Source organism: Myxine glutinosa, chromosome 1 (assembly GCF_964187855.1).
Source record: "Myxine glutinosa chromosome 1, kmMyxGlut1.1, whole genome shotgun sequence".
In the NCBI taxonomy this organism is placed as follows: domain Eukaryota; kingdom Metazoa; phylum Chordata; class Myxini; order Myxiniformes; family Myxinidae; genus Myxine; species Myxine glutinosa.
Window position 1 is genome coordinate 401212771 of NC_136261.1, and position 117543 is coordinate 401330313.

The 117543-nt window shown below is 45.0% G+C and overlaps 1 protein-coding gene and 1 long non-coding RNA gene across 3 annotated transcripts; one reads left to right on the plus strand and one right to left on the minus strand.

Moving 5' to 3' along the window:
- Positions 1-9748: 9748 nt before the first annotated feature.
- LOC144889590 (uncharacterized) lies at positions 9749-10534 on the minus strand. Its single transcript, XR_013621901.1, has 2 exons — positions 10482-10534; positions 9749-10274 (listed from the first exon to the last, which is right to left on the minus strand). It is a non-coding gene; the product is annotated as an uncharacterized LOC144889590 (long non-coding RNA).
- Positions 10535-24374: 13840 nt separating this feature from the next.
- On the plus strand, positions 24375-110429 carry LOC144889583 (E3 ubiquitin/ISG15 ligase TRIM25-like). 2 transcript variants are annotated; one of them, XM_078770370.1, is made up of 8 exons: positions 24375-24501; positions 40602-41243; positions 51618-51713; positions 56548-56781; positions 71458-71480; positions 75721-75848; positions 100236-100295; positions 107987-110429. In XM_078770370.1, exons 2-8 carry the CDS (start codon positions 40674-40676, stop codon positions 108784-108786), a joined length of 1911 nt encoding a protein of 636 aa, XP_078626496.1. In that variant the 5' UTR covers positions 24375-24501; positions 40602-40673; the 3' UTR covers positions 108787-110429. The 2 variants fall into 2 exon arrangements, with proteins under 2 accessions (XP_078626496.1, XP_078626497.1); XM_078770371.1 differs by having other exon boundaries at positions 24420-24468.
- Positions 110430-117543: the final 7114 nt, after the last annotated feature.

A 117543-nucleotide genomic window follows, 5' to 3' on the forward strand; every position in this document is an offset into this window, starting at 1 on the left:
TCTCATCTAATTCCATTATTGTTGCTAAAATAGCATTTTTTGAATGGACTTGTGAAAAAACAAGCCTGATAGTCTAACAACGGCGTAGCTGGGCTTGGATCTGCTGAGTGCAGGATCTGCTGTCCGCCTGTCATGTGACCAGATCCTCAGCTCTGATTGGTGGACGTTTTTGAGGGACATACATACATACATCAGTAGGACAGACAAACCCTGTTCCAGACAGCACAGTACTACGGGCTAAGTTGTAAAAAATATGGCTACCATGTGACGTCATCAATTTTCTTTTCACGACGAATTTATCCCGAGATCACGCTCAAAGTTCATACTGATCGGATCAACATTCTACTTGTCGATTTATGACGTCATAATGAAGAAACCTATGACATAATCATTAACATGTTATTCCCCATGGGGAGTACTTTACAATGAGCCACGTTTCAATTTTTTCCTTGGAGCGGTTTCGGAGACATGGAGGTGCAACGATTTTCGTTTTTTTCTAAGATGGGGCCCATACCAAGTGATCTATGACGTCATAATTATCATTAAAAAGATTCTACTGGACGAGGCGCCTTTGAAGAAACTTTCGTGTCAATCGGACCAACGGTTGCAGAGTAAACAAATTTTAAAGGGAATAAACCCCCAAAATGTCGGCAAAAGTGAGATACATACATCCAAACATACATACACTGGATGGACACACATGCTGTTCCAGACGGCATTGCCCGATGGGCTATGCCATAAAAACATTCTTACCATGGGAGGGGGTTGTATGAACCTCTCTCGTGATGAGATTGGGAAATGTTTAGTTATTTTAGCCCGATCTTTTTGGTTGTTTTAGCCCCATCTCTCAATGGTGAAGAATTACCTTAAAAATTATCTGATTCGAATCTTCATCAAAATCGAATCATTTTTGTCCTTGTCAGATACCCAACCTCTCCATCAAATTTCATCCACATCCATCCACAACTTTGAGATATCTTAATCACAAACAAACAAACAAATAAGAAATATGTCGTGCATAGCACGGGGCCCATACCAAGTCGCACGATACTTGCGAAATCCCTAAAATAAGTTGTTGGCCTATGATGACATCAAAATTACTTGGTGGTTGAATTCAGTGACCACATATGCAAGTCCTCTTCAAATTTCAAGTCAATCGGACGAAAATCGAGGATTTTTTTTTGTATACAAGATCGAGGCTCGTGAAAGAGCTAACATTAATCAGAAAAAAAAAACGGACACATAAAACATGTAATAAGGGGAGCGGTAGACAAGATGGGGAGAGAGGGCGAAGCACACAAGCACAACATTTGCAAGCAGGGACATCGGGAGATCTGTGGGAGGTAGAGGGCTTTGGGGGGGGGGGGGGTGGGGAGTGGGAGAGGTACAAAACACATGGACACTGTAAGGACTTCCAGGAAAGAAGTTGGAATTTCAAAAAAGAGGATCTGGGGTGAATTAGCGGGGGTAGAAAAGATCAAGGTTTTGGATGGGGGAAGATAAGAGATGGTGGTGAACAGCTGTTTTAAAGAGCTGGAGGGAGGAGTGGGATTGAAGAGTGTGGGAGTTTGTTCCAGAGGCGGGAGAAAAGAGGAATGAAACAGTGAAGTTGAGCAGTCTTAATTTTGGCAATTTCACCAGAAGAGGGTTGCTGGCAGATCTTGTGCGACCTGCAGGAATATTTTGGGGACAGAGCCCAGAGAGAGCTGGCTGGGGGAGCAAGGCCGGAAAGGAGTCGGTAGAAGTCAGAAAGACCACCAACCTGCCTGTGGTGAGTGAGTGAAAGGCCCTCGGAGTTAGCTTCATCGCAGGAGATTCTAATGATTCTGAAAGCTTTGGTTTCAACAGCGTGAAGCCGAGCTAGGTGTGAGGCAGGAGCACCGGCCCAGAGGGGAGAGCAGTATTCCATTGAGCTGCGGATGAAAGCCTTGTATGTGGTGAGGAGCTCAGGTGTGCCAAGGAAGGACTTCGCACGACGGAGGATGCCCAGTCGGCGACTGGCTTTGGAGGCCAGATTGGACATGTGGTTTTCAAGGAAATGCCATTTTAGAAATTTTACAAAATTGGTGACCTTTGGCCTATGTTGACCTTTTGACCCCAAAACCAACTCCACCATTTGGTGAAGTTTTGTGAAGATCGGTTGAAAATTGTGCCCTGTAGGCGACTGACATACAGACATACAGAGAAACAGACAAAACAACAAAGACCAACCAACATACTTGAAAAACCTTCGATTCTCGCAAGTAACAAGTACAGATACATTCAAAGTACACCACCCCCATGGTAGCCACCGAACCAATTTTACCATATCGTTGGACTCCGTCACCCAGACCCATAAATTTGGTGTCCAATTTTGGGGAACAATGATTTGAAATATTTTATTTTCCACATTCTATGACGTTCGTTTCCGCCATTTAATTCTTAAAAGTTGGTCAGAACAAACCAAAATGTTGTTCCAGGCATCGGACAATAGGGCGCTACAGTTTGTACACAAGAAACTTCTTTTCATCAGCAAAAACCTTTCAAATTTCAGGGTTTAGATTATGCATAACTGGAATCGAAGCAGAGATGGAGCTATTAAGACATGTGCACTGAAAGTAGGACAAACCATGTATAACTGGGAAGAAAACTGTCATCCACATCATTATGTATGTATTTTTGTTTGTTTGTACAGTGCATTCAGAAAGTATTCAGACCCCTTCACTTTTTTCACATTTTGTTATGTTGCAGCCTCATGCTGAAATCGTTTAAATTCATTTTTTCCCTCATCAATCTACACTCAATACCCCATAATGACAAAGAGAAAACAAGATTTTAGAAAGTTTTGCAAATTTATTAAAAAGAAAAAACTGAAATATCACATTTACATAAGTATTCATACCCTTTGCTATGACACTTGAAATTTAGCTCAGGTGCCTCCCATTTCTCTTTATCATCTTTGAGATGTTTCTACACCTTGATTGGAGTCCACCTGTGGTAAATTCAATTGATTGGACATGATTTGGAAAGGCACACACCTGTCTATATAAGGTCTCAGCTGACAATGCATATCAGAGCAAAAACCAAGCCATGAGGTCCAAGGAACTGCCTGCAGAGCTCAGAGACAGGATTGTGTCGAGGCACAGATCTGGGGAAGCCTAAAAAAAAATCTCTGCTGCATTGAAGGTTCCCAAGAGCACAGTGGCCTCCATAATTCTTAAATGGAAGAAGTTTGGAACAACCAGGACTCTTCCTAGAGCTGGCCGCCCAGCCAAACTGAGCAATCGGGGGAGAAGGGCCTTGGTGATAGAGGTGACCAAGAACCCGATGGTCACTCTGGCTGAGCTCCAGAGATCCTGTGTGGAGATGGGAGAAACTTCCAGAAGGACAACCATCACTGCAACACTCCACCGATCTGGGCTTCATGGCAGAGTGGCTAGAGGGAAGCCTCTCCTCAGTGAACGACACATGAAAGCCCACAGAATCTTGTTTCTCAGTCTGAGAGTCCTTTCGGTGCTTTTTTGCAAACTCCAAGTGGGCATTAAGGCGCATAGACTGCCTTAATGAGCGCAGATTTTGAAGAGGTCAGTACACCTTCGTTAAGCATCAGATATGAAGCTCGTGGCCAAGTTTCATCAAAATCGTGTGTTTGGTTCAAGTGATAATGACTGAAGTGTTTACTGACTGACTGACCCACGGACACTGTTCAATCGCATAAGCTCATCGGACTAAAGTCCAGTTGAGCTAATAATGGATGAGAATATACTGGCAAAAGTAGGATCTGGGGACATTTGATGAGTTAGTTTCATTTATTGAGGAACACATATCAGATTGTCACAATGCACATGTATCTCCAGTTTTCAAACTCAGATTCGTAGCTTGAACAGGAACCGACTGATTCAGCTCCGTGATGTGACTGGCAACGTTCATTCAAAAATTCTGAAAAAAGAATTCATTGTAACTTCTCCGAACTATGAGCTTCAAAATGTGGTCGTGACATTGTCCTCGTCATGAACAGTGATGTTGGAAGTGCCCTCAGAAAAGCACGTGAAACATGCTGAAGAAGATGCTTGCATCCTCGCCTGTGCTGCCAATATTGTCAGGAAAAATGTTGGAAATAAAGGTCAGAGATGATCAAAAGTAAAGTTTTTGAAATGCTCATCCCCAAAAACCTATATTTTGACACCAAAATTATGGGTTTGGATTCTCGGTGAAGTAGTATTTAAGATATTGGAAAAATAGGTTTTCCTGGTGGCCATCTTTTAAAATGGCCGCCAGTGCTATCCAACCAAAATCTGAGATGGCCTTAGGTCTAACTTTGTTTGTCTTGATGAGTTCGAATTCTGTGCCAAGTTTCATACTTTCACCACAAAATGCACTATTCATTCAGTTATCTGCTCCACGATAAGCTAAAAATTATATACGCCAAATACGCTAAATTATATACGCTAAAAATATAAAACAGATAAAAGAAAAAAAATATTTTTTTTTAATATTTATAAAGATAAAAGGGATAAAAAAAGAAAAGGGTTGAAGGGAAAGGTGTATGCTGCACATGTGAGAAGTGTTATGATTTATGGGAGCGAGACATGGGTAATGAACGTAGAGCAGCAATGAAGGCTGGAAAGGGTGGAAACGCGAATGGTTCGGTGGATGTGCGGAGTATCTTTGAGAGAGAGGAAGACAAATGATGAAATGTGAAAGATGATGGAAATAGAGCCTGTGATTGATGCTGTGAAGAGAAACAGGTTGAGATGGTTTGGTCATGTGTTGAGGAAGGATGAAAGTGACTGGGTGAGAAGAGTGATGGAAATGAATGTAGAAGGAAGTAGAGGACGGGGAAAACCGAGGAAGACTTGGCTAAAGGTGGTGGATGAAGACATGCGGGCAAGGGGGTTAACAAGGGGAGATGCAGAAAATAGGGCAATATGGAGAAGATTGTCATGGGGCCTGCAAGGCTAACTCCTGCTCTGGCAGGGAAAATGGCCTTAAAATGCCTGTTGTTGTTTGCTGTTGTATTGTGCTCTGCATGACGTCTTCTTGTTTAGATATTTCCTTTATGTAAGTTGTCCGACAGTTTTTTTAAAAAATCCTTGGATATTGCCTTTGAATTGTATCAGTATGCAAAATTTATCACCTATTAATTAGTGATGGGCTCAATGTGATTTACCTTCGACCTCATGCCAAATGAAAATCAGTTGGCAAAAACTCTTTTGGTATTAGATATGACTAGAGATACCCGTGCTACACACGGGTGGGAGGCCAAAAGCAAACAGGTAATGCAGATACGGCGAATGCTAAAGCATGGAACCAATAAATTCCACATTCCTGTAGCACATTCAGTCGCACGTCAGACATGGACAGCAAGTTCGTGAAGGACTTCCATGAAAAACGTACCTGCTCGCAAACAAACGGGTACGTTCACGTATGGAAACATCGATCGTGGGACCGTGGCGAATCTGCATATGGCAATGGCAAAATATCAGAAATTGAAGGGTTTATATTTTATTTTAAATGATTCATATAAACATCCGTTGAATCATATCACACGCAAATCATCAAAATCTAAACAGTATCTTTAGAATTTCAATAAAAGCCACATCACTGTTCATGTCGGTAAATATTATTCCATCGTGTTTCAAATCGTGATCAATACACTATGATCGGGATGATCGTGATCGTGATCGATAATCGTGTTCACACCTATCGAGATTTAACGGATGTTTATATAAATCGTTTCAAAGAAAAAAAGCCTTCAATTTCCGATATTTAGCCTTTTCATTTGGCCCTCCCAATTGAAGCCCCGCCCATAGGGCGGGTACCGTTGCTCGACGTAAGAAGACGTCACAATGAGCGTTATGTGAACGCGAATGTTATGCAGGAGTCCAAACCTGAGAATGCTGGAGACCAAAGCTGAAATTGGGAAAACTAAACAGCCTATTTTACTCCTGGAGATCCCAGGATTACCCACACAAAATATCTTTGCGATCGGTTCAGCAGTTTTTACGGTACCTTCGAACGGACAGACAGACAGACAGACATTTGGTGAATTATAGTAAGATTGAGTACCCAGCTAGTGCTGTATAGTGGTAAAGATTGCTCCGATGCTGTACTGTGGCATCAACACAAGTAGATAGTTGGTTGGGTCAGATAAATACCATCTCGTTGAGAAATCCTCATTTGACAAGTTAAACCACAGGTGATGTGTTTCGTGAAAACTGACAGCAGGTAAACCAAATAAGCTTGGATGATTTAGAGGTTGGGTATGTTACAAGGATGAAGTGATTAGATTTTGGTGAAGATTCAGATCTGGATCTGGATACTTTCAAGTGATTCTTCACCATTGAGAGAGATCTGGGCAAAAACGATATATAGCATAATACCTCAAAAAGTTATGGATGAATTTGGATGAAACTTGTATGACAAGTTGGGTGTGTGGCAAGGACGAATGGATTAAATTTTTGTGAAGATCCGAATCCGGATCAGATCATTTTTAAGTGCTTCTTCACCATTGAGTGATCGAGGTAAAAACAATTTATAGCATGATATCTGAAAAAGCTATGAACGGATTCGGATGAAACTTGGTGGATAGATTTGGTGTGTCACAAGGACAAATTCATTCGATTTTGGTGTAGATCTGAAGACGGATCCATATCCGAGATTTAAAAAAAACTAATTGATTCTTTACTTTGGCTTTTGGGCCTCACTATCTGCCATGATCTTTCCTGGGAAACCCACATTTCAAATCTGGCCTCCAAAGCCAGTCGCCGACTGGGCATCCTCCGTCGTGCGAAGTCCTTCCTTGGCACACCTGAGCTCCTCACCACATACAAGGCTTTCATCCGCAGCTCAATGGAATACTGCTCTCCCCTCTGGGCTGGTGCTCCTGCCTCACACCTAGCTCGTCTTCACGCTGTTGAAACCAAAGCGTTCAGAATCATTGGAATCTCCTGTGATGAAGCTACCTCCGAGGGCCTTTCACTTACTCACCGCAGGCAGGTTGGTGGTCTTTCTGTCTTCTACCAACTCCACTCCGGCCTTGCTCCTCCAGCTCTCTCTGGGCTCTGTCCCCCAAATATTCCTAAATGTAGCACAAGATCTGCCTGCAACCCTCTTATGGTTAAACTGCCAAAATCAAGACTCTCTGCTCACCTTCACTCTTTCATTCCTCTTTTCTCCCGCCTCTGGAACAAACTCCCCCACTCCCTTCAATCCCACTCCTCCCTCCAGGTCTTTAAAACAGCTGTTCACCACAATCTCTTATCTTCCCCCATCCAAAACCTTGATCTTTTCTACCCCCGCTAATTTCACCCCAAATCCTCTTTTTTGAAATACCAACTTCTTTCCTGGAAGTCCTTGGTGTCCTTTTGTTGATACTTACCCCACCCCCCACTTCCCACGCCGCCTCCCCCCAAGCCCTCTATCTCCCACACATTCCCGATGTCCCTCACAAATGTTGTGTTTATGTGCTTCCCCTTCTCTCCCTATCTTGTCTACCGCTCCCCTTTTTATATATTTTGTTTGTTTGTCTGTTTGATTTGTTTGTGCGATAAATGTTAGCTCTTTCACGAGCCTCGATTATGTATACAAAAAACAAAACAAAAAAAAAAACCACAGCGATAGGGCCAAAAACGATATAGAGTATGGCATCTCAAAAGGTTGTGGATGACTTGTGACAAAACAAGGTGGGCGAGTTGGTTTAGGTGATAAGATCAAGCCGATTAGATTTTGGTTCACGTCCAGATCCGGAAGAGGGTCAGAGAGCGGTATTCAAGGAGACAAAAGGTCTGAAGGTGAATATCGGAAAAACGAAGGTGATGGCAAGTGGTAAAGCATGTAGTGAGGTGGAAGGAACTGGGAAGTGGCCGTGTGCTGTGTGCAGGAAGGGTGTCGGAGTGAATTCTATTCAATGTACAATGTGCGCTGAGTGGGTTCATCAAAAACGTAGTGGTTTGAGAGGGTCCTTAACCAGTGTGGCAGCTACATTCAAGTGTAAGGTGTGCACAGAGGGAGCTGCAGATGGAGGAAATGTTGAGTTGGATCTTGGAGATGGCGTGAAGCTGGAAGGTGTGAAAACATTTTGTTACCTAGGAGACATGCTAAATGGAGAAGGTGGATCAGACTCGGCAACGGTTGCTCGAGTGAGATATGCATGGAAGAAGTTTCGGGAACTGAGTGGCGTGATGACGAGGAGGGGAGTGTCGTTGAAGCTGAAGGGAAAGGTGTATGCTGCATGTGTGAGAAGTGTTATGATTTATGGGAGTGAGACATGGGTAATGAACGAGAGCAGCAACGAAGGCTGGAAAGGGTGGAAATGCGAATGGTTCGGTGGATGTGTGGAGTATCGTTGAGAGAGAGGAAGACAAATGATGAATTGCGAAAGATGATGGGAATAGAGCCTGTGATGGATGCTGTGAAGAGAAACAGGTTGAGATGGTTTGGTCATGTGTTGAGGAAGGATGAAAGTGACTGGTTGAGAAGAGTGATGGAAATGAATATGGAAGGAAGTAGAGGATGGGGAAGACCGAGAAAGACTTGGCTAAAGATGGTCGAAGAAGAAATGTGTGCAAGGGGGTTAACAAGGGGAGATGCAGAAAATAGGGCAAAATGGAGAAGATTGTCATGGGGACCGCAAGGCTAACCCCCGCTCTTGCAGGGAAAATGGCCTTAAAATGCCTGTTGTTGTTGTTGTTGTTGTAACCAAGTCATTTACGAACTGGCTGTCCATGCCTGATGTTCAACTGAAGGTGTCACAGAAATGTAGAATTTATTGGTTTGTTTGCCATTCGGCATTCTTTATCAAAGTCATTCACGAACAGGCTGTCCATGCCTGATGTTCAACTGAAGGTGGCGCAATAATGTGGAATTCATTGTTTCATCGATTAGCATTCGCCGTTTACGCATTGTCTGCTTGCGCCCGGCCTCCCACCCTCGCTAGTTTAATATATTTGTTTAGAACTGTGGATTCTATTTTTAATAGCCTCGTGAGTGTGTAGGTTACGTGTCGGGTATGTGACCCACGTCATGATATTTGTTTGGGGCCAGAATACTGACAAGTCTGGTACACGATACGTCATTTGGGGGGGGGGGGGGGGGGGATATAACAAGGCCGAAAGTCTAACAGTGGCGTAGCTGGGCTTGGAACATATATTATAAACCACAAACACACATGATTAACTTTTTAAACAGTCGCTAATGCTGTTTATAACATTAAACAAAGAAATTTGGAGGAATCCAGACATCCATGAGGTAAGTTTTACTTCCAGAACCGAAGGAAGATCTACTGTAATCTATATAACCCACAAGGGTTGGGTGTGCACTGTTTTGTTGGAAGAGACGTAATGCCGATGCTTTCGATATTTGATGATCATTTTAACAATCAGTTTGTTTGTGTTTCACACTGAATGAAAAACGTAAAGGTAAAGCATGGAGATTGTGACATATGACAGGTTCGACGATATGTTTGGCATGAACGAAATTGGATTCAAAATGGCAGTGTGCGGAGTCAGCTGACTTACCGCCGTAATGACATCAGATGTAATCGCATCACACTGTCATGTGACCAGATCCTCAGCTCTGATTGGTATACGTTTGAGGGGACATACATACATACATACAGACAAACACTGTTCAAGACGGCTTTGCCCTATGGGCTGCGCAGTAAAAAAAAAAAAAAAACTGGCGTGTCGGGTACATGGCTGCGATTTTGAAAAAAATAAAATAATAAAAGAAGAAGGGCCTCCTACCTTTTTAAAAAAGAAACTGGACGATCAACTGGTAGCTTTATTTTATTTAGCCATATCGACAGATTTCAATGTTCATGACATGGGAGACCTCGGAATTGACCTGCCGGGGCTAAAGTAACACGTGTCAAGTTTATAACAAACTCAACATCTTGCCTGTAGTTCTCACGACTCACCATTACTTCCACCCTCTTCGAGACTAAAGCAGTCCTCATGTGCCATCTTCATCCGCACGAATCCAGAAAGTTCTTCCGTCCCATTGGCACATCCGGGCACGACGGTCCGTGGCGATGCTCTCCCCGCACGACACGACTCCATGTACCGACAGAGCTCGGCGTACATGGTGGAGGTGAACCCTCGTGTAGACAATCAGACAATGAACAGAGTCGATCCCTCACCGGAGCGGGCTCGGCTCGGGCACAGAGAGCTCCGAAGATCTCGATCCCCAGACCAGTAACCACAGCTCGGAGAGACTCCTCGGTCAAGCCCCAGCTCTCCAGCCACTCAGGGGTGGCAATGCCGCTGTCTCCAGCGCTCGTGGACTCCATTGTCCTTCAGAACACGCGCCGATATTTCAAGCTAAATAAATAAATAAGTCGTGCGTGCTTCGCCCGTTACTTTTCGGTCAAGTCTGTTTTTCAGATCTGAAATACATTTTTATACACACCAAATCTTGGACACTTTCACTTTACTTTATATTCTCAATCATCTGTACTTGCATTACTGAACAGCGACTTTTAGAGATGACATATAGCCTACCTTTTCCAGTATCTCTATGCTTCCGGTTGTTGTTGTTGTTGTTTCATCACTTCTCCATTTTTCACAGTCATCTTAAACACCAACCACACTGGAATCCTCCTGCTATTAATTTGCAATTTGTCACTGGTTTAGAAACCAATACAAATTTTTATTATGGAACATTGGCATCAAAAATATGCATACATCAACAAATAGTTTCAAATGGAGCACCGCACCGCCATTAGATTTAGGGCATTTAAATTGCATCAGATGCGGCAAAAAATGCAAATTCTTACTCCCAACTTGCCGACTCGATGACAGAAGTCACCATTTGCTTCTTTGCCGCCTTCATTTCTTCCCCATTTATAATCCCGTGCAGGCATCAGTAATTTGCTGATAATACATTTGAGCCTGTAAATTAAATCAGATGCGGCAATAAATGCGAATTGTTGCTCCCAGCTTGCTGGCTTGATGACAGAAGTCGCAATTTGCTTTTTTGGCTTCTCCACGCTTCCCAGTCTAGTATCCCATACGGGCACCAGTAATTTGCTAGTAATACATTGGAGCCTTTAAATTGCATCAGATGCGGCAATAAATGCGAATTGTTGCTCCCAGCTTGCCGGCTTGATGACAGAAGTCGCAATTTGCTTTTTTGGCTTCTCCACGCTTCCCAGTCTAGTATCCCATACAGGCACCAGTAATTTGCTAGTAATACATTGTAGCCTTTAAATTGCATCAGATGCGGCGATAAATGCGAATTGTTGCTCCCAGCTTGTAGGCTCGATGACAGAAGTCACCATTTGTTTTTTTGACCTCTCCATTCTTCCCAGTTAAGAATCCCATATGGGCACCAACCAGTAACTTGATAGTAATACTACATTAGAGCCTTTAAATTTCTTCAGATGCCGCAATAAATATGAATTGTTGCTCCCGGCTTTCTGGCTCGATGACAGAAGTCGCCATTTGCTTTTTTTCCACCTTCATTTCTTCCCCGTTTATAATCCCATGCGGCATGAGTAACTTTCGAGTAATACTACATTAGAGCCTTTAAATTGCATCAGATGCAGCAATAAATGTGAATTGTTGCTCCCAGCTTGCCGGCTTGATGACAGAAGTCGCCATTTGCTTTTTTGCCACCTTCATTTCTTCCCCATTTATAATCCCGTACAGGCACCAGTAATTTGCTGATAATACATTTGAGCCTTTAAATTGAATCAGATGCTGCAATAAATGCGAATTGTTGCTCCCAGCTTGCCGGCTTGATGACAGAAGTCGCAATTTGCTTTTTTGGCTTCTCCACGCTTCCCAGTCTAGTATCCCATACGGGCACCAGTAATTTGCTAGTAATACATTGGAGCCTTTAAATTGCATCAGATGCGGCGATAAATGTGAATTGTTCCTCCTAGCTTGTAGGCTCGATGACAGAAGTCACCATTTGCTTTTTTGCCACCTTCATTTCTTCCCCGTTTATAATCCCATGCGGAATGAGTAACTTTCGAGTAATACTACATTCGAGCCTTTAAATTGCATCAGATGCGGCAATAAATGTGAATTGTTGCTACCAGCTTGCCGGCTTGATGACAGAAGTCCCCATTGGCTTCTTTGCCACCTTCATTTCTTCCCCGTTTATAATCCCATGCGGCACAGGTAACTTGCTCGTAATACTACATTAGAGCCTTTAAATTGCTTCAGATGCGGCAATAAATGTGAATGGTTGCTCCCACCTTTCCGGCTCGATGACAGAAGTCGGCATTTGCTTTTTTTGCTGCCTTCATTTCTTTCCCATTTAAAACCCCGTGTTGGCATGAGTAACTTGCTAATAAAACTACATTAGGGCCTTTAAATTGCACCAGATGCAGCAATAAATGCGAATTGTTGCTCCCAGCTTGCAGGCTCGATGACATAAGTCACCATTTCCTTTTTTGGCCTCTCCACCCTTCCCAGTTAAGAATCCCATACGGGCACCAACCAGTATCTTGCTAGTAATACTACATTAGAGCCTTTAAATTGCATCAGATGCTGCAATAAATGTGAATTGTTGCTCCCGGCTTTCCGGCTCGATGACAGAAGTCGCCATTTGCTTTTTTGCAACCTTCATTTCTTCCCCATTTATAATCCCATGCGGCATGAGTAACTTTCTAGTAATACTACATTAGAGCCTTTAAATTGCATCAGATGTGGAAATAAATGCGAATTTCTGCTCCCAGCTTGCCAGCTTGATGACAGAAGTTGCCATTTGATTTTTTACCACCTTCATTTCTTCCCCATTTATAATCCCATGCGGCATGAGTAACTTTATTATAATACCACATTAGAGCCTTTACATTGCATCAGATGCGGCAATAAAGGCGAATTGTTGCTCCCAGCTTGCCGGCTTGATGACAGAAGTCGCCATTTGCTTTTTTGCCGCCTTCATTTCTTCCGCATTTACATTCCCGAACAGGCATCAGTAATTTGCTGGTGATACATTAGAGCAGGGGTCAGGAACCTTTTTGACTGGGAGAGCCATAAAAGCCAAATATTTCTAAATATATTTCATTGAGAGCCATATAGTATTTTTAACGTATAATAAATTAAATATGTCTTACTTTTAATGCGACTTCTGGTGCTGCATGGTTTTGCTGATGGCCTTGTAGTCTGGTTCATACGTGGTGAGGTTGAGCTTCATGCAGGCGTTGAGGCTTCCATCAGTTAAACGTGAGCGTAGGTTGGTCTTAATGTTCCTCATATGCGAGAATGACTGCTCACATGCATATGTAGAGCCAAACATGGTCAATACGGCAATACTCACACGCTGCATTGTGTGGTATGTCACAGGAAGCTCGTTCCAAGTTTTAAGAATCAGCTGGTCTTCAGGTTGAAGATTTTTCATTTCTGTCCACTTGTGTTCCCTCGCCAGCTCTGCTCGCTGTCGCGCAAGACTTTCCAACTCTCCATTAAGTGACTTGAACTTACTCATCCACATGTCTGATGCCTTCAGGTCAGCAACTTCCAGCTCAAAGTCTCCGATAGAGACCCCGGGGATGCATGTCAGGTCGATTTTGTCCACTGCACACTCATGTGGATGAGTGATGAACTTGAAAAGACCAGTGCGTGCACGAAATTCTACAAAACGTGCTTTGAATGACTGCAGGAGATTGGACGTAAAGCCAGCTAGCTTTTGCAGGACATTCCAAACTGATTTTTTTTTTTTTTTTTTTTTCAACTCAAAATTGTCTGGGAGCCATATGCCGTCACCGGAAGAGCCATATATGGCTCGCGAGCCATAGGTTCCCGACCGCTGCATTAGAGCCTTTAAATTGAATCAGATGCGGCAATAAATGCGAATTGTTCCTCCTAGCTTGCCGGCTCGATGACAGAAGTCCCCATTTGCTTCTTTGCCACCTTCATTTCTTCCCTATTTATAAATCCATGCAGCACAGGTAACTTGCTCGTAATACTACATTCGAGCCTTTAGATTGCTTCAGATGCGGCAATAACTGTGAATTGTTGCTGCAAGCTTTCCGGCTCGAAGACAGAAGTCGGAATTTTCTTTTTTTGCTGCCTTAATTTATTTCCCATTTAAAATCCTGTGTCGGCAAGAGTGAATTGCTAGTAATACTACATTAGAGCCTTTAAATTGCATCAGATGCCGCACTAAATATGAATTGTTGCTTGCGGCTTTCTGGCTCGACGACAGAAGTCTCCATTTGCTTTTTTGCCGCCTTCATTTCTTCCCCATTTAAAATGCCGTATGGGCACCAGTAATTTGCTAGTAATACTACACTAGAGCCTTTACATTGCATCAGATGCGGCAATAAATGCGAATTGTTGATCCCAGCTTGCCGGCTTGATGACAGAGGTCGCCATTAGCGTTTTTGCCGCCTTAATTTCTTCCCCATTTAAAATCCCATGCGGCACAGGTAACTTGCTCGTAATACTACATTAGAGCCTATAGATTGCTTCAGATGCGGCAATAAATGTGAATTGTTGCTCCCACCTTTCCGGCTCGATGACAGAAGTCGGCATTTGCTTTTTTTGCTGCCTTCATTTCTTTCCCATTTAAAATCCTGTGTAGGCATGAGTAACTTGCTAATACTACTACATTAGAGCCTTTAAAATGCACCAGATGCAGCAATAAATGCGAATTGTTGCTCCCAGCTTGCAGGCTCAATGACATAAGTCACCATTTGCTTTTTTGGCCTCTCCACCCTTCCCAGTTAAGAATCCCATACGGGCACCAAACAGTACTTGCTAGTAATACTACATTAGAGCCTTTAAATTGCATCAGATGCTGCAATAAATGTGACTTTTTGCTCCCGGCTATCCGGCTCGATGACCGAAGTCGTCATTTGCTTTTTTGCCACCTTCATTTCTTCCCCGTTTATAATCCCATGCGGCATGAGTAACTTTCTAGTAATACTACATTAGAGCCTTTAAATTGCATCATATGCGGAAATAAATGCGAATTTTTGCTCCCAGCTTCCCAGCTTGATGACAGAAGGCACCATTTGCTTTTTTACCACCTTGATTTCTTCCCCATTTAAAATCCCGTGTAGGCATGAGTAACTTGCTCGTAATACTACATCAGAGCCTTTAAATTGAATCAGATGCCGCAATAAATGCAAATAGTTGCTCCCACTTTTCCGGCACGATGACAGAAGTCGCCATTTGCTTTTTTGCCACCTTGATTTCTTCCCCATTTAAAATCCCGTACAGGCACCAGTAATTTGCTTGTAACACATTAGAGCCTTTAAATTGAATGAGATGCGGCAATAAATGTGAATTGTTGCTCCCAGCTTGCCAGCTCGATGACAGAAGGTGCCATTTGCTTTTTTGCCTCCTTCATTTTTTTCCCATTTAAAATCCCATGCGGCACAGGTAGCTTGCTAGTAATACTACATTCGAGCCTTTACATTCAATCAGATGCGGCAATAAATGCCAATTGTTGCTCCCAGCTTGCCAAGTCAATGACAGAAGTTGCCATTTACTTTTTTGCCGCCTTCAATTCTTTCCCATTTAAAATCCCGTGTAGGCATGAGTAACTTGCTAGTAATACTACATTACAACCTTCAAATTGCACCCGATGCGGCAATAAATACAAATTGTTGCTTCCAGCTTGCCGGCTCGAAGACCGAAGTCCCCATTTGCTTTTTTTTCTCCTTCATTTTTTCACTTTTCAAATCCCATGCGTCAGGTAACTTGCTTGTAATACTATATTAGAGCCTTTAGATTACTTCAAATGCGGCAATAAATGTGAATTGTTCCTCCCACCTTTCCGGCTCGATGGCAGAAGTCGCCAATTGCTTGTTTGCCACCTTAATTTCTTCCCCATTTAAAATGCCGTACGGGCACCAGTAATTTGCTAGTAATACTACATTAGAGCCTTTAGATTGCTTCTGATGTGGCAATAAATGTGAATTGTTCCTCCCACCTTTCCGGCTTGATGACAGAAGTCGCCATTTCCTTTTTTGCCGCCTTAATTTCTTCCCCATTTAAAATCCTGTACGGGTACCAGTAATTTGCTAGAAATACATTAGAGCCTTTAAATTCAATCAGATGCGGCAATAAATGCGAATTGTTGCTCCCAGCTTGCCGGCTCTGTGACAGAAGTTTCCATTTGCTTTTTTGCCGCCTTCATTTTTTCCCCATTTAAAATCCTGTGTTGGCATGAGTAACTTGCTAGTAATACTACATTAGAGCCTTTAGATTGCTTCAGATGCGGCAATAAATGTGAATTGTTCCTCCCACCTTTCAGGCTCGATGACAGAAGTCGCCATTTGCTTTTTTTGCCGCCTTCAGTTCTTCCCCATTTAAAATCCCGTACGGGCACCAGTAATTTCCTAGAAATACATTGGAGCCTTTAAATTGAATCAGATGTGGCAATAAATGTGAATTGTTGCTTCCAGCTTTCCAGCTCGATGACAGAAGTAGCCAATAGCTTTTTTGCCACCTTCATTTCTTCCCCATTTAAAATCTTGTACGGGTACCAGTAATTTGCTAGAAATACATTAGAGCCTTTAAATTGAATCAGATGCAGCAATAAATGCGAATTGTTGCTCCTAGCTTGCCGGCTCGATGACAGAAGTTGCCATTTGCTTTTTTGCCGCGTTCATTTTTTCCCCATTTAAAATCCCGTGCGGCACAGGTAACTTGCTAGTAATACTACATTAGAGCCTTTAAATTGCATCAGATGTGGCAATAAATGTGAACTGTTGCTCCCAGCTTTCCGGCTAGACGACAGAAGTCGTCATTTGCTTTTTTGCCGCGTTCATTTTTTCCCCATTTAAAATCCCGTGCGGCACAGGTAACTTGCTAGTAATACTACATTAGAGCCTTTAAATTGTATCAGATGCGGCAATAAATGTGAATTGTTGCTCCCAGCTTTCCGGCTAGACGACAGAAGTTGCCATTTGCTTTTTTGCCGCGTTCATTTTTTCCCCATTTAAAATCCCGTGCGGCACAGGTAACGTGCTAGTAATACTTCATTAGAGCCTTTAAATTGCATCAGATGCGGCAATAAATGTGAATTGTTGCTCCCAGCTTTCCGGCTAGACGACAGAAGTCGTCATTTGCTTTTTTGCTGCCTTCATCCCTTCCCTGGTTGGAATCCCATGCGTTCTGTATCCTACTGATAGGCTGCATCTGCATCTGAACTTGAATCAAAATAAAATTGGCGTGTTCTTATTGTCCTGGGGACTGAGGATGCTTCGGTGAAAAACCATTAAGTAGTCCTTGTGAAAGGTATTAGCTGAATGTATCGATTTCAGCTGTATCGACCAATCAAATGAGTGGAAAAAGAGAGCCCTGAGGTCAATCTCTGAAAGTATTACTTTCACACCGTCGTCCACGCGATGCCAGTAAGCGTGGGAAGCACCGTTGGCCTTGTTCAGCCCAACGCGGCCTACCCTGCGACTCGCGTCTGCTACCTACTCCATGCAGTCAGTTCCCACCAGCTTCCTTCCACGTCCACACTGGTCCGTCTCCAAAGGAAACCCTCGAGAGTGGCTGACTGATTCAGCAGAGTGCCCTCCACACACTCCCTCTCACCTTGCCGCCTCTCCCTCTTCAGTCTTCAACTTTCCGTCGGCAGTGACGTCATCTCCCACTTTCCACGAGCTACTGCAACATCCCTCGCAAACTTTAAATGCTGTTTAACATTAAACTGAAAGAAATTTGGAGAAATTCTGACATCAGTAAGGCAAATTTTACTTACGGAACTGAGTGAAGATCTACGGTAATCTATGTTGCCCACATTGAGTTATTGACATCCCCCTTTCTGCCCCTCCTGAGGAAAACGGGTGTATCTCGACTCTCACAAACGGTATCCTATTTTTGGTATCACTTTCGGACAACAACTTTAACTGAACTTGGTATCTCTGTCTTCGCCGTAATGGCGGGAACGACTTGTGACGTCAAGGTTATTATTCCCACCGACAGATTCGGAGGCAATTCCTACCACCAATTATTCCCGCCAATAGACTGCCAGGTGTTCCAATTTTTCATTTCATTTCGTGACCTGAAATTCGGGTGGGCATCAAATTGGCATGATAATATAGAAAAAATTAAGAAAAAATGTTCATGACTTTTCACAAGTCAGATTCTGGTACGTTAGTCTGTAATATAATGTTGAAATGTATAATTTTATTTCCAAAATCTCCGTTTAGCCTCGAACGCATTTCGATGTATTGACCAATGAGGATCGCGCTTATTCGCGCTGCGAACGATGTCTGGGCGTCCGGCTGCGAGTAAACAAAATGGCGGCCTCCAGTAGCAGCGACGGTGACGAGGGTGGGAGCGAGAAACGCTGTTATATGTGCATTTCTCCGGCCAAAAGATCAAGTTTAATACCTTTTAGTGATATAACATGGCCGCGATATTTGCAATTTGTTCTTACGTGGCAGAATTTAGAAGGTGATCAAGCTGAAATTGCGAGAAATTTCGTGAAGAACCACGCTGACGAATTCGGCGAACGTGGCAACAGTATGGTAACAATACCTGCTATAGCTATACCGCATGATGCAGCGTTTCATCAAGTGTGTTATTCACGATTTGCCGATAAACGAGTGAGCAGGGTGCAAAGCAGCATGAAAAAGAGAGAAGAAAATGCAGCCTATACTGGTAGGTTGAATAACTTGAATAATAAATCATGACAATGCTTCAAAACTTAGTTTGATTTTTTTTTTGTGAGGTATATGTAAAATGATTTTGTGTGTAGTCGAACGATTTTGAATTGAAGGAACTGTCCAATATTTATGCAAGGAGGTAGGGCCGAGGTGAAACAAATAAATTTTTAAAAGGAAGTCTGAGGAAGGGGGGGGGGGTGGGGGGGGGGGGAGGGAATCTAGTCGGGCTAACCATGACTTGAGGTCTAGACATTTTAAACTCACATAATTTTAATTGTTTTCTTTTATGTGTATTTATTGCAGCTTCAACATGCAACGACATCAACGTCATTGACAAGATGCATAAAGGCCCACAACCAGTCAGGAAACGTGCTCTACGCTCCAGCTTAGGCAAGCCCAAATGTTCAGCCAGATCCCAATATGTGTTGCCTAATATATGCATCCTTTGTCAGAAAGAGAGAACAATCAATACAGGCAAAAGGGGCCGAAGAAAAGAGCCTCTAACAAGGTGCTCAACAATTGAGGCACCAAGACTGCAGCAAGCTGCTAAAGACAACAACAATACAAACCTGCTGCTTCAAATTCAAGACCGCGATTGTGTTGCGATAGAGGTAAAATACCATGGTCGCTGCTACAAGGAGTATACCCGGTATTTAGGCAAGCTAGCAACAACACCTAATGCAGAGCAACAAGGAGACTCCAACTACTCAGAAGCATACACATTATTTTGTGCAACAGTCAAGGATCTTATAATAGACAACAAGGAAATCTACAGACTGAAACGACTTAATGACATGTTCATCTATCTATAATTCCACTAATCTCTGTGTGTATGTATGTATGTATGTATGTATGTATGTATGTATGTTTGTCTGTGACCGCTGTTTCTCGACAACTACCGGTCCGATATACTTGAAACTTGCCAGGTATATTGCTGGGGACCCGAGGATGTGCCTTTTCAAGGTTTCATATTAATCGGAGAAGTAGTTACCGAGCTATGTCCAAAAAACGATTCAACCAATCAGAGAGCAGCGAGCTATCACGTGTGCCGAACGTGGCGAACAGACTCTGCCTCGGACGGCACGTTTGAGAGCGTATTCATTTATTTCACGTTGGCAAACTATGTTGGCGCTATGTTGGCGTTAAACTATGTTTTAAAACTAATTAAAACTAATTTGCGATTCTTTCGCTTTGCGATGCGATTTGCGATTGCGTTAAACTCGCTCGGGCGTTAAACTATGTTTTAAAACTAATTAAAACTAATTTGCGATTCATTCGCTTTCCTGCGCGTTTGTGCACGCGATGGCGATTTCTTTACCAAACTCCGCAAGCCGTTAGCTTTGGACCAAACCATTTCATGTAAATAGAGGGGGGGGATTGTCACCGTACTCGCAAGCCGTTCGCTTTGGACCAAACCATTTCATGTAAATAGAGGGGGGGGGATTGTCACCGTACTCGCAAGCCGTTCGCTTTGGACCAAACCATTTCATGTAAATAGAGGGGGGGGATTGTCACCGTACTCGCAAGCCGTTCGCTTTGGACCAAACCATTGCATGTAAATAGAGGGGGGGGATATACTTTTAGATATATATATAGTACGGGCATGCCCTAGTGTATCTATAATTCCAGTAATCTCTGTGTGTGTGTGTGTCTGTGTGTTTGTTTGTCTGTGACCGCTGTTTCTCGACAACCACGGGTCCGATATACTTGAAACTTGCCAGGTATATTGCTGGGGACCTGAGGATGTGCCTTTTCAAGGTTTCATATTAATCGGACAAGTAGTTACCGAGCTATGGCGATTTAGCCGTTCGCCGTTCGCTTTGGCTTTGCGAATGGACCAAACCATTTCATGTAAATAGAGGGGGGGGTTCTACCGTACTCGCAAGCCGTTCGCTTTGGCTTTGCGAATGGACCAAACCATTTCATGTAAATAGAGGGGGGGGATTGTCACCGTACTCGCAAGCCGTTCGCTTTGGCTTTGCGAATGGACCAAACCATTTCATGTAAATAGAGGGGGGGGGATATAATTTTAGATATATATATAGTACGGGCATGCCCTAGTCTATCTATAATTCCAGTAATCTCTGTGTGTGTGTGTGTCTGTGTGTTTGTCTGTGACCGCTGTTTCTCGACAACTACCGGTCCGATATACTTGAAACTTGCCAGGTATATTGCTGGGGACCCGAGGATGTGCCTTTTCAAGGTTTGAAATTAATCGGACAAGTGGTTCCCAAGGTATGGTCACCGTACTCGCAAGCCGTTCGCTTTGGCTTTGCGAATGGACCAAACCATTTCATGTAAATAGAGGGGGGGGGGGGTTCTGTGGTCGTTACTGGCTTTGCGAATGGACCAAACCATTTCATGTAAATAGAGGGGGGGGGGGGGTTCTGTGGTCGTTACTGCCACGTGGTTTCAAAGTTGTTTTTTGTTGTTGTTTGCACGCATGTTTTTTTGCACGCACGTATGGGCAAGCACGTACGGGCAAGCACGTACGTGCGGGCACGTCCTAGTCTATCTATAATTCCAGTAATCTCTGTGTGTATGTGTGTCTGTGTGTGTGTGTGTTTGTCTGTGACCGCTGTTTCTCGACAACTACCGGTCCGATATACTTGAAACTTGCCAGGTATATTGATGGGGACCCGAGGATGTGCCTTTTCAAGGTTTGAAATTAATCGGACAAGTGGTTCCCAAGGTATGGTCACCGTACTCGCAAGCCGTTCGCTTTGGCTTTGCGAATGGACCAAACCATTTCATGTAAATAGAGGGGGGGGGGGGGGGTTCTGTGGTCGTTATTGGCTTTGCGAATGGACCAAACCATTTCATGTAAATAGAGGGGGGGGGGTTCTGTGGTCGTTACTGCCACGTGGTTTCAAAGTTGTTTTTTGTTGTTGTTGTTTGCACGCATGTTTTTTTGCACGCACGTACGGGCAAGCACGTACGGGCAAGCACGTACGTACGGGCACGTCCTAGTGAAACAAATCAAAGCAACACACGGAATAGAATCAAACTACAAAAGTGGCTTTCTCAAGACAAGACTGATGAAAACATTTCCACAACTATGCTTTCTAACCCCGTATATGCGCTGCCAAGGACACCTTGTGTATGTTAATGACATCTCCACTGAAGTGCTGGTTGAAGAAAAGAAAGTGTTGCAAGAAACCATGCATGGTTCAGGGACAGAACAAACATCCGACTCTGAACCAACCCCACCAAAGCAACCTGGGTATACTGAGAATAACCTTAGAGAACACTACTTCACTGCGCTACAATTGAGAAATGCAATAGATGAGATCAAGCCAAATATGCCATGGCCCCCAACCTCTGAGCACCTGACAACAAATGCCGCAGAAGCAATTGTACCTGCCTGTCTCTATAACTTTATTGCATGGATGGTGGGAGTGTCAGACGAACCTGATTCTGATGAGTTTGTAAAGATAGAATCTACAATACATAGAAGAATTCTCACAATTGCACAGGACATCATATACCTCCAATCAAAGGGAAGGAAACAGATGCCCAAACATTTGTCACTTGCAATGACAGTACGTCATCTCTCAGGTTCAGCCCAATTAATCAGCCTACTGAACGGGTTTGGTTACTGCGTCTCAAACTCTGTCGTCTTAAATCATGACACTGCACTGGCTAACCAAGAACTACATCGTGGAGAGGATGCTCTTCCATCAATCATTCAGGCGGGCAAGCATGTCACACTCGTATGGGACAATAATGACTTCGGGGAGGAGACATTGTCTGGGCGTGGAACAACGCACAATACCAATGGGATTATAATACAGCGACTAAGTCAATCCCATGAAGTAGTACAACCAGCACCAGTCACTACAGTTAAGAAGACGCGGGAGAGATCGATGCAGCCACCTGCAGTGAACCTTGCCACATATTATGGAGGGAAAAACGAAGGACCCGCTCCATTCGCAACCAGCGTTCCATTGGATCGAGCAACGTACTTCCCATTACTTCAGCACCCTAAGACGATAGACCTAGCATACCACATCACCAAGTACAACATTGACGGGACTCTGCCATCTTGGACAGGATTCAACCAACTACTGTCTTGTGTTGAAGTTCCACCAAAGAGCGTGATAGGGTATCTCCCTGTCATTGATGCCACTCCGACTGAAATGAATACGGTACTAACAATACTGCAGAGAAGTGTTCAGATCGCCGACAAGTTACAGTTGGAAGCAGTCGTCATTGTCATTGACCAAGCCATCTATTGCAAGGCACAGCTCATTAGATGGAAGAATGCACAGTTCATGAAGAGACTGGTAATTCGACTTGGGGCATTCCACACTGCAATGTCCTTTCTTGGCTGTATTGGAAAGAGATTTCGAGAAGGTGGTCTCCAAGACATCCTGGTTGAGTCAGAGATTGTTGCAGTGGGGTCTGTGAATGGAGTGTTCAGCGGCAAGCATTACAACAGGGCAGTTCGAGCCCATAAGCTGATGTCAGACGCGATGCAGCAGATGCTCCTGGATGCATATTTTGAATCTATTCCAGAACATGAAGCGGGTAGAGTGAAGGAACTTTTGTCAAACTTAGCTGAAGCTTTCCCACATCCAAACTACCATGTCATTCTCAACAGTGACAAGTTCAAAGACTTCAAAACCTCCTTTGACAAATTCTTAGAAGCAAGTGACACCAAACCAACATTTCGCTTCTGGAGTTCATACATTGAGACGGTGGAGCTTCTCTAGCCCATCTCGAGTTTATCATGACGTCAATGCGCACTGGTTCGCTTGTACGCCGCGTAATTGTCTTTGATGGGTTAAAATATCACCCCTTACACACTTATTGGACCTATTAACAGTTTCAAAATAGCATTGGTAAACCACCATGGATCGTAGTAGCAACACCAATCACAAATATTGAACAAAAATTTAAAATTATGCAGGTTTTAAGGTCCAAAAACATGACTTTCTGATAAATGCATCAACAGCATGTTATTTTACCAAGTCGTTAAAACAACATTTTTACTACTTTTGGGGGTCTGAATTAATAAATATTGCTGCCAAGACCAATGTGAACATGACATCATATAGTTTGTGTTGTTTTTTTTACTGTGTAAATGGGTATTTCAAATGTAACATACAATTGGTGTATACTGGTGTTTTGGGGCAGCGGTTCTCGGAATGATGATATGATCTCGGTTCTCGGTATGATGATATGATCTCGGTTCTCGGTACCACGATATCGCTTGTGAAAAAAAACAAGATGTTTTGGAGGTCATAAGGCTTCATCCCACACTCTTCTTGCCAAATCCCTAGGTTCAGGTCATGAAATCAAAAAAAAAATAGATATCCACCCTATGGCCCTGTGTCTACAAGTGGAGTCGGCCAGAAAACGTTTTAAAGCCATCTTTCACGAATTGGAGTTGAAATGCACAAAACAATTAATTCAAGCCTTTCAAAGTTTGAACCCAAAACTGAACGGAGATCATTCTACGAGCTGAGCTGTGCTGATGGTCCAAGGGAACTTTCCGAACTCGAACCACGATCATATCGGATCGAATAACAATCCGTGGATCCTGAATAAAGATCTTTTTGAAAATGTAAAATGATCGGACGAGCAAAGTGGATATTTAAAGGGACAGAGAAAGAATGGTCATCATGACGTCAAAAGGTGGAAATCCTCTTGAGTACTTCGGTTGTTCAAAAAATAAGACACAAAATAAGTGGAAACTTCCCAATTAAAGAAGGCTCAGTATGTTGCGTATTGTGAGGACCTGCATCAGCTGCACGGACGAGAGTGCGCTTGTACGGCCTTACGTCATCACGTTCGTAATGACGTTACGGAAAAGGCGCTCGTCTGATTCTCGGAAGTGTTCGCGCGTTTCACAGACCGGACACACAGGAGAGAGTAGCACACGGGATATCAGCGACACGGTGAATATATCGTCGATGATCAAGTTTTTACTGGTGAATAAATCGTCGGTCATCAAGTTTAATATTACTGGTGAATAAATCCTCGGTCATCAAGTTTTTACTGGTGAATAAATCGTCGGTCATCAAGTTTAATATTACTGGTGAATAAATCCTCGGTCATCAAGTTTTTACTGGTGAATAAGTCGTCGGTGATCAAGTTGAATATTACTGGTGAATAAGTTGTTGGTGATCAAGTTTTTACTGGTGAATAAGTCGTCGGTGATCAAGTTGAATATTACTGGTGAATAAGTCGTCTGTGATCCAGTTTTTACTGGTGAATAAATCGTCGGTCATCAAGTTATTACTGGTGAATAAATCGTTGGTCATCAAGTTATTACTGGTGAATAAATCCTTGGTCATCAAGTTATTACTGGTGAATAAATCGTTGGTCATCAAGTTATTACTGGTGAATAAATCCTCGGTGATCAAGTTGAATATTACTGGTGAATATATCGTCGATGATCAAGTTTTTATTGGTGAATAAGTCGTCGGTCATCAAGTTTAATATTACTGGTGAATAAATCGTCGGTCATCAAGTTTAATATTACTGGTGAATAAATCGTCGATGATCAAGTTATTACTGGTGAATAAATCCTCGGTCATCAAGTTTTTATTGGTGAATAAATCCTCGGTCATCAAGTTATTACTGGTGAATAAATCCTCGGTCATCAAGTTTTTACTGGTGAATAAGTCGTTGGTGATCAAGTTTTTACTGGTGAATAAGTCGTCGGTGATCAAGTTGAATATTACTGGTGAATAAGTCGTCTGTGATCCAGTTTTTACTGGTGAATAAATCGTCGGTCATCAAGTTATTACTGGTGAATAAATCTTCGGTCATCAAGTTTTTACTGGTGAATAAATCCTCGGTCATCAAGTTATTACTGGTGAATAAATCGGCGGTGATTAAGTTTTTACTGGTGAATAAATCCTTGGGCATCAAGTTATTACTGGTGAATAAATCGGCGGTGATCAAGTTTTTACTGGTGAATAAATCCTTGGGCATCAAGTTATTACTGGTGAATAAATCCTCGGTCATCAAGTTATTACTGGTGAATAAATCCTTGGTCATCAAGTTATTACTGGTGAATGAATCCTTGGTCATCAAGTTATTACTGGTGAATGAATCCTTGGTCATCAAGTTATTACTGGTGAATAAATCCTTGGTCATCAAGTTATTACTGGTGAATGAATCCTCGGTCATCAAGTTATTACTGGTGAATGAATCCTCGGTCATCAAGTTATTACTGGTGAATGAATCCTCGGTCATCAAGTTATTACTGGTGAATAAATCCTCGGTCATCAAGTTATTACTGGTGAATAAATCCTCGGTCATCAAGTTTTTACTGGTGAATAAGTCGTTGGTGATCAAGTTTTTACTGGTGAATAAGTCGTCGGTGATCAAGTTGAATATTACTGGTGAATAAGTCGTCTGTGATCCAGTTTTTACTGGTGAATAAATCGTCGGTCATCAAGTTATTACTGGTGAATGAATCCTCGGTCATCAAGTTATTACTGGTGAATGAATCCTCGGTCATCAAGTTATTACTGGTGAATGAATCCTCGGTCATCAAGTTATTACTGGTGAATAAATCCTTGGTCATCAAGTTATTACTGGTGAATGAATCCTCGGTCATCAAGTTATTACTGGTGAATGAATCCTCGGTCATCAAGTTATTACTGGTGAATGAATCCTCGGTCATCAAGTTATTACTGGTGAATAAATCCTCGGTCATCAAGTTATTACTGGTGAATAAATCCTCGGTCATCAAGTTTTTACTGGTGAATAAGTCGTTGGTGATCAAGTTTTTACTGGTGAATAAGTCGTCGGTGATCAAGTTGAATATTACTGGTGAATAAATCCTCGGTCATCAAGTTTTTACTGGTGAATAAATCCTCGGTCATCAAGTTATTACTGGTGAATGAATCCTCGGTCATCAAGTTATTACTGGTGAATGAATCCTCGGTCATCAAGTTATTACTGGTGAATGAATCCTCGGTCATCAAGTTATTACTGGTGAATAAATCCTTGGTCATCAAGTTATTACTGGTGAATGAATCCTCGGTCATCAAGTTATTACTGGTGTTATGTGGTCCTCCCGGTGACTACCTGCTCTCGGTGGCCCCCGGACCGTGAGAGGAACTCCGCCAGAAAGATCTATGATTTATACGCTTTCGTAACGCAATCAATATGAATTCCAGTCAATAAGAAACCCCACACCAAGGATCCGGAGTAATCAATAATATATTCCCCAAGCAATCAACAACCATCAACAATCAATCCAATATTACTAAGAACGCCATCTTATATATGTCCCCCCTTTCCCCACTCACGACCCCTTTTGGTCACTGTCCCTCACAATGTCTCTGGGCCCCTCCAGACCAAGGTGAAGGTCGGCTTCTCCGCACACGGGTGGTTGAACGAACCCACGGCTGACGTGCTCCCAAACGTGCACGTCACGTACCGGGAACAACGGCTGCAGCGCACACCTCCTTGCCAAGCAAAGTGGGCAAAGCAACGCGCGGTTTGCCCAGCGCGCGAGGCCCAAGGTGCGACCCGTACGCATCCTTGTAGATGGTGAGGCGAACTGTGCACGCTTGGTTCCGTGCACGAACCCACGGCAACTTGACGTGTAAAGGGGTAATTACCCCGCGCAGGTAACTCCTTTCGCCAGACGGGCTTTCAAACGCAGTGTCCCCCACGCTGCTCAATATCGATACCGCTCGCGTCGGAGCTCGGCGAGGAAGAGGAAGATCGCCGCTTCTCCCGGACCTCGTGTCTTTTCTCCTTCCGTTTCCGGTCTCCTTTTCCCCAGAAGGGCTACTGACCCTTTAATCACAACAACCTTTAATCGACTACACATTAATAAGCAAAGACCTGAATAGTAATTCACCTAAATTCACATAAATCCATAACACTCCCCCCCTTCAAGAAAGAAAGTTTGACGCCAGCGAAAACTTTCTTTGCCGGCCAACTTTGATAAACAAACCAGATAACTCACACCCCCTAAATCATCAGTTCCCCCCGGGCACAATTATCACTTAAAAATAAAGCAACAAAATTTCACAAAACCCCCAGATTAATTCACTCTGGACCAAGCGTCAACCACTTCTAGTTTCTCTTGAATGACGGTTAAGAGGTGGTGACCAAAGCCCCAACGTTAAACCTCTCGATAGCACTTTTTCGGGAGGCCCAGCTGAGTATTCCCTACATGGACGCCTTAAGGAATGTGGAGTTCACGGTTAGTCCGGGGAGGAACGTTCATTGCATGGACGCCTTTAAGAACGTGGAGTTCACGGTTAGTCCGTGCAGGAAAGTTCACTACCTGGACGCCTTGAAGAACGTGGCGTTCACGGTTAGTCCGTGTAGGAGCCCCGGCTCGGCGGCTCCCTCTTATCTAGTGCTTCAACTTCTCCAGACTCCTAACAGTTACGGTGGGACCCCTTGTCCCAGCCGTTACCTGACTGGCGGTCTCCGTTTCGGCCAGTGCTCTGACATTCATTCTTTCGGGAGGTGCCGTAACTCTGGGAGCCTCCATAGTAATATCGGCTGCTGCCAACCCCAAAACTACCGCCAAGTTGTCCTCTTCTGTAGACCTCTTGACGCCTACGAAAGGCCTTCCCTACTGTTATGGTCCGACCCTCCAAAGCCTTACCATTCCAATTCTTCTCTGCCTCTCTGGCGTCTTTTGTGCTTGCAAACGTGACAAAGCCGAACCCTCTTGACCGTTGCGTTTCCCTGTCTTTTACCACCCGCACTTCCACCAGCGGCCCATATCTGTTGAAGACAGAGGTCAGAACTTCTTCCTCTGTGTTGAAGTTCAGTCCCCCTACAAATAACTTGGAACTTTTGTCGCCATCCCGAGCTGGGGTGGTGTTATTTCCCCTGCGGGGCTCTTTACCCACCCTCGGGTTACCATAAATTTGCCCCCCGGCCAAATCATTCCCGATAATCACAGATACTCCCTCTACAGGAAGCGTGGCTTGTAAACCGACGGTGACCGGTCCTGACACCAAATCGGATTCCAAATGGATGACATGAAGTGGGGCACTAACACAGCCACCGATCCCTTGTAACCGAACACTATCACCAGTTGCGGTACTCTTTGACAATGGCAAAATGCCTTCAAGCATTAAGGATTGATGGGCTCCTGTGTCCCTCAATACCCTAACAGGTCTTGGGTTAGTCAAGTCTCCCTTGAGTGAGACCAACCCCTCATAAATAAATGGTTGGTAACTCTTCTGTGGGCGATTTCTTACGCTTGCCATCGCATTCGGAGTTGTAATAGTCAGACTCCGCTCTGGGTTTTCCCTTTTCATGAGGTAACAACTGGACATCAAGTGTCCAGGTTTTTTGCAAAAGGCGCAAGTCGGCCCGGAGGAAAAACTCGTGGTCTGCCTCGGGCCCCCCGGGAAATAAGTTTGTCTTGGGCCCGTAGCCCTCTGATTTCGAACAGGTGGGGTATCCGCGTTGTCCCCATAATCCTCTCGAGGCCGCCGCCATGTATTGTCGTTCTCCGCACCGGGTGTTCCATAACTCCCCTGCTGAAGTCTAGGCGAGGAGTTAGGTTCGTGGACCCCTATCCGGTGTGTTAAGGCATAATCATCTGCCATGGTGGCTGCGTCCCACAACTTTGGTACTTTCTTTTCCTGCAGGTACACTTTGATGTCCTCGTGGACACACTGTTGAAATTCCTCCACCAGCATCAAGTCACGCAATGCTTCGAAGTCGTTCCCGACTCCTTTCGACTCACACCACCGATCAAACATGTTTTCTTTCACTCTGGCAAACTCCACATGGGTCTCACTCTCCCTCTTCCTGGCATTCCTGAATTTTTGCCGGTACGCTTCAGGAACCAACTCATACGCTTTGAGGATGTGCTTCTTCAATACCTCATAATCTGCACATTGGTCCATTGGTAGCGCCGAATAAATCTCTTGAGCTTTACCCACCAGCACACTTTGCACTAGTACGGTCCAGGCCTCCTCCGGCCAGTTTAACTGTCGAGCCACTTTTTCAAAGTGTGGAAAAAATTTAGCGACTTCCTTTTCACTGAAGGGTGGAACCAGCCTCACATGTCTGCCCACATCCCAGGTGTTCTGGCTAGGTGTCGACCCCGTCAGCAAGGGTGGTACCTCTCCCCGTTCTCTCATTAAATCCAGCTCCTTGAATTTAATCTCTTGCTGAAGCGCCAGATCACGTTCCTTCAACTCCCTTTCGGCTTTTCTCTCCTCTGCTTCGAGCTCCCTGGCAGCTCTCCTCTCCTCTGCTTTTCTCCCTTCTAACCTTTCCTGGAGTTCTCGTTCCACTCTCCCTTCCTCTGCTTGTTTCTCTTCTCTCCTCTCTTCTGCTTTCCTTTCTTCTTCTGCTCTTTCCTTTTCTGCTTTCCTTTCTTCTTCTGCTCTTTCCTTTTCTGCTTTCCTTTCTTCTTCTGCTCTTTCCTTTTCTGCTTTCCTTTCTTCTTCTGCTCTTTCCTTTTCTGCTTTCCTTTCTTCTTCTTTTAACCTTTCCTGGAGTTCTCTTTCCACTCTCCTTTCCTCTGCTTGTTTCTCTTCTCTCCTCTCTTCTGCTTTCCTTTCCTCTTCTTTGATCCGTTCCTGGCTCCGTAATTGCAACTCCAGTTTCCGGAGCTCAACGTCTTCTGGTTCTTCAGGTAGCCACTCCCAGGCTAACTCGTCCCATGTTCCTAATCCCACCATAGACTGTATCACCGTGGTCTGCAACTCTGCCTTCCTCAAATTAGTTCGGACCTCCAAGTTAAAATGTTTGGCCAATTTCAAGAGGTCCGATTTTAGTAACGCTCGGAACTGTGCCTCACTCGGGGTTACCGCAAAGTTCTGTGCCACAAACGCCATGGTGCCTATCGTTAACACCTGTTAACCTTCACCCCAGAAATTTCCAACAAAGAAAAGCAACAGTATTACTATTATTGCTATTGTTATTATTATTATTTTTTTGTTGTTGTTGTTGTTTTGTCGACAGAGCAAAACAATTTTAGGAACGTTGGAAAAGTTCCCACTCTTGGGAATTCTTTCCCGGACTAAAATTTAGAAAATTTTATAGATCCCGGACGAGCCCCCAATTTCTGTTACGTGGTCCTCCCGGTGACTACCTGGTCTCGGTGACCCCCGGACCGTGAGAGGAACTCCGCCAGAAAGATCTATGATTTATACGCTTTCGTAATGCAATCAATATGAATTCCAGTCAATAAGAAACCCCACACCAAGGATCCGGAGTAATCAATAATATATTCCCCAAGCAATCAACAACCATCAACAATCAATCCAATATTACTAAGATGGCCATCTTATATATGTCCCCCCTTTCCCCACTCACGACCCCTTTTGGTCACTGTCCCTCACAATGTCTCTGGGTCCCTCCAGACCAAGGTGAAGGTCGGCTTCTCCGCACACGGGCGGTTGAACGAACCCCTGGCTGACGTGCTCCCAAACGTGCACGTCACGTACCGGGAACAACGGCTGCAGCACACACCTCCTTGCCAAGCAAAGCGGGCAAAGCAACGCGCGGCTTGCCCAGCGCGCGAGGCCCAAGGTGCGACCCGTACGCGTCCTTGTAGACGGTGAGGCGAACTGTGCCGGACGCTTGGTTCCGTGCATGAACCCACGGCAACTTGACGTGTAAAGGCGTAATTACCCCGCGCAGGTAACTCCTTTTGCCAGACGGGCTTTCAAACGCAGCGTCCCCCACGCTGCTCAATATCGATACCGCTCGCGTCGGAGCTCGGAGAGGAAGAGGAAGATCGCCGCTTCTCCCGGACCTCGTGTCTTTTCTCCTTCCGATTCCGGTCTCCTTTTTCCCAGAAGGGCTCCTGACCCTTTAATCACAACAACCTTTAATCGACTACACATTAATAAGCAAAGACCTGAATAGTAATTCACCTAAATTCACATAAATCCGTAACACTGGTGAATGAATCCTTGGTCATCAAGTTATTACTGGTGAATAAATCCTTGGTCATCAAGTTATTACTGGTGAATGAATCCTCAGTCATCAAGTTATTACTGGTGAATGAATCCTCGGTCATCAAGTTATTACTGGTGAATGAATCCTCGGTCATCAAGTTATTACTGGTGAATGAATCCTCGGTCATCAAGTTATTACTGGTGAATGAATCCTTGGTCATCAAGTTATTACTGGTGAATGAATCCTTGGTCATCAAGTTATTACTGGTGAATAAATCCTTGGTCATCAAGTTATTACTGGTGAATAAATCCTTGGTCATCAAGTTATTACTGGTGAATAAATCCTTGGTCATCAAGTTATTACTGGTGAATAAATCGTCTGTGTCAAGTTATTACTGAGATTTTATTTGCAATTGTGTTTGTATCACTAATGATAATTGCTATGCTGTAGATATATATAAACTGAACTATACTGTGTATATATAAACTGTTTTATACTGTGCATATATAAACTGAACTATACTGTGTATATATAAACTGTTTTATACTGTGCATATATAAACTGTATTATACTGTGTGTATATAAACTGTTTTATACTGTGTGTATATAAACTGTTTTATACTGTGTATATATAAACTGTTTTATACTGTGCATATATAAACTGTTTTATACTGTGTATATATAAACTGTTTTATACTGTGTATATATAAACTGTATTATACTGTGTGTATATAAATTGTTTTATACTGTGTATATATAAACTGTTTTATACTGTGTATATATAAACTGTATTATACTGTGTGTATATAAACTGTTTTATACTGTGTATATATAAACTGTATTATACTGTGTATATATAAACTGTTTTATACTGTGTATATATAAACATTTATACTGTGTATATATAAACTGTTTTATACTGTGTATATATAAACTGTATTATACTGTGTGTATATAAACTGTTTTATACTGTGTATATATAAACATTTATACTGTGTATATATAAACTGTTTTATACTGTGTATATATAAACTGTTTTATACTGTGTATATATAAACTGTTTTATACTGTGAATATATAAACTGTATTATACTGTGTATATATAAACTGTTTTATACTGTGTATATATAAACTGTTTTATACTGTGTATATATAAACTGTTTTATACTGTGTATATATAAACTGTTTTATACTGTGTATATATAAACTGTATTATACTGTGTATATATAAACTGTTTTATACTGTGTGTATATATAAACTGTTTTATACTGTGTATATATAAACTGTTTTATACTGTGTATATATAAACTGTATTATACTGTGTATATATAAACTGTATTATACTGTGTATATATAAACTGTTTTATACTGTGTGTATATATAAACTGTATTATACTGTGTATATATAAACTGTTTTAAACTGTGTATATATAAAAACTTTTTTATACTGTGTATATACAACAACAACAACAACAACAACAACAACAACAACAACATGCATTTTAAGGCCATTTTCCCTGCTAGCGCGGGGGTTAGCCTTGCGGTCCCCATGACAAACTTCTCCATTTTGCCCTATTTTCTGCATCTCTCCTTGTTAACCCCCTTTGCCCGAATTTCTTCTTCCACCATCTTTAGTCAAGTCTTTCTCGGTCTTCCCCGTCCTCTACTTCCTTCTACATTCATTTCCATCACTCTTCTCAACCAGTCACTTTCATCCTTCCTCAACACATGACCAAACCATCTCAACCTGTTCCTCTTCACAGCCTCAATCACAGGCTCTATTCCCATCATCTTTCGCAATTCATCATTTGTCTTCCTCTCTCTCAACGATACTCCGCATATCCACCGAACCATTCGCATTTCCACCCTTTCCAGCCTTCGTTGCTGCTCTACGTTCATTACCCATGTCTCACTCCCATAAATCATAATAATAAATTATGTATTGTAATAAAATAATAAAATAATTTAATAATAAAAATAAATCCTAAATCATATATGTGTATATATAAACTGTTTTATACTGTGTATATTTAAACTGTATTATACTGTGTATATTTAAACTGTATTATACTGTGTATATATCAACTGTATTATACTGTGCATATATAAACTGTTTTATACTGTGTATATATAAACTGTATTATACTGTGTATATATCAACTGTATTATACTGTGCATATATAAACTGTATTATACTGTTGCGGATCTCCCGAAGCCCATTCCACGTTACAAAGGGGGGATTAAACCCCTTTTTCCCCCTGGGTCTTCATGTCCACGAGGCCGAATCGCCACTTCCGCAGCAAGCGTGAAAACCTGGTCACTCTACTGGTCACTCTACTCTGACTGTACTCTGGTCACTCTACTCTGGACATGCTGCTTCTGCTTTCTCAACAATGGATGGAGGTCCTCAATGCCAAACAGGAAATCAGAGCTGTCTCCCTTGACGTATCACGTGCCTTCGATACGGTCTGGCACCCCGCTCTGCTCACCAAACTCTCCTCTGTTGGTATCCATGGAAATCTCCACGCATGGCTGGCGGACTTCCTCTCTAGTCGTAGTCAACGTGTGGCCCTGAATGGGTTTCTCTCATCTCCTCTTCCTGTTCAGGCTGGAGTTCCCCAAGGCAGTGTTCTGGGCCCTGTGCTTTTTCTGGTCTTCATCAATGATCTCTCTGACTCTCTTGAAAATCCTCTCTATCTCTTTGCTGATGACTCTACTCTCTGTCACTCCATTCTTCATCCCTCAGATCGGCAGTCTGCAGCCTCCTCACTCTCTGCAGACCTGGACAAAATCACAGACTGGGCAAACAAGTGGAACATGTCTTTCAATCCTGACAAATCTCACACTCTTACGATGTCTCTCCGAAAAGACCGACTGGACAACCCTCCCATCCACTTTCTGAATAAACCTCTCCAAGAAGTTCTGTCACTCAAGCTTTTGGGTCTCACTATCTGCCATGATCTTTCCTGGGAAAACCACATTTCAAATCTGGCCTCCAAAGCCAGTCGCCGACTGGGCATCCTCCGTCGTGCGAAGTCCTTCCTTGGCACACCTGAGCTCCTCACCACATACAAGGCTTTCATCCGCAGCTCAATGGAATACTGCTCTCCCCTCTGGGCTGGTGCTCCTGCCTCACACCTAGCTCGTCTTCACGCTGTTGAAACCAAAGCATTCAGAATCATTGGAATCTCCCATGATGAAGCTAACTCCAAGGGCCTCTCACTCACTCACCGCAGGCAGGTTGGTGGTCTTTCCGTCTTCTACCGACTCCTCTCTGGCCCTGCCCCCCCCCCCAGCTCTCTCTGGGCTCTGTCCCGCAAATATTCCTACAGGTCGCACAAGATCTGCCTGCAACCCTCTTATGGTTAAACTGCCAAAATCAAGACTCTCTGCTCACCTTCACTCCTTCATTCCTCTTTTCTCCCACCTCTGGAACAAACTCCCTCACTCTCTTCAATCCCACTCCACCCTCCAGGTCTTTAAAACAGCTGTTCACCACCATCTCTTATCTTCCCCCATCCAAAACCTTGATCTTTTCTATCCCCGCTAATTTCACCCCAATTCCACTTTTTTGAAATACCAACTTCTGTCCTGGAAGTCCTTGGTGTCCTTGTGTTTTATACTTCTCCCACCCCACCCCCCCCCTTCCCACGCCTCCTCCCCCCAAGCACTCTCCCTCCCACACATCTCCCTGCTCTTAAATGTTGTGTGCTCTCAAGTGTTTGTGTGCTTCCCCTTCTCTTGTCTTCCACTCCCTCTTTTTATATATTTTGTTTGTCTGATTGATTTGTTTGTGAAGTAAATGTCAGCTCTTTCACGAGCCTCGATTCAGTATACAAAAAAGAAAGAAAAAAAAAGGGTGTCCGGTCGACGCCGCACGTACCTTTAACCCATGCTGCCACGAAAGCGGGGACCGGACCTCGCACGAGCCACGCTTAATCGAGTACGCCCAAGAGGTATGCGTATCACGTGACTCGTGCCGTTACTTTTATGGAACCCGATTTGTGCGGTTCTATTCGTACCATGCGAGGCCAATTAATGGAAGCGACGGGAACGGTCAAATCAGAGGAAGAACACAATTTATTTACACAATGTACAGTGATCAGGATAAGGAAAGGGGACACAGAGCAGATGCTTAACAATGTTAACATATCCAGACACAGGGCCCACTCACGCACACGGGGAGAAGGAGGAGGACGTTCGTGTGCCAAGCTTGCTTTGCCGTCGGTCGCTCTGGGGCAGCTCGCCCGGCGTGGCCCTCTGGCGGTCACAGCACGTATGCAGGAAAAGGCAGGCAGGGAGATCGCGCGTCTGTGGCCCAGAATGGATCGTCTTCCCAAGCGCGATTAATACAGCGCAGGGCACGGGGCACGGGGGATTCGTGTACCGCGCGGCTATTTCAGTGATTCAAGTCCAACACTCTGACTCGTTCTCTTGCGCGTTCTCTCTCTCCGACGCGCACTCCAGCTCAACTCCTTGCGTTCTCCAAACTGTGCACACGACTCAACTCTTCTAAGATGGGGGGCTCGGAGCAGGGTTTTATGGCTCCGCCCCGGCCTTACTCGAATGTTCCAAGCCCCACCTCTCATCCCCGTTGTCAGCCACTCCCCTCGAGCTCTGATTGGTGGCTCATTGCTTACCGGCCACTCCCCCTGCAGCTCCCCCCTTCGGCCTTGCCAGACTTGTTCAGGCCTGCCACGTGGCATTTCAGCGCCAAAAGACCACCCTACTCACAGGCCTGCTCAACGCAAAACTAACACGGGAAAGGACTATGCTTACATTCACTAAGAAATAACTACACTATCACGAGGCTTCATGTTGTGGTGCGTCTACCTACGAGGGGGATTATCCTTTATTCCAAAACCGTAACAATACTGTGTATATATAAACTGTTTTATACAGTGTATATATAAACTGTATTATACTGTGTATATATAAACTGTATTATACTGTGTATATATAAACTGTATTATACTGTGTATATATAAACTGTATTATACTGTGTATATATAAACTGTATTATACTGTGTATATATAAACTGTATTATACTGTGTATATATAAACTGTATTATACGGTGTATATATAAACTGTATTATACTGTGTATATACATAAACTGTTTTATACTGTGTGCACTATATATACTATATATAAACTGTCTGTGAGCAGGATAGCTCAAAACGTTATTGACGGGTTCGGACGAAATTTGGTGGACATGTTGGGTGTTCGACAAGGATGAATTGATTCAATTTTAGTAAAGATTCAGATCCGGATATTAGAAATTTTTCAACTGATTCTTCACCATTGAGCGATGTGGCAAACACGATAGATAGCACGATATCTCAAAATGTTATGGACTGATTATGATGAAACTTGATGGACAGATTGGTTGTGTGATGAAGACAAATTAGTTTCATCTCAAATCCAGATAGTGAATGATTTAATCATTTTGTGATTCTTCACCATTGAGAGATGGGGCCAAAAACGAGATTTAGCATGATATTTCAAAAAGTTGGAAACTGATTATGACAAAACTTGGTGGATAAGTTGGGCAGGTGACGAGAACAATCCGATTCGATTTGGGTTCAGGTCCGAATCCAGATCCTGTTTATCAGTCGGATACAAAACATAAACTGTTCAGCCTGGTGGAGATATGTTCTGTATGTACCGAGTGCCATTCTAGTTCAACATCTTTCTTGATTGAAAATTCTTGCCTGTTTGAAAGTTGAAAGTTGAAAGATTGAAAGTTGCTTGTTTTGGCTTTGATACCTGGGTTTGCATTTACCAAAGAATGCTTTTCTGGAACACTCTTGGCAAAGGGAGATACATCTTTAAGGATTCCATCTTTTGAATGGAGATGTAAAGCTCGCAATTTGACTTAAGTTTGTACTTTGAATTTTGGATTGTTTGATTATTATACAGTCATGGCCAAAAATATTGGCACCTTGCACTTTTTTCAAGTAACTCACAATTTTCTCTAAAATACTGTTACGAATTTGGGTAGTGATATATGTAGAGCAGAGTAGATCTGAGTAGGTAACATGCTTCATGTGTCGCAGTAAGGAACACTACCTGTAATAAGTCCATGTGTAGGCGTTTTGTCGGTTAAGGTGTATAACTGTGGATCTACCAGGAGATTCGAGTGATAGGTAGTGTAGGGGTTAATGAGAAGAGCCCTTGTATGTCTCACCTGGTAATCAAACCTTTGTCCCTTATGGCACTGCAGACCACATAGACATTGGTTAGGATTCCCTTAGTACAACACTAATGACGCCCTTTCCCCCTGACATGACTTCGGAAGAAAGCAGGCCAGAACACCGCCACCCGGCCGCCACCATTTGCACCTCCGAGAGGCCTACCCGCTTTGCATAGCACGTGCTATAACACAAGGAGCAGGGACGGGAGTGAGAGTGGCGCAGTGGGCGTGCCCCTGGACGAGCCGGCGAGTCGATGGAGGCTCTGATTGGCAGAGCAGTGCGCCAATGCTGACGTCACCGGCCATGGATATGAACGGGGGCCGGACGCCATTTCGGGCAGTTCAGATGGAGTAGGACTGTCAGTTGAGTGACATTCCTGGCAGTGAGAAGGTTTTTGAGTTCACGGTTCGCAGTGCACAGCTTGAGAGAGTCCCGGTGCGATCCTGAGTTGGACTTTTAGTGTGCCAAAGCTGACGTCACCGGCCGGAGATATTAGCGGGAGCCGGATGCCATTTCGAGCAGTTCAGATCTGATCCCGAGTTGAGCAGGAGTTGAGCAAGACTTCATGTGCACGAGAGAGTCGAACAGTTGAGTCACGAGTTGGTGTTGAGTTGAGACGAGTTCACTCCTGGCCCCTGGCAGTTCAGTAGAGAGTGACATTCCTGAGTCGAGGGCAGTTTGATTCGTGGTCGAGAGTTAGTTTTGCAGTGCGCAGTTGGCAGTGAGCAGTTGAGAAGCGACTTGGAAGGACGAGACGTGCGGTCACACCTGCATTCTCTCCGTTCCTGTCTTTTCGTGCTTCGTGTGGGGATCGACCTCGTGTGAAGTCGCTGGCCTGCGTTGGGTGCTTTGGAGTTTGGTGCACGGACCTCATGGGCGGCGAGAGGATCGGAGCTTGGAGCGCGGCCTCGTGGGTACATCGGCGCCGAACGGAGCCGCATGTTGGACGGCGGCCAAAGCCAACGACGAGACAGATAAGCCGAGCTCCGCGTATACATTTTACATGACGTGTTCTTTTCTTTAATTCATATTCCCCTCTTTGTGTTTCTGAAGTCGGTGTGCGGGATCCCGATTTAGGATATTTTATTACCGACGCATGCTTTTCCTGTCCTTGCTTTCATTGAATACACCCTTATATTACTTTTTGTACATAATATCTGAATGCAGTTTCCTGATTGATTTGATAGTTAAGGCGGCGGGGACTCTCGCCGCTTCCCTCCATTCTGCGCGCTTAGGGGCTTTAGGTTTTGGAATCCGCCATTGAGTTTCCGCTTCGGAGTTAAAGCCTTCATGATCGGCATCCGCGACCGCCAGATATTAATTTCGGCGGTTGCACGACAATACGTTGAAATTGACAAAAGTATTTGGTCTCCACAGTTCTATATTTCCCTGTTAATATTACAGAACCTTTGTTTTTAATTCAGAACATAATATATCCATTTAAATCAGATAATAAAAAGAAATGGCATTGACAAAATTATTGACACCATGGCCTTAATATTTGGCAGCACAACCTTTGGACAAAACAACTGCAGTCAATCGCTTCCTATAGCCATGAATGAGTTTCCTTCACCTCTCTACTGGCAGGTTGGCCCACTCTTCTTGTGCAAACAGCTCCAGTTCTCCCAGATTTGAAGTGTGCCTGCTGTTTTCCCATCATCCCAACTGATGTTTTCAGATCTCCCCACAGGTGTTCAATGGGATTTAGATCTGGACTCATTGCTGGCCACTTCAGAACAGTTCAGCGTTTTGTCTTAACCATTCCTGGGTGCTTTTTGAAGTGTGTTTGGGGTCATTGCCCTGCTGCTAGACCCATGACCTTCGACGGAGACCCAGCTTTCTGATACTGGGTTCAACATTGCACTCCAAAATACCTTGGCAATCTCCTGATTTCATGATGCCGTGCACACATTCAAGGTACCCAGTGCCAGGGCAGCATAGCAATCCCAAAACGTCACTGAACGTCCTCCATGTTTCATGTAGGGAAGGTGTTCTTTTCTTTGAAGACTTCATTTTGTTTTCTGTAAACGTAGAGATGATGTGCTTTCCCAAAAAGCTCTAATTTGGTCTCATCTGTCCACAGAAAGATTTTAGCTTCTTCAGGTGTGTTTTGGCAAACTCCAACCGGGCTTTCTTATGTCTCTTTCAGCAGTGGATCCTCCTGGGTCTCCTACCATAGAACCCCCTTTCATTGAGTTGGCAACAGATGGTGCGAGTTGAAACTGTCGTACCTTGTGTCTGAAGGTCAGCTTGAATTTGTTTGGCATTTGGTCGAGGTGCTTTCTCCACCATTCAAACAATCCTTCGCTGCGATCTTCGATCAAGTTTTCTCTTGCAGCCCTGTCCAGTGAGTTTAGCTACAGTGCCATGGGCCTTAAACTTCCTGATAACATTGTGTGCGGTGGACACAGCAACATCAACGTCTCTGGAGATGGACTTGTAGTCTTGAGATTTCAATGCTTGGCTACAATCTTGTGTCTCACCTCCTCAGACAATTCTTTGGTTTTCTTTCTTTTCTCCACGTTCATTGCAGTACACACAGTGACACAAAAAAGCAGAATGACTCCTCTTCTCCATTCAAACTGGTTGAATGAGTGATTTTTATATTGCATGCACCTGCAACTCACCTCAGGTGAGTTCAATTCCAAAGTAAAGCAGAATCACCTGCTTGAAATTTAATTATTTCTAACAACTTCTAAAAGGTGCCAATAATATTGTCCGGGCAATTTTAGGATTTCTGTGTGGAATAAGCTAAGATTTAGTAATTTTTTTCAGCTTGTTTTGTTTTGTTCCACTGTAAACAAAAGAAATACAAATGTGAATACCAAAGTATTTTTAAATTTCAACAATTTTCTGAAAGAAATGGTGCATTATTTGAAAAAAATGCAAGGGTACCGATATTTTTGGCCACGGCTATATATGATGTAATTGTTCTCTTTGGTTTACTTGTTTTGTTCTTTTGAATTTTTTTCAGACTCTCCACATGCAGGTTTCAACTCTGCTGCACATGCTTCGTTGATCCCAGCAGTTCTCTGATCCCAACGGAATGGCTTCTTCTTCAATTAATATTGGAGTTAGTACCGATGAACTCACATGCACTGTGTGCATCGACCTCTTAACCGAGCCTGTAACACTGGCATGCGGCCACTCGTTTTGTCATTTATGTGTTGAGAAATATTGGGAAACCGGGAAACAAGTTCGAACCTTTTCTTGTCCAAATTGCCGTGAGGTTTTTCCTCAAAAGCCAAAACTCAAAAAGAATGTGATGCTTGCCAGATTGGTAGAACAGGTGAAGATGAGACAGAGAGAACTCGGATCGAGGGTTGATGCGCAAGAGAGTGGAATTCACTGTGAGTTGTGTAAAAGAGAGGCGGTCAAGCTGTGTGTCCCGTGTCAGATCCTATGTTGTGAGAAGCACGTGAAGCCTCATCAACAGAAAGGACACAAACTGGTCGAGCCGGGAAAAGATGTGGGAGAACTGAGATGCTCCGAGCACAAAAATGCAATTCAACTCTACTGTATCGATGATGGGAAATTGATGTGCCCGATGTGCATGGATGGACAACATCAGGACCACAAAGTTGTTGCTGTGAAGATTGCTCATACTGAACTCAAGGTTTGTGTTTCACACTATTTTTCATCACTCGATATTATTAATTCCAATTTTTTGTGTGAATCATTTTCACATTTATTGTAAGGTGGGGAGATATTTTTTCTTAAACTTCTCAAAAAATTTTTTTTCAATAAATCATGAAATATAGTCTTCTTGCAGTTGGACCTGAATTTTTAATGTACAAATTTACAATCTCGATCCAATCGTTATTGCCTCGATGTCATGAGATGAGAATATTTTTCACTTGCTAAACCTAGAGCTGTACTTTACCTTTTTCTCCAGGTACCTCCTGCCATTTCACCTTCCTTATTCCATATCAGCCCATTTCCAGAATCACATCCTATGTACAGTGCCCTTCAATACTATGTGCAGTGCAATCACATACTATGTACAGTGTATTGGAACAGTGAAGTGAAATTTGTTATTGCTATATACTCAAAAAAATTGGATTTGATATCAAATTATGAATATGAGGAACGAGAACAGAAGATGAGTTTTTATTTCTTGGTGTGTGTGTGTGTGTGTGTGTGTGTGTGTGTGTGTGTGTGTGTGTGTGTGTGTGTGGGGATGTGTGTGTGGGGGAATGTGTGTGTGGGGGGATGTGTGTGTGTGGGGATGTGTGTGTGTGTGTGTGTGTGTGTGTTCAAAACACCTCACCACCACGTTTTTAAAAACGCTTCACCACCACATAATTCAAAATACCTCACCACCACGTGATTCAAAACCACCACCACGTTATTAATAACACTTCACAACCACGGAAACAAAAGTTTGAGGGAGTAGTTCAGTGACAACACAAACACTGCCCAGATATATAGACAGATGACTGTACCTGAGTTGCTGTGTTGTCATGATTTCCACCGATCGAACTAAAAACAATTATTTTAAACAAATGTATTTGTTGTGTTTGTGATATTACATTGTTATAAGCAATTTAAGTTGAAGATTTAGGCTGAAAAAACAAAACAAAAAAAACCCCTCAGCACATACATACGGGAGGGATAGGTGCAGACTCGAAGTTTGGGATGACAACACTTCACCACCACGTGATTCAAAACACCTCACAGCCACGGAAACAAAAGTTTGAGGGAGTAGTCCAGTGACAACACAGACACTGCACACAGAGATACATATATTATATATATATATACAGTCACGTGAAAAAGTAAGTACACCCCATGTAAAGTTTTGACTTTTTCAACATATTTCAACATACAGCTATTTGATCTTCATTTCAACAATATTGACAGATAAAGGTGATATAATATAACAAATATCATGAAACATTCACATTTTGTAGTCCATTGTATAATTTAAATAAACATAAATGCAAATTTCGCATATGGAAAAAGTAAGTACACCCCTACATTTATCACTACTTCAAATACCTAAAATTAGAATCAGGTGCACCAGCTCAGGTGCAAATGATTAGAACATCGTTAGAGAGGATCTTGGAGGAACCTGTTTTATTTAAACCTCAGACATTTAGTTTGGTTTGCTCTTTGTTGTTGAAGTGTGCAGCATCACCATGCCTAGATCAAAAGAGCTCTCTGAGGCCTTCAGAAAGAAGGTTAAAGATGCCTACGAGTCTGGGAAGGGATTTAAAAAGATCTCCAAACAATTTGAAATCAATCACTCGACTGTCCGGAAGATCATCTACAAGTGGAGAAGATTCCAAACAACTGCCAACTTGTTCAGGCCAGGCCGCCCCAGCAAGTTCAGCCTGAGAGCAGACCGCAAGATGTTGAAAGAAGTCTCTAAGAACCCCAGAATGTCATCACGGGACCTACAGGTAGCTCTTGCCACTGTTGATGTCAAAGTGCACGAGTCTACCATGAGAAAGAGGCTGCACAAATTTGATCGACATGGGAGGTGTGCCAGGAGGAAACCTTTGCTGTCCAGAAAGAACATCAGGGCAAGACTAAAGTTTGCCAATGAACACCGAGGCAAAGACCAGAACTTCTGGAACAATGTGCTCTGGACAGATGAGTCAAAGGTAGAGCTATTTGGCCACAGTACCAGAAGACATGTTTGGCGAAAACCAAAGACAGCATTTGACCACAAGAACCTGATACCAACTGTAAAGCATGGTGGTGGAAATATTATGGTTTGGAGCAGCTTTGCTGCATCAGGGCCTGGGCAGCTCACCATCATAGAATCCACTATGAATTCTTAATTGCACCAGAGGGTGCTGCAGGATAATGTGAGGCCGTCTGTCGGAAAATTAACGCTCAACAGAAGGTGGACCTTGCAACATGACAATGACCCTAAACATACCAGTAAATCCACCAAGGAATGGCTGAAAAGAAAGAAATGGAGGGTTCTGGAATGGCCAAGTCAAAGCCCGGAACTAAATCCCATCGAGATGTTGTGGGGGGATTTGAAATGAGCTTTCCATGCAAGAAACCCCTCAAACATCACACAGCTGAAAGAATTCTGCATGGAGGAGTGGGAAAAAAACTTCTCCCAGTCGATGTCAGAGATTGGTAGACAGTTATAAGAAACGCCTACTTGAAGTTGTTTCTGCCAATGGGGGCAATACCACCTATTAGAGCCAAGGGTGTACTTACTTTTTCCACATGCGAAATTTGCACTTATGTTTATTTAAATTATATTTAAATAAAATTTAAATTATAATTATATTTTATTTATGGGAGCGAGACGTGGGTAATGAACGAAGAGCAGCAACGAAGGTTGGAAAGGGTGGAAATGCGAATGGTTCAGTGGATGTGTGGAGTATCGTTGAGAGAGAGGAAGACAAATGATGAACTGCGAAAAATGATGGGAATAGAGCCTGTGATTGATGCTGTGAAGAGGAACAGGTTGAGATGGTTTGATCATGCATTTAGGAAGGATAAAAATGACTGGTTGAGAAGAGTGATGGAAATGAATGTAGAAGGAAGTAGAGGACGGGGAAGACCGAGAAAGACTTGGCTAAAGATGGTGGAAGAAGAAATGCGGGCAATGGGGTTAACAAGGAGAGATGCAGAAAATAGGGCAAAATGGAGAAGATTGTCATGGGGCCCGCAAGGCTAACCCCCGCTCTAGCAGGGAAAATGGCCTTAAAATGCATGTTGTGTTGTTGTTTATTTAAATTATACATTGGACTCCAAAATGTAAATGAATGAATGATATTTGTTATATTATATCACCTTTATCTATCAATCTTGTTGAAATGAAGATCAAATAGCTGTATGTTGAAATATGTTGAAAAAGTCAAAACTTCACTTTTTCACGTGACTGTATATGTGTGTGTGTGTGTGTGTGTCTATATATATATACTGAAACGCAAAAGAAACTTACCACCTTTGAAACCTTTAAATATCAACAATAACACTGCGTGTAGTAAATGTGTGAACTTATTTGTGGACAATAGTGTCCTCACTGTCAGACAAAACGGTCACGGATGGTCACTTGAACCTTCAATGGTCACTTCATAGCACAGCTGTTGAACAGCCCTTTTGACTGTCAGTGATTAGCCAAGGGGTACGGGATGATTTTAATGAGCTGCACGTGATGTCTTGATATTGGATTTAAAAAGGCCAGTGCAAAATGGGCATTTTGACCGAAAAATTTGACCATTTTGACCAACTTCAAAAAGACCGAAAACGCAAAAGAAACTTACCACCTTTGAAACCTTTAAATACCCAGACCTGAGACCTGAGACCACCCAGAACTGAGAACCTTTCAGCATGACAACGCTCGTCCCCATGCTGCTCGCTTTACCACTGCATTTCTCCAAGGCGAGAACATCAACACCATGCAGTGGCCTGCACTCTCCCCTGACCTGAATCCCATGGAGCACCTGTGGGATGAGCTTGGGAGACGCGTAGTTGGCAGGGCCAAGACACGGGCAGAGCTGCTTCAGACATTGAGGACTGAGTGGGACAGAATCCAGCAGCAATCCATCCAAAGACTGGTAGGCAGTATACGCCGACGATGCACTGCCTGTATCCAAAACAATGGTGGCCACACACGCTATTGAAATGGGACTGACATTGCACCCTGTGCTGTTCTGTACTGTAGAACAAACTGATGAGATGGTGTATCTTGGTCAAAAACTTGACATGTCATCAATAAAATGCCAATGTTTCAATTAGCAATTGTTGGTTTGTTTTATTTTGAACTGTTACAATTTTATTACATTTCAAACAAGTGGTAAGTTTCTTTTGCGTTTTCGGTCTTTTTGAAGATGGTCAAAATGGTCAAATTTTTCGGTCAAAATGCCCATTTTGCACTGGCCTTTTTAAAGCCAATATCAAGACATCACGTGCAGCTCATTAAAATCATCCCGTACCCCTTGGCTAATCACTGACAGTCAAAACGGCTGTTCAACAGCTGTGCTATGAAGTGACCATTGAAGGTTCAAGTGACCATCCGTGACCGTTTTGTCTGACAGTGAGGACACTATTGTCCACAAATAAGTTCACACATTTACTACACGCAGTGTTATTGTTGATATTTAAAGGTTTCAAAGGTGGTAAGTTTCTTTTGCGTTTCAGTATATATATATATATATATATATATATATATATATATATATATATATATATATATATATATATATATATATATATATATATATATATGTATATATATGTATATATATATATGTATATATATATATGTATATATATATATATATATATATATATATATATATATATATATATATATATATATATATATATATATATATATATATATATATATATATATATATATATATATATATATATCTCCATGGTAAGATCTCCAACCTTTAATTGAACAAACAATGACTTAACGTTGAGTCATTGTTTGTTCAATTAAAGGTTGGAGATCTTACCATGGAGTCATTTGGATTTACTCCCAACCGCAAATCTTTGCTTATATATATTGTTGCGGACGCGGTTAAGATGTTATTTAGACCGAGCGGTGGTGTATTACCGCGACCGAACAGTTATTCCCCGATTAGAACCCGATTCCACCCAAACGTTGGCCGGATCGCACCGCGGCTGCTCAATGAGGGAAAAGACTAAAACGACGAATGCAAAGAGGAAGACGAAGGCAAAGAAAGGTTTGGAAATACTACTAAATTTATTTACTATTTACACACATAAGCAAAAAGAAAGCAGTCACGTTTATTTACAAGCACATAAGACGCAGGTGACGCAGTGAAAATACTAGCTTACCTACAGTCTTAATTAACCCAGGACAGAACAAACAAAAGACAGACTCACGCGGGTAATGATGACAGGAATCGCAGGAGGTGGATGGCTGGAGGTGAACGCTTGGTGGAGCCAACGCGGAGCTTGGTGGAGCTTTGGTGGAGGTGAACGCTTGGTGGAGCTTTGGTGGAGGTGAATGCTTGGTGGAGCCAACACGGAGCTTGGTGGAGCCTTGGTGGAGGTGAACGCTTGGTGGAGCCAACGCGGAGCTTGGTGGAGCCTTGGTGGAGGTGAACGCTTGGTGGAGCCAACGCGGCTGGTGGGGGGTTGGTGTGACGGGTTCTCTCTCCTTCCCTCACAAGCTTCAGGACTCTTTCTCTCTCTTTCTTAGTCCCACCCAGTCCAACAACTTCCTCTCTTGCTTAGTCCAACTCAAGGCCTTTCTGTCTTCTGATCTCCTCCCTCCTCGACTCTCTCTGGGGGCCTCTGCCTCGGGTTATATAAGCCCCACCCTTGACCCTTTTGCGAACCTCCCCAAAACGTTCTCTCTCCGCCCTCTAAAGCCAACCCCTCGTTCTGGGTTGGTCGGCAAGGGCTGGTTCACTCCTCCCCTCTATGACGAGGTGGGGACCCGCCTTTCTTCCCCAACCCTGCCTCGTGGTCAATGGCGGCAATTGGAAGGGAGGTAATTGGCAATGGCACTCGAGGCCTGGCAAAGACGAAAGGGGAAATGGAAGTTTTGGGAGTGGGAATGAAGGGAATCTATCTCTTTCACTGGTGCAATGGAGTATTTCTATTAATGGGAGACACAGCCACACCCTAAAACACAGAATAAGATATAACTATCGAACAGGGGTATTCTATGATTGGCTGAAGTGTATGCTTGTGGACTAATTATGGGACGCCCTTTGACCTTTACACAGTTCCGGAGGCAGGAGGCGCAGAATAACAATAATAATAATAATAAAGCACACAATCAAAAAAAATACAGTCCTCATATCCGCAACAATATATATATATATAGATATAGATATATAGATATAGATATATATAGATATACAGGGTGAGTCATGAGTGGTGCCCGATTTGTTTATATATATACATATATATATATATATTGTTGCGGATATGAGGATTGTGTTTTTTTTATTGTGTTGTATTGTATAGTAAATTGTTGTAAATATCACCCTCTGTAAAATGTAATGATTCCTTGTAAATACCTCCTTAGTGTGAAGGTCAAAGGGCGTCTCGGTAGTTATTCCATAAACACCACATTGCAGGACACGATAAAACCCTTGTTCAGTAGCTTATATCTTATTATGTGTCTTAGGGTAAGGCTGTGTCTCCCATTAATTTAAATACTCCATTGCACCAAGTGAAATAAGAGTAGATCCCCTTTCATTTCATTTCAATGGCCAACTGCATTTTGGGCGGTTTTCTGCAACCACCATTGGCCACGAGGCAGGGTTGGGAAAGAAGGGCATGTCTCCACCTCGTCATAGAGGGGAGGAGTGAGCCAGCCCCGAACAACCAACCGAGCACGAGGGGTTTGGTTTGAGAGGGCGGAGGAAGAGCGTTTGGGGGAGGTTCGCAAAGGTTGAGGGGCGGGGCCTATATAACCCGCCGCGGGGTGTCCCCCAAAGAGATGGGCTGGAGAGAAGTGAGAGAAAGGCTGAGCTGAGCTGCGTGGAGAGGTACACGAAAAGGAAGGGTCCAAGAGAAAGCCGAGGAGCTTTTACGAAGCAAGCTACACGAGAGATACAGCAGAGGAGTGCAGCCCCGTTTCAACCAGCCGCGTGAAGCCCTGACGGTGTGCGCTGTAAAGCGGAATACAAGGAGTCGCCGCCCCCCCCCCCCCCCCCGCTTCCCGCCCGGAGTGGACCCGCTTGCTGTGCCCTGTGATCCCACCTGCTCATCCTTTCCAGCCATTCCTGCCTGCAAGTTCCCCATTTTGCCTACGTGAGTTTGTTTTGTTTGTTCTGTCCTGGGTAGTAAACTAAGTCAGTATAAGCTAGTAATTTGCACTGTCACCTGCGTCTCATGTCCCCTGTAAATAAACGTGACTGCTTTCTTTTTGCTTATGTGTGTAAATAATAATAAACCCAGTTACTCTTCTGTACGTCTTCTTCCTCTTTGCATTCGGTCGCTTTAGAGTTTTCCAGATTGAGTAGCTGTGGCGCGATACGGCCAACGTTTGGGTAAATCGGGTGAATCGGGGAAGAACAGTTCGGCCGCGGTTATACCTCCGCTCGGTAAAAATAACATCCTAATCCGCGGACCGTAACAATATATATACGAGGTGTGTTCAAAAAGTATCCAACCTTTGTTCATAAAAAATACTCGTATCCAGATACAACAAACTTATACTAATCTCCTTCAAAGTAGTCCCCTTGGGCTGCCACACACTTCTCCCAACGGTTCTGCCACTGTCGGAAGCAGCGCTGGAACACCTCTTTTGGGATGGCGCGCAGCTGGTCCGTCGCATTCCGCATGATGTCTTCTCTGGACTGAAATCTGGTCCCTTTCAGGGGCATTTTCAGCTTGGAGAAAAGCCAGAAGTCACACGGAGCCATGTCGGGAGAGTAGGGAGCCTGACGAAGCACAGGTGTGTTGTGTTTGGCCAAGAAACTCTGTATCAAATGTGAAGAATGGGCGGTGCGTTATCGTGATGGAGCTGCCAATTGCCCTCTGCCCACAGGTCCGGCCGTTTGCGTCGCACAGCGTCACGAAGGCGACGCAGAACCTCTTGGTAATACTCCTTGGTGATGGTGGTGCCGTGTGGTGCGTACTCGTGATGAACCACGCCACTGGAGTCGAAGAAGACGGTCAGCATGACTTTGACATTGCTGCAGACCTGCCTTGCTTTTTTTGGCCTCGGGGATGTTGGATGCTTCCATTGTGATGACTGCAACTTGGTTTCTGGGTCGTACCCATAAACCCAGGACTCATCGCCAGTGATCACTGTGTTGAGGAAGCTGGGATCGCTGTTCACAGTCTCCAGCATGTCCTGTGCGATCTCCAAACGGAGTTGCTTCTGCTCAATCGTTAGCAGCTTTGGTACGAACTTCGCTGAGATTCTCCTGAAGCCCAAATCCTCCTTCATAATAGAATGAACGGATCCAATGCTGACGCCCACCTCGTCTGCAAGTTCTCTGATCGTGATTCGACGATCCTGCATCACCAGGGTCCTCAATTGGTCAATGACGATCTCATTTCGGGATGTTGAGGGCCTACCCGAACGTGCTTCACTCTCCACTGATGTGCGGCCATCTTTGAAGCGGTTGTACCACTCCTTTATCTGTGTGGTGCTCATTGCTTCGTCCCCGAAGGCCTGTTGAATCTTGCAGATCGTTTCCACTTTGGAATCGCCAAGCTTTACACAAAATTTGATGCAGTAGCGTTGTTCAAGTTTTTCCGTCATTTTGTCAAAAACGAAAATCCGACGGCGCTCACTTACACTTCCTCACTCATCCGCGGTCTGCCGTCGAATGACAGCTTCTGCAGGTGGGAAAAAATTCATGCATCCGCAATTGCGCATTAGGATCGCCTACATACGTGCACCAATCAACGCCTCCCTAGCCTCATTTGTTTACGCACGACAAATTAAGGTCGCATACTTTTTGAACACACCTCGTATATATAGATATATAGATATATAGATATATATATAGATATATAGATATATAGATATATATATATATATTTCTGTTAGTTGATTGTTTGTTTGCCATTTGTATTACAGTGTACAAAAAGGTAGAAATAAATGAATGACATGTTTATCTAACCATTTATTCGGGGGATAATTATTCGGGCGCGGGCCCAGAAATCGGGCCCAGAAATCGGGCACGGGCGCTACTTTTGATTCACCATGTATGTACGAGTATCTGTATATATCTGTGCAGTCTCGATGTCACTGAACTATTCCCTCAAACTTTTGTGACATCCTACCAAACTTCTGGCATGCACCTATCTCTCTCGTGTGTACGTCCTCAGTGTATTGTTTTTTAAAATATTTTATTTGTAGTGTAGTTTTTTTTTCCCAACTTAAGTCTCCAACTTCATTTGTTTATAAAATGTAATATCACGTATATTACAAATACATTTGTGCAAAATAATTGTTTGTATTATGATTGGTGTAGACCATGACAAAACAGCACCTCAGGTGCAGTCATCTATCCATATATCTACATGTGAAGGAGACAGATCCTTATATGTGCAGTATAGGTAAACACATGAACCACTGCCTGTCGCGGGGAAGAGGTGCGAGTCTGGTGCGCGGAGGCAGGTGATTGGGTGGGAGGAGGAAGGGGGTGGAGTTAGAGGAGGGAGGGGTGAGGTTGGAGGAGGGAGGGGCAGGAGTGGGATAGGGCAGGGGAAGGAGTGGGATAAAGGAGGGGAAGGGATGGGAGAGTGACCTGGAATTTCCCGGCAACACTGGGTACTTTTCCTGGTATTTAAGTATACTAGGGCATGCCCGTACTATATATAAGCTAGGACGTGCCCGTACGTGGGTGCCCGTTCCTTGCCAAAAAAAAAAAAAAAAAAAATTTTGTGTAGGGGTGTGTGTGTGTAAACATCCTAGGGCGTGCCCGTACGTGGGTGCAAAAAAACATGCGTGCAAACAACAACAACAAAAAAAAACTTTGAAACCACGTGGCAGTAACGACCACAGAACCCCCCCCCCCTCTATTTACATGAATGGTTTGGTCCATTCGCAACGACCACAGAACCCCCCCCTCTATTTACATGCAATGGTTTGGTCCATTCGCAACGCCAAAGCGAACGGCGAACGGCTAAATCGCCATAGCTCGGTAAGTACTTGTCCGATTAATTTCAAACCTTGAAAAGGCACATCCTCGGGTCCCCAGCAATATACCTGGCAAGTTTCAAGTATATCGGACCGGTAGTTGTCGAGAAACAGCGGTCACAGACAAACATACACACATACACACATACAAACACACATACAAACAAACACACATACACACATACACACAGAGATTAATGGAATTATAGATAGATGAAAGCATCAATATTGGGAGTGTCCTTATTATGTATATTTTTGATAACCCTACATATCGCTCTAATTATGGCAGCTTATGCAGTCGTCCATCTGTGAGACTGCTGGAGTAGCGTGTTATAGGTGATTGTAGCATGCCCATTATCTTATTGTTTCACAATAAAGGTGCACAATTCTTCTGCACTTTACCTTCTTTATTCTGTGCAGGGCATTTTGAGTGCAAACTGTCCTCAAGTATCAAATGCAAAGCAGCACGTTCAGTCCCAACTCCATCAGCTGCAGAAGGAAGTGATTGACACACAGGTAAGAAGCACAAAGGCCACCCCTGCCCGTTTCCACACTTGCCATCCTACTATCTAAGCGCAGGACCATTTTATTCCAGCACCAGGCAGGTTAATTTTTTTCCATTCCAACATAATAGAGATGTGAAAGTCCTCTTCTTGAAGTGCTTTGTAGTTGTTGCTTAACTATGCTCATTGATAAGTGCGGTTATGGTGAGGGTTAGGCATATATATATATATATATATATATATATATATATATATATATATATATATATATATATATATATATATATATTGTTGCAGATCTCGAGCTCGTCGACGTACTGAGGGGGGGTGGGGGTGGGTTAAGCCCTGCTCCCCCTCGAGCTTCGAGTCCGCGAGGCCGCCCCCACGCTATACTCGTGGTGGACGGATTGCTGGCCAATTCCAGCCGCCGAGCCCGCAGCTAACGCGTGGAAGGGTTAACGGTCACAACCCGAGTACCTTCGACACACGCAGCTGTGAGAACGGGGGCTGAACCTCGCACGAGTCACGCTGGTCTTTGACACCCGTGCCGTTGTGCTTTGCGTAACTCGTGCCATTGGCACTATGAACCTGATCGAGCGGTTTTAACTCGTGCAATGCTAGGCCAATGGTGAAAGGACGAAGACGGCCAGGTTGGAAACAAACCACAGGATTTATTCACAAATGTACAATAATCATAGAAAAAGGGACACAGTGGAGAACCTTAACAGCCCTACTTACGTTCCCGGACAAAGGCCCTCAGACTCGTTCGGGGAAGGGGAGGAAGAGGGGAACGCGCACAAAGCCCGGCCGCTTGGTGCAGTTCACCTGGACGGCTCGTTTGGCGATTCCCCCCCAAGGATGGTCGCGGCAGGGACGTCGATCACAGTCGTGCACGTAACGGGAATCCGAGGAGCGTATCCTGAAGTCAGCGAGGCAAAGCGCACATGCAGGGAGTCCAGGCAGAGTTCGTCAGGGCAGAGAGCGCGTTCAGAGTGCGAATCCAGAGAGAGAGTTTGGGGGTCTGGGCCGGGTTTTATAGCCCTCGGAGCCCCCACTAGAATGTTCCACGGGCCTCCACTGGCCGCCGGGGGTCAGGTGTCGCGACAGCCCCTTATTAGTCACTCCCTTTTAGCTCTCATTGGCCGCTGTTATTGACCACTCCCTTTAGCTCCCATTGGCCGCCGTTATTGGCCACTCCCTTTAGCTCCCATTGGCTGTTTGCTGCTTACCAGCCACGCACTCCAGCTCCTCCCTCGGGCCTGCTAGACTTGTCCTAGGCCCATGATATGGCATTCCAGGCTTCAATGAGGCCTACCCTTTCTCTACCTGCCTCAACGCATACTAACACTGGGAAGGAGACTATACTTCACATTTAATAAGAAATAACGAACTAAGCGAGGCTACATGTTGTGGTGCAACTAACTATAGGGGGGTTGCCTTTATTTACAAAAACCGCAACAATATACATATATATATATATATATATATATATATATATATATATATATATATATATATATATATATATATATATATATATTGTATACAATCAATCAAAGCTTGTGGAGGAGTGAGAACACATAACGGAATAAAAACAGCATGAATAGGTAATTGGGTCGGGGTAGGCTTCAGGAGAGTTAATGGGTGTAGAAAATATTATGTTGGTTGGATAAGCATATATAGATTTAGGTAGATCTGCATAGGTAGGTGCTTCATCTGTCGTGATGGGGAAACCTCACCTGTAATAAGTTCTGTCTAGCCCGGTTTGTTCGGATTAAGGTGTATCTTCATCCCCATTACGAGGAATGGGGCATGTTAAATAGTTCTAAGGATTATGCTAACTCCATTGTATGTGAAACCTCTGTGAACATTCCCATGTCCCTTATGGCAATACATCCCACACATTAGTTAGCCCCATTAGTGCACACATTAATTCATCCCCTGCCGCCACAATGACTGAACGGAAAGACAAGCAGGAAGTGGCCGCGCAGTAGTACACCATGGCAAGCAAACATCGCGCAGGCAGGCCGAGAGACATGCACAGAAGGACCCCGTAACACGAGCACCGATTAGAGAGCAGGACGATGAAGGACGTGCCACTCTGACTGGCCACCGACAAATGACGATCACCAAAGGCGCGAACATTCGGCCAGTTGGTGTGGAGGGCGCAAAGGAGGACACAAGGAGCGACGCAGCGGTTGGACGAGAGAATAGGTGACGTCAAGGCATGGGCGGTAAAACGACTGGCAAGCTGACATTTTGCCCTTCTTGTTCCTGGATCCATCCTGCCTGGACCTCTGTCTCGACCTTTCTTCTTGCCTTGTTATTCTGCCCTTGCCTCGCCCTGCTCGTTTGATCCCTTCATCTTCGACTCTCTCGCCATGAACGTTGGGTGCATCGGAGGGCCGTGCCAAATCTGAGGAGGACGTTGCACGGTTGTGGAGGTGGGTTGCACGCCCGCTCGCTCGATTCGCGTGGGAGGCCTTGTCGGGGCCTAGTGTACGGGGGTGCGTCGAGGCCTGTTTGGGCCGACACCGGAGCCGCGCCTGGACGACGTGAATGGACCTGACGACTGATCGAGCTAAGACGCACAAACACAAATACAACGATTTATTTTCTTCATCCTTCCATTGTTCTGTATTTGAACTAAGGTGTGGGGACGTCCCAACTTAGGATTTAGTTTTACCCTTGCGCCCTTTGTTATCGGGTCTGTTAATAAATATTCCTGTTTGTACATTTCACATACGTTTTTGGTTGATTTATTAATTTGCAGGCAAAGACATCGTCGGACCGACAGGTAAGCCGCGGCATTCTCCCCCAACCCCCTGCTCGTGTATGATCCGCCATTGAATTGGAAACGCCTCGTTAAGCTCGATTAGCCATCCGTGGCATACTCTCGGTGTTAACTGAGCCAGCCACAGGACAATATCATGGTTGAGGAGCTCTTTTGAAGCCATCGAGGGAGGAATGGGATTGAACTGACTGAAGAGGTTGGTTCCACGGGTAGGGGAAAAGAGGACCAAATGAGTGGAGGTGAGCAGTTGGTCTGAATTTTTGGAGTCTCACCAGAAGAGAATTACTGGCAGGCCTCATGCACCCGACAGAATCCTTGGTGGGGCAAAGCACAAAACGGGCAGATGGTAGGAGAAAGAGAAACTGCATACCTGTCTGCGATGGGAAAGTTATAGGTTCAGAGGCTCAGTTTCATTGCAGGAGAGATCACTTGACTTCCACGACGTCAAGGTGTGAGGTAGGGGTGCCACTCCAAAGGGAATAGCAGTACTTTATGCTGTGGAAAAAGGCCTGGAAAGTAGTTAAATGTTCGGATGTGCCACGGAAAGACTTTGCATGATGAAGGAGGCCCAGTCGGTGGCTGACTTTCAAGGACAATTTCGATATGTGGTTTGCCGAAGAAATATCATGGCTGATAGTGAGGCACAAAAGTTTGAGTGACTGAACTTCTTCAAGAAGATTGTTGAGGAAGGTGGTCGGAGGATTCACCAGATAGTCCTTTCAGAGAGAGAGAGTGAAATTGTGAGATTTGTCAGGAATGAAGGGCATCTTCCAAGTTTTTTACCAGCTTGTAATATTTGTCATGGTCTGAAGAGCCCATTTCACATAATCGATCTCAAGAGGCTGCTCCCTGCATATCGGAAATATGAGGGATGTTCCAGGGAGTCAGAAAGATCGATGATTAAGATTAGCAATGGTCTGCATTTGTGAGTGATTTGTGTCAGCAGCTCCTCAATGCAACACTGCCGTGCGGCACTCCAGCCTTGACAGGGAGAGGAGATGAAAGGATCCCGTTGAGAGCCACACGTTGCTTATGAGAGTAGGGGAAGTCAGTAAGCCATGTGTGGAGTTGGCTCTGGATGCCATTGGCAGGGATGACGTATCCCAGGGTTATGCAAGTCTTGGAATCTCCGCTGGTTCTCAAACGTTGCGTGTTCTACATTGGTTAAAGCGTCATCCTGTTACCCCTTATATAATAATCATTAGAGTGTGCCAAAAGCGTTTACATATTATTGACAGACTTTATCAATACCTGGTGACGTCAAGGCACAGGCGGTAAAACGACTGGCTCGGGGTAGGCTTGTTGAGGAAGATAGGACCATTGGGAGATAGAGCCAAAAACGATACATAGCAGGATGTCTCAAAAAGTTGCAAACGGATTTGGACAAAACGTGGTGGACAGGTTGTGTATGTGACGAGGACTAATCGATTCGATGTTGGTGAAGATCTGAATATGGATTCGGATACGAGAATTATTTAATTTTCAAGCGATTCTTCACCATTGAAAGATCTTGTGAAAAGTGATATATAACATGATATTAAAAAAAGTTATGGACGAGTTATGAATAAACTTGGTGGAAGAGTTGGTTTGGTGACAAGAACAAGCCGATTCAATCTTGGTTCAGGTCCGAATCCAGGTCTGGCCTATCAGTGGGATAGAAAACGTAAACTGTTCAGCCTGGTGGAGGCATGCGCTCTTCCGAGTGCCCTTCTAGTTTGTAATGAGTTTTCACCTCTTGTGATTTTTTTTTTTTACGTTTGATCATTAATTGCTGTCCTTAAAATGTAAACAAGTTAAAATCCATCTCTACTAGTCTGAACTTCGTAAAAGTATAAATTTTTTTTATTGGAATCCTGAATCCCAAGAAGCTTTACAGATAAATGTCCACATCTATTTCACTGTGTCCTTCTAAACCCGCGCAAGGAATTGATATCTAAAGGCGCCCCTGACCCCTTTCATCGAAAACTCATTGCTCTCCTTGTTAATTATTTTACATTTTCCCTCAAAGTTTATTCTTTATTTTTGACTAAAATCAAACAATAATTCCTCCCAGCACGTAGGCAAAGGGACTAATGACCGGTTGGAGGCGAAGCGACGGACGTTGTGCCAATATGTGGATGAAGCTGTGGATCTGATGAAGAGGCGAGTCGACAAAATGCAAAAGAGGAGGCTTTTTCTGCTTGAGAAGCAGATCGAGAAGATGCAGCAAAACATGGAGTATCTCCGTAAAGTAGAATCCTCACTGCAAACATCACTGCAGAAGCTGGAGGCCATTTCCTTTCTGGGGGTGAGTTTTCAAATGTTGTAATGTTTAATTGAAATGGTTCAAGAAAGCTGTATCAAGTCTGTTTAATCCTGTACGTTCATGCGTTGAGAGCCTCTTGCAGGTGAATGTCGAGGACAATGCTTTGTACAGTGAATTTAACGTATGATGTACTTTACAATTTTTTTTATACAAGATCTCTCATGGAAGAGCTAGGACACAGAACACATCAGAACACAACATAACAAAGGGAACAGCAGGAGGAAGGGGAAACACCAATACCAAGGCGGAGGGAGAAAGTAGACGGAAGCGGACAAATACGGGACGCAAGTAACGATGAGGGTTAAGGGAAAACGCAAGGGGTGCACAAAATGGATACATAAGCAAAATTTTGAGAGATGTGGTGAGGTTTAATGGACATAGAAAAGATCATGGCTTTGGATGGGGGATGACTTGAGATGGTGCTGAACAGCTGTCTTGAAGACCTGGAGGAAAGAATTGGATTAAAGAGAGTGTGTAAGGCAGTTCCACAGGCAGGAAAAGAGAGGAATAAATGAGTGGAGGTGACCTTGATTGACTCCTGGCGGAGGAGTCAAACTGTGCATCAATAACCTCCCAAACCCCAAGAGTAACTCCGGCTGCGACTTCTATTCCCCTCTGCTCACAACTCCTGTTTGTCTGTGTGTTGTACCATCCTCCGAACTTTGATGACTACATCTACATCTCTCTCAGACAACATGCACCAACTTTTAACCACTCATCCCAACTCTCTCTCCCATATGTGGTGATTTCAATTGTCACCATGGCTGATTGTTGTTACCTCTCTCAACAGCCATGGCACTTCTGCAAAGGACTTATTTGACTCCATAGGACTGACTAGATCTGTAAACTTCCCACCTGGAATTCTGTGAGTGGCAAGTCCTCCCTTCTGGATTTAGTTATGACCAACTTCCCCACCCTCCCCCAACCCCTCCACCCATCCCCCAATGTATCTTGCTCTCCCTCTGCCCCAATTGGTTCATCTGATCATGTGCTTGTTAAGGTCAACAATCAACATCTCTGGCCATTCTCGGAGAACAGCCTCAGAGCCGAGGAGTCTGGCATTTCACTCAGGCCGACTGGCACGGTCTGTAAGCAGCCATCAATCATCTGGACTGGTCTCCTATATCTACCATGCCTGATATTAATTCAGGCTGGGAATTCTTCCACGGAAACCTGCTCTCCTTTATGCACAGATTAATCCCATCTCATCTTCAGTTATCATACCCATTACCCATCCCAACGATGGTACACTAAATCTTGTGGTGGGGCAGTTGCCTTGAAACAACTTCCATTCTCCTCCTGGAAGGCGAATCAGATCATTCCACAAAGCCTGTAACAAGTGTGTGTCCACTCTCAGAAGAGCCAGAAAACAACATCTGTCCAACCTCAAGAATGAACTTTCAAACTTGTCTCCCTCCTCTAAAACCTGGTGGCGCTTCGTTAAGTTTGTTTCCGGTGTATTATGGGCCCTTCCGGCCCCTTCCATCCCTACCCTCTCTTCAAATGGCACCACAGCCGACTCCGCTCATGAGAAGGCCGAATGCCTCTATTCTGTGTTTGTTTCCAAATATTGTGTCCCTAACCCATTTTATCTGTACACACCCTTCCTAGTCACACCCAACTGCTCCTGGACTTTGTGTATTTTGCATTTGAGAATGTGTAGAGGGTTCTGGCAATCCTAGACTGATTCTGCAACTAGACCTGATGGCATCAGATCACGTGTCCTAAAAACCCGCTCTGCTGCTCTTGCACTTCCGCTCTCTGCTATTTTCACATTGCCATTTGTCCTCGATCATCTTCTATCTGCTTGGAAGTCAGCCAACATCAATATATTATATAAAATATGAAAAAAGGATCGCTTTAACTACAGACCGATTGGCCTACTTCCATTCATCAGCAAGGTTATGGAATCCATCAAAGGAGGCATAAAATAATTTCTTTGCTCCAATAACCTCTTCTCAGATCATCAATTAGGATTCATACCATGTCACTCGACATTGTACATGCTGCTTCTACTCTCCCAACAATGTAAGGAGGCTTTCAATGTCAGACACGAGATCAGGGCCATTTCTCCAGACATATATCGAGCTTTCGATACAGTCTGTCATCCCGCCTTGCTCTCCAAACTCTGCCGATGGCCTCCATGGCCAACTCCACTCTTGAATTACTGACTTCCTCCATTTTGGTAGCCAATGTGTGGCTCTCAATGGAACCCTTTCTTCTCCTCTCCCTGTCGAGACTGGAGTACCCAAGGCAGTGTTCTTGGCTCCATCCAATCCTAATCTTCATCAATGATCTCACTGACTCTCTGTAACATCCTCTTTATCTATTTACCGATGACACAATTCTCTCCCTCATCCTTCAAACCGATAGGCAGAAGCCTCTTCCTTCTCTTCAGACCTTGACAAAATCACAAGCTCGTCAAATACTTGGAACATGTATTTTAATCCAGAGAAATCACACATACTCACTCTCTCTCTCTCTCGCCCCCTGCTGGGATGTTGTGAGTTGGGTGTGGCATCATGGCGGCAGTGTACGTGCGTGTGTAGTTCGTTTTTGTGTTTCTGTGTTTTGTTCGTTTATCGTCTTCCTCTTTTCTAGTATTCTCTGTTCTCCCTTTTCCCTTCTCCTCCTTTTCCCTCCAGCCCCCCCCCCCTCAACCTTCGTTTTTGTTTCCCTCCTTATCTTTGTTATTTGTGTTGATTCGTCGTGTTTGTTCTCCCTTGTTCTTTTACCTTCCCCATTCCTTTTCAAGATGAGAGAGACAGAGAGCCCACAACGTGTGGTTTAGACGAGAGAGGCAGCATTAATCGTTTCATAGAAAGAAAGGTGTGTCGAGTGACTTTTCGAGGGCCCCCTTTGGTGCCTGGAAATGACGTCATACAGCGCCTGGAGATGGAATAGGAAAGCAGCGGTGTACAATAGGCAAGATGGCGGTAAGTTTATCTTATGTTAACCTGTTGCCGTGTACGTCACTTTGTGAGATGTAGTGCCTGGAGATGTCCCACTTGTATCAATACTTGAAGCTCGTTCCATGGTTGTATCTCTTGCCTTGGTGACCATTTTATAAACCATAACAGCACATCCAATGGTTCATGTGCAAGGATCTGTACCATGTTCTGAGTTGACCTGTTTCAGCACTTGTAGTTTATGGAATTATTCGACAAGGTGAGCTGTGCTGTGCATTTGATATTGTTGCGAATATGGAATTTGGCCTCCATACCCGCTTGTAAATATTCCCCTATTTTCCCCAATACTCCCCAACTATCCCCAATCCCCCATTCCCTAGTCCCATTGTCTGTAAACAACAATCAGTAGAGCCGACCTTCCCCTTTTTCCCCCATTAAATGTCGTGCCCAGGTCCACCGCACCACACGTAGACCACTTTCGGACATCTTGCTAGTTATTCTTAGTCTATGTCAGTTAAGGCCTCGTTTCCATTAATTATGACTCTTCGTTGCACCAGAATGTGATTATATGGCACCAGTAGTGAGTTTAGGACCTTTCCCATACCTCCTCCCATCTTCTTCCCCGTCTACAACAACAGAGGGGCACGGCGCTGCGCGGGGGGGAGTGTGCGTCCTCCCACCGGCTCGGTTAGCCGCCATCGACAATGCGCTCCAGACAACGCGCTCCAGACCATGCGCTCCACGGGGTTACCACAAAGGGGCTCCTTGTCAGCTCCTCGTCAAGGGCGGAGCCGGTAACCCCCCCGCACGCACCCAATGAGAAGCAACGTGCCGATTCCACGAGGCGGAGCTAACGAGCCGAGGGCGTGTCACTCCCCGCCGGATATACGCGGCCCCGCGCCGGATGTGACGTCAGATGCGCCCCCAGCTTGAGACGAAAAGACGCCACCTCGAGCGCTGTGCAACCTTCCGCATCTCTGGACCGGACCGGGTCGATCCTGCCCTGAGCCCAGGTGCACCTGGAGCCATCGACAACCGCTTTCCTGCCATCAACCCCCGTGTGAGTCAGCCTTGTCCCGTTTACCTGTCGTCTGTTGGGGTTAATATAAGGTTGTGTTTAAGTGCCTATCTTCCTTTGCTGTCCCTCTCGTCCCTGTAATCTGACCTTCCGTAACGAATATAATCTCCTCCGGAGGTCTTGAGAACTGAACCCTTGGAGTCGTGTCATTTGAAACCCAGCCGTGTGTCTGTTCCTTCATTGACCTAGCATCGCGCGACTAGTCAACGTTCGGGTATAATATCGAGTATAATCTTGTGCAGACGTGGTCATCCCAAAACCGCTCGGTGAATAACATCCAAGCCACGTCTGTAACAATTGGTGTCGAGGAGTGGAATTCGAACCCGGGACTAAATTTATTAGGCCCAAATTTGTAACAAGTAGAATCGATTCGGAGCGCGTTTCCCGCGCGAAATTATAACGGCGAAATTTGAATTTGTTTTACGAAAATAAAAAAAAAACCGAATTTTGAAAGTCGCGCTATGGCGGATCAAGACAGCTGGGGTCCGGTAAAGGAGAGTGAGGTAGGGTCGATCCAGGACCAAATTGAGGGACAAGAGGAGAGCGAAGCAGTGAGGGCGGCAGGTTCGCAAAATAGCGCCGTCACGCACGAAGTAGCGGGCGCGCAAAATGGCGCCTCGCAAGAGCGCGTGGTAGCCGAGGCCGCTGTATCAACGGGCTTTAACATGCAGCCGATTGACATGCAGGCCCTCATTGCGCAGTTACAGGCAGCTGTACAGATGAGTATGGAGAGCCAAATTGAGCGATTGGGTGAGCGGTTGGGGAACCGGATGGATGCTCAGGGTGAGCGATTGGAGGACCAAATGGGGGTAATGGGGAACCGGATGGATGCTCAGGGTGAGCGATTGGAGGGCAAAATAGGGGTAATGAGGGACGAAGCGAGGGGTACCGGTGAGGGATTAGACAAGAAATTAGAGGGGTTAGACAATGGGATAGAAGGGGTGAAACATGGGTTAATGGGGGTAGAAAACAGAATGGCCGCTCAAGAGAATCAGATAGAGGGAGTGAAACATGGGTTAACGGGGGTAGAAAACAGAATGGCCGCTCAAGAGAATCAAATGGAAGGGATGCAAAAAGGGTTAGAGGGGTTAGAAAACACCATGGAAGGCAAATTGAGGGACATGAGGGACCAAGCGGAAAGGGAAGTTAACCAAATGGGGCAGCAGATAGAGGGGGTCAGAATGGGGGTAGAAACCAAACTGGATGCTCACAGGGAGGAAATGGAGCAGATGAGGGTGGCATCTGGGCAGGAGATGCAAGTGATGGGAGAAGAGATCAGAAGAGGTGTGAGTGAGGAGGTCGGAGGAGTGCGCGAGGAGGTGAGGCACTGTAAGGAGCGCATGGAGAAGGAGGTGAGAAAGGGGACTGTAAAATTGCAAGGGGGTATAGAGGAGTTGACGCTGGGAGTAGAACAACTGACAGTGGGACAAAAGGAGTTGGGGGACCAGGTAAAGAAGAACACAGCGGTAATAGAGGGTTTAAAATCGACACAGAAGGAGATAAAAAAGGACGTAGGGGTAATTAAAAAAGAGTGTCAGACGGTACATGAGAACCTGACGAGGAAAATGGACAAGGTGGTAGAGGTGATGGAGGTTAAAGAGCGGGAGGTGCGGGAGCACATAGAAAAAAATAAAGTGGAGTTAGAGGAAGAACTTAAAGGGGCGCACGAAGAGATGAAGGAAATGAAGCAAAAATTAGAAGAAGTGGAAGAAGGGGTGAGCGAAATTAAGAAGCGACGGAGAGAGGATAAGAAAGAGATAAAGGAGGAAGTAAAAGAATTGGTCCAAAGTCTGTGTTCGGATCGTGATGATGTGCTCATTAACCGGATGAGGGATTCGCAGGTGATGGAGGAGAAGCGAAGAGAAAGAGAACCCGGTGTAAGTGGTGACCAATATGGTCGTGCGTATGATGCGCCAGGTGATTTAATAAGCTTGGGGGTCGAGATAGACCCGGATGTTCGTGAGAGGCCACGAGTGAGGTGTATGGCTGGTCCGGAGGGTATGGAACGAGAGGTGCGAGGTGTGGGTGAGCAAGGTTGTGGTGGTATGGAATGGGTAGCGGGTTGCGGGGGTGTGACCCATGCATCGACACCAACAGGGGTAGTTGTTGGAGGGACCGGGGAGGCACGAGAGCCCCTTGGGGGTAATGTACTGTGGGGGCCCGACCGGTTCGGCCCTGCGCTGACCCCGCAAGGGGCGACGCACGGGGTCCGGCCGGCGGGCAACGACTCGCATTCGAGGTGGTCCCACAAGGTCCCACTCGCGCCGTATGACGGCAAGAGTGATCTACGCGCGTACCTGGCGCAGTTCGACTGTGTGTGTAAGGGTAACGGTTGGGGTGAGGACGAAGGTGGAGTACACCTGGTGGCCGCATTGCGCGGCGCGGCGGCGGAGGTGCTGACGGCATTACCAGCGGGTGCTCTCACCCTGCCAGCCCTCCGCGACGCCCTAATTAATCGATTTGGAATAGAACAGCAGAGCGAGCTTGTTAAAGCTCAGCTCGCGCTGCGAAAGCGCAAGCCCCAGGAAGCCATCGGGGAACTTGCCCACGACATTCGCCGCGCAGTGGGGATCGCACATGCTAGCATGGCAGCGGATTCCCGGGAAAGCCTGGCGCTGGACCATTTTATCCAGGCCCTCCCGGACATTGAGCTCCGGCAACAGCTCGCCATGTGGCGCCCGCAGACTCTGAGCCAGGCGGCTGACGCTGCGGCCCGTTGGGAAGCAGCGAGGCCCCTGGCCCGGGGGGGCGAGCGTCTCGCAATGGCGGTCCGCCAGGTGGGACCCCCGATGGAGGGCGGACCCCTTAGGGGGCCCGCCCACGACGTGGGTCCTGACCTGGCGGGCATGGTCCGGAGGCTGGTGGACCAGCGCCTGGCAGGACCTGGACCATGGCAGGCGGCCCCGGAGGTGGCCCGCGGTGGACCACGAGCGGGTAATCCAATTCGGACCTACAGGGGGGGGAATTTGGAATTCCGGAGGCAAGCACCTTATCAGGTGAGGTGCTATACCTGCAACCGCCCGGGTCACCTGGCGCGGCACTGTCGAAACGCGCGCCGGGATGATCCCCGGCAGTTGAGGTCCTCAACTCCGCCCAGGGGGGAGCGGGTTAGCCGACCCCAGACACCCCCCCGCCAGACCCCGGGAAACTAGAAGGTGTCGGGCACGTAGGGCGGTGTTCGGCAGTAGAGGATGGAGGAGAGCCCTCATTGACGCGACAGGTCATTTATTGTGGCCAAATTGGAACCGGTAGCCTGACAATTAGATGCAAAATTGCCGGCGTAGGGGTAGACGCCGTAGTGGACACAGGAGCTAGCGCCACGATCATCAGCCCTGTGGTCCTTGATTCGAGCGCAGGTGGCTGGGATAAGATCCAGCGCCTGCAAAATTATAGTTTGCAGCTTGCTACCGGGGTAACGGCCCCGATCATAGGGCGTGGTTCTGTGACCCTCAAGTTAGGGTCGGTAAGGAGGGAGATAGATGTTTGGGTGGCGGAGGTGTGCGACCCATGTTTAATAGGGTTGGACCTGTTGACTGCCAGCGGTTGTAAAATCGACTTGTGCCGGGGGATCCTGCAGGTGGGAGTAGAAGAGCTGCCGTTAGGGGGAGTGAGCACGGCCGAGAGAGCGGAGCTGGAGGCTTCCGAGGCCGTGACCATCCCCCCAAGGGCCGAGGCGATAGTGCCGGCCCGGTGGGCAGCTCGCCCAACATGGCAGGAGTCCTGCGGCCTGGTCGAACCGGTGGCAGCGCAGTCCATACCGGGTTTAATCGTGGGCCGCACCCTTGTAAAAACGGACGGACCGGTAGTGGCCGTCCGAGTAATAAATATGAGTACAGAACCACGCACTATAGTAAGGGGCACGAGGGTAGCTGGCTGCACCCCCGTTGAGGAAGTCGCGACAGTGAGGGGCGAGAACGTCCAGCCGAGCCGACCCCGGGGGGAGCCTTCAATAACAAGTAGGAATTGGCCCGATCCCATTTGCGAGATGGTAAATCGTAGCAGCGTAGAGTTGGGAGGTACCCAGAGGGAGGCCTTACACAAACTGGTTGGGTCCCATTTGGACCTCTTCTCCCTGTCCACCGAGGATATTGGACGTACGGGCCTGGTGAAACATCAGATCCACACCGGTGAGGCCCGGCCTATTCGTCAGGCCGCCCGACGGCTCCCTTGGAGCAAGAGGGCGGAAGCTGACGAGCAGGTTGAAAAAATGCTCGACGCAGGTGTGATCGAGCCCTCGGGAAGTCCTTGGATGTCACCTGTTGTGCTGGTCAAAAAGAAGGATGGGACCACGCGGTTCTGCGTGGACTATCGCCAGCTAAACAACGTGACACTCAAGGACTCATATCCCCTGCCAAGGATTGATGACACCCTCGATGCCGTTGCGGGCTCAAATTGGTTCACAACTTTGGACCTCAAGAGTGGGTATTGGCAGGTGGAGATGGATAGGGCAGGGAAGGAGAAAACGGCATTTTCCACAGGTAAGGGACTGTATCAGTTTACTGTGATGCCGTTTGGTTTGTGTAACGCCCCCGCCACCTTTGAAAGATTGATGGAGCATGTACTAGGCGGCATGCCATGGCAGTCATGCCTGGTGTACCTGGATGACGTCCTGGTACATGCCCAAACGTTCCCCCAGGCAGTAGCTAATTTGGACCAGGTGTTCGGGTGCCTCAGACAGGCAGGGTTGAAGCTGAACCCGAGCAAGTGCACTTTGTTTGCAAGAGAGGTGGCCTATCTAGGTCACGTGATTGGCCGCGAGGGGGTAAAAACGGACCCAGACAAAATTAAAGCGGTAGAGGAGTGGCCCGCACCACGTACCATCAAAGAGGTGCGGGGATTTTTGGGACTCTGCTCCTACTACCGGCGCTTTGTGGCGAAATTTGCGGAGTTGGCCCGTCCCCTCCACCGGCTTACGGAGAAGGGGACGCGATTCAATTGGACACGGGAGTGCCACGAGGCCTTCCAAAAATTGAAGGGGTGTTTAACATCCGCACCCCTTCTAGCTTACCCCACTAGTGACGGGACATTTACCCTGGACACGGATGCGAGCCAGGAAGGATTGGGCGCAGTTTTGTCTCAGACACAGGAGGGCGTGGAGAGAGTGATTGGTTATTATAGTCGGGCCTTAAGTAGGCCCGAGAGAAATTATTGCGTCACTCGCAAAGAGTTATTGGCTATGCTGGCTGCCATGAACCATTTCCACCCGTACTTGTACGGGCGGAAATTTTTGGTTAGAACTGACCATTCCTCCTTGCAATGGCTCCTTCGGTTCAAGGAACCGGAGGGCCAAATTGCAAGGTGGTTGGAAAAGTTGCAGCAGTACGATTTTGATGTGGCCCATAGGGCCGGGAAGGCCCATGGTAATGCGGACGCACTCTCTCGGCGTCCTTGTCTGGGAGAAAACTGCAAATTTTGTGCGAGACACGAGGAGAGGGAACAATTGGGCGATTCGGACCCGACCCTCGTTGTCCGGGCAACCCGGGTGAGAGGGCCAATTTTGCCACTAACTGCAGATGAGGAATTCGGAACTTTGGCATGGAGCACGGCCCAGCAGGAGGATCCTGTCCTGGGGCCAGTGTTCAATTGGGTCAAACTGGGGCAAAGACCAAAGGGGGAAGAGGTCACCCCCCTCGGGGCACAAACAAAGGCATATTGGGCTCAGTGGCAGACCCTGGAATTGAAAGGCAACATCTTGTATCGCAAGTGGGTGGAGGTTCCCTCAGATCGAACTTCCTGGCTGGTGATAGTCCCTGACAAATTCAAGAACGTCATATTGCAACAGGTGCATGGTACCCGCTCCGGCGGCCATTTGGGCAGGACAAAGACAATATCTCGGGTCCGCCGGAGGTTCTATTGGGTGAATATGGGGCGCGACATACAGGACTGGTGTCGGAGATGCGACGCCTGTTCTGCCAAAAAGGGACCAGCACGGAGGATGAGGGCCCCCCTTCAATTACATCAGGTGGGGGCCCCCCTTGAGCGGGTGGCTATGGATATTCTAGGACCGCTGCCCCGCACCCGCCAAGGTAATAAGTATATCCTCGTGGTAATGGACTATTTCACCAAGTGGCCGGAGGCCTACGCCCTCCCCAACCAAGAAGCAGGGGTGGTAGCGCAGGCCTTCGTGGAAGGATTTGTGTGCCGGCATGGGATTCCACAGGAGTTGCACACCGACCAGGGACGAAATTTTGAGAGCAAATTGCTAAAAGATGTGTGCAGTCTCCTGTCAATTCGGAAAACCAGAACAACGCCTTTAAGACCTCAATCTGACGGGATGGTGGAAAGATTCAATCGAACTCTAATCCAACAACTGGCACTGTTCACCGCCACCCGTCAGGATGACTGGGACGAACATCTCCCTTACTTGCTCATGGCCTACCGAACCAGCCAGCACGGGGCCACCGCATGCAGTCCAGCGTTGCTTATGTATGGGCGGGAGTTACGGGCTCCCGCCGACTTGCTATGCGGTCCCGTGCCAGACACAGTGGTTAACCCGCCGAGGGAGGGGTACGCACGTCACCTAGAGGAAGGCATGGAGCTAGTCCATGCCTTCGCCCGCCGCCAACTCCATCTGGCGGGGGAAAAGATGAAGCGCAGGTACGACGACCGGAGCCAGGGGAGTCAATACGCTCCGGGGATGAAGATTTGGTTCTTTAATCCCCGGAGGCGGAAGGGAAGGTGCCCAAAACTCACCTCCCCCTGGCAAGGCCCAGGAGTCGTCCTGTCGCAAATCTGTGACGTGGTCATTAAGATCAAAATGGGGCCACGAGCCCTCCCTCGGATCGTCCACGCCGACCGGATAAGACCTTACACCGGCGAGCAGGCGCCCCCGTGGATTGCCTCGGCTTTAGATGCCGAGGCGGGACCCAGTACCTCTGAATAAGGGGGGCTTATTAGTGCCAGAGGACTGGGGGATTGAGGAGCGATGTGCCCGGTGGGTAAGAGTGGCATCCCTGCCACCCTGCCCAAGGGGGGGCAAAGGAGCAATAGCTTATGGGGTGTATGGCAGTGAAAACTAGCCCGGGTGGGTTAGGATATGGTGTGTAGGGATCTAGCGAGGATTGACATTAGGTGACGTTAAGTTTAGTTAGTGACTGATACCTGTAGTAGGGACGCAGGTAGATTAGTGTGGATGATAATGACGAGGGAGCGCAATAGTTTAAAGGGACGACTGGGAAGCGCAAGTTTCAGAAGGGAGTAGTTAGCTGAGATGATGCCGTGTTTGTGAGAATTGAACAGGTGTGATTGCACAGGTGTGCAACTGGACAGGTGTGTGGAGCAGTGTATGAGTAGTGAGTGTGTGGATCAGCGCGAATGCGCTTGGGGAGAGAAGGGTGCAGGTGGCACCAGGTGTGAGAGCACAGGTGTGCAGGTACAGGTGTGTGGAGAGAGTTGGAGTGAGTGGTACGGAGTGGTGTGCATGGTGCGAAGGTGTGGATGGGGGAAGAGTGGACCCCTTTCACGAGTACCCGGGGCGGGTAGTGTAAGTGTTAGGTAGAGGGTGCAGGTAAATTGTGGTTGGATATTGGCATTTGTGGTGCGGTTGCAGAATGGTATTGTGGATGGGTGCATTAGTGTTGTGGAAATGGCTGGGCGTGTAGCCTGTTAGTGTGTGTAGTTGGTTGGGCACTCCACCACTGTGAGGATGTCGGCCAGGTGAGGCCGCAGGTGGGCTCTGGGAGCCGGTAGTTGTGAGTGGGTGCCTGAGGATCCCGGGTGTGGATCGGGCAGCCCAGTGCCAGAGAGGGCACGGAGTGGGGAGAGCGCCAGAGGGCCTTCCCCAGGTAGATAGGTTAGGGTAAGGAACAGGTAAGCTCGGAGGCAACTACAGTGGTGGAGGTGTGCAGGTGGGTAGACCCGCTGGGAGAGGTACACGCCACAGCCCAGAAATTGTGTGAGGGCACCGGGAGATGAATCGGGGGAGTGAGACCCCAAATTGAAGAGCACCACAGTTTGGCCAATGGGAATTGGTTTTTAGAACCCATAGTGTAAGAGGGCCAATGGTTTGGCCGGAGAAAGACCCCGGGTAGTGTAAAGTTGTTAAAGTCATTTAGGAGATAGTTAGGATTGATGACCCTGTCGCACCATACGCAGCCACTTACCTGAGGTGATGATGATGACTCCACACCTGTGTTTTCTTGGTTTGTAGCAGGAAATGAGATTGCTGTGGATTTGTGAGATGCATCACGACGTGGATGAGACATTGGGGTGATTCCATCTCTCCCTCCCTAGGAGGGACTGATGATGAATTGGTAATGGCAAATTTTGATGTTGAGTTGAAAATGGCAAATTTTGATGAGAGTTGAAAATGGCAAATTTGATTGGTTAGGAGGGAGAGAAGACGAATTTGGTTTATGGGAGGAACGGGGAAGACAGTAGGGATGTTTGTTGATTTGTAAAGTAGATGTTTATGGGTAGTGTTGTGTTTTGTGGATGCAGTAAGGGGTAAGGGAGGGGCCATGTAGGTTACCTGGTGGGGGGGGGGGCGTACGATAGGAACGTACCTGTCTCACCTGGTTCCCATGTGCCCCCAGTGTGCATCATCTTGTATTGCGTGCACTTTTGCGCCCTTACCACCTTACTCACTTGTCTGCTTCTTTTGTCTCCCACCTCCGAGGATCTGGCTTTGGGGTAGAGAGAGAGGAGAGAGAGGTGCTGGCTACGCAGTTGTGGGCCTGCACTTTCGCTGCTTGCTGCTTGGATCGATACACCATACGGACCGCAATGTTTGTGGCCACCCACAATGGACCGCAGTTCTTTTGCGGCCAAGCACCACCCGTGGAAGGACCTATGGGTCAACGTGGCACCTATGCCAAACAGGTGAACCACTAACAGTTGGCCCCCTGACGGCCGCAATATAGAAATGGACGCGGTTGGCGCCTTTCTTTATTTTTGAAAAGAAGTAAGAAGGCCAAGTGCACCACACGAAGGCAAGACCAGCAGCAGCCACACAATGATTCATAGACACTTTATTGGTGCACCGGATGGTGCTCACTGTGTGATGGGGTGGTGCTTGATGCTTGGAAGGGGTGCTCTGCACATTATTAAAGGCCGTAGGCCACAGAGCACTCGTGGGTTGGTGTATCGATGCTAGCATGCGTGCTCTCTCTATGCATAACATCTGCATGTGTTCCTCCAAAAACAGGTCCTGGATCGTAGTGTAAATATCAGCGTAGTCTTGTGTAAATAATGCTCCCTACCGGCTGTATGTTTAGTTTGAGAATTCTTTCCGGATTCGGTTATCCTGTGGGTGTGTTTCTGTGAGGAGAAGGGTGCAACGTCGCAGGGGGACATATTTACTCATTCGTGAATATCTGTAAAACTGTCGCACTCAGGGTAGAGTTAATAGTAGAGGGAACTACATTGCGTGCCACACTAAAGTAGGTAAAAATTTATCGGGTCGGGACGCCCCGAGGGTAGAGAAGGGTGCAATGTTGCGAATATGGAATTTGGCCTCCATACCCGCTTGTAAATATTCCCCTATTTTCCCCAATACTCCCCAACTATCCCCAATCCCCCATTCCCTAGTCCCATTGTCTGTAAACAACAATCAGTAGAGCCGACCTTCCCCTTTTTCCCCCATTAAATGTCGTGCCCAGGTCCACCGCACCACACGTAGACCACTTTCGGACATCTTGCTAGTTATTCTTAGTCTATGTCAGTTAAGGCCTCGTTTCCATTAATTATGACTCTTCGTTGCACCAGAATGTGATTATATGGCACCAGTAGTGAGTTTAGGACCTTTCCCATACCTCCTCCCATCTTCTTCCCCGTCTACAACAACAGAGGGGCACGGCGCTGCGCGGGGGGGAGTGTGCGTCCTCCCACCGGCTCGGTTAGCCGCCATCGACAATGCGCTCCAGACAACGCGCTCCAGACCATGCGCTCCACGGGGTTACCACAAAGGGGCTCCTTGTCAGCTCCTCGTCAAGGGCGGAGCCGGTAACCCCCCCGCACGCACCCAATGAGAAGCAACGTGCCGATTCCACGAGGCGGAGCTAACGAGCCGAGGGCGTGTCACTCCCCGCCGGATATACGCGGCCCCGCGCCGGATGTGACGTCAGATGCGCCCCCAGCTTGAGACGAAAAGACGCCACCTCGAGCGCTGTGCAACCTTCCGCATCTCTGGACTGGACCGGGTCGATCCTGCCCTGAGCCCAGGTGCACCTGGAGCCATCGACAACCGCTTTCCTGCCATCAACCCCCGTGTGAGTCAGCCTTGTCCCGTTTACCTGTCGTCTGTTGGGGTTAATATAAGGTTGTGTTTAAGTGCCTATCTTCCTTTGCTGTCCCTCTCGTCCCTGTAATCTGACCTTCCGTAACGAATATAATCTCCTCCGGAGGTCTTGAGAACTGAACCCTTGGAGTCGTGTCATTTGAAACCCAGCCGTGTGTCTGTTCCTTCATTGACCTAGCATCGCGCGACTAGTCAACGTTCGGGTATAATATCGAGTATAATCTTGTGCAGACGTGGTCATCCCAAAACCGCTCGGTGAATAACATCCAAGCCACGTCTGTAACAATATTATTCTGTTGTGTTAAGCGGGACGTGGTGATTGCTCTTCAGCAAATGTCCAAATTAATCACATCTTACATTATTTGTTCTAATAAAATAAAGCAGAAATATATTCAGGAATGGTGTATTAATCCTTTGTTTTCTGTATTTTTCAGGGTTTCCAGGATCTCGTGAAGAGGTAGGCCTGCAATGCCATCTATGTATCACATTATCTGGCATATCGTGATTTTTGAGCCTCCCCCTGTAGTATAGGGGAAGGCTTATGCCTTTTGTATGGTTTCTTTCTACAATTGGTGCTGCCAATTTTTATTGGTACCACAGACTTTATTAGGCCCTTTTGAGTAGGCTTAGTAAACCAACATTTAAAATAATGATTTTCTTTTTCTCCCTGCACTCTCAACACTCCAAATTTCCGAACTGTATTTCAGAGCCGGCAGGGACTTTCGGAACGAAATTTTGCATAAATAATGCGAATATAAAGTATGCGGAGTTGACATAATGCTTTTGACCTTGACCCGATTATAGATATTTTAACTTTTTCCACAAAACTTTGACTAAGGTTTGTCCAATCAGAACAAAATTTCACTTTCTAGATAGCCCAGAGCAAGGTGCATTTAAGCTCAATTTATATCATAACCCTCCAGGTTAAAGGTCAAGGTCTTGCACCAATTAGAAGTACTAAACCACCATTTAGGTTTTTCTCCCTTTTTATGCCATGTCCGAGCTCAATCTTGCAGCCAGCAGAGACTTTCAGAATGAAATTTTGCTGCAATAATGGGAATACAAAGTATGCAGGTCGTGATTGTTTTTTGACCTTGACATTTTAAGGTCTTTACCCAATTAGACGTTTTAAACATTTTTCATGAAAGACTTGACTAGGTTTTGTGTTATCAGAATGAAATTTTGCTGCAATAATGGGAATACAAAGTATGCAGGTCGTGATTGTTTTTTGACCTTGACATTTTAAGGTCTTTACCCAATTATAGACGTTTTAAACATTTTTCATGAAACACTTGACTTGGTTTTGTGTGATCAGAATGAAATTTTGCTGCAATAATGGGAATACAAAGTATGCGGGTCATTGTTTTGATCTTGACACAATTTTTAAGGTCATGACCCAATTATAGACATTTTTACTTTTTTCACGAAACGTTTGACTATGTTTTGTGTGATCAGAATGAAATTGCCATCTATAGATAGATTAAAGTAAGTGGCATTTATGCCAATAATTTACATCATGCCCATCCGGTTTAAAGGTCAAGGTCAAATGGCGGTTTGTAAAAAAAAAAGAATATATTTTTTGTCATCACTCAATTTTGCCAATGTGGAATCTCAAAGCCTGCTTGGCCTTCCAAGATGTTCTTACATCATAATAGTGGACCCGTACTACTGTTGTGCACCTGATATTTGTTTTGTGTTCTTGACCTACTTTTTACGGATTTCAGATCTACTTTTTTGGGATCCGGGTGCGGGAAAGAAAAGAAAGGAAAATGCAGAAAAAGCTGCCAGAAAAGGCAGAGCATGAAAGTTATTAAGGCAGCCAAGAAGGCTGCAAAGAAAGAGGTAGCAAAGGCACAGGAGGCATGTAGGAAAATGTTCGGAGAACGCTTGGATTCGAAGAGGGTCAGAGAGCGGTATTCAGGATTGCAAAGCAGATAGCGAAAGAGAGGTGTGATGTGATGGGGGTGAGTTGCTTGAAGGATGAAGTGGGAAAAATCGTTGTGGACCCAGATGGAATTAAAGGAAGATGGAAGAGATATATGGAAATGCTGTTGAATGCAGAGAATGAATGGGATGGCAACATAGAGAGTAACCCAGTTTTAGGACCGGCAGAGAAGATAACCGACAAGGAAGTTGAGGAAGCGATAAAAGCAATGAAGAGTAGCAAAGCGGGAGGGCCGACGGGAGTTGTGGGAGATATGTTGAAGGCAGCGGGAAATTGGGGTGTGAAGAGAATGACAAAGATCTGCAATCTGGTGGTGAAAGAAGGCCGCATTCCAGTGGATTGGGAACTGAGTACCCTCGTCCCTCTATACACCTGGAAAGGTGACCCTCTGGAGTGTGGCTCATACCGAGCGATAAAGTTATTGGAGCATGGAATAAAGGTATTGGAAAGGGTGTTGGAGAGGAGGATAAGGAAGAAAGTGAAGATCGACGAAATGCAGTTTGGATTTATGCCAGGAAGAGGAACGACAGATGCACTTTTCATTGTGAGGCAGTTGCAGGAGAAGTACATGGAGAAGAGGAAGAAGTTGTTTTTTGGATTTGTTGATCTGGAGAAAGCATTCGATAGGGTTCCACGCAAAGTATTGACATGGGCATTGAGGAAGTTAGGAGTGGAGGAATGGTTGATCAGAGTAGTGATGGCAATGTACAAAAGAGCGTGCACAGCTGTAAGGACGAAGGACGGGAACAGTGGTGAGTTTGAGGCGAAGGTGGGAGTGCATCAGGGGTCGGTACTAAGTCCACTACTATTTGTGGCTGTGATGGAGGTACTGGCTCAGAACGTAAAGGAGGGTTTACCGTGGGAGTTGTTGTATGCAGATGATCTGGTGTTGATTGCGGAAAGTATGGATGGACTGAAGGAAAAGATGAACAAGTGGAAGGAATGTATGGAGACAAAAGGTCTGAAGGTGAATGTCGGAAAAACGAAGGTGATGGCAAGTGGTAAAGCATGTGGTGAGGTGGAAAGAACGGGGAAGTGGCCGTGTGCTGTATGCAGGAAGGGTGTCGGAGTGAATTCCATGCAATGTACAATGTGCGCTGAGTGGGTTCATCAAAAATGTAGTGATTTGAGAGGGTCATTAACCAGTGTGGCAGCTACATTCAAGTGTAAGGTGTGCACAGAGGGAGCTGCAGATGGAGGAAATGTTGAGTTGGATCTTGGAGATGGCGTGAAGCTGGAAGGTGTGAAAACATTTTGTTACCTAGGAGACATGCTGAATGGAGAAGGTGGATCATACTCGGCAACGGTTGCTCGAGTGAGATGTGCATGGAAGTAGTTTCGGGAACTGAGTGGCGTGCTGACGAGGAGGGGAGTGTCGTTGAAGCTGAAGGGAAATGTGTATGCTGCATGTGTGAGAAGTGTTATGATTTATGGGAGTGAGACATGGGTAATGAACGTAGAACAGCAACGAAGGCTGGAAAGTTGGAAATGCGAATGGTTCGGTGGATGTGTGGAGTATCGTTGAGAGAGAGGAAGACAAATGATGAATTGCGAAAGATGATGGGAATAGAGCCTGTGATGGATGCTGTGAAGAGAAACAGGTTGAGATGGTTTGGTCATGTGTTGAGGAAGGATGAATGTGACTGGTTGAGAAGAGTGATGGAAATGAATGTAGAAGGAAGTAGAGGACGGGGAAGACCGAGAAAGACTTGGCTAAAGATGGTCGAAGAAGAAATGCGGGCAAGGGGGTTAACAAGGGGAGATGCAGAAAATAGGGCAAAATGGAGAACATTGTCATGGGGACCGCAAGGCTCACCCCCGCTCTTGCAGGGAAAATGGCCTGAAAATGCGTTGTTGTTGTTGTTGTTTTTTTGGGGATTGTTACTTGATTAATGAAAACCACCTTTTCGATCATAACTTGAATAATTTTCCTCCACTTTTCATGATGTTGTTTTATGGATAGAATGTAGATGGAGACACATTTGCTTTATTTACATTTTTTATTTCTTTATTTATTTCATGATGTTTATGTCTAAATGTTGAAGGTCAAGGTGATATAGTGGTTCAAAAGAAATATGGCCATCATTGGATCAAGGGCCAAGGATAAGGTGTGGGCAATCACCAAGGGTAAGCTCCTTGGTAAGGACATTGGTAAGGTCACCAGGGTAAGCATACCCTTGTCGTTCGCATAGTGATGGCAAATATCTGGTTTCTTTTGGTTCTTCCCTGATTCAAAGATTAAAATATTTTAATTTCTCGCCTCGAATAAGAGGAAGGGGAAACTAGGGATGAAAAAGTAATGGAGCAAAAATGAAATGGAAGCAGAGGGAAAGAAGCAAAATAACCTGCAAAAGAATGTGTGGGCTTGGGGACATTTAATCAGGATAGATGTGGCATGAGGTGATGATAAACAGTCATCTTGATGCCCTGGAAAGAAGGATGAGATTGAACAGACTAAGGAAATTGGTTCCATAGATGAGAGAAAAGAGGAACAAATGAGTGGAGGTGAGGAATGATCCTGCATTTTGGGAGTTTCACAAGAAGTTTCACCCGAAGTTTCACCAGAAGTTTCACCCGAAGTTTCAGTTGAAGTTTCACCAGAAGTTGCACTACCATATTTATGGAGATTTACTACTAGAGTCGTTCATAAAGAACTTGTATTTGATATGAAAATAAATATTTTACAAACCTTTTCTATTCCAATAACCTCTCCTACCCTACCTAAAGTAATATTTTTCCTTTTCATTCCAAGGATTCAGTTTGTGTTGGACTTTCAACACAAGAGCGTGACACCACCCACACTGCTGGACTTCTCGAAGGAGGAGAAGAGTCTGGACTCGCTCATCGAGCTGAACCACAACCTGGTGGAGACGATAACGAGTGAGTAACACAACCATGAATGTTTAGGAGAATAATGAATAAGAAAAGATAAAATGTGAGATAAGCAGTATCATATATTAAAGGTGCAAATGGTAAAGTATATCAAAGCTGTTGTAACTCTTTCCTTTCCGACATGTTTGGGGTAGCTGAAACAAATCGGTGCGAGGTAAATGGGAGGTAATGGGAGCTAATTATATTCCGTTTCCGTTACTGAAACATTGTCACAAATTATTTAATGTTTCTTAGGAGGTGTATTGGTAAGGTGTGAGGTTAGTTATTGCATGAGTCCATCTAAAATTTTATTCAGAGTTTATTGCCCATATATAAATGACGAGGTCATATTTGTGGAGGTGAAATGTTTATTTAGCTGGAGATCTCGCGAGATCTTGGAGACGGCGGCAGGGATTTTCGAAGCTCCACACGGTCTCCACGTTTTTCGAAGTTAAGTCTGTTCACAATTGTATTTTGTCGAAACTGTATTTATCTTTCGGTGTGTGAAGTTATTGTGTGCAACTTTGGTTGTTTCTCGGTGTTTATCTTTCATAAATTGATCGTCTGTTTGCCGTGTCGCGAGCAAGGCCTTGTACAGTGTGCACTGTACAACCTTGAGGCTTTGTTTTTCTCTCAGTGGTCCGTCGTTTGTGATCCAATAACTTTCGTTCTCTGTATTCCCAGGCTTTTCACCCATAGCCTACTTCCTTGTGTAAATCTCAACTCAAAAAAAAAAAAAAAAAAAAAAAAAAAACATTTCCTTCTCTGTTCTCATTCGTTTATTCATTCTTATTCGTTCGTTCGTTCTTCGACCACGTGTTTCTCCCCCATTTCCCCAGATAGTTTTCACTCATTAACCTTCAATGTTTACACTTTCCCCTCAAGTTATGTATTCCGTCATATTTTATAACACCTTTTTCTTCTTCTTCTTTAAAAGGCTGCTTTCGACTTGCTCACCAAATCAATTCATCCCAAAAAAAATATCCATCTCCTATAGTGCCTTTGTTCTACATTCCCTAAACTCTCCTGCACTCCATCCTCCATCCAGCGTCCTTAAACGTATTTTTAACTCGAAGGTCACAAGAAACTCATTTTGCAATAAATGTTCGTTTCCCATAAATCGTACACTTTCAAAAATCCAATCTCACCCCTCCCCTCCAAATCTTCCCCATAACCCCTCCCCTCCAAATCTTACCCATCACCCCTCCCCTCCAAATCTTCCCCATCACCCATCCCTTTCAAATCTCCCCCCTTGCCCCCTCCCTCCTAAACTACTCCCTCACCCCTCCCCGCCAAGACGCCCCCTCGCCCCTCCCCTCCTAGACTCCTGCCTCACCCCTCCCCTCCAAATCTCCCCCATATCCCATCCCTTTCAAATCCCTCCCCTTGTCCCTTCCCTCCCAAACTCCCCCCTCACCCCTCCCCTTCAAATCTCCCCACCCTCATTGCTTCTCAATTTCCCCCCGCTCACTCCCCCTCCTCAAAGCGTCCTCCCCGCTTCTTCCCCCTTCAAACTCTCACCTCCATCTCCCCCAACCTTCTGCCTCGCTCTTCCCCCTCCTCAAATAACACCTCATTGTGGCTCACCCAATCACCATCAAACCTTTTGTCCGCCCCATCCTTCCCTTTCTCCGAGCTATTCTGAAATCTCTGACACACCTTCAACAGCTCTCCCTACCTCTTCCACCTCTTCCACATCTTACCCTACCCCTCCTCCCCCCTGTTCTGTATCTGATGCTCCCCCTTCCTCTTCATTAACGGTATGGACCTCAAACATCCGGGGCCTTCGTTCAAACTTAACTGATCTCTCCATACAGGTTGCTTCTGTCAAACCAGACGTGATCTGCTTAACAGAAACTTTCCTCCTTTATGATGTCTCTGATTCCATAGTATCTCTCCCGGGCTACTCCCTCCTCCGGTATGATAGACCTGAGCCTTGTCCTGGAGGCGGGGTTGCTATCTTTATCAAAAACTCTCTTCCTCACTCGCCCTGCACTGCACTCTCTCCACCTCACCCCCAGGAATACCTCTGGCTACGGCTTCCCCTTCGCTCCCACCTCTTGTTCATATGTGTGTTGTACCGTCCACCAAACAGTGATGACTCCATCTACATCTCGCTGTCTGATGATATGGACCAACTTCTATCTACTCATCCCAACTCTCTCTTCCTCATATGTGGTGATTTCAACTGTCATCATGCCAGTTGGCTGGGTGTGGGTACCTCTCTCACCAGCCATGGCTCCTCAGCAAAGGACTTCTGCGACTCACTGGGACTGACACAATCTGTCAATTTCCCGACCCGGATCTCAGTCAACGGAACATCTTCTCTTCTGGACTTGGTTATGACTAACTTCCCTGAAAATGTCTGCTGCTCTTCTTCTGCTCCGATCGGATCATCTGATCATGTCCTTGTTAAAGTGGACATCTCTCTGACCATCCTCAGGGAGCCTGCTCAGCGTCGACGAGTCTGGCATTTCACTCAGGCCAACTGGCACGGTCTTCAAGCAGCCATCAATCATCTGGACTGGTCTCCCATCTCTACCACCTCTGACATCAACTCATCCTGGGAATTCTTCCAAAGTAAATTGCTCTCTCTCATGCACAGATTTATCCCATCTCGTCTTCAGTTGTCATACCCTTCCTCCCGTCCATGGTACACGGAATCTTGTGGTGAGGCTGTTGCCCAGAAACAACTTGCCTTCGTCTCCTGGAAAGCAAATCCAACGGAAGGAAATCTCATTTCCTTTCACAAAGCCCGAAACAAGTGTGTGTCCACCCTCAGGAGAGCCAGGAAACAATATCTCTCCGTTCTCAAGACCGAACTCTCTTATCTGTCTCCCTCTTCCAAATCCTGGTGGCGTCTGGTCAAATCCGTTTCTGGTGTTTGTTCCCCCTCCATCCCCTCCCTTACCTCAAACGGCTATACAGCTGACTCCGCACGTGAAAAAGCTGAATGCCTCAACTCTGTGTTTGCCTCTAAATCTTGTGTCCCAAACCCATCCCTCTCTGTACCCACCATACCCAGTCGTACCCTGCTGCTCCTGGACTCCGTGTCCTTTCCTCCTGACAAGGTGGAAAAGTTTCTGTCAACCCTCGACTCTGATTCTGCAACTGGACCCGACGGCATCAGCCCACGGGTCCTAAAATCCTGCTCTGCTGCTCTATCTCACCCTCTCGCTGTTCTCTTCACCCTCTCTTTTGCTCAAGGTCAACTGCCATCTGCTTGGAAATCAGCCAACATCACCGCTTTGCACAAAAAAGGTGCAAAAACAGATCCTAGCAACTACAGACCAATCAGCCTTCTCCCAATTATCAGCAAAGTCATGGAATCCATCATTGCTTCTGATATGAAATCTTTCCTCTTCTCCAATGGCTTGATCTCTGATCATCAATTTGGTTTCAGACCAGGTCACTCTACTCTGGACATGCTGCTTCTGCTGTCTCAACAATGGATGGAGGTCCTCAATGCCAAACAGGAAATTAGAGCTGTCTCCCTCGACATATCACGTGCCTTCGACACGGTCTGGCACCCCGCTCTGCTCACCAAACTCTCCTCCTTTGGTATCCATGGAAATCTCCACGCATGGCTGGCGGACTTCCTCTCTAGTCGTCGTCAACGTGTGGCCCTGAATGGGTTTCTCTCATCTCCTCTTCCTGTTCAGGCTGGAATTCCCCAAGGCAGTGTTCTGGGCCCCGTGCTTTTTCTGGTCTTCATCAATGATCTCTCTGACTCTCTCGAAAATCCTCTCTATCTCTTTGCTGATGACTCCACTCTCTGCCGCTCCATTCCTCTTCCCTCAGATCGGCAGTCTGCTGCCTCCTCACTCTCTGAAGACCTGGACAAAATCACAGACTGGTCAAACAAGTGGAACATGTCTTTCAATCCTGACAAATCTCACACTCTTACTATGTCTCTCCGAAAAGATCGACTGGACAACCCTCCCATCTACTTTCTCAACAATCCTCTCCAAGAAGTTCTGTCGCTCAAGATTTTGGGTCTCACTATCTGCCATGATCTTTCTTGGGAAAACCACATTTCCAAGCTGGCCTCCAAAGCCAGTCGCCGACTGGGCATCCTCCGTCGTGCGAAGTCCTTCCTCGGCACACCTGAGCTCCTCACCACATACAAGGCTTTCATCCGTAGCTCAATGGAATACTGTTCTCCCCTATGGGCCGGTGCTCCTGCCTCACACCTAGCTCGGCTTCACGCTGTTGAAACCAAAGCTTTCAGAATTATTGGAATCTCCCGCGATGAAGCTATCTCTGAGGGCCTTTCACTCACTCACCGCAGGAAGGTAGGTGGTCTTTCTGTCTTCTACCGACTCCTCTCCGGCCTTGCACCCCCAGCTCTCTCTGTGCTCTGTCCCCCAAATATTCCTACAGGTCGCACAAGATCTGCCAGCAACCCTCTGATGGTTAAACTGCCGAAATCTCGGCTCTCCGCTCACCTTCACTCTTTCATTCCTCTTTTCTCCCGCCTCTGGAACAAACTCCCTCACTCCCTTCAATCCCACTCCTCCCTCCAGGTCTTTAAAACAGCTGTTCACCACCATCTCTTATCTTCCCCCATCCAAAACCTTGATCTTTTCTACCCCCGCTAATTCACCCCAGATCCACCTTGTTTGAAATTCCAACTTCTTTCCTGGAAGTCCTGGCAGTGTCCATATGTTTTATACCTCTCCCACTGCCCCCTTCCCACGCCCCCCCCCCCAAAGCCCTCGCCCTCTCTCAGATCTCTCGATGTCTCCATGTCTCTCGGTCCCTGCTCTCAAATGTTGTGTTTGTGTCCTTCCCCCTCTCTCCCCATCTTGTCTACCGCTCCCTATGTTATATGTTTTATGTGTCGGTTTGTCTTTCTGTGTGATTAATGTTCGCTCTTTCACGAGCCTCGATATTGTATACAAAAAAAAAAAAAAAAAAAAAAAAAAAAAAAAATTCTAAAAGTTGATTTGTATAAAATGGTAACAGATTGTAATGTTGATTTTGGTCCTCAAACTGTGTATAGAAAGATCATTTCATTTCCTGAAAATGAAATTTACGTCATTTCCGTCATTTCCTGTTACTTCCGCATTTAGAATCGTCCAGCAAATGCAAGCGGCTTGATAAAGGACGGATCTCCGTGAATGTTCTCGCTCCAAGGATTTAGAAATGGGAAAGAGAAGAGAAAGAGCTGCTCACCTCCACTCATTTGTTTCTCTTTTCTCTCGCCTGTTGAATAAACTTCGCCAATCGTTTTTTTTGTGTGCATGCAGAGTCGAGGCTCGTGGAAGAGCTGGACCACATAATGGGTCAGGATGCAACAAAACAAAAGGAGCAGCCACAAGAGAAGGGGGAAATGCCAATAACAGGGCCGAGGGAGAAAGTAGACGGAGACGGACAAACAAGGGATGTGGATGACGATGAGGGCTGGGGGAGAACGCAAAGGGTAGACCAGATGGATATAGAAACAAACTTTGGGCGGATGGTGGAGGTGGGTTAACGGAGGTAGGAAAGATCATTGTTTTTGATAGGGTCGGAAGCCTCTCCTCAGTGAAAGACACATGAAAGCCCGCTTGGAGTTTGCAAAAAAGCACCTGAAGGACTCTCAGACTGAGAAACAAGATTCTGTGATCTGATGAAACCAAGATTGAACTGTTTGGCTTCCGTCTGGTTACTCTGCCATAAAGCCCAGATCGGTGGAGTGTTGCAGTGATGGTTGTCCTTATGGAAGTTTCTCCCATCTCCACACACAGCATCTCTGGAGCTCAGCCAGAGTGACCATCGGGTTCTTGGTCACCTCCCTCACCAAGGCCCTTCTCCCCCGATTGCTCAGTTTGGCCGGGCGGCTAGCTCCAGGAACAGTCCTGATTGTTCCAAACTTCTTCCAATGAAGAATTATGGAGGCCACTGTGCTCTTGGGAACCTTCAATGCAGCAGAGATTTGTTTGTAGGCTTCCCCAGATCTGTGCCTCGACACAATCCTGTCTCTGAGCTCTACAGGCAGTTCCTTCGACCTCATGGCTTGGTTTTTGCTCTGATATGCATTGTCAGCTGTGAGACCTTATATAGACAGGTGTGTGCCTTTCCAAATCATGTCCAATCAATTGAATTTACCACAGGTGGACTCCAATCAAGGTGTAGAAACATCTCAAAGATGATCAAGAGAAATGGGAGGCACCCGAGCTAAATTTCAAGTGTCATAGCAAAGGGTATGAATACTTATGTCAATGTGATATTTCAGTTTTTTCTTTTTAATAAATTTGCAAATCTTTCTAAAATCCTGTTTTCTCTTTGTCATTTTGGGGTATTGAGTGTAGATTGATGAGGGAAAAATGAATTTAAACGATTTCAGCATAAGGCTGCAACATAGCAAAATGTGAAAAAGTGAAGGGGTCTGAATACTTTCTAAATGCACTCACTATACAATATATATATACAAATCTTTATAAAAAGCCCAATTTTTTTCAACACGGATACCGATATAATTCGTTTGGTGAGTTCCGATCATCAAATATGTTACCATATGTGAGAAACAACTCTTAATTTAGACATTGCCATGATCGGTAAGTTCGGGAAAGAATCAGTCACATGACCTCTCACATGCGCTAATTATTCAAAAACCGAAAATAGTACAAACACAACGTATACATCGTTTTAAAGGTCATTTTACTGATCATATAAAAACATCACTCTCAAGTGTGAAAATATAGTTTGTAGAAAAAAAAATGACCCACGTGACGCCAACTCCAAACTGCCACTTCTACTTGACAACGGGTGAACCTCCAATGACTACCTCATCCTCACAACAAGGTGAGTTGTTGTTTTGCTCTTTGTTTGGGATCAAACTGCTTTGAGCTCCCAAGGTTAATCACAACGAAACTTTCTACCATCAGATTTTTTTTACCACAATGTACCTGAATAGGGGTTTTATACCGTGATGAGGGGGTCATTTAGCCCGTTATTGCCGTGTTGCACTCCCAAGTTAATTTATTTATGAAGCCGAGGTAATTTCTTTACTACAGCTTCACTCCTTTACACCCTGTATTTATGGTTTAGACCCTTTACACCCCTTTGATTCCTAAAGACCCCTGAGACCTTTTACACCCGTTAGACCTTTTCATACCCATTTCGACCCTTTTGAGACATGTATACCTTCTTCAAAACTTTTTAGACCGATTGACTTTTTAACACGCTTTGGCCATTTTAAGACCCTTTAGCCAATTTAAGACCCTTTGGCTAATTCAAGACCCTTTGGACAATTTAAGACCATTTGGACACTTTTGACTCTTTTGCTCTTTCGTCCGTAGACACCTTCAGACCCCATTCGGCCCTTTTAAGAGCCTTGATTATTTAAACACTTAAGACCACTTTATGACCCTAAAAAAAAAACTTTAGACCCCTTAGATAATTGTAAAAAATTTCATCCTAAAATCGGTTTTGACGACCTTTTCCATGCACTATTCGTGTCACATCACAAGTTGCAATGATGAATATAAATTGATATACAACACAACAACAACAACAACAACATGCATTTTAAGGCCATTTTCGCTGCTAGAGCGGGGGTTAGCCTTGCGGTCCCCATAACAATCTTCACCTTCAGACCTTTTGTCTCCATACATTCCTTCCACTTGTTCATCTTTTCCTTCAGTCCATCCATACTTTCCGCAATCAACACCAGATCATCTGCATGCAACAACTCCCACGGTAAACCCTCCTTCACGTTCTGAGCCAGCACCTCCATCACAGCTACAAATAGTAGTGGACTTAGTACCGACCCGTGATGCACTCCCACTTTCACCTCAAACTCACAACTGTTCCCGTCCTTCGTCCTTACAGCTGTGCGTGCTCTTTTGTACATTGCCATCACTACTCTGATCAACCATTCCTCCACTTCTAACTTCCTCAATGCCCATGCCAATACTTCGCGTGGAACCCTATCGAATGCTTTCTCCAGATCAACAAACCCAAGAAACAACTTCTTCCTCTTCTCCATGTACTTCTCCTGCAACTGCCTCACAATAAAGAGCGCGTCTGTCTTTCCTCTTCCTGGCATAAATCCAAACTGCATTTCATCGATCTTCACCTTCTTCCTTATTCTCCTCTCCAACACCCTTTCCAATACCTTCATTTCATGCTCCAATAACTTTATCGCTTGGTACGAGCCACACTCCAGAGGGTCACCTTTCCCCTTGTATAGAGGGACGAGGGTACTCAGTTCCCAATCCACTGGAATGCGGCCTTCTTTCACCGCCAGATTGCAGATCTCTGTCATTCTCTTCACACCCCAACTTCCTGCTGCCTTCAACATATCTCCCACAACCCCCGTCGGCCCTCCCACTTTTCTACTCTTCATTGCTTTTATCGCTTCCTCAACTTCCTTCTCAGTTATCTTCTCTGCCGGTCCTAAAACTGGGTTACTCTCTATGTTGCCATCCCATCCATTCTCTGTATTCAACAGCATTTCCATATATCTTTTCCATCTTCCTTTAATTCCATCTGTGTCCACAACGATTTGTCCCACTTCATCCTTCAAGCAACTCACCCCCATCACATCACACCTCTCTTTCGCTATCTGCTTTGCAATCCTGAATACCGCTCTCTGACCCTCTTCCGAATCAAAGCGTTCTCCAAACATTTTCCTACATGCCTCCTGCGCCTTTGCTACCTCTTTCTTTGCAGCCTTCTTGGCTGCTTTATAACTTTCATGCTCTGCTTTTTCTGCTCCCGTACCCTTTGCCTTCTGCCACTCCTTGAACTTCTTCCTCTTCTCGTCAATCCTCTTTCCAACTTCATCATCCCACCACCATGTTTCCGAGTGCCTCGGTGGTCCTTTTATCCATCCTAGTAAGGGAAACATATGAAAATCTGTTAAGTAAATTGTTACCAAAAATTTTCTTCACCAATATGTTTGTAAAGGTGTGTAATAACATGTGTTAAAATGTTGAAGGTCAACTCCCGTGGGAAACCCAGAAAAAAAAGCTGTTGAATTCGGGTACCGAAAAATTATTTTCGAGAATTTTTATTTTTTAAAATCGGCCCTTAAGTAACTTATGAGGGGTCAAATAAGGGTTTTTCATGATTCTGAGTTGATTGTTAACATTTATATTTCACCACAGACACTCCTTTGTGGAAAAATAATTTCTAAATATATCTCATTTTCTACTTTGCAGGACATGGAGTCTAGCAATATGGATGAAGACGTTACTCCACCTGTGCTCAATTGCTTCATCTGTGCACGCTCGGATACACCAGCTGAAAGGCTCATACAGGCAACTCCAAAGGGATATTCAACTTTATTGAAACAAGCAGAAACTGTCGAAAATGTTACTGTTGTGGAACGTATGAAGGAGGCTCAAAAGGAAGGAAAACTGAGGTACCACCAGAAGTGTAAAAATGATCTGTACAACAACTTTGTTGCAACCACCAAGAAGTCAGCTCAAGCATCAAAGGCAGAGAAAGAGTCATCAAAGTTGAAGAGAAGACGCACTACTTGTGAGTTCAGTTCATCAACTGGCTGCAGTTCTAGAAGATCACAGTCAGTTGACCTCCTGTATAAGGATGTATGCATTCTTTGCAACCAACCAGCCCAGCTCTACAAAAATAATCCAGCACAAGCTAGAAAGAAATACAGAGTGCCAGTTAATTTGACTGCAGATACACTGAAGGCAAGCTTGCTGAAGACAGCACAGAGTCGCGGGGATGACTGGGGCACTGAAGTCACTGGACGCCTGGAAGGGATCAACGACTTGGTAGCAGAAGAAACACTGTACCATTTGCGATGCAAACTTATGTTTGCGAGAGGTGACAGTTTGTCCAAGACTGATGAGGAAGGAAAAAGGAAGAGAGGACAGAGGAGTATTGATGAGGAGCGAGAGGCAGTTTTTATTGAATTCTGCGAATGGTTAGACTCAGAATTAGAGCATGGGGTAATGAACATGGACCAAGTCCATGAAAAGCTGCAGGAGTTTGATCAGTCACCAGAGAAGAGCCTTTCTTATTCAAAGCATTGGCTGAAGATAAAACTTCTAGAGAAATACGAAGACACCTTGTATTTCACAACACAGGAAAGAAGGGCAGATGTATTCTGTCTCAAAGATGGCACCGACAATATTCTGCGAGAGCATCATGCTAATCTTGACCATGGAGATGAGAAGACTCAGATCATAAAGTCGGCACTCAAGTTCATATCCAATGATATTGCCTTGATTGATTTAGGTCCAAAGTCATACCCCACCACACACAGTATGACTGACATCGATAGTCAGCTGACACTTGTTCCTGCAAGCCTTCAGATGTTCTTGAGACCGATTGTCAAGACAGACGAAAGAGTTGCCGTTTGGGGGCAGAATTTTATTAAGGCCTGTCGACCTCGGTCAGGAGTATTGCCACACCAAATGGGGCTTGCCATACAACTTGATCATAGATTTGGGTCAAAATGGATGCTCAACAAGTTCCACCGGCTGGGATACACTGAGTCTTACACGGAGACACAAAACTACAAATACTGCTTCCTTAATAGTAGGAGTGGAGATGATGTTCCAGATACTTCTGGCACTCTTGACACCATTGTGGAGGAAACCGATGAACAGATCAATGATGAGGTTGTGGTTGATGCTGCGCTTGAGGATCAATCAGTGATGACAGCCAAAGTGCCAGCCAGTGAAAGTGAATTGTCAAGTAATGATCAGGTGGTCTTTATGGAGGTTGGGGAAACAAACAATGCAGTCACTCAGTTTGTTGGAGACAATATAGATTTAAACATTGTCTCTATTCACGGAAACACTCCCTTTTACTCAATGGGTTGGATCGAAGTCACCTCTCCGGCACCGGAGATTGCAGCCGGAGATTGCAGCAACCGGCGATGCAGCTGCAAGAAGAATGGGGTCACGTGCATCTCGGCCTGTGGAGTCTGTAATGGCATTACATGCAGAAACTGCAGTCATGATGTTGTTGAGTCTGAAGAAGACATAGACAATGACTGTTGAAACTTCTGACATTGTGAATGAGAAATAACTCTTGAGTATTATATATGTATGTGAAATAAAAGCTACTTTGTGTGTAAATGTAAAAGTGAAAATATAAATGTTAACAATCAACTCAGAATCATGAAAAACCCTTATTTGACCCCTCATAAGTTACTTAAGGGCCGATAAAAAAAAAAAAAATTCTCGAAAATAATTTTTCGGTACCCGAATTCAACAGGTTTTTTTTCTCGGTTTCCCACGGCAGTTGAACTTCAACATTTTAACACATGTTATTACACACCTTTACAAACATATTGGTGAAGAAATTTTTTGGTAACAATTTACTTAACAGATTTGTGAAATATCTCATAAAATGCCCTTACTATCCACATACCTCACCAACGGCTCCGAACAGACTATCTTTCATTGACATCCAACCACGTTCAAGCTCAACCACATCATCCTCTACCCTAAATCATGAATCTAAATTGATATCTCAAAATAAAACTGATGTTGAAAAGTGAAACGGAAACTACTGATCTATGAATCATCGAATGGGAAACCAGAATGAAATGTGATGGGAAATTGCTGAAAGCAAAGCTATGGGGAGTATAGAGAGAGGGGGAAGGCCGGAGTTGAAGAAACAATGTGGAGAGGGATAGGTGACTGGACGTGGCCGGTTGGTATGGAACGAACTTTGGTGATCTTCCGTCAGACTGTAGGCCCAAAACATGCCTAAACCCGATAACAACCTAGCTGAGCTTTCATAATATCACCCTCACTCCTGAGCAGTACTTTGGAGGTACAACAAGTATGGATTGGAAATCTTTGCTGATAGAATGGAATGAGGTTGTCGTGGTTACCAACTACACCCATCGCGACATCTGCTCACTGAATATTTACAATGAATTCCCATTTCTACCAATACACACTCCAAAGGAAATTGCTCATATCAGGTGAGACATCTATGAACCCCTGAACCCCCATCATTGATGGGTACCCCTCTTCCCCCCCCCCCCTCCGGGGAAAGAATTTGGGGTGTGCAGTACTTCCTCGCTGTTGCAGTTGGTTTGAATAGCGTCACCTTTGGCGAAGTTGGGCACTACAGCATGGATTTAATTTCCCCAAACAAAAGTCTGTCATTTTCTGTGGTTATTCTCACCATCACCATGGCTACCTTTTCCCATCACCATGGCTCATCACCATGGCTACCTTTTCCCATCACCATGGCTCATCACCATGGCTTTTCCCAGGATGGGTACCGTTACTAGTGTAACAAAAAAAAAAAAAAAAGGTAAAAATTGGGGCGGTTTGGATTATACATTTTTAAAGAAAGAAGGCGCTTCCAACGAGAAAGTAGAAAACTAGAGATGCACCACATATTTGAGCAAATAAGCAAGAGCAGACCCGATCTCACTCGACGTTTCACCTGCTTCACAGCAAGCTTCCTCAGGCCAATAGACCGCAAGCCCTGGTGCGTGCCAATTTTTATTCACCATGTGGACGCTTCTGGTCACGTGACGGTCGGTGCTCGAGGTCAGATGGAGGAGTTTTTTAAAAATATTTTTGCAAACCTCAAACAATATAAACGTCAATGCACATCATTGATGGATTGCTCTGCTCTTTTTTTCGGTATTACTCACACGTAATCTGGTGTTTTATGAGTGTGCATGAGCATTTGTGTGTGCTTGTTGTTGATTTTTCATTTTGTTTTTGTTGTTGAGTTTCCGGGACACTAAACCACTCATGGTCGTATACAAATATATATTACTCTTGTTACGTGGTCCTCCTGGTCTCGGTGACCCCCGGACCGTGAGAGGAACCCCACCAGAAAGATATATGATTTATACGCTTTCGTAACGCAATCAATATGAATTCCCGTCAATAAGAAACCCCACACCAAGGATCCGGATTCATCAATAATATATTCCCAATCAATCAACAACAATCAACAATCAATCAACAATATGACTAAGATGGCCATCTCATATATTTCCCCCTTTTCCCCACTCACGACACCCTCAATAGTCACTGTCCCTCACAATGTCTCTGGGCCCCTCCAGACCAAGGTGAAGGTCGACTTCTCCGCACACGGGCGGTTGAACAGACCCCTGGCTGACGTGCTCCAAACGTGCACGTCACGTACCGGGAACAACTGCTGCAGCGCACACCTCCTCGGCAGGCCACCGAGGTCGGAGCCCATGATCGCGGCCTCTGGGCTGTGAACGGCTCGCAAATCACGCGAGGCCCAAGGTGCGACCCGTACACGCCCTCGGAGGCGTCGAGGCGAACAGTGCCGGACGCTTGGTTCCTTCCAGGAACCCACGGCAACCTGACACGTAACAGGCAATCACCCCGCGCAGGTAACTCCTCTCGCCAGACGGGCTTTTCAAACGCAGCGTTCCAAAGCAGATAAAGATCGACTCGGCTCGCGTCGGAGCTGGTCGAGGATCAAGATGGCCGCTTCTCTCTCGACCTTGTCTTTTTCTTCTTCCGGTTCACCATCCTGTTTCCGGTCTCCTGTTATCAGGAGCGCTTCTAACCATTTAACCACAACAACCTTTAATAGAATAAACATTAATAAGAAATGACCTGAATAGTAATTCACATAAATCCAGAATCCGTAACACTCCCCCCCTTCAAGAAAGAAAGTTTGAACACCGCGAAAACTTTCTTTGCAGGCCAACTTTGATAAACAAACAAGATACCTCACACCCCAAATCATCAGTTCCCCCGGGCACAATTATCCCATCTCAAAAATAAAGCAACAACATTTCCCAAAACCCCCAGAGATTCCAAAGGTAATTCACTCTGGACCAAGCGTCAACAACTTCTAGTTTCTCTTGAATGCCGGTTAAGGGGTGGTGACCAAAACCCCAAAGTTAAACAACTCGATAGCACTTTTTCGGGAGGCCAAGCTGAGTATACACTACATGGACGCCTTAAGGAATGTGGAGTTCACGGTTAGTCCGGGGAGGAAAGTTCATTACATGGACGCCTTTAAGAATGTCGCGTTCACGGTTAGTCCGTGTAGGAACCCAGGCTCGGCGGCTCCGCCGTATATAGTGCTTCAACTTCTCCGGACTCCTAACAGTTACGGTGGGACCACTTGTCCCACTAGTCACCTGACTGGCGGTCTCCGTCTCGGCCAGTGCTCTGACAATCATTCTTTCGGGAGATGCCGTAACTCTGGGAGCCTCCATAGTAATATCGGCTGCTGCCAACACCCAAACTACCACCAAGTTGTCCTCTTCTGTAGACCTCTCGACGCCTATGAAATGCCTTCCCGACTGTTATGGTCCGACCCTCCAAATCCTTACCATTCCAATTCTTCTCTGCCTCTCTGGCGTCTTTTGTGCTTGCAAACGTGACAAAGCCTCGCGAGATCTTGGAGAGATCTCGCGAGATCTTGGAGACGGCGGCAGGGATTTTCGAAGCTCCACACGGTCTCCACGTTTTTCGAAGTTAAGTCTGTTCACAATTGTATTTTGTCGAAACTGTATTTATCTTTCGGTGTGTGAAGTTATTGTGTGCAACTTTGGTTGTTTCTCGGTGTTTATCTTTCATAAATTGATCGTCTGTTTGCCGTGTCGCGAGCAAGGCCTTGTACAGTGTGCACTGTACAACCTTGAGGCTTTGTTTTTCTCTCAGTGGTCCGTCGTTTGTGATCCAATAACTTTCGTTCTCTGTATTCCCAGTCTTTTCACCCATAGCCTACTTCCTTGTGTAAATCTCAACTCAAAAAAAAAAAACAAAAAAAAAAAAACATTTCCTTCTCTGTTCTCATTCGTTTATTCATTCTTATTCGTTCGTTCGTTCTTCGACCACGTGTTTCTCCCCCATTTCCCCAGATAGTTTTCACTCATTAACCTTCAATGTTTACACTTTCCCCTCAAGTTATGTATTCCGTCATATTTTATAACACCTTTTTCTTCTTCTTCTTTAAAAGGCTGCTTTCGACTTGCTCACCAAATCAATTCATCCCAAAAAAAATATCCATCTCCTATAGTGCCTTTTTTCTACATTCCCTAAACTCTCCTGCACTCCATCCTCCATCCAGCGTCCTTAAACGTATTTTTAACTCGAAGGTCACAAGAAACTCATTTTGCAATAAATGTTCGTTTCCCATAAATCGTACACTTTCAAAAATCCAATCTCACCCCTCCCCTCCAAATCTTCCCCATAACTCCTCCCCTCCAAATCTTCCCCATCACCCCTCCCCTCCAAATCTTCCCCATCACCCATCCCTTTCAAATCTCCCCCCTTGCCCCCTCCCTCCTAAACTACCCCCTCACCCCTCCCCGCCAAGACGCCCCCTCGCCCCTCCCCTCCTAGACTCCTGCCTCACCCCTCCCCTCCAAATCTCCCCCATATCCCATCCCTTTCAAATCCCTCCCCTTGTCCCTTCCCTCCCAAACTCCCCCCTCACCCCTCCCCTTCAAATCTCCCCACCCTCATTGCTTCTCAATTTCCCCCCTCTCACTCCCCCTCCTCAAAGCGTCCTCCCCGCTTCTTCCCCCTTCAAACTCTCACCTCCATCTCCCCCAACCTTCTGCCTCGCTCTTCCCCCTCCTCAAATAACACCTCATTGTGGCTCACCCAATCACCATCAAACCTTTTGTCCGCCCCATCCTTCCCTTTCTCCGAGCTATTCTGAAATCTCTGACACACCTTCAACAGCTCTCCCTACCTCTTCCACCTCTTCCACATCTTACCCTACCCCTCCTCCCCCCTGTTCTGTATCTGATGCTCCCCCTTCCTCTTCATTAACGGTATGGACCTCAAACATCCGGGGCCTTCGTTCAAACTTAACTGATCTCTCCATACAGGTTGCTTCTGTCAAACCAGACGTGATCTGCTTAACAGAAACTTTCCTCCTTTATGATGTCTCTGATTCCATAGTATCTCTCCCGGGCTACTCCCTCCTCCGGTATGATAGACCTGAGCCTCGTCCTGGAGGCGGGGTTGCTATCTTTATCAAAAACTCTCTTCCTCACTCGCCCTGCACTGCACTCTCTCCACCTCACCCCCAGGAATACCTCTGGCTACGGCTTCCCCTTCGCTCCCACCTCTTGTTCATATGTGTGTTGTACCGTCCACCAAACAGTGATGACTCCATCTACATCTCGCTGTCTGATGATATGGACCAACTTCTAACTACTCATCCCAACTCTCTCTTCCTCATATGTGGTGATTTCAACTGTCATCATGCCAGTTGGCTGGGTGTGGGTACCTCTCTCACCAGCCATGGCTCCTCAGCAAAGGACTTCTGCGACTCACTGGGACTGACACAATCTGTCAATTTCCCGACCCGGATCTCAGTCAACGGAACATCTTCTCTTCTGGACTTGGTTATGACTAACTTCCCTGAAAATGTCTGCTGCTCTTCTTCTGCTCCGATCGGATCATCTGATCATGTCCTTGTTAAAGTGGACATCTCTCTGACCATCCTCAGAGAGCCTGCTCAGCGTCGACGAGTCTGGCATTTCACTCAGGCCAACTGGCACGGTCTTCAAGCAGCCATCAATCATCTGGACTGGTCTCCCATCTCTACCACCTCTGACATCAACTCATCCTGGGAATTCTTCCAAAGTAAATTGCTCTCTCTCATGCACAGATTTATCCCATCTCGTCTTCAGTTGTCATACCCTTCCTCCCGTCCATGGTACACGGAATCTTGTGGTGAGGCTGTTGCCCAGAAACAACTTGCCTTCGTCTCCTGGAAAGCAAATCCAACGGAAGGAAATCTCAATTCCTTTCACAAAGCCCGAAACAAGTGTGTGTCCACCCTCAGGAGAGCCAGGAAACAATATCTCTCCATTCTCAAGACCGAACTATCTTATCTGTCTCCCTCTTCCAAATCCTGGTGGCATCTGGTCAAATCCGTTTCTGGTGTTTGTTCCCCCTCCATCCCCTCCCTTACCTCAAACGGCTACACAGCTGACTCCGCACGTGAAAAAGCTGAATGCCTCAACTCTGTGTTTGCCTCTAAATCTTGTGTCCCAAACCCATCCCTCTCTGTACCCACCATACCCAGTCGTACCATGCTGCTCCTGGACTCCGTGTCCTTTCCTCCTGACAAGGTGGAAAAGTTTCTGTCAACCCTCGACTCTGATTCTGCAACTGGACCCGACGGCATCAGCCCACGGGTCCTAAAATCCTGCTCTGCTGCTCTATCTCACCCTCTCTCTGTTCTCTTCACCCTCTCTTTTGCTCAAGGTCAACTGCCATCTGCTTGGAAATCAGCCAACATCACCGCTTTGCACAAAAAAGGTGCAAAAACAGATCCTAGCAACTACAGACCAATCAGCCTTCTCCCAATTATCAGCAAAGTCATGGAATTCATCATTGCTTCTGATATGAAATCTTTCCTCTTCTCCAATGGCTTGATCTCTGATCATCAATTTGGTTTCAGACCAGGTCACTCTACTCTGGACATGCTGCTTCTGCTGTCTCAACAATGGATGGAGGTCCTCAATGCCAAACAGGAAATTAGAGCTGTCTCCCTCGACATATCACGTGCCTTCGACACGGTCTGGCACCCCGCTCTGCTCACCAAACTCTCCTCCTTTGGTATCCATGGAAATCTCCACGCATGGCTGGCGGACTTCCTCTCTCGTCGTTGTCAACGTGTGGCCCTGAATGGGTTTCTCTCATCTCCTCTTCCTGTTCAGGCTGGAGTTCCCCAAGGCAGTGTTCTGGGCCCCGTGCTTTTTCTGGTCTTCATCAATGATCTCTCTGACTCTCTCGAAAATCCTCTCTATCTCTTTGCTGATGACTCCACTCTCTGCCGCTCCATTCCTCTTCCCTCAGATCGGCAGTCTGCTGCCTCCTCACTCTCTGAAGACCTGGACAAAATCACAGACTGGTCAAACAAGTGGAACATGTCTTTCAATCCTGACAAATCTCACACTCTTACTATGTCTCTCCGAAAAGATCGACTGGACAACCCTCCCATCTACTTTCTCAACAATCCTCTCCAAGAAGTTCTGTCGCTCAAGATTTTGGGTCTCACTATCTGCCATGATCTTTCTTGGGAAAACCACATTTCCAAGCTGGCCTCCAAAGCCAGTCGCCGACTGGGCATCCTCCGTCGTGCGAAGTCCTTCCTCGGCACACCTGAGCTCCTCACCACATACAAGGCTTTCATCCGCAGCTCAATGGAATACTGTTCTCCCCTATGGGCCGGTGCTCCTGCCTCACACCTAGCTCGGCTTCACGCTGTTGAAACCAAAGCTTTCAGAATTATTGGAATCTCCCGCGATGAAGCTATCTCTGAGGGCCTTTCACTCACTCACCGCAGGCAGGTAGGTGGTCTTTCTGTCTTCTACGGACTCCTCTCCGGCCTTGCACCCCCAGCTCTCTCTGTGCTCTGTCCCCCAAATATTCCTACAGGTCGCAGAAGATCTGCCAGCAACCCTCTGATGGTTAAACTGCCGAAATCTCGGCTCTCCGCTCACCTTCACTCTTTCATTCCTCTTTTCTCCCGCCTCTGGAACAAACTCCCTCACTCCCTTCAATCCCACTCCTCCCTCCAGGTCTTTAAAACAGCTGTTCACCACCATCTCTTATCTTCCCCCATCCAAAACCTTGATCTTTTCTACCCCCGCTAATTCACCCCAGATCCACCTTGTTTGAAATTCCAACTTCTTTCCTGGAAGTCCTGGCAGTGTCCATATGTTTTATACCTCTCCCACTGCCCCCTCCCCCCCCCCCCCCCCCCAAAGCCCTCGCCCTCTCTCAGATCTCTCGATGTCTCCATGTCTCTCGGTCCCTGCTCTCAAATGTTGTGTTTGTGTCCTTCCCCCTCTCTCCCCATCTTGTCTACCGCTCCCTATGTTATATGTTTTATGTGTCGGTTTGTCTTTCTGTGTAATTAATGTTCGCTCTTTCACGAGCCTCGATCTTGTATACAAAAAAAAAAAAAAAAAAAAAAAAAAAAAGAAGCCGAACCCTCTTGACCGTTGCGTTTCCCTGTCTTTTACCAACCGCACTTCCACCAGCGGCCCATATCTGTTGAAGACAGAGGTCAGAACTGCTTCCTTTGTTTTGAAGTTCAGTCCCCCTACAAATAACTTGGTACTTTTGTCGCCATCCCGAGCTGGTGTGATGTTATTTTCCCTGCTGGTCTCTTTACCAACCCCCGGGTTACCATAAACTTGACCCCCGGCCAAATCATTCCCGATAACCACAGATACTCCCTCTACAGGAAGCGTGGCTTGTAAACCGACGGTGACCGGTCCTGACACCAAATCGGATTCCAAATGGATGACATGAAGTGGCGCACTAACACAGCCACCGATCCCTTGCAACCGAACACTATCACCAGTTGCTGTACTCTTTGACAATGGCAAAATGCCTTCAAGCATTAAGGATTGATGGGCTCCTGTGTCCCTCAATACCCTAACAGGTCTTGGGTTAGTCAAGTCTCCCTCTAGTGAGACAAACCCCTCATAAATATATGGTTGGTAACTCTTCTGTGGGCGATTTCTTACGTTTGCCATCGCATTCGGAGTTGTACTAGTCGGACTCCGCTCTGGGTTGTCCCTTTTCATGAGGTAACAACTGGACATCAAGTGTCCAGGTTTTTTGCAAAAGGCGCAAGTAGGCCCGGAGGAAAAACTCGTGGTCTGCCTCGGGCCCCCTGGGAAATAAGTTTGTCTTGGGCCCGTAGCCCCCTGATTTCGAACAGTTGGGGTATCAGAGTTGTCCCCATAATCCTCTCGAGGCCGCCGCCATGTATTGTCGTTCTCCGCACCGGGTGTTCCATAACTCCCCTGCTGAAGTCTAGGCGAGGAGTTAGGTTTGTGGACCCCTATCCGGTGTGTTAAGGCATAATCATCTGCCATGGTGGCTGCGTCCCACAACTTTGGTACTTTCTTTTCCTGCAGGTACACTTTGATGTCCTCGTGGACACACTGTTGAAATTCCTCCACCAGGATCAAGTCACGCAATGCTTCGAAGTCTTTCCCGACTCCTTTTGACTCACACCACCGATCAAACATGTTTTCTTTCACTCTGGCAAACTCCACATGGGTCTCACTCTCCCTCTTCCTGGCATTCCTGAATTTTTGCCGGTAAGCTTCAGGAACCAACTCATAGGCTTTGAGAATGTGCTTCTTCAATACCTCATAATCTGCACATTGGTCCATTGGTAGCGCCGAATAAATATCTTGAGCTTTACCCACCAGCACACTTTGCACTAGTATGGTCCAGGCCTCCTCCGGCCAGTTTAACTGTCGAGCCACTTTCTCAAAGTGTGGAAAAAATTTAGCGACTTTTCACTGAAGGGTGGAACCAGCCTCACATGTCTGCCCACATCCCAGGTGTTCTGGCTAGGTGTCGGCCCAGTCAGCAAGGGTGGTACCTCTCCCCGTTCTCTCATTAACTCCAGCTCCTTGAATTTAATTTCTTGCTGAAGCGCCATGTCACGTTCCCTTCATTCCCTTTTGGCTTTTCTCTCCTCTGCTTCGAGTTCCCTTGCAGCTCTCCTCTCCTCTGCTTTTCTCCCTTCTAACCTTTCCTGGAGTTCTCGTTCCACTCTCCTTTCTTCTGCTTGTTTCTCTTCTCTCCTCTCTTCTGCTTTCCTTTCCCCTTCTGATCTTTCCTTTTCTGCTTTCCTTTCTTCTTCTTTGATCCGTTCCTGGCTCCGTAATTGCAACTCCAGTTTCCGGAGCTCAACGTCTTCTGGTTCTTCGGGTAGCCACTCCCAGGCTAACTCGTCCCATGTTCCTAATCCCACCATAGATTGTATCACCGCAGTCTGCAACTGCCTTCCTCAAATTAGTTCGGACCACCAAGTTAAAATGTTTGGCCAATTTCAAGAGGTCCGATTTTAGTAACGCTCGGAACTGTGCCTCACTCGGGGTTACCGCAAAGTTCTGTGCCACAAACGCCATGGTGCCTATCGTTAACACCTGTTAACCTTCACCCAAGACTTTACCACAATTTCCCAAAAATTTACCAATTAATACTTAATTAATAAATTTTAATTAATAAAAATATTATTTTATTATTTTATACAATTTTATATCCAGGAATTCAATTGGACGAGCCCCCAATTCTGTTACGTGGTCCTCCCGGTGACTACGTGGTCTCGGTGACCCCGGACCGTGAGAGGAACCCCGCCAGAAAGATATATGATCTATACGCTTTCGTAACGCAATCAATATGAATTCCCGTCAATAAGAAACCCCACACCAAGGATCCGGATTAATCAATAATATATTCCCAATCAATCAACAACAATCAACAATCAATCAACAATATTACTAAGATGGCCATCTCATATATTTCCCCCCTTTCCCCACTCACGACACCCTCAATAGTCACTGTCCCTCACAATGTCTCTGGGCCCCTCCAGACCAAGGTGAAGGTCGACTTCTCCGCACACGGGCGGTTGAACGGACCCCTGGCTGACGTGCTCCAAACGTGCACGTCACGTACCGGGAACAGCTGCTGCAGCGCACACCTCCTCAGCAAGCCACCGAGGTCGGAGCCAGTGATCGCGGCCTCTGGGCTGTGAACGGCTCTCAAAGCACGCGAGGCCCAAGGTGCGACCCGTACACGCCCTCGGAGGCGTCGAGGCGAACAGTGCCGGACGCTTGGTTCCTTCCAGGAACCCATGGCAACCTGACACGTAACAGGCAATCACCCCGTGCAGGTAACTCCTCTCACCAGACGGGCTTTTCAAACGCAGCGTTCCAAAGCAGATAAAGATCGACTCTGCTCGCGTCGGAGCTGGTCGAGGATCAAGATGGCCGCTTCTCTCTCGACCTTGTCTTTTTCTTCTTCCGGTTCACCATCCCGTTTCCGGTCTCCTGTTATCAGGAGCGCTTCTAACCATTTAACCACAACAACCTTTAATAGAATAAACATTAATAAGAAATGACCTGAATAGTAATTCACATAAATCCGGATGGTATTTTGTGAGTGTGCATGAGCATTTGTGTGTGCTTGTTGTTGATTTTTCATTTTGTTTTTGTTGTTGAGTTTCCGGGACACGAAACCACTCATGGTCGTATACAAATATATATTACTCTGTATACAAATACTTTGTGCAAAAACAACTCCAACTCAGTGTGTCATTGCAAATCTAGTGATACCTGAGTGACGGCCTACACAGAAAGTAACAGGTGCAAAAATATATTGTTAAAGGATAATATTTTTTTGATAAAAAATTGTTTCTCAGTCATCTTAACATACAGTCACGTGAAAAAGTAAGTACACCCCATGTAAAGTTTTGACTTTATCAACATATTTCAATGTACAGCTATTTGATCTTCATTTCAACAATATTGATAGATAAAGGTGATATAATATAACAAATATCATGAAACATTTACATTTTGAAGTCCATTGTATAATTTAAATAAACATAAATGCAAATTTTGCATGTGGAAAAAGTAAGTACACCCTTTGCCCCCTTTGGCAGAAACAACCTCAAGTAGGCGTTTCTTATAACTGTCTACCAGTCCCTGACATCCACTGGGAGAAATTTTTGCCCACTCCTCCATGCAGAATTCTTTCAGCTTTGCGATGTTTGAGGGGTTTCTTGCATGCACAGCTCGTTTCAAATCTCCCCACAACATCTCAATGGGATTTCGATCCGGGCTTTAACTTGGCCATTCCAGAACCCTCCATTTCTTTCTTTTCAGCCATTCCTTGGTGGGTTTACTGGTATGTTTAGGGTCATTGTCATGTTGCAAAGTCCTCCTTCGGTTGAGCTTCAACTTTACGACAGATGGCCTCACATTATCCTCAAGCACCCTCTGGTACAACGAAGAATTCATATTAGATTCTATGATGGTGAGCTGCCCAGGCCCTAGTGCAGCAAAGCTGCCCCAAACCATAATATTTCCACCACCATGCTTTACAGTTGGTATCAGGTTCTTGTGGTCAAATGCTGTCTTTGGTTTTCGCCAAACATGTCTTCTGGTACTGTGGCCAAATAGCTCTACCTTTGACTCGTCTGTCCAGAGCACATTGTTCCAGAAGTGCTGGTGTTTGCCTCGGTGTTCATTGGCAAACTTTAGTGTTGCCCTGATGTTCTTTCTGGAGAGCAAAGGTTTCCTCCTGGCACACCTCCCATGTAGATCAAATTTGTGCAGCCTCTTTCTAATGGTAGATTCATGCACTTTGACATCAACACTGGCAAGAGCTACCTGTAGGTCCCGTGATGACATTCTGGGGTTCTTCGAGACTTCTTTCAGCATCTTGCGGTCTGCTCTCGGGCTGAACTTGCTGGGGCGGCCTGGCCTGAACAAGTTGGCAGTTGTTTGGAATCTTCTCCACTTGTAGATGATCTTCTGGACAGTCGAATGATTGATTTCAAATTATTTGGAGATCTTTTTCAATCCCTTCCCAGACTCGTCGGCATCTATAACCTTCTTTCTGAAGGCTTCAGAGAGCTCTTTTGATCTAGGCATTGTGACGCCGCACACTTCAACAACAAAGAGCAAACCAAACTAAATGTCAGGTTTAAATAAGACAGGTTCCTCCAGGATCCTCTCTAACGATGTTCTAATCATTTGCACCTGAGCTGGTGTACCTGATTCTAATTTTAGGTATTTGAAGTAGTGATGAATGTAGGGGTGTACTTACTTTTTCCACATGCGAAATTTGCATTTATGTTTATTTAAATTATACAATGGACTACAAAATGTAAATGTTTCATCATATTTGTTATATTATATCACCTTTATCTTTCAATATTGATGAAATGAAGATCAAATTGCTGTATGTTGAAATATGTTGAAAAAGTCAAAACTTTACATGGGGTGTACTTACTTTTTCACGTGACTGTCCAAAAGAGCAATCAACAGATTATTTTGACAAAGGGTAATATCAATTTCCCATGAAAGATTTACCTGTACAATGAATCAGTTTGGATCCAGATTCAACTGTTTTTTGCTTTCCTCTTGGTTCAAGATTGGCACAAACCTGAGTTTCAGCTCCTCAACCTCATCCTGGTTCCAGCTCCAGCTCAGGCTCTGGGCTGTGTTGTGGTGACAATGCAGTAGAGATGGCTCATAGTACAGTGTAGTAAAGCACAATACAGTATAGTAAGAGTACAATGTGATACAGTACTGTGTAGTGCAGTGGTACATTATTGTGGTACAGCACCTGTTGTATAGTTATAGTGTGAAATGGTACAGTCATACAGTATGTGTAGTATAGTACCATTTGGTAAAACGTAGCTAGTACAGTGACTATACTACAGTATAGTATGATAAAATGCTGTGCAGTACAGTGGAGGACAGTACAGTGTCTTGTCAGTTGTATTGTGCATCAAAGAAGCTCCATTAAAACTGAGAGATCTGCTGTTTCTATTCCGCATGTGTTCTTAAATGTTGTTGTAAAACGCAGGAAGTAATTGTTGTGAAAAATAAAACGATGTACTGTAATTAAACAGCTTGTAGTGTTTATTAATCTTTGCTGATTTCCACAGAGGAGCCGGTGGAGCATCCAGAAATGGACAAGTTTGAGTGGAGCACCTTGAGAAGTCTTTGTAAGTGAAGAGAAATGGAAGGAGGATGATGGGAATTTTAAGAGAATGGAATATACCAAGGAAGTTTGATTAATGGAATCCTTCTATGCTTCGTCCTTCCATGTATCTCTTCTTATTAGTCCTCCACCCAGAGTGTTACAGAAGGTTTTACATGCAGGTCATTCACGTTAAACCCTGGCTACTTGATGAACAACGCATCATCCTTCATACGATTGTTATGGATTCGTCACTTCCGTTGTTGTGGTTTTCATCCACTGTAAACATTTTTCATTCCATGTACTATTATTGTTGTCGTTTAAGGGAGATAGAGGTTACTATTTTCAAAATGTAAAAAAAGTTAATGTTTTAAATGAAACCGGAACCTGACGACGACGAGGCTAAAGAGGAGGAAATGAAGGCGGAGCGAGTGAGTCGGGGAAGAAGCCTAGCTGCTTCGAGGTCTGGAGCACACGTTGACGAACGGAGGTCACTAGTGAACTTCGGGTTTCCCGGGAAAGGGATTCTTGCGACAGAGTTGTTATCGCTGTGACAGATTAACCTGCATGTCAGGTTTTGGCAGTTGATTCTGAGGAAAATCATTGTCGGGCCGTTACGCCTCGAGAACGGACCGTCGGCCATTTTGACTCACGCGCTTTGCGCATCACGCAAGGTTTTTTTCACTTCGCTTCAACCATTTTCACCGCCTCCAGACGTTTATCTGGTGTGTGTGTGTGTGTAACGTGGATTTTGAAGGTAAATCTGCGGTTCGCCGATTTGGAGCCGTGAAACGTCCATACCCGAGGGTGGGATTTCTCAATCGCCTGGAGGGCGCCTTTGGATTTCCCCGTCGCCTTGAGGGTGCCTTTGAGCAGCTTTGGCTGCGTGACTGTGGCTGTCATCCGAGCGGGATTCTGGTTTGGATTGGACATCGTTCTGACGATCGCTGGAGCGGATCGACTTGGGCTTGATGCCGGAATAGAGACATTGGGGAATGTTCTTCTTTTCGCTCACTTGGAGCACAGTGAGTTATATTGTACAAACCTGATGGTACCATTGTAGGAAATATATATATTGGTTGTACAATTGATTACTATTGTTGTTGTACTGTTATTCTTGTGTGATCTTAATACAATATTTGTTTGTTGGTAACAATTGGTGTGGCTTCACCATTGATCTTCGACATACAGAATAACACATCTTTCTGCCGTGACTCCTCTCGGGGCTCGAAGGTACCGGGGGTTGGGGGGGGGGGGGGAGCACGTAACAATGATGCACATTTAAACAGGACAATTCTCGAGCTAACATTTCCCTACTTAATACATCAAAATGGCTAACTACCCGAACACGGAGCATACCGAGCTGTGCATTTCTACTGTTCTAAGGTGATTACCCCTCCCCCACCCGAACACGGAGCATACCGAGCTGTGCATTTCTAAGGTGATTACCCCTCCCCCCTTACAAACATAACAATATTATCTGGTCCTGGAGCTCTATCTTGTCTTAGCTTTCCTAGCTGTTTCTTTATTTCCTCCACTCTTACTTGGATCTCCTCAAGAAGACCTTAATCACCCCTTAGATAGATTATGTCAGCTATTGGTACTTCTCCTGACTGTTCTTATGTAAATGTTGAAGCAAAATAACTATTTAATAATCCAGCCATCTCACTTTCATCGCTAACCACTCTCCCTGTGCTATTCCTCAATGGGCCCACACATTTCTTGACCTGTACCGCTTAAAATATATGAGATTCCTCACATTCAGTCAATCAAATGTAAGACCGAATACTCCATTGGAGTCATCAGCAGGAACCTGAATAAGGAAAGAGCAAAGAGGGAGTGATCAGGAGGAACCTGGATAGGATTCGGGATTCAGTCGCTACTCCACAACCCTCAAACCCACCCAGGCACAGCCAAGTGAGCCTTGCAGAAAACCTTCTGCAAGAATTCACTTCTCCTTAGAGAGATACAAAAAGAAAGAGAGAAAAAAAGAGTGAAAGATATAAAAGACAAGTAGAGATACATTCAAAGTACACCGCCCCCATGCCAAATAAATAAATAACACCCTCCAGCATGCGGCATTGCTGCCCCCAACGATACCGCCATGCAGCACATAGAAACGCAATTGGTAAGGAGAGGTGTACAATAATTGATTGATTAATTGGGTAATTAAAATCAATAAACACTAATCGTAAATATTTTCTTAATCAATTGGCTAATAGCATACCTCAACCACCAGTGTTTCATTTGAAGCTGTAATTTTTTGAAAATTAATTAAATGTCATTTATTGAAAAAAGGAAATAAATAATTGATTAATTGACTAATCAATAAATAACTAATCGAATAATTGATTAATCAATAAATCAAAAATATCCTTTATAGCCACATCACTTGGTCACTGTCGTGTCCGAATATCAGCTTCCTAGTACAAAAGGTGCCTGAGATATTGGCCAGAAGAGAAAGGAAATAAATGAGTACTTAATTAATCAATTAATTTATTTATTTATTAATTCATCCAAAAACAAAAAATCAAGTTATTGCCAAAGTACTCGCTCATTATTTTGCCGAAATTTCAGCTTTATTGCTCAAAGGATGGTTGAGATATCGCCCCAATAAACCCCCCTTCGGTGCCCTGCGTTGACGTCATGCAGCGCCTGGAGATGGCATAGGAAAGGAACGGTGTACATCAAACAAGAATGAATGAAGAGAAATTCAACACAGGCATAGTATAGGCCATTAAGCCCAGCAAATCCTGCACAATGGTTGCTTTTCCACGCTTTGTCCTTTTTAAATATGCTGGGAAGTCATCACATACCATTTTAAAGTCTTTTTTTGTATGCAGTACATAGTGAAGGCTCATGGAATAGATAGAACACAGAACGGATCAGGACACAACGTTAAAAAAAAAAAAGGTCACCAAGGTATATTAGGTCATTGAACTGGTTCTCCAAAAATGAGTTTTGTTTTGAAATCCGTTTTGACATGTTTCTACTGTATAGCAACAATTTCATCACATTATAATCAAATTGGACATTTAAAAAAGCTTTTATTATTGCCATCTATAATAATAAAAGACTGTGTTTGTCCATCCATTATCCCATTCGTCTCCTCCATAAACCCCCAAACCACGAAACCTAGAGGCCCCAAACTTTGCATGCATAGCTCTCGACCTCCAAGGGATTGCAAGAATGAAAACTGTGTGTTTGGACATGTTTAAACTTTGTTCTCCATGCTCCTCTCTCCTCCAACCCCCCCCCCCCCCACCTCCTCTCTGTCTGCCCCTCCTCAGTTTCCCCCCTCGTAAGTCTTCCCCACCCCTCTCTTCACATTCCCATCATGAAGCGACTCTGCATTACATGGCAACGCAAGGCACCTTTTCTAGTATTGTACACCGCTCCTTTCCTATTCTACCTCCAGGTGCTGCATGACGTCATTGCCGGGCACAGAAGGGGGCCCGGCAATGAAGCGCTCTGAAAGGGAGTACAGTACTCAGTTTTCACTCTGGTTTCTTGTTTTCTTGTTTGTCCGGGCGATATCTCAGCAATCCTCTGAGCTAGGAAGCTGAAATTTCAGCACAATAGTGAGCAAGTACTTTGTCAAAAACGGTATTTTTTGTTTTTTAAATTAATCAGTTAATTGATTAATTATTTAATTATTATTGATTAATTAAGTACTTATTTATTTTCTTTCTCATCTGGGCAATATCTCAGGCAACTTTGGAGATAGGAAGCTGATATTTGGACATGATGGTGACCAAGTGATTTGACTGTAAAGGGTATTTTTGATTAATTGATTAATGAAATAATTGATTAATTATTTATTGATTAATCCATTTTTTTTCCAGATTAATGCCTTATTTAATTAATTTCCAAAAAGTTACAGCTTCGGGTGAAGCACTGCTGGTTTAGGTATGCTATTGGCCAATTGATTAAGAAAATATTTTACAATAATTGTTTATTGATTTTAATTATGCAATTAATCAATCAATTATTGTACACCTCTCCCTCCCAATACCATCTTTATGTGCTGCATGGCGGTATTGCTGGGCGCTCCGGCAATGCCGCGCATGAGGATGTTATTTATTTATTTGGCATGGGGGCGGTGTACTTTGAATGTATCTGTGCTTGTCTCAATTTTTCAATATGTCAAATGGAAACTGGCAGTTTATTTGTATGTATGTCTCGTATTTGTGTGTAAAAGTTCATCAAAGTTTGGGAAAAGTCAAGGTGAAGGCCATCTGAAACAGGCAAAACAACTATTACGTCGCAGTTAAAGAAATGTATCAGCCAAATGTATTTTGCATAACAATCAATCATGTAAGCATTTGATAGGTTAAATTTTTTCGAAATTGCCAAACTGCTGTTTCCATGGCAACTGTTTATTTGGATTTCGCAAGTATTGTGCCATGCTCAACATATTTCTTATTATGAATTATTGGTTGGAGATTTTAATTTAAATTACCTTTGTAATTATTTGTTTGGATTGTAATCGGTGCTTAATTACATAATCAAAACGTTCATGTTGATTATAAAATTCTTGTAAATCTGAGAGTAGTAATTAAACAATTTAGTTACATTTTGTAAATGTTCTCCCTTTATTCCTCATTCCGTTAGTAAACGTATGAGTAGTTTTTTTCGTATGAAAAAGTCGTCACTCATTGAAGAGCAGTGCAGACTATGGTCCAGCACGAGGAGCCTCACCTGTCTGCACAACACATCTCAAGGGACAACTATTGGAGATGCCTCTTCGTTGTGGGGATGGTACACTATCCTGGATGTGGGGGATCTCTGGGTCGCCCCTGTGAGATTGATCGGCTGTCTCCGTGCCGTGGGTTTGTTCGAGAGAACTGCAACAACAACAACAACAACACCTCTCAAGGACAACTATCAGGGACGCCTCTTCATGGTGGTTGTACCCCCCAACGCAAGTTGGGGGTCAAATCTTCCCCGCTGCCCGGATTCGTCAGGGCAGCGCTGTTACGGTCCGAGTGTTGATCGGTCCGCATGGGACCGGCCCTTTCCCTCTTCCCTCTCTTTTTCTCTCCCTCTCCCTCTCCCTCTACCTAACTCTGGCGTGGCCCTAAAGGGCACATGGCGGGAAGGCCATGGCGGCACACCATGCATGGCGGCACACCATCCTCGATGTGGGAGATCTCTGGGTCAGTGGGTCATTCTTGGGTGATCAATCGGTTGTTTCCGTGCTGCGGGCTTGTTTGAGAGAGAGTTCTGAGAGCCTCTTTCTGGAGCTTTAAAACAACAACAACACATCTCAAGGGAACTGGGTGTGAACCTACAATATATTGAGAAATAGGCGCAGATATTGAGCAATCACAAACACAACCACACAAGCAGACAAGCAGAGATTGTTTTAACCTTCACTTTCACTTGTTCGGAAACTGGGACAGACACGAAGATAAAATTATCCAAAGACAATAAGCAGTGAGACCGACCGGAAGGAAAAACATGGAAAATGTCTTTTTCACAAGACAATCCAAAGTGAAGTTCCCATTATGGAATTCAACAAAAAATATAAACTGAAAGGAAATGTAACATGCTCCATGATAGTCGCGTTCCTGGCAATTAAAATCTCTCTGAGGAACGGATAGCCGAACAAACTGTTACTCCGAGGTGTTCGTCAAATATACTGAGAACAAGAAAAGCACGACGGTACAACTAAATTCCTATGGGATCCTCCACACCAGACTTAAACACAGACAAAGGGGAATGTAAAAATAACTGGAAAATAATGGTGTAATTTAATTGTGAGGACTTGATTCGGATCGGTATCTCGTCAGTGATGTCAGGCCCCGAGCGCGCAGGCCCTATGCCGCTTCTGCCTTGGCGGGAAGAAGGCCTCGATGCACCCTTGTTCACTACGCCTCGATGAAGGCCTCCCGCGCGAGGCGAACAAGCAGGCGTGCAGCCCGCTCCCCAGCAGTGCCCGTCCTCACGAATTCGGTACGGAAACCGCGGCTCTTCGTTCTTGACGCTCTGCCTCTTTACGACCACCAGCAAGGTCTCGGAACACGGCCGCTGCGATGAAGAGAGAAATGTCAGCGCACAGCCGTCTCCCACCAAAGCCCGGAACCAAGCAGGACAAAAGTCCATCAGCTCATTCTTTTCTCGGACAACCTCTCACGTCATCGGTGCTTCTTCCCCAATCCCCGCAGGCCAACACCACAGGCTCAGCTCTCCGCTGCTCAACACGCAGTCCGCCTTCGTGACGCAGTCCGCCTTTGTGACAGTCCGCCTGTCAATCAAAACCCTGACCAATGGTGTCTCCTCGAGGTGTGGCTTTCGGCCTGCCTGACCCTGTGGTGATGTAGCTGGTTGCCATGCCATCAGCAGTGCTCAGAACTGGCTTCCTGTTTGTTTTTATTGTTATTTAAAGCAGTTAATGGGCAATTCCTGCTATACGTGTCTAATGCCGTGCCATCAGGGACGAGGGATGTAAATTACAGAGGTTTGACAAACAAGGTAGTAGTTAACATAATCCCTACAACTAGTTAACACAAGGGCCATCTTCGTATGGCCACAATTGTTCACTCTTGGGTGACAAATGGCTAAATAAAATCACTACTTATTACATGGTGGAATTGGAAATCTCCCGCGGTCTTTCCGTCTTCTGCCGACTCCTCTCCGGCCTTGCCCCCCCCCCCCCAGCTCTCTCTGGGCTCTGTCCCCCAAATATCCTACAGGTCGCACAAGATCTGCCTACAACCCTCTTATGGTTAAACTGCCAAAATCAAGACTCTGCTCACCCGCTATCGCATTCCTCTTTTCTCCCGCCTCTGGAACAAACTCCCTCACTCTCTTCAATCCCACTCCTCCCTCCAAGTCTTTAAAACAGCTGTTCACCACCATCTCTTATCTTCCCTCATCCAAAACCTTGATCTTTTCTACCCCCACTAATTTCACCCCAAATCCACTTTTTGAAATACCAACTTCTGTCCTGGAAGTCCTTGGTGTCCTTGTTTTATACTTCTCCCACCCCTCCCCACGCCTCCTCCCCCCAAGCCCTCTCCCTCCCACACATCTCTCGATGTCCCTGCTCTCAAATGTTGTGTTTGTGTGCTTCCTCTTCTCTCCCCATCTTGTCTACCGCTCCCTCCTTTTATATATTTTGTTTGTCTGTTTGATTTGTTTGTGAAATAAATGTTAGCTCTTTCACGAGCCTCGATTCTGTATAAAAAAAAAAGAAGAAAAAAAATGGTGGTGGTTCTTCTATTCCACGACATTTGGAGCATGCTAATTTATACATTCTACCTGTACTACAGTAATAACTACCCCACAAACATAACAATACTTTACCCGATACATCAATGCAGCTCTTCCACCAGATTTGGTTTTTGATAAACAAACATTCAGGTTTTCCCACAAAATCACCTCGTGGTTCCTAAAGATATCATGGAATATTTCACCTTCACAACTTGCATAGAGATGAGACAGCCGGCTTTCCAGTCTTTGTTATTTTGGGATCTTCATGGCGAGAAACAGATAAAATGTTGATGTTCCTATCACCCCTTCCCAAGATGTGAACCAAATTGTTAGGTTTGTCAATTTTTTTTAACTAAAGCGGTTGAAGCAGAAGAGAAAATAATCTGGGTTTGTTTGATAATTAAAGTGAATTGTTAAAAAGAAAAGTTTTGAAGAGATAAACGTGTTTGCATTTCTGCCCTTTTGTCTAACAAAGGCTGCGGATCTATGTGTCTGTAGATGGTCGACTCCCAAGTCTGGACGCAAACTCTGCGCATCCATTGATCCTCATCTCCGAGGACCTCAGGACGGCGACCTTAACCAGGATCGTACAACAATACCCGGAACATCCTGATCGGTTTGATTTCTGGATTCAAGTTCTCTCCTCTGAGAGTTTCTCATCGGGCCGTCACTACTGGGAGGTCGACCTGAGTTCATGTTGTCGGTGCAGTGTCGGAGTCGCTTTAAACTCCATGGGGCGTAAAGGGGAAGAGTCAAGGGAGTCTCATCGTGGGATGACAATGGATTGGGATTTAATGGAGGGAATGGACGTTAGCTGGAATTCCACACAACTTGGAGCTTCGAGCATGTATCAGGAAGAGAAAGGGAAAAATTGTAGTTTGGGAGAGAATCCCGAGTCGTGGTGTGTCGAGAAAAATAATCACCGATACTCAGCATGGCACAACAACCAATGTACCGCTCTGTCCGTGCAGGTCACTCCCAAACGGTTAGGGTTCTTCTTGGATTGCGAAGAGGGAGAGATGAGTTGTTTCGGGGACTTGCGGGTCCTGCATGTGTTCAAGGGGAACTTCAAGGAACCTGTTAAACCCGCTATCGCGTTCTTCTTGGATTCCGGTGTGGATTCCGGTGTGGATTCCGGTGTGGATTCCGGTGTGGATTCCGGTGTGGATTCCGGTATGGTGAATTATTATTCCAGTTTGTTTATGTGTTTCGATCTTGAGGAGCATGGCAGACCAACATCCGCTAGGAAATATGGTCATGATAATGGTGCTGGTTCCGTGCAGTTCTGCTCCTTGTGATGCAGATTATGATTTATGGTAATTGTGATGGTGATTGTTATGGTGATTATGATTTATGGTGATTGTGATGGTGATTGTTATGGTGATGGTGATTGCGATGGTGATGGTGATTGCGATGGAGTTTATGATTTATGGTGATTGTGATGGTGATTGTTATGGTGATTGTGATGGAGATTATGATTTATGGTGATTGTGATGGTGATTGTTATGGTGATTGTGATGGAGATTATGATTTATGGTGATTGTGATGGTGATTGTTATGGTGATGGTGATTGCGATGGAGATTATGATTTATGGTGATTGCGATGGAGATTATGATTTATGGTGATTGCAATGGAGATTATGATTTATGGTGATTGCGATGGAGATTATGATTTGTGGTGATTGCGATGGAGATTATGATTTATGGTGATTGCGATGGAGATGATGATTTATGGTGATTGCGATTATGATTTATGGTGATTGCGATGGAGATTATGATTTATGGTGATTGCGATGGAGATTATGATTTATGGTGATTGCAATGGAGATTATGATTTATGGTGATTGCGATGGAGATTATGATTTATGGTGATTGCGATGGAGATTATGATTTATGGTGATTGCGATGGAGATGATGATTTATGGTGATTGCGATTATGATTTATGGTGATTGCGATGGAGATTATGATTTATGGTGATTGCGATGGAGATTATGATTTATGGTGATTGCGATGGAGATTATGATTTATGGTGATTGCGATGGAGATTATGATTTATGGTGATTGCGATGGAGATTATGATTTATGGTGATTGCGATGGAGATGATGATTTATGGTGATTGCGATGGAGATTATGATTTATGGTGATTGCGATGGAGATTATGATTTATGGTGATTGCGATGGAGATTATGATTTATGGTGATTGCGATGGAGATTATGATTTATGGTGATTGCGATGGAGATTATGATTTATGGTGATTGCGATGGAGATTATGATTTATGGTGATTGCGATGGAGATTATGATTTATGGTGATTGCGATGGAGATTATGATTTATGGTGATTGCGATGGAGATGATGATTTATGGTGATTGCGATGGAGATTATGATTTATGGTGATTGCGATGGAGATGATGATTTATGGTGATTATGATTTATGGTGATTGTGGTGGTGATGGTGATTGAGATTATGATTTATGGTGATTGCGATGGAGATTATGATTTATGGTGATGGTGATTGTGTGGAGATTATGATTTATGGTGATTGTGATCAAGATTATGATTTATGGTGATTATGATTTATGGTGATTGTGGTGGTGATGGTGATTGAGATTATGATTTATGGTGATTATGATTTATGGTGATTGTGGTGGTGATGGTGATTGAGACTATGATTTATGGTGATTATGATTTATGGTGATTGTGATTGTGGTGGTGATGGTGATTGAGACTATGATTTATGGTGATTATGATTTATGGTGATTGTGGTGGTGATGGTGATTGAGATTATGATTTATGGTGATTATGATTTATGGTGATTGTGGTGGTGATGGTGATTGAGATTATGATTTATGGTGATTGTCATGGTGATTACGATTTATGGTGACTGTGGTTATGATATATGCATTTGGTGATTACGATTTATAAATTTCTTCATTATTATCCTCTTCTTCTTCGTCTCCTTTTTATGCAGCGCATAGCTGCGAGTAGCATCATTAGCCGAGGGTAGAACTGTACAAATGATGCAGTGCCCCTCTATGTTCGGGCGTTAATTTGTCATTTGCTCCAGCGTCTCGGCGATAGCTCGCCTACTCTTCGTGAAGGACACCGTGGGATCTTTAACGTCCACCAACTGACATTAGCAGACGTGACGCCCAGTTTAACGTCCATCCGAAGGACGGCACACACACTGATGTCTCACCCTGCCTGTGAAACACCAGAATGACAGTTTGTAGCTGGGTCAAGAAACGAACCCAGACTAGACAGCTTAGACAATCGGGTTCATACCTCTAGTCTAGGCCATTCTGCCAACTCAATTTCGTGATTATAATGATTATGATTTATCGATTTTGTGATTATGATTTATCGATTTGGTGATCATGATTTATCGATTTGGTGATCATGATTTATCGATTTTGTGATTATGATTTATCGATTTGGTGATCATGATTTATCGATTTTGTGATTATGATTTATCGATTTGGCGATCATGATTTATCGATTTTGTGATTATGATTTATCGATTTGGCGATCATGATTTATGGATTTTGCGATTATGATTTATCGATTTGGCGATCATGATTTATCGATTTTGTGATTATGATTTATCGATTTTGTGATTATGATTTATCGATTTTGTGATTATGATTTATCGATTTGGTGATCATGATTTATCAAGCTTGTGAATGATAGCTTATTTACAATCATACTGTAATTTGAGAAGTCTCTGGTTTTTGCTCATTTTAATTCTCGACCCCCCCCCCCCCCCCCCACTCCCTGCTCCTGCCCCCAACTCCCCTCCTGAATCGCTGGATATGAGTTGAAAACTGGTTATTATTGGGGTGTGGGCAGGGTGTTTTATGGGTTTAAAAAAAACCATCCCTACAGGGGTACAGGGGGACCCCCATTCTCTCTTTATTAATATGATGGCATAGCACCCCTCCCGGGGTATGTTACAAGTCATAATAGAATACATCAATTTCTAGGAAATTGGCCTTTGTCTTCAATTTAAATTAATTTCACAAGTCTGATCAATGTTGATTTGGTACAATAAACTTCATAAAACGAAAGTTGTTTAATCCTTGAATGTTCTTAACCTACTACAATTGTACTTGGCTTATAAAAGTTTTATTTCGACCTTCAATAGTCCTGTAATTCATGTTTTATGTCGAGCTCCATCCCACGGACACAAAATCATCTAAATATTACATACGCAAAGATGGTGGAATTTTTCCTCTCCACCCCTCCCCATTCCGTCTACCCCCACCCCATTCCCCACTAAGTTGGCGAGCCCCTGCTTGAACTTAAACTTCACTGAACTGTCCTTTCATGCTCTCGATTCTCCTCCGAAACTTCTCCCCTTTCTCTCTTATCTTTCCTTTTGATTTTCTGTCAATTTTGAATTCCCTGACTCCACCTCCCCCTCCTCCCCTGTTGAATTGGTGGGGGGACGCGGAGAAGAAGCAGCACAAAATTTATAATTGGATCGATTGGTGGGGCGTCAGTTGGTTTCCTACCAGGAACATTATAATCGTTGCTATTTTTTTGGATGACACAATGTCAAATATTTTAATGCCTCTCATCTAATTCCATTATTGTTGCTAAAATAGCATTTTTTGAATGGACTTGTGAAAAAACAAGCCTGATAGTCTAACAACGGCGTAGCTGGGCTTGGATCTGCTGAGTGCAGGATCTGCTGTCCGCCTGTCATGTGACCAGATCCTCAGCTCTGATTGGTGGACGTTTTTGAGGGACATACATACATACACCAGTAGGACAGACAAACCCTGTTCCAGACAGCACAGCACTACGGGCTAAGTTGTAAAAAATATGGCTACCATGTGACGTCATCAATTTTCTTTTCACGACGAATTTATCCTGAGATCACGCTCAAAGTTCATACTGATCGGATCAACATTCTACTTGTCGATTTATGACGTCATAATGAAGAAACCTATGACATAATCATTAACATGTTATTCCCCATGGGGAGTACTTTACAATGAGCCACGTTTCAATTTTTTCCTTGGAGCGGTTTCGGAGACATGGAGGTACAACGATTTTCGTTTTTTTCTAAATGGGGCCATACCAAGTGATCTATGACGTCATAATTATCATTAAAAAGATTCTACTGGACGAGGCGCCTTTGAAGAAACTTTCGTGTCAATCGGACCAACGGTTGCAGAGTAAACGAATTTTAAAGGGAATAAACCCCCAAAATGTCGGCAAAAGTGAGATACATACATCCAAACATACATACACTGGATGGACACACATGCTGTTCCAGACGGCATTGCCCGATGGGCTATGCCATAAAAACATTCTTACCATGGGAGGGGGTTGTATGAACCTCTCTCGTGATGAGATTGGGAAATGTTTAGTTATTTTAGCCCGCTCTTTTTGGTTGTTTTAGCCCCATCTCTCAATGGTGAAGAATTACCTAAAAAAATTATCTGATTCGAATCTTCATCAAAATCGAATCATTTTTGTCCTTGTCAGATACCCAACCTCTCCATCAAATTTCATCCAAATCCATCCACAACTTTGATATCTTAATCACAAACAAACAAACAAATAAATATGTCGTGCATAGCACGGGGCCCATACCAAGTCGCACGATACTTGCGAAATCCCTAAAATAAGTTGTTGGCCTATGATGACATCAAAATTACTTGGTGGTTGAATTCAGTGACCACATATGCAAGTCCTCTTCAAATTTCAAGTCAATCGCATGAAAATCGAGGATTTTTTTTTGTATACAAGATCGAGGCTCGTGAAAGAGCTAACATTAATCAGAAAAAAAAAACGGACACATAAAACATGTAATAAGGGGAGCGGTAGACAAGATGGGGAGAGAGGGCGAAGCACACAAGCACAACATTTGCAAGCAGGGACATCGGGAGATCTGTGGGAGGTAGAGGGCTTTGGGGGGGGGGGGGTGGGGAGTGGGAGAGGTACAAAACACATGGACACTGCAAGGACTTCCAGGAAAGAAGTTGGAATTTCAAAAAAGAGGATCTGGGGTGAATTAGCGGGGGTAGAAAAGATCAAGGTTTTGGATGAGGGAAGATAAGAGATGGTGGTGAACAGCTGTTTTAAAGAGCTGGAGGGAGGAGTGGGATTGAAGGGAGTGGGGGAGTTTGTTCCAGAAGCAGGAGAAAAGAGGAATGAAACAGTGAAGTTGAGCAGAGTCTTGATTTTGGCAATTGCACCAGAAGAGGGTTGCTGGCAGATCTTGTGCGACCTGCAGGAATATTTGGGGGACAGAGAACAGAGAGAGCTGGGGAAGCTGGGCTGGAAAGGAGTCGGTAGAAGTCAGAAAGACCAACAACCCGCCTGCGGTGAGTGAGTGAAAAGCCCTCGGAGTTACCTTCATCGCAGGAGATTCCAATGATTCTGAAAGCTTTGGTTTCAACAGCGTGAAGCCGAGCTAGGTGTGAGGCAGGAGCACCAGCCCAGAGGGGAGAGCAGTATTCCATTGAGCTGCGGATGAAAGCCTTGTATGTGGTGAGGAGCTCAGGTGTGCCAAGGAAGGACTTCACACGACGGAGGATGCCCAGTCGGCGACTGGCTTTGGAGGCCAGATTGGAAATGTGGTTTTCAAGGAAATGCCATTTTAGAAATTTTACAAAATTTTACAAACCTTTGGCCTATGTTGACCTATTGACCTTTTGACCCCAAAAACAATAGGCTTCTTGCTTATGACCAAGTCCACCATTTGGTGAAGTTTTGTGAAGATCGGTTGAAAATTGTGCCCTGTAGGCGACTGACATACAGACATACAGACATACAGAGAAACAGACAAAACAACAAAGACCAACCAACATACTTGAAAAATCTTCGATTCTCGCAAGTAACAAGTACAGATACATTCAAAGTACACCACCCCCATGGTAGCCACCGAACCAATTTTACCATATCGTTGGACTCCGTCACCCAGACCCATAAATTTGGTGTCCAAGTTTGGGGAACAATGATTTGAAATATTTTATTTTCCACATTCTATGACGTTCGTTTCCGCCATTTAATTCTTAAAAGTTGGTCAGAACAAACCAAAATGTTGGTCCAGGCATCGGACAATAGGGCGCTACAGTTTGTACACAAGAAACTTCTTTTCAGCAGCGAAAACCTTTCAAATTTCAGGGTTTAGATTATGCATAACTGGAATCGAAGCAGAGATGGAGCTATTAAGACATGTGCACTGAAAGTAGGACAAACCATGTATAACTGGGAAGAAAACTGTCATCCACATCATTATGTATGTATTTTTGTTTGTTTGTACAGTGCATTCAGAAAGTATTCAGACCCCTTCACTTTTTTCACATTTTGTTATGTTGCAGCCTTATGCTGAAATCGTTTAAATTCATTTTTTTCCCTCATCAATCTACACTCAATACCCCATAATGACAAAGAGAAAACAGGATTTTAGAAAGTTTTGCAAATTTATTTTTAAAAAAAACTGAAATATCACATTTACATAAGTATTCAGACCCTTTGCTATGACACTTGAAATTTAGCTCGGGTGCCTCCCATTTCTCTTTATCATCTTTGAGATGTTTCTACACCTTGATTGGAGTCCACCTGTGGTAAATTCAATTGATTGGACATGATTTGGAAAGGCACACACCTGTCTATATAAGGTCTCACAGCTGACAATGCATATCAGAGCAAAAACCAAGCCATGAGGTCGAAAGAACTGCCTGCAGAGCTCAGAGACAGGATTGTGTCGAGGCACAGATCTGGGGAAGCCTACAAACAAATCTCTGCTGCATTGAAGGCTCCCAAGAGCACAGTGGCCTCCATAATTCTTAAATGGAAGAAGTTTGGAACAACCAGGACTCTTCCTAGAGCTGGCCGCCCGGCTAAACTGAGCAATCGGGGGAGAAGGGCCTTGGTGATAGAGGTGACCAAGAACCCGATGGTCACTCTGGCTGAGCTCCAGAGAGCCTGTGTGGAGATGGGAGAAACTTCCAGAAGGACAACCATCACTGCAACACTCCACCGATCTGGGCAGAGTGGCAGAGTGGCTAGAGGGAAGCCTCTCCTCAGTGAACGACACATGAAAGCCCACAGAATCTTGTTTCTCAGTCTGAGAGTCCTTTCGGTGCTTTTTTGCAAACTCCAAGCGGGCATTAAGGCGCATAGACTGCCTTAATGAGCGCAGATTTTGAAGAGGTCAGTACACCTTCGTTAAGCATCAGATATGAAGCTCGTGGCCAAGTTTCATCAAAATCGTGTGTTTGGTTCAAGTGATAATGACTGAAGTGTTTACTGACTGACTGACTGACCCACGGACACTGTTCAATCGCATAAGCTCATCGGACTAAAGTCCAGTTGAGCTAATAATGGATGAGAATATAATGGCAAAAGTAGGATCTAGGGACATTTGATGAGTTAGTTTCATTTATTGAGGAACACATATCAGATTGTCACAATGCACATGTATCTCCAGTTTTCAAACTCAGATTCGTAGCTTGAACAGGAACCGACTGATTCAGCTCCGTGATGTGACTGGCAACGTTCATTCAAAAATTCTGAAAAAAGAATTCATTGTAACTTCTCCGAACTATGAGCTTCAAAATGTGGTCGTGACATTGTCCTCGTCATGAACAGTGATGTTGGAAGTGCCCTCAGAAAAGCACGTGAAACATGCTGAAGAAGATGCTTGCATCCTCGCCTGCGCTGCCAATATTGTCAAGAAAAATGTTGAAAATAAAGGTCAGAGATGATCAAAAGTAAAGTTTTTGAAATGCTCATCCCCAAAAACCTATATTTTGACACCAAAATTATGGGTTTGGATTCTCGGTGAAGTAGTATTTAAGATATTGGGAAAATAGGTTTTCCTGGTGGCCATCTTTTAAAATGGCCGCCAGTGCTATCCAACCAAAATCTGAGATGGCCTTAGGTCTAACTTTGTTTGTCTTGATGAGTTCGAATTCTGTGCCAAGTTTCATACTTTCATCACAAAATGCACTATTCATTCAGTTATCTGCTCCACGATAAGCTAAAAATTATATACGCCAAATACGCTAAATTATATACGCTAAAAATATAAAACAGATAAAAGAAAAAAAACATTTTTTTTAAATATTTATAAAGATAAAAGGGATAAAAAAAGAAAAGGGTTGAAGGGAAAGGTGTATGCTGCACGTGTGAGAAGTGTTATGATTTATGGGAGCGAGACATGGGTAATGAACGTAGAGCAGCAATGAAGGCTGTAAAGGGTGGAAACGCGAATGGTTCGGTGGATGTGCGGAGTATCTTTGAGAGAGAGGAAGACAAATGATGAATTGTGAAAGATGATGGGAATAGAGCCTGTGATTGATGCTGTGAAGAGAAACAGGTTGAGATGGTTTGGTCATGTGTTGAGGAAGGATGAAAGTGACTGGGTGAGAAGAGTGATGGAAATGAATGTAGAAGGAAGTAGAGGACGGGGAAAACCGAGGAAGACTTGGCTAAAGGTGGTGGATGAAGACATGCGGGCAAGGGGGTTACAAGGGGAGATGCAGAAAATAGGGCAAAATGGAGAAGATTGTCATGGGGACCGCAAGGCTAACCCCCGCTCTAGCAGGGAAAATGGCCTTAAAATGCCTGTTGTTGTTTGCTGTTGTATTGTGTTCTGCATGACGTCTTCTTGTTTAGATATTATCCTTTACGTAAGTTGTCCGACAGTTTTTTTTAAAAATCCTTGGATATTGCCTTTGAATTGTATCAGTATGCAAAATTTATCACCTATTAATTAGTGATGGGCTCAATGTGATTTAACTTCGACCTCATGCCAAATGAAAATCAGTTGGCAAAAACTCGTTTGGTATTAGATATGACTAGAGATACCCGTGCTACACACGGGTGGGAGGCCAAAAGCAAACAGGCAATGCAGATACGGCGAATGCTAAAGCATGGAACCAATAAATTCCACATTCCTGTAGCACCTTCAGTCGCACGTCAGACATGGACAGCAAGTTCGTGAAGGACTTCCATGAAAAACGTACCTGTTCGCAAACAAACAGGTACGTTCACGTATGGAAACATCGATCGTGGGACCGTGGCGAATCTG

What these genes read in the sequence shown, in the direction of transcription:
- LOC144889583 (XM_078770370.1), top strand. Translation starts at nt 40,674, where the DNA reads ATGGCTTCTTCTTCAATTAATATTGGAGTTAGTACCGATGAACTCACA. An exon ending in AGGAAGTGATTGACACACAG is followed by an intron (nt 51,714 to 56,547) that starts GTAAGAAGCACA and finishes AATTCCTCCCAG; the next exon opens with CACGTAGGCAAAGGGACTAA. An exon ending in CCTGGTGGAGACGATAACGA is followed by an intron (nt 75,849 to 100,235) that starts GTGAGTAACACA and finishes TGATTTCCACAG; the next exon opens with AGGAGCCGGTGGAGCATCCA.